At 46.3% G+C, this 142,930-nt stretch overlaps 1 protein-coding gene, 1 long non-coding RNA gene and 28 other non-coding genes across 30 annotated transcripts; 1 reads left to right on the forward strand and 29 right to left on the reverse strand.

Moving 5' to 3' along the window:
- Positions 1-9,502: 9,502 nt before the first annotated feature.
- On the reverse strand, positions 9,503-9,574 carry trnaq-cug (transfer RNA glutamine (anticodon CUG)). Its single transcript has one exon. It is a non-coding gene; the product is annotated as a tRNA-Gln (tRNA).
- Positions 9,575-9,629: 55 nt separating this feature from the next.
- trnaf-gaa (transfer RNA phenylalanine (anticodon GAA)) lies at positions 9,630-9,702 on the reverse strand. The gene has a single exon. It is a non-coding gene; the product is annotated as a tRNA-Phe (tRNA).
- Positions 9,703-12,413: 2,711 nt separating this feature from the next.
- trnaf-gaa (transfer RNA phenylalanine (anticodon GAA)) lies at positions 12,414-12,486 on the reverse strand. Its single transcript has one exon. It is a non-coding gene; the product is annotated as a tRNA-Phe (tRNA).
- Positions 12,487-16,462: 3,976 nt separating this feature from the next.
- Positions 16,463-16,534, reverse strand: trnaq-cug (transfer RNA glutamine (anticodon CUG)). Its single transcript has one exon. It is a non-coding gene; the product is annotated as a tRNA-Gln (tRNA).
- A 2,712-nt stretch (positions 16,535-19,246) lies between these two features.
- Positions 19,247-19,318, reverse strand: trnaq-cug (transfer RNA glutamine (anticodon CUG)). The gene has a single exon. It is a non-coding gene; the product is annotated as a tRNA-Gln (tRNA).
- A 1,320-nt stretch (positions 19,319-20,638) lies between these two features.
- trnaq-cug (transfer RNA glutamine (anticodon CUG)) lies at positions 20,639-20,710 on the reverse strand. Its single transcript has one exon. It is a non-coding gene; the product is annotated as a tRNA-Gln (tRNA).
- A 55-nt stretch (positions 20,711-20,765) lies between these two features.
- trnaf-gaa (transfer RNA phenylalanine (anticodon GAA)) lies at positions 20,766-20,838 on the reverse strand. The gene has a single exon. It is a non-coding gene; the product is annotated as a tRNA-Phe (tRNA).
- A 1,695-nt stretch (positions 20,839-22,533) lies between these two features.
- On the forward strand, positions 22,534-22,929 carry LOC125721217 (uncharacterized). Its single transcript, XR_007385731.1, has 3 exons — positions 22,534-22,613; positions 22,688-22,759; positions 22,874-22,929. It is a non-coding gene; the product is annotated as an uncharacterized LOC125721217 (long non-coding RNA).
- A 2,214-nt stretch (positions 22,930-25,143) lies between these two features.
- LOC125721095 (splicing factor U2AF 65 kDa subunit-like) lies at positions 25,144-70,064 on the reverse strand. The gene is made up of 8 exons (XM_048997028.1): positions 70,006-70,064; positions 69,866-69,919; positions 69,303-69,407; positions 30,873-30,910; positions 29,559-29,638; positions 26,487-26,609; positions 26,309-26,395; positions 25,144-26,122 (listed from the first exon to the last, which is right to left on the reverse strand). The coding sequence occupies exons 1-8, from the start codon at positions 70,062-70,064 to the stop codon at positions 25,745-25,747; spliced, it is 924 nt and encodes a 307-aa protein (XP_048852985.1). The 3' UTR covers positions 25,144-25,744.
- Positions 36,730-36,801, reverse strand: trnaq-cug (transfer RNA glutamine (anticodon CUG)). Its single transcript has one exon. It is a non-coding gene; the product is annotated as a tRNA-Gln (tRNA).
- trnaf-gaa (transfer RNA phenylalanine (anticodon GAA)) lies at positions 36,857-36,929 on the reverse strand. The gene has a single exon. It is a non-coding gene; the product is annotated as a tRNA-Phe (tRNA).
- trnaq-cug (transfer RNA glutamine (anticodon CUG)) lies at positions 38,122-38,193 on the reverse strand. Its single transcript has one exon. It is a non-coding gene; the product is annotated as a tRNA-Gln (tRNA).
- On the reverse strand, positions 38,249-38,321 carry trnaf-gaa (transfer RNA phenylalanine (anticodon GAA)). Its single transcript has one exon. It is a non-coding gene; the product is annotated as a tRNA-Phe (tRNA).
- Positions 39,641-39,713, reverse strand: trnaf-gaa (transfer RNA phenylalanine (anticodon GAA)). Its single transcript has one exon. It is a non-coding gene; the product is annotated as a tRNA-Phe (tRNA).
- Positions 41,033-41,105, reverse strand: trnaf-gaa (transfer RNA phenylalanine (anticodon GAA)). Its single transcript has one exon. It is a non-coding gene; the product is annotated as a tRNA-Phe (tRNA).
- trnaq-cug (transfer RNA glutamine (anticodon CUG)) lies at positions 42,298-42,369 on the reverse strand. Its single transcript has one exon. It is a non-coding gene; the product is annotated as a tRNA-Gln (tRNA).
- On the reverse strand, positions 42,425-42,497 carry trnaf-gaa (transfer RNA phenylalanine (anticodon GAA)). Its single transcript has one exon. It is a non-coding gene; the product is annotated as a tRNA-Phe (tRNA).
- Positions 44,919-44,991, reverse strand: trnaf-gaa (transfer RNA phenylalanine (anticodon GAA)). The gene has a single exon. It is a non-coding gene; the product is annotated as a tRNA-Phe (tRNA).
- trnaq-cug (transfer RNA glutamine (anticodon CUG)) lies at positions 46,183-46,254 on the reverse strand. Its single transcript has one exon. It is a non-coding gene; the product is annotated as a tRNA-Gln (tRNA).
- Positions 47,574-47,645, reverse strand: trnaq-cug (transfer RNA glutamine (anticodon CUG)). The gene has a single exon. It is a non-coding gene; the product is annotated as a tRNA-Gln (tRNA).
- Positions 48,966-49,037, reverse strand: trnaq-cug (transfer RNA glutamine (anticodon CUG)). The gene has a single exon. It is a non-coding gene; the product is annotated as a tRNA-Gln (tRNA).
- On the reverse strand, positions 49,093-49,165 carry trnaf-gaa (transfer RNA phenylalanine (anticodon GAA)). Its single transcript has one exon. It is a non-coding gene; the product is annotated as a tRNA-Phe (tRNA).
- Positions 51,877-51,949, reverse strand: trnaf-gaa (transfer RNA phenylalanine (anticodon GAA)). The gene has a single exon. It is a non-coding gene; the product is annotated as a tRNA-Phe (tRNA).
- On the reverse strand, positions 53,142-53,213 carry trnaq-cug (transfer RNA glutamine (anticodon CUG)). Its single transcript has one exon. It is a non-coding gene; the product is annotated as a tRNA-Gln (tRNA).
- On the reverse strand, positions 53,277-53,349 carry trnaf-gaa (transfer RNA phenylalanine (anticodon GAA)). Its single transcript has one exon. It is a non-coding gene; the product is annotated as a tRNA-Phe (tRNA).
- trnaq-cug (transfer RNA glutamine (anticodon CUG)) lies at positions 54,538-54,609 on the reverse strand. Its single transcript has one exon. It is a non-coding gene; the product is annotated as a tRNA-Gln (tRNA).
- Positions 54,673-54,745, reverse strand: trnaf-gaa (transfer RNA phenylalanine (anticodon GAA)). The gene has a single exon. It is a non-coding gene; the product is annotated as a tRNA-Phe (tRNA).
- Positions 55,938-56,009, reverse strand: trnaq-cug (transfer RNA glutamine (anticodon CUG)). The gene has a single exon. It is a non-coding gene; the product is annotated as a tRNA-Gln (tRNA).
- Positions 56,573-56,643, reverse strand: trnac-gca (transfer RNA cysteine (anticodon GCA)). The gene has a single exon. It is a non-coding gene; the product is annotated as a tRNA-Cys (tRNA).
- trnaf-gaa (transfer RNA phenylalanine (anticodon GAA)) lies at positions 57,465-57,537 on the reverse strand. Its single transcript has one exon. It is a non-coding gene; the product is annotated as a tRNA-Phe (tRNA).
- Positions 70,065-142,930: the final 72,866 nt, after the last annotated feature.

Below are 142,930 nucleotides of genomic sequence, written 5' to 3' on the forward strand. Positions count from 1 at the left end.
AACCGCGAGCTCCACTCTTGCCGTTTTCTGCCTCTTTCTTTGGAGCCCATCTCCCCACCTGAGCCACATGTAGTGAATGTCAACCTGGAGCAGCAGCAAGCTATGAGAAGTGTCCGATTTTAAGCCATAGTACGGTACACGAGTCAGGTGAGAGGCTCTTCTCAAGCTAACACGAGACTGTTGCTCAACAAAGACAATATGTCAGACAGTGGAATGTGTGAGAAAGTGCACAGATGCAAGGATGGGCAAGAAGGCGGTCAGAAGTGTGAAGCTGAGATGCCTCTGTGTAGTTTTTAGGTAGGGGAACTGTAATGAGCCAGCCTCAGGGCTCCGCTTGCCAGGGGTTGAGCGGAAATGTAGAGTACCTGTCTTGAGATAAGACTGAATTAGCTGGAGTTCAGTGCTGAGTGTACAGTTATTAAAAGAGCCGCTTTGCATTGGCCGGGAATCGAACCCTGGCCTCCCGCGTGGCAGGCGAGAATTCTACTACTGAACCACCCATGCAAACACACGAGACCGGCTTTCCGCCGAAAGACCGGAAAAATTGCTAAAGCAAAAACGGAGTGATGACAGCTCATTTCACACAACTGTTAAGATCAACGGAGTATTTATAAATTGAAGTGCTTGAAGCACAAGAACTCTGGGACCTTCTAGTGGAAGTGCTGCTTCGGGATGCTTGACAATTCCGTCGACTTTTCCAATAAATGCCTCCAAAAAAGCTCGTTCCATCAGAAACTTGTAAACAACACCAGAAGGCAGCATGGTTTTACAGTGCGGGTTGGATTTTTCTTCAAGAACTACTACGCTCTTTGAGCAAATTGTGTATGTAGACGTACACTTTGCCAGTCCACTTGCTGCAGAATTGTCAGCTAAGAGAAATGCGTGTATCCTCCATTTCTTTTTCTCACCACGACGCAGGTGAATCTGGCACGACTGTGTTCTTATCATCACGTCGGACACTTTCATTTTCCCTACCTCTGATCTCCAAGCACTCCAACCACCGGGAGAAAGAGAAAGCGTGGCCCGTATGGGGATCGAACCCATGACGCTCTAACCAGCTGAGCTAACCGGCCAAGCGGCAGAAAAGGTCGGCTACACCACATGCAAAAAGTGCAAAAGAAACGTTTTTGGGCAAGAGTGCGCCTTGGGGCGCAAAACTGAGCCCATGACAGGTCCCACTGAGATTTGAACTCGGATCGCTGGATTCAGAGCCCAGAGTGCTAACCATTACACCATGGAACCAGCAGGTACATCGCAGCCCAAGGCGGAGACGAGCTCCAAGACTCACGTCATGTGCTGCCAGAACCCGGGATTGAACCAGGGACCTTTACATCTTCAGTCTAACGCTCTCCCAACTGAGCTATTCCGGCACAACCGTGAGCTCCACTCTTGCCGTTTTCTGCCTCTTTCTTTGGAGCCCATCTCCCCACCTGAGCCACATGCAGTGAATGTCAACCTGGAGCAGCAGCAAGCTATGAGAAGTGTCCGATTTTAAGCCATAGTACGGTACACGAGTCAGGTGAGAGGCTCTTCTCAAGCTAACACGAGACTGTTGCTCAACAAAGACAATATGTCAGACAGTGGAATGTGTGAGAAAGTGCACAGATGCAAGGATGGGCAAGAAGGCGGTCAGAAGTGTGAAGCTGAGATGCCTCTGTGTAGTTTTTAGGTAGGGGAACTGTAATGAGCCAGCCTCAGGGCTCCGCTTGCCAGGGGTTGAGCGGAAATGTAGAGTACCTGTCTTGAGATAAGACTGAATTAGCTGGAGTTCAGTGCTGAGTGTACAGTTATTAAAAGAGCCGCTTTGCATTGGCCGGGAATCGAACCCTGGCCTCCCGCGTGGCAGGCGAGAATTCTACTACTGAACCACCCATGCAAACACACGAGACCGGCTTTCCGCCGAAAGACCGGAAAAATTGCTAAAGCAAAAACGGAGTGATGACAGCTCATTTCACACAACTGTTAAGATCAACGGAGTATTTATAAATTGAAGTGCTTGAAGCACAAGAACTCTGGGACCTTCTAGTGGAAGTGCTGCTTCGGGATGCTTGACAATTCCGTCGACTTTTCCAATAAATGCCTCCAAAAAAGCTCGTTCCATCAGAAACTTGTAAACAACACCAGAAGGCAGCATGGTTTTACAGTGCGGGTTGGATTTTTCTTCAAGAACTACTACGCTCTTTGAGCAAATTGTGTATGTAGACGTACACTTTGCCAGTCCACTTGCTGCAGAATTGTCAGCTAAGAGAAATGCGTGTATCCTCCATTTCTTTTTCTCACCACGACGCAGGTGAATCTGGCACGACTGTGTTCTTATCATCACGTCGGACACTTTCATTTTCCCTACCTCTGATCTCCAAGCACTCCAACCACCGGGAGAAAGAGAAAGCGTGGCCCGTATGGGGATCGAACCCATGACGCTCTAACCAGCTGAGCTAACCGGCCAAGCGGCAGAAAAGGTCGGCTACACCACATGCAAAAAGTGCAAAAGAAACGTTTTTGGGCAAGAGTGCGCCTTGGGGCGCAAAACTGAGCCCATGACAGGTCCCACCGAGATTTGAACTCGGATCGCTGGATTCAGAGCCCAGAGTGCTAACCATTACACCATGGAACCAGCAGGTACATCGCAGCCCAAGGCGGAGACGAGCTCCAAGACTCACATCACGTGCTGCCAGAACCCAGGATTGAACCAGGGACCTTTAGATCTTCAGTCTAACGCTCTCCCAACTGAGCTATTCCGGCACAACCGTGAGCTCCACTCTTGCCGTTTTCTGCCTCTTTCTTTGGAGCCCATCTCCCCACCTGAGCCACATGCAGTGAATGTCAACCTGGAGCAGCAGCAAGCTATGAGAAGTGTCCGATTTTAAGCCATAGTACGGTACACGAGTCAGGTGAGAGGCTCTTCTCAAGCTAACACGAGACTGTTGCTCAACAAAGACAATATGTCAGACAGTGGAATGTGTGAGAAAGTGCACAGATGCAAGGATGGGCAAGAAGGCGGTCAGAAGTGTGAAGCTGAGATGCCTCTGTGTAGTTTTTAGCTAGGGGAACTGTAATGAGCCAGCCTCAGGGCTCCGCTTGCCAGGGGTTGAGCGGAAATGTGGAGTACCTGTCTTGAGATAAGACTGAATTAGCTGGAGTTCAGCGCTGAGTGTACAGTTATTAAAAGAGCCGCTTTGCATTGGCCGGGAATCGAACCCGGGCCTCCCGCGTGGCAGGCGAGAATTCTACCACTGAACCACCCATGCAAACACACGAGACCGGCTTTCCGCCGAAAGACCGGAAAAATTGCTAAAGCAAAAACGGAGTGATGATAGCTCATTTCACACTACTGTTAAGATCAACGGAGTATTTATAAATTGAAGTGCTTGAAGCACAAGAACTCTGGGACCTTCTAGTGGAAGTGCTGCTTCGGGATGCTTGACAACTCCGTCGACTTTTCCAATAAATGCCTCCAAAAAAGCTCGTTCCATCAGAAACTTGTAAACAACACCAGAAGGCAGCATGGTTTTACAGTGCGGGTTGGATTTTTCTTCAAGAACTACTACGCTCTTTGAGCAAATTGTGTATGTAGACGTACACTTTGCCAGTCCACTTGCTGCAGAATTGTCAGCTAAGAGAAATGCGTGTATCCTCCATTTCTTTTTCTCACCACGACGCAGGTGAATCTGGCACGACTGTGTTCTTATAATCACGTCGGACACTTTCATTTTCCTTACCTCTTATCTCCAAGCACTCCGACCACCGGGAGAAAGAGAAAGCGTGGCCCGTATGGGGATCGAACCCATTACCTTGGCGTTATTAGCACCACGCTCTAACCAGCTGAGCTAACCGGCCAAGCGGCAGAAAAGGTCGGCTACACCACATGCAAAAAGTGCAAAAGAAACGTTTTTGGGCAAGAGTGCGCCTTGGGGCGCAAAACTGAGCCCATGACAGGTCCCACAGAGATTTGAACTCGGATCGCTGGATTCAGAGCCCAGAGTGCTAACCATTACACCATGGAACCAGCCGGTACATCGCAGCCCAAGGCGGAGATGAGCTCCAAGACTCACGTCACGTGCTGCCAGAACCCGGGATTGAACCAGGGACCTTTAGATCTTCAGTCTAACACTCTCCCAACTGAGCTATTCCGGCACAACCGTGAACTCCACTCTTGCCGTTTTCTGCCTCTTTCTTTGGAGCCCATCTCCCCACCTGAGCCACATGCAGTGAATGTCAACCTGGAGCAGCAGCAAGCTATGAGAAGTGTCCGATTTTAAGCCATAGTACGGTACACGAGTCAGGTGAGAGGCTCTTCTCAAGCTAACACGAGACTGTTGCTCAACAAAGACAATATGTCAGACAGTGGAATGTGTGAGAAAGTGCACAGATGCAAGGATGGGCAAGAAGGCGGTCAGAAGTGTGAAGCTGAGATGCCTCTGTGTAGTTTTTAGCTAGGGGAACTGTAATGAGCCAGCCTCAGGGCTCCGCTTGCCAGGGGTTGAGCGGAAATGTAGAGTACCTGTCTTGAGATAAGACTGAATTAGCTGGAGTTCAGCGCTGAGTGTACAGTTATTAAAAGAGCCGCTTTGCATTGGCCGGGAATCGAACCCGGGCCTCCCGCGTGGCAGGCGAGAATTCTACCACTGAACCACCCATGCAAACACACGAGACCAGCTTTCCGCCGAAAGACCGGAAAAATTGCTAAAGCAAAAACGGAGTGATGACAGCTCATTTCACACAACTGTTAAGATCAACGGAGTATTTATAAATTGAAGTGCTTGAAGCACAAGAACTCTGGGACCTTCTAGTGGAAGTGCTGCTTCGGGATGCTTGACAACTCTGTCGACTTTTCCAATAAATGCCTCCAAAAAAGCTCGTTCCATCAGAAAGTTGTAAACAACACCAGAAGGCAGCATGGTTTTACAGTGCGGGTTGGATTTTTCTTCAAGAACTACTACGCTCTTTGAGCAAATTGTGTATGTAGACGTACACTTTGCCAGTCCACTTGCTGCAGAATTGTCAGCTAAGAGAAATGCGTGTATCCTCCATTTCTTTTTCTCACCACGACACAGATGAATCTGGCACGACTGTGTTCTTATCATCACGTCGGACACTTTCATTTTCCCTACCTCTGATCTCCAAGCACTCCGACCACTGGGAGAAAGAGAAAGCGTGGCCCGTATGGGGATCGAACCCATGACCTTGGCGTTATTAGCACCACGCTCTAACCAGCTGAGCTAACCGACCAAGCGGCAGAAAAGGTCGGCTACACCACATGCAAAAAGTGCAAAAGAAACGTTTTTGGGCAAGAGTGCGCCTTGGGGCGCAAAACTGAGCCCATGACAGGTACCACCGAGATTTGAACTCGGATCGCTGGATTCAGAGCCCAGAGTGCTAACCATTACACCATGGAACCAGCGGGTACATCGCAGCCCAAGGCGGAGACGAGCTCCAAGACTCACGTCACGTGCTGCCAGAACCCGGGATTGAACCAGGGACCTTTATATCTTCAGTCGAACGCTCTCCCAACTGAGCTATTCCGGCACAACCGTGAGCTCCACTCTTGCCGTTTTCTGCCTCTTTCTTTGGAGCCCATCTCCCCACCTGAGCCACATGTAGTGAATGTCAACCTGGAGCAGCAGCAAGCTATGAGAAGTGTCCGATTTTAAGCCATAGTACGGTACACGAGTCAGGTGAGAGGCTCTTCTCAAGCTAACACGAGACTGTTGCTCAACAAAGACAATATGTCAGACAGTGGAATGTGTGAGAAAGTGCACAGATGCAAGGATGGGCAAGAAGGCGGTCAGAAGTGTGAAGCTGAGATGCCTCTGTGTAGTTTTTAGCTAGGGGAACTGTAATGAGCCAGCCTCAGGGCTCCGCTTGCCAGGGGTTGAGCGGAAATGTGGAGTACCTGTCTTGAGATAAGACTGAATTAGCTGGAGTTCAGCGCTGAGTGTACAGTTATTGAAAGAGCCGCTTTGCATTGGCCGGGAATCGAACCCGGGCCTCCCGCGTGGCAGGCGAGAATTCTACCACTGAACCACCCATGCAAACACACGAGACCGGCTTTCCGCCGAAAGACCGGAAAAATTGCTAAAGCAAAAACGGAGTGATGACAGCTCATTTCACACAACTGTTAAGATCAACGGAGTATTTATAAATTGAAGTGCTTGAAGCACAAGAACTCTGGGACCTTCTAGTGGAAGTGCTGCTTCGGGATGCTTGACAACTCCGTCGACTTTTCCAATAAATGCTTCCAAAAAAGCTTGTTCCATCAGAAACTTGTAAACAACACCAGAAGGCAGCATGGTTTTACAGTGCGGGTTGGATTTTTCTTCAAGAACTACTACGCTCTTTGAGCAAATTGTGTATGTAGACGTACACTTTGCCAGTCCACTTGCTGCAGAATTGTCAGCTAAGAGAAATGCGTGTATCCTCCATTTCTTTTTCTCACCACGACGCAGGTGAATCTGGCACGACTGTGTTCTTATAATCACGTCGGACACTTTCATTTTCCTTACCTCTGATCTCCAAGCACTCCGACCACCGGGAGAAAGAGAAAGCGTGGCCCGTATGGGGATCGAACCCATGACCTTGGCGTTATTAGCACCAAGCTCTAACCAGCTGAGCTAACCGACCAAGCGGCAGAAAAGGTCGGCTACACCACATGCAAAAAGTGCAAAAGAAACGTTTTTGGGCAAGAGTGCGCCTTGGGGCGCAAAACTGAGCCCATGACAGGTCCCACCGAGATTTGAACTCGGATCGCTGGATTCAGAGCCCAGAGTGCTAACCATTACACCATGGAACCAGCAGGTACATCGCAGCCCAAGGCGGAGACGAGCTCCAAGACTCACGTCACGTGCTGCCAGAACCCGGGATTGAACCAGGGACCTTTAGATCTTCAGTCTAACGCTCTCCCAACTGAGCTATTCCGGCACAACCGTGAGCTCCACTCTTGCCGTTTTCTGCCTCTTTCTTTGGAGCCCATCTCCCCACCTGAGCCACATGCAGTGAATGTCAACCTGGAGCAGCAGCAAGCTATGAGAAGTGTCCGATTTTAAGCCATAGTACGGTACACGAGTCAGGTGAGAGGCTCTTCTCAAACTAACACGAGACTGTTGCTCAAGAAAGACAATATGTCAGACAGTGGAATGTGTGAGAAAGTGCACAGATGCAAGGATGGGCAAGAAGGCGGTCAGAAGTGTGAAGCTGAGATGCCTCTGTGTAGTTTTTAGCTAGGGGAACTGTAATGAGCCAGCCTCAGGGCTCCGCTTGCCAGGGGTTGAGCGGAAATGTGGAGTACCTGTCTTGAGATAAGACTGAATTAGCTGGAGTTCAGCGCTGAGTGTACAGTTATTAAAAGAGCCACTTTGCATTGGCCGGGAATCGAACCCGGGCCTCCCGTGTGGCAGGCGAGAATTCTACCACTGAACCACCCGTGCAAACACACGATACCGGCTTTCCGCCGAAAGACCGGAAAAATTGCTAAAGCAAAAACGGAGTGATGACAGCTCATTTCACACAACTGTTAAGATCAACGGAGTATTTATAAATTGAAGTGCTTGAAGCACAAGAACTCTGGGACCTTCTAGTGGAAGTGCTGCTTCGGGATGCTTGACAACTCCGTCGACTTTTCCAATAAATGCCTCCAAAAAAGCTCGTTCCATCAGAAACTTGTAAACAACACCAGAAGGCAGCATGGTTTTACAGTGCGGGTTGGATTTTTCTTCAAGGACTACTACGCTCTTTGAGCAAATTGTGTATGTAGACGTACACTTTGCCAGTCCACTTGCTGCAGAATTGTCAGCTAAGAGAAATGCGTGTATCCTCCATTTCTTTTTCTCACCACGACGCAGGTGAATCTGGCACGACTGTGTTCTTACAATCACGTCGGACACTTTCATTTTCCTTACCTCTGATCTCCAAGCACTCCGACCACCGGGAGAAAGAGAAAGCGTGGCCCGTATGGGGATCGAACCCATGACCTTGGCGTTATTAGCACCAAGCTCTAACCAGCTGAGCTAACCGACCAAGCGGCAGAAAAGGTCGGCTACACCACATGCAAAAAGTGCAAAAGAAACGTTTTTGGGCAAGAGTGCGCCTTGGGGCGCAAAACTGAGCCCATGACAGGTCCCACCGAGATTTGAACTCGGATCGCTGGATTCAGAGCCCAGAGTGCTAACCATTACACCATGGAACCAGCAGGTACATCGCAGCCCAAGGCGGAGACGAGCTCCAAGACTCACGTCACGTGCTGCCAGAACCCGGGATTGAACCAGGGACCTTTAGATCTTCAGTCTAACGCTCTCCCAACTGAGCTATTCCGGCACAACCGTGAGCTCCACTCTTGCCGTTTTCTGCCTCTTTCTTTGGAGCCCATCTCCCCACCTGAGCCACATGCAGTGAATGTCAACCTGGAGCAGCAGCAAGCTATGAGAAGTGTCCGATTTTAAGCCATAGTACGGTACACGAGTCAGGTGAGAGGCTCTTCTCAAGCTAACACGAGACTGTTGCTCAACAAAGACAATATGTCAGACAGTGGAATGTGTGAGAAAGTGCACAGATGCAAGGATGGGCAAGAAGGCGGTCAGAAGTGTGAAGCTGAGATGCCTCTGTGTAGTTTTTAGCTAGGGGAACTGTAATGAGCCAGCCTCAGGGCTCCGCTTGCCAGGGGTTGAGCGGAAATGTGGAGTACCTGTCTTGAGATAAGACTGAATTAGCTGGAGTTCAGCGCTGAGTGTACAGTTATTAAAAGAGCCACTTTGCATTGGCCGGGAATCGAACCCGGGCCTCCCGTGTGGCAGGCGAGAATTCTACCACTGAACCACCCATGCAAACACACGATACCGGCTTTCCGCCGAAAGACCGGAAAAATTGCTAAAGCAAAAACGGAGTGATGACAGCTCATTTCACACAACTGTTAAGATCAACGGAGTATTTATAAATTGAAGTGCTTGAAGCACAAGAACTCTGGGACCTTCTAGTGGAAGTGCTGCTTCGGGATGCTTGACAACTCCGTCGACTTTTCCAATAAATGCCTCCAAAAAAGCTCGTTCCATCAGAAACTTGTAAACAACACCAGAAGGCAGCATGGTTTTACAGTGCGGGTTGGATTTTTCTTCAAGAACTACTACGCTCTTTGAGCAAATTGTGTATGTAGACGTACACTTTGCCAGTCCACTTGCTGCAGAATTGTCAGCTAAGAGAAATGCGTGTTTCCTCCATTTCTTTTTCTCACCACGACGCAGGTGAATCTGGCACGACTGTGTTCTTATAATCACGTCGGACACTTTCATTTTCCTTACCTCTGATCTCCAAGCACTCCGACCACCGGGAGAAAGAAAAAGCGTGGCCCGTATGGGGATCGAACCCATGACCTTGGCGTTATTAGCACCAAGCTCTAACCAGCTGAGCTAACCGACCAAGCGGCAGAAAAGGTCGGCTACACCACATGCAAAAAGTGCAAAAGAAACGTTTTTGGGCAAGAGTGCGCCTTGGGGCGCAAAACTGAGCCCATGACAGGTCCCACCGAGATTTGAACTCGGATCGCTGGATTCAGAGCCCAGAGTGCTAACCATTACACCATGGAACCAGCGGGTACATCGCAGCCCAAGGCGGAGACGAACTCCAAGACTCACGTCACGTGCTGCCAGAACCTGGGATTGAACCAGGGACCTTTAGATCTTCAGTCTAACGCTCTCCCAACTGAGCTATTCCGGCACAACCGTGAGCTCCACTCTTGCCGTTTTCTGCCTCTTTCTTTGGAGCCCATCTCCCCACCTGAGCCACATGCAGTGAATGTCAACCTGGAGCAGCAGCAAGCTATGAGAAGTGTCCGATTTTAAGCCATAGTACGGTACACGAGTCAGGTGAGAGGCTCTTCTCAAGCTAACACGAGACTGTTGCTCAACAAAGACAATATGTCAGACAGTGGAATGTGTGAGAAAGTGCACAGATGCAAGGATGGGCAAGAAGGCGGTCAGAAGTGTGAAGCTGAGATGCCTCTGTGTAGTTTTTAGCTAGGGGAACTGTAATGAGCCAGCCTCAGGGCTCCGCTTGCCAGGGGTTGAGCGGAAATGTGGAGTACCTGTCTTGAGATAAGACTGAATTAGCTGGAGTTCAGCGCTGAGTGTACAGTTATTAAAAGAGCCGCTTTGCGTTGTCCAGGAATCGAACCCGGGCCTCCCGCGTGGCAGGCGAGAATTCTACCACTGAACCACCCATGCAAACACACGAGACCGGCTTTCCGCCGAAAGACCGGAAAAATTGCTAAAGCAAAAACGGAGTGATGACAGCTCATTTCACACAACTGTTAAGATCAACGGAGTATTTATAAATTGAAGTGCTTGAAGCACAAGAACTCTGGGACCTTCTAGTGGAAGTGCTGCTTCGGGATGCTTGACAACTCCGTCGACTTTTCCAATAAATGCTTCCAAAAAAGCTCGTTCCATCAGAAACTTGTAAACAACACCAGAAGGCAGCATGGTTTTACAGTGCGGGTTGGATTTTTCTTCAAGAACTACTACGCTCTTTGAGCAAATTGTGTATGTAGACGTACACTTTGCCAGTCCACTTGCTGCAGAATTGTCAGCTAAGAGAAATGCGTGTATCCTCCATTTCTTTTTCTCACCACGACGCAGGTGAATCTGGCACGACTGTGTTCTTATAATCACGTCGGACACTTTCATTTTCCCTACCTCTGATCTCCAAGCACTCCGACCACCGGGAGAAAGAGAAAGCGTGGCCCGTATGGGGATCGAACCCATGACCTTGGCGTTATTAGCACCACGCTCTAACCAGCTGAGCTAACCGGCCAAGTGGCAGAAAAGGCCGGCTACACCACATGCAAAAAGTGCAAAAGAAACGTTTTTGGGCAAGAGTGCGCCTTGGGGCGCAAAACTGAGCCCATGACAGGTCCCACCGAGAGTTGAACTCGGATCGCTGGATTCAGAGCCCAGAGTGCTAACCATTACACCATGGAACCAGCTGGTACATCGCAGCCCAAGGAGGAGACGAGCTCCAAGACTCACGTCACGTGCTGCCAAAACCCGGGATTGAACCAGGGACCTTTAGATCTTCAGTCTAACGCTCTCCCAACTGAGCTATTCCGGCACAACCGTGAGCTCCACTCTTGCCGTTTTCTGCCTCTTTCTTTGGAGCCCATCTCCCCACCTGAGCCACATGCAGTGAATGTCAACCTGGAGCAGCAGCAAGCTATGAGAAGTGTCCGATTTTAAGCCATAGTACGGTACACGAGTCAGGTGAGAGGCTCTTCTCAAGCTAACACGAGACTGTTGCTCAACAAAGACAATATGTCAGACAGTGGAATGTGTGAGAAAGTGCACAGATGCAAGGATGGGCAAGAAGGCGGTCAGAAGTGTGAAGCTGAGATGCCTCTGTGTAGTTTTTAGCTAGGGGAACTGTAATGAGCCAGCCTCAGGGCTCCGCTTGCCAGGGGTTGAGCGGAAATGTAGAGTACCTGTCTTGAGATAAGACTGAATTAGCTGGAGTTCAGTGCTGAGTGTACAGTTATTAAAAGAGCCACTTTGCATTGGCCGGGAATCGAACCCTGGCCTCCCGCGTGGCAGGCGAGAATTCTACCACTGAACCACCCATGCAAACACACGAAACCGGCTTTCCGCCGAAAGACCGGAAAAATTGCTAAAGCAAAAACGGAGTGATGACAGCTCATTTCACACTACTGTTAAGATCAACGGAGTATTTATAAATTGAAGTGCTTGAAGCACAAGAACTCTGGGACCTTCTAGTGGAAGTGCTGCTTCGGGATGCTTGACAACTCCGTCGACTTTTCCAATAAATGCCTCCAAAAAAGCTCGTTCCATCAGAAAGTTGTAAACAACACCAGAAGGCAGCATGGTTTTACAGTGCGGGTTGGATTTTTCTTCAAGAACTACTACGCTCTTTGAGCAAATTGTGTATGTAGACGTACACTTTGCCAGTCCACTTGCTGCAGAATTGTCAGCTAAGAGAAATGCGTCTATCCTCCATTTCTTTTTCTCACCACGACGCAGGTGAATCTGGCACGACTGTGTTCTTATAATCACGTCGGACACTTTCATTTTCCTTACCTCTTATCTCCAAGCACTCCGACCACCGGGAGAAAGAGAAAGCGTGGCCCGTATGGGGATCGAACCCATTACCTTGGCGTTATTAGCACCACGCTCTAACCAGCTGAGCTAACCGGCCAAGTGGCAGAAAAGGTCGGCTACACCACATGCAAAAAGTGCAAAAGAAACGTTTTTGGGCAAGAGTGTGCCTTGGGGCGCAAAACTGAGCCCATGACAGGTCCCACAGAGATTTGAACTCGGATCGCTGGATTCAGAGCCCAGAGTGCTAACCATTACACCATGGAACCAGCGGGTACATTGCAGCCCAAGGCGGAGACGAGCTCCAAGACTCACGTCACGTGCTGCCAGAACCCGGGATTGAACCAGGGACCTTTAGATCTTCAGTCTAACGCTCTCCCAACTGAGCTATTCCGGCACAACCGTGAGCTCCACTCTTGCCGTTTTCTGCCTCTTTCTTTGGAGCCCATCTCCCCACCTGAGCCACATGCAGTGAATGTCAACCTGGAGCAGCAGCAAGCTATGAGAAGTGTCCGATTTTAAGCCATAGTATGGTACACGAGTCAGGTGAGAGGCTCTTCTCAAGCTAACACGAGACTGTTGCTCAACAAAGACAATATGTCAGACAGTGGAATGTGTGAGAAAGTGCACAGATGCAAGGATGGGCAAGAAGGCGGTCAGAAGTGTGAAGCTGAGATGCCTCTGTGTAGTTTTTAGCTAGGGGAACTGTAATGAGCCAGCCTCAGGGCTCCGCTTGCCAGGGGTTGAGCGGAAATGTGGAGTACCTGTCTTGAGATAAGACTGAATTAGCTGGAGTTCAGCGCTGAGTGTACAGTTATTAAAAGAGCCGCTTTGCATTGGCCGGGAATCGAACCCGGGCCTCCCGCGTGGCAGGCGAGAATTCTACCACTGAACCACCCATGCAAACACACGAAACCGGCTTTCCGCCGAAAGACCGGAAAAATTGGTAAAGCAAAAACGGAGTGATGACAGCTCATTTCACACTACTGTTAAGATCAACGGAGTATTTATAAATTGAAGTGCTTGAAGCACAAGAACTCTGGGACCTTCTAGTGGAAGTGCTGCTTCGGGATGCTTGACAACTCCGTCGACTTTTCCAATAAATGCCTCCAAAAAAGCTCGTTCCATCAGAAAGTTGTAAACAACACCAGAAGGCAGCATGGTTTTACAGTGCGGGTTGGATTTTTCTTCAAGAACTACTACGCTCTTTGAGCAAATTGTGTATGTAGACGTACACTTTGCCAGTCCACTTGCTGCAGAATTGTCAGCTAAGAGAAATGCGTCTATCCTCCATTTCTTTTTCTCACCACGACGCAGGTGAATCTGGCACGACTGTGTTCTTATAATCACGTCGGACACTTTCATTTTCCTTACCTCTTATCTCCAAGCACTCCGACCACCGGGAGAAAGAGAAAGCGTGGCCCGTATGGGGATCGAACCCATTACCTTGGCGTTATTAGCACCACGCTCTAACCAGCTGAGCTAACCGGCCAAGCGGCAGAAAAGGTCGGCTACACCACATGCAAAAAGTGCAAAAGAAACGTTTTTGGGCAAGAGTGTGCCTTGGGGCGCAAAACTGAGCCCATGACAGGTCCCACAGAGATTTGAACTCGGATCGCTGGATTCAGAGCCCAGAGTGCTAACCATTACACCATGGAACCAGCGGGTACATCGCAGCCCAAGGCGGAGACGAGCTCCAAGACTCACGTCACGTGCTGCCAGAACCCGGGATTGAACCAGGGACCTTTATATCTTCAGTCTAACGCTCTCCCAACTGAGCTATTCCGGCACAACCGTGAGCTCCACTCTTGCCGTTTTCTGCCTCTTTCTTTGGAGCCCATCTCCCCACCTGAGCCACATGTAGTGAATGTCAACCTGGAGCAGCAGCAAGCTATGAGAAGTGTCCGATTTTAAGCCATAGTACGGTACACGAGTCAGGTGAGAGGCTCTTCTCAAGCTAACACGAGACTGTTGCTCAACAAAGACAATATGTCAGACAGTGGAATGTGTGAGAAAGTGCACAGATGCAAGGATGGGCAAGAAGGCGGTCAGAAGTGTGAAGCTGAGATGCCTCTGTGTAGTTTTTAGCTAGGGGAACTGTAATGAGCCAGCCTCAGGGCTCCGCTTGCCAGGGGTTGAGCGGAAATGTGGAGTACCTGTCTTGAGATAAGACTGAATTAGCTGGAGTTCAGCGCTGAGTGTACAGTTATTAAAAGAGCCGCTTTGCATTGGCCGGGAATCGAACCCGGGCCTCCCGCGTGGCAGGCGAGAATTCTACCACTGAACCACCCATGCAAACACACAAGACCGGCTTTCCGCGGAAAGACCGGAAAAATTGCTAAAGCAAAAACGGAGTGATGACAGCTCATTTCACACAACTGTTAAGATCAACGGAGTATTTATAAATTGAAGTGCTTGAAGCACAAGAACTCTGGGACCTTCTAGTGGAAGTGCTGCTTCGGGATGCTTGACAACTCCGTCGACTTTTCCAATAAATGCCTCCAAAAAAGCTCGTTCCATCAGAAACTTGTAAACAACACCAGAAGGCAGCATGGTTTTACAGTGCGGGTTGGATTTTTCTTCAAGAACTACTACGCTCTTTGAGCAAATTGTGTATGTAGACGTACACTTTGCCAGTCCACTTGCTGCAGAATTGTCAGCTAAGAGAAATGCGTGTATCCTCCATTTCTTTTTCTCACCACGACGCAGATGAATCTGGCACGACTGTGTTCTTATCATCACGTCGGACACTTTCATTTTCCTTACCTCTGATCTCCAAGCACTCCGACCACTGGGAGAAAGAGAAAGCGTGGCCCGTATGGGGATCGAACCCATGACCTTGGTGTTATTAGCACCACGCTCTAACCAGCTGAGCTAACCGGCCAAGCGGCAGAAAAGGTTGGCTACACCACATGCAAAAAGTGCAAAAGAAACGTTTTTGGGCAAGAGTGCGCCTTGGGGCGCAAAACTGAGCCCATGACAGATCCCACCGAGATTTGAACTCAGATCGCTGGATTCAGAGCCCAGAGCGCTAACCATTACACCATGGAACCAGCGGGTACATCGCAGCCCAAGGCGGAGACGAGCTCCAAGACTTACGTCACGTGCTGCCAGAACCCAGGATTGAACCAGGGACCTTTAGATCTTCAGTCTAACGCTCTCCCAACTGAGCTATTCCGGCACAACCGTGAGCTCCACTCTTGCCGTTTTCTGCCTCTTTCTTTGGAGCCCATCTCCCCACCTGAGCCACATGCAGTGAATGTCAACCTGGAGCAGCAGCAAGCTATGAGAAGTGTCCGATTTTAAGCCATAGTACGGTACACGAGTCAGGTGAGAGGCTCTTCTCAAGCTAACACGTGACTGTTGCTCAACAAAGACAATATGTCAGACAGTGGAATGTGTGAGAAAGTGCACAGATGCAAGGATGGGCAAGAAGGCGGTCAGAAGTGTGAAGCTGAGATGCCTCTGTGTAGTTTTTAGCTAGGGGAACTGTAATGAGCCAGCCTCAGGGCTCCGCTTGCCAGGGGTTGAGCGGAAATGTGGAGTACCTGTCTTGAGATAAGACTGAATTAGCTGGAGTTCAGCGCTGAGTGTACAGTTATTAAAAGAGCCGCTTTGCATTGGCCGGGAATCGAACCCGGGCGTCCCGCGTGGCAGGCGAGAATTCTACCACTGAACCACCCATGCAAACACACGAGACCGGCTTTCCGCCGAAAGACCGGAAAAATTGCTAAAGCAAAAACGGAGTGATGACAGCTCATTTCACACAACTGTTAAGATCAACGGAGTATTTATAAATTGAAGTGCTTGAAGCACAAGAACTCTGGGACCTTCTAGTGGAAGTGCTGCTTCGGGATGCTTGACAACTCCGTCGACTTTTCCAATAAATGCCTCCAAAAAAGCTCGTTCCATCAGAAAGTTGTAAACAACACCAGAAGGCAGCATGGTTTTACAGTGCGGGTTGGATTTTTCTTCAAGAACTACTACGCTCTTTGAGCAAATTGTGTATGTAGACGTACACTTTGCCAGTCCACTTGCTGCAGAATTGTCAGCTAAGAGAAATGCGTGTATCCTCCATTTCTTTTTCTCACCACGACGCAGGTGAATCTGGCATGACTGTGTTCTTATAATCACGTCGGACACTTTCATTTTCCTTACCTCTGATCTCCAAGCACTCCGACCACCGGGAGAAAGAGAAAGCGTGGCCCGTATGGGGATCGAACCCATGACCTTGGCGTTATTAGCACCAAGCTCTAACCAGCTGAGCTAACCGACCAAGCGGTAGAAAAGGTCGGCTACACCACATGCAAAAAGTGCAAAAGAAACGTTTTTGGGCAAGAGTGCGCCTTGGGGCGCAAAACTGAGCCCATGACAGGTCCCACCGAGATTTGAACTCGGATCGCTGGATTCAGAGCCCAGAGTGCTAACCATTACACCATGGAACCAGCAGGTACATCGCAGCCCAAGGCGGAGACGAGCTCCAAGACTCACGTCACGTGCTGCCAGAACCCGGGATTGAACCAGGGACCTTTAGATCTTCAGTCTAACGCTCCCCCAACTGAGCTATTCCGGCACAACCGTGAGCTCCACTCTTGCCATTTTCTGCCTCTTTCTTTGGAGCCCATCTCCCCACCTGAGCCACATGCAGTGAATGTCAACCTGGAGCAGCAGCAAGCTATGAGAAGTGTCCGATTTTAAGCCATAGTACGGTACACGAGTCAGGTGAGAGGCTCTTCTCAAGCTAACACGTGACTGTTGCTCAACAAAGACAATATGTCAGACAGTGGAATGTGTGAGAAAGTGCACAGATGCAAGGATGGGCAAGAAGGCGGTCAGAAGTGTGAAGCTGAGATGCCTCTGTGTAGTTTTTAGCTAGGGGAACTGTAATGAGCCAGCCTCAGGGCTCCGCTTGCCAGGGGTTGAGCGGAAATGTGGAGTACCTGTCTTGAGATAAGACTGAATTAGCTGGAGTTCAGCGCTGAGTGTACAGTTATTAAAAGAGCCGCTTTGCATTGGCCGGGAATCGAACCCGGGCCTCCCGCGTGGCAGGCGAGAATTCTACCACTGAACCACCCATGCAAACACACAAGACCGGCTTTCCGCGGAAAGACCGGAAAAATTGCTAAAGCAAAAACGGAGTGATGACAGCTCATTTCACACAACTGTTAAGATCAACGGAGTATTTATAAATTGAAGTGCTTGAAGCACAAGAACTCTGGGACCTTCTAGTGGAAGTGCTGCTTCGGGATGCTTGACAACTCCGTCGACTTTTCCAATAAATGCCTCCAAAAAAGCTCGTTCCATCAGAAACTTGTAAACAACACCAGAAGGCAGCATGGTTTTACAGTGCGGGTTGGATTTTTCTTCAAGAACTACTACGCTCTTTGAGCAAATTGTGTATGTAGACGTACACTTTGCCAGTCCACTTGCTGCAGAATTGTCAGCTAAGAGAAATGCGTGTATCCTCCATTTCTTTTTCTCACCACGACGCAGATGAATCTGGCACGACTGTGTTCTTATCATCACGTCGGACACTTTCATTTTCCTTACCTCTGATCTCCAAGCACTCCGACCACTGGGAGAAAGAGAAAGCGTGGCCCGTATGGGGATCGAACCCATGACCTTGGCGTTATTAGCACCACGCTCTAACCAGCTGAGCTAACCGGCCAAGCGGCAGAAAAGGTTGGCTACACCACATGCAAAAAGTGCAAAAGAAACGTTTTTGGGCAAGAGTGCGCCTTGGGGCGCAAAACTGAGCCCATGACAGATCCCACCGAGATTTGAACTCAGATCGCTGGATTCAGAGCCCAGAGCGCTAACCATTACACCATGGAACCAGCGGGTACATCGCAGCCCAAGGCGGAGACGAGCTCCAAGACTTACGTCACGTGCTGCCAGAACCCAGGATTGAACCAGGGACCTTTAGATCTTCAGTCTAACGCTCTCCCAACTGAGCTATTCCGGCACAACCGTGAGCTCCACTCTTGCCGTTTTCTGCCTCTTTCTTTGGAGCCCATCTCCCCACCTGAGCCACATGCAGTGAATGTCAACCTGGAGCAGCAGCAAGCTATGAGAAGTGTCCGATTTTAAGCCATAGTACGGTACACGAGTCAGGTGAGAGGCTCTTCTCAAGCTAACACGTGACTGTTGCTCAACAAAGACAATATGTCAGACAGTGGAATGTGTGAGAAAGTGCACAGATGCAAGGATGGGCAAGAAGGCGGTCAGAAGTGTGAAGCTGAGATGCCTCTGTGTAGTTTTTAGCTAGGGGAACTGTAATGAGCCAGCCTCAGGGCTCCGCTTGCCAGGGGTTGAGCGGAAATGTGGAGTACCTGTCTTGAGATAAGACTGAATTAGCTGGAGTTCAGCGCTGAGTGTACAGTTATTAAAAGAGCCGCTTTGCATTGGCCGGGAATCGAACCCGGGCGTCCCGCGTGGCAGGCGAGAATTCTACCACTGAACCACCCATGCAAACACACGAGACCGGCTTTCCGCCGAAAGACCGGAAAAATTGCTAAAGCAAAAACGGAGTGATGACAGCTCATTTCACACAACTGTTAAGATCAACGGAGTATTTATAAATTGAAGTGCTTGAAGCACAAGAACTCTGGGACCTTCTAGTGGAAGTGCTGCTTCGGGATGCTTGACAACTCCGTCGACTTTTCCAATAAATGCCTCCAAAAAAGCTCGTTCCATCAGAAAGTTGTAAACAACACCAGAAGGCAGCATGGTTTTACAGTGCGGGTTGGATTTTTCTTCAAGAACTACTACGCTCTTTGAGCAAATTGTGTATGTAGACGTACACTTTGCCAGTCCACTTGCTGCAGAATTGTCAGCTAAGAGAAATGCGTGTATCCTCCATTTCTTTTTCTCACCACGACGCAGGTGAATCTGGCATGACTGTGTTCTTATAATCACGTCGGACACTTTCATTTTCCTTACCTCTGATCTCCAAGCACTCCGACCACCGGGAGAAAGAGAAAGCGTGGCCCGTATGGGGATCGAACCCATGACCTTGGCGTTATTAGCACCAAGCTCTAACCAGCTGAGCTAACCGACCAAGCGGTAGAAAAGGTCGGCTACACCACATGCAAAAAGTGCAAAAGAAACGTTTTTGGGCAAGAGTGCGCCTTGGGGCGCAAAACTGAGCCCATGACAGGTCCCACCGAGATTTGAACTCGGATCGCTGGATTCAGAGCCCAGAGTGCTAACCATTACACCATGGAACCAGCAGGTACATCGCAGCCCAAGGCGGAGACGAGCTCCAAGACTCACGTCACGTGCTGCCAGAACCCGGGATTGAACCAGGGACCTTTAGATCTTCAGTCTAACGCTCCCCCAACTGAGCTATTCCGGCACAACCGTGAGCTCCACTCTTGCCATTTTCTGCCTCTTTCTTTGGAGCCCATCTCCCCACCTGAGCCACATGCAGTGAATGTCAACCTGGAGCAGCAGCAAGCTATGAGAAGTGTCCGATTTTAAGCCATAGTACGGTACACGAGTCAGGTGAGAGGCTCTTCTCAAGCTAACACGAGACTGTTGCTCAACAAAGACAATATGTCAGACAGTGGAATGTGTGAGAAAGTGCACAGATGCAAGGATGGGCAAGAAGGCGGTCAGAAGTGTGAAGCTGAGATGCCTCTGTGTAGTTTTTAGCTAGGGGAACTGTAATGAGCCAGCCTCAGGGCTCCGCTTGCCAGGGGTTGAGCGGAAATGTGGAGTACCTGTCTTGAGATAAGACTGAATTAGCTGGAGTTCAGCGCTGAGTGTACAGTTATTAAAAGAGCCACTTTGCATTGGCCGGGAATCGAACCCGGGCTTCCCTTGTGGCAGGCGAGAATTCTACCACTGAACCACCCATGCAAACACATGATACCGACTTTCCGCCGAAAGACCAGAAAAATTGCTAAAGCAAAAACGGAGTGATGACAGCTCATTTCACACAACTGTTAAGATCAACGGAGTATTTATAAATTGAAGTGCTTGAAGCACAAGAACTCTGGGACCTTCTAGTGGAAGTGCTGCTTCGGGATGCTTGACAACTCCGTCGACTTTTCCAATAAATGCCTCCAAAAAAGCTCGTTCCATCAGAAACTTGTAAACAACACCAGAAGGCAGCATGGTTTTACAGTGCGGGTTGGATTTTTCTTCAAGAACTACTACGCTCTTTGAGCAAATTGTGTATGTAGACGTACACTTTGCCAGTCCACTTGCTGCAGAATTGTCAGCTAAGAGAAATGCGTGTATCCTCCATTTCTTTTTCTCACCACGACGCAGGTGAATCTGGCACGACTGTGTTCTTATCATCACGTTGGACACTTTCATTTTCCCTACCTCTGATCTCCAAGCACTCCGACCACCGGGAGAAAGAGAAAGCGTGGCCCGTATGGGGATCGAACCCATGACCTTGGCATTATTAGCACCACGCTCTAACCAGCTGAGCTAACCGGCCAAGCGGCAAAAAAGGTCGGCTACACCACATGAAAAAAGTGGAAAAGAAACGTTTTTGGGCAAGAGTGCGCCTTGGGGCGCAAAACTGAGCCCATGACAGGTCCCACCGAGATTTGAACTCGGATCGCTGGATTCAGAGCCCAGAGTGCTAACCATTACACCATGGAACCAGCTGGTACATCGCAGCCCAAGGCGGAGACGAGCTCCAAGACTCACGTCACGTGCTGCCAGAACCCGGGATTGAACCAGGGACCTTTAGATCTTCAGTCTAACGCTCTCCCAACTGAGCTATTCCGGCACAACCGTGAGCTCCACTCTTGCCGTTTTCTGCCTCTTTCTTTGGAGCCCATTTCCCCACCTGAGCCACATGCAGTGAATGTCAACCTGGAGCAGCAGCAAGCTATGAGAAGTGTCCGATTTTAAGCCATAGTACGGTACACGAGTCAGGTGAGAGGCTCTTCTCAAGCTAACACGAGACTGTTGCTCAACAAAGACAATATGTCAGACAGTGGAATGTGTGAGAAAGTGCACAGATGCAAGGATGGGCAAGAAGGCGGTCAGAAGTGTGAAGCTGAGATGCCTCTGTGTAGTTTTTAGCTAGGGGAACTGTAATGAGCCAGCCTCAGGGCTCCGCTTGCCAGGGGTTGAGCGGAAATGTGGAGTACCTGTCTTGAGATAAGACTGAATTAGCTGGAGTTCAGCGCTGAGTGTACAGTTATTAAAAGAGCCGCTTTGCGTTGTCCGGGAATCGAACCCGGGCCTCCCGCGCGGGCGGCGAGAATAGTTTAGCTTAACTTCCCTTAACTTTTCCCATTCATTTTCAATGGTAGTGCTTAACAGTACGGATGTAATATTCTTTCGGCCGCTGGTTGATGTTTTGTTGCTGTTTCGACGCCTCCAATGACGTTTTACCCTTATCACTACCGACAGTCGACACAATTGGATTTTGGAAAAGAGCAGCAGAGAGTGAGTAGTATTTCAGTAAATTTGGTGATTCACCTAAAAGAAAAACCGCCCGGTCGAACGGAAAGGACGACTTTCCAAGGTAAACTGAACAGCAATCTTATATTTTCTTAAATATTCCGATGTATTTCACATTCCAAAATCGAACTGGATGCTGTACGTTTTACGGAGCCCCTCGCGAAGCTCTCTGTGTAATGCTGAAGTAGTTATTCACTCGCTCCATAGGTAGCATTGCTTTTGAAATATTTAATAATTAGTATTCAATTTTTAATGCACAATTTAAATAAAAACATGTTTGACTTTGGAAATTAAGGCGGGTTCCGTTTATAAGAATTCCACTCATCGTGAGGAATCCAAAAGTATCTTTTATTAGTGGCCCGGTAAAGCAGTACATTTATTAAGCTAGACAGTGTCCATTTATGGAAAACGAGTAATTTGCAGTAAAACGAGCATACACTGGTCAAGTAGAATGAGTCTAGGCAGATGAGACAGAATAAACTGGATTACCGTTTATAAACTAACCTTATATATATAGTGTATTATACATATACTAATTCTGCACGTTCCTATATGCAAGGTACTGTGACGGTAACTTTCCTGTAAGTCATTGATATTTAACTACAACTTTTTTATGCATATTGTTTGCTGGCATTGCCGTTAACTTAGATATTAAAGAATTCCTCACATAATCGTTAAGTATTAAACCTACTAAAGTTGTTCAAACAAACCTTGTTTTAGGTTAAAGCAAGTCAGTTAGAAGCTATTACACTTACTTTGCTACCAAATGGCAAAGGTGTCAGATCACAGAATTCTTGTTTATAATTCCATGCCCTTCTGTGTTTCTTTACGCCTGTCAACTACCACCTGTCAAAAGTGAGGATGAGAATTTGGTTGGGTTTGGAGTCCGTGCTGGTAAGACCTGGAAGGATATTTGGGACAGTAGGGATGATGGGTATGAGGCTGTTATCCTCAAACAACAATGCGTACCAGGCAGCAAAATGTACCGACTACAGCAGTACCTGAGGCTGAAGCACAGCAATCTTCAGATGACACTGGAGGCTTCTGCTCCCTCAAGACCAGCACTTCCAGACACTTCTACTAATCCTCCAGGTTGGCTGACAGTTTCATATATGTGGTTCTGTGCATTGATTATGTCTTTTATTCATATCTATTTTGTTTTATAGAAATAGAGGAAGATGAGGAATTGGAGAGGATGATGCTTTGTTGGTCCCCTTCCAAAACCGAAGGCCCGATGAGTGAGAATCTCATATGCATGCACACACACAAACAGTCACTCTTCAGGATTCAGTATAAATTAAGGAATCAATATTATTTGTGGTTCATTTGTGGTTTTTTCACTTTGCTTTCAGGTTTGCAAGTTGTTGGAGTCCATGATGCTAAAGGTTCTTTCCCTTCAATTATGGAGGATAATTCTGGATGTCATGATCAGAATTTTTCATCCAAGTTCTTTATTATTCATCTTGTTTTGGCCACGTTCAGGCCCGTTTTGATGCCTGTGTTCTGTTTGTTCCATTGTTCAAGACTATGCAGCCAGAGATGACCTGGAGGGAGTTTCAAAAATCTCCTTTTTATGAGGCTGAAAAGCAGCGTTGGTCAGCGGAGAGAAAAAAGTAACACACTACCTGCTACTTCAAGAGCAGCGTTATTTGTAAAAATTGTAAATGTTTTCCATATACACTCTGTCCACTTTATTAAGAACAGCTATTTTGTGTCTGGGCTCATTTTTCACTGACAAATAATGCATGGCAACAGGTGGGTTACAATCAGATTGTAAAAATTGCCGCTGTTAGGTAGGTTTTCTTAAAGAAGTGGCAAGCATAGTTTTTTTTTAAAACAAAAAAAGTAAAGATTGTTTTATATTCTTTATAGTTCAGTATTGTTTGAATATACACTTGCAGCATTTTAACATATGGTTAATATGTTCCTTGTTTGTTCCTGATTCTCTAAGGTCATAAATTATCCCTGAGCATCTCTCAAAGTGTGGGGCAGTTACCCCAATGGCTAAATTCCCCATCGTGACCCTTTCAGATCTGTCCTATTAATCATTCCCTATCCACTGGCTAAATCTCTCTTGTCTCATCACCACCTCAACCAGTGTGGTGAGTCTAAGAAAGTGTTACGGCGTCAGTCAGGAGTTTTGGGCACACCTACCTATAGAATTGTTTCTTTGTACTATTCTTTACATTTTATAATATTTATAAAGACATCATAACTATAAAGTAATACACATGGAATTATGCACTACTCAGAAAAGTTATTTAAAAAAAATAATTTGTTGGGGGGGACAATTCTGTTGGAACTCAGAAGGTTGCCGGTTCAAATCCCAGGGCTGGCCGAGTGATCCCACCATTGGGCCCTTGAGCAAGGCCCTTAACCCCAGCTGCTCCAGGGACTGACTGATCCTGCTTTCTACTTTATACTAGTTTAATGAGGTGGCCTCCTGGAATGCTTTTCCAGCTCTCCTGAAGGAGCCGTCTCATATATGCTGAGCACTCAGCCGATTTTCTTTAACTCTCTGGTCAGACTCCTTGAAAAACATTTCTACTGGGTTTAGCTCAAGTATCCAGGTAATATGACCCAGTCCCTTTGTAGGCAGAGTGGTGTGTCCAAATTACTGACTGGTACTGTATGTCTAACTATCTGACAGTTGTTAAAATGCTGCAGCATCACTGTTAGTATTGTCATAACAATGCTATTTTTAATTATGCTTTTTGTTTTGATTCAGGATTCAATGAGTCATTTGTTAACATGCTACAAAATGCATGCATTAACACTGCTGTTTAAGAAAATTAATCATTTCATCTATTTAATATTTGACATACACTACCGTTCAATTATATACCCTGTGACAAGACTTGATTGGGGTCAGTTTTATCCTACAAAAGGATAATGACCCAAACCAAACCTCCAAAATGTGTTAGCAATATTTAAAGAATAAGCAGTCAGACATACCAGGAGATTGATGCAGAGGACTGCCAGTTGCTGATAATAGGCCTCTATATGTAGATGTGGATAAAATTTTGTGAATTGCATGAAAATGTGTTTTTCTTTGGAAAACAAAGAAATTTGCATGTGATCCCAAACTTTTGAGCGGTAATGTATATCTTGGGGGTGGCATGGTGGTGCAGTGGTTAGCACTGTTGCCTCACACCTCTGGGACCCAGGTTTGAGTCGCCGCCTGTGTCACATGTGTGTGGAGTTTGCATGTTCTCCCCATGTCGTCGTGGGGGGTACTCCGGTTTCCCCCCACAGTCCAAAAACATGCTGAGGCTAATTGGAGTTGCTAAATTGCCCATAGGTGTGCATGTGAGAGTGAATGGTGTGTGAGTGTGCCCTGCGATGGGCTGGCCCCCCATCCTGGGTTGTTCCCTGCCTCGTGCCCATTGCTTCCGGGATAGGCTCCGGACCCCCGTGACCCAGTAGAATAAGCGGTTTGGAAAATGGATGGATGGATGGATGTATATCTTATCATACCCCTGAGTATGAGAACCTGAGTACTTGTCTCTTTCTGTGTAAATAGACTCAATAAACAATACATTTTATTCATAACTGTCTATGTCTGTTTAATTACCACAGCGACATAAATAAATAAATAAATAAAATTGTAACCATAGTTTTAAGCTGTTTATTAAATACATCAATATCAAGAAAACGAAGAATAATGGATGAATGTGATTACAAGAAATGGAGAAATTTGTTCATGCTTTTTTGAAAACATGCCTCAAAATGATTAGCATTCTAACTTGAAATGTATCAGAAAAAAAATCATTAACGGAGATTTTGCAGCGCCGGGGAGGGTCTCTTCGCTTCGCAAAAAAAATCCTTCAATTTCATTGGCTGCCACTGTGTTATGGCTATACGCGACCGGCCCCCGCGTGACAGGCGGGGATACTCACCACTATACTAACGAGGAAATATACGCGCACTGCTTTTACATATTCAAGATAAACAGCGGATGACTATTAACATTTGCGAGTAATCAATGATTGTACAAAATTTTCTTTCTTACACAAAGAAAATGTTGAGGGCAGAATGAAAAATGATTGTCTGTCTATCTGAACCGATCAGATTGTCTGTCTATCTGAACCGATCAGATTGTCTGTCTATCTGAACCGATCAGATTGTCTGTCTATCTGAACCAATCAGATTGTCTGTCTATCTGAACCAATCAGATTGTCTGTCTATCTGAACCAATCAGATTGTCTGTCTATCTGAACCAATCAGATTGTTTTTCTTACACAAAAAATTATTCCGTTTTCAAAACACTTTTGTGCAAGAAATGCTCCCATGAGCCTGTGTTTAGTGCCTACAGAGGTCTTCTTTTTGCCACTGGTACAGGAGAGTACGGGTCCCACCTTGCCACAGCCAGGCACCTCCACGCCATCGACGGGCCGCGGAATCTCGATGGAGCGCACGTTGCCGTACTTGCAACACTCCTCCCGGATGTCCTCCAGGATCTCCTCGTAGTCCTCGTCGTCCACCAGCTCCTCGGGCATGACCATGTTGAGGAGGCACAGCACCTCCGTGGGCATGCCGGAGCTCTGCAGCCGCTGCAGCCCTGGAACCTGCAGCGTCACCGGCGTCTCAATGATGGCCGTCTGTCCCGGGGGGCGACAAGAGTGTCAGATACCCCCTGATCGTCCAATCGTCTCGAGTAACAGCGAGAAATTTACATGGACCCAAATAAACCCAAGAAATAGGGGCATTAAGCTTCCTGGGAGGCACCCAGGAACCAAGTTGGGTTTAGGACATCAGAAAGGCGGCAGCCGAGGGCAAATACTCACAGCGTTGGCATTCTTAGCCCCCACGCTTGCCCGCTGGACGATGAGCTTCTTGTCTCCGAGCTGCATGCCATTGAGTCCAGCCACGGCCTGCGGGATGCATCCCACACAAGCGTCAGCAATTCCATCCGGAAGCCCCGAGTCACCCCAGACCTTCCAGCTGCTGCCCCACCTCACGCACCTGGTCAGTGGCACTGATGTCCACGTATTCACAGAAAGCGTAACCCTTAGACAGTGACGTGGCACTGTCCTTCACAAGGTTGAAGGCCTTAAGAGGTCCGAACGACGTCAAGAGTTCCTTCACCTGGGCAAGAGGAGGAGACGCGGGGGGGCGATTAGCCCGACAGTCCAGGCACGGCGCCTCGCTAGAAATGCTAATCTTAACTGTGGGAGAAGCAGCATGTTAAACTTTGCAAAACGACATGAGGAAACAGTGAAGACATCAGGAAAATGGCTTTATGACAAGTGGCTCGACATTACGGTGCAACACTAGAGCTCAAAGCCCCCTGTGCCCTTTCTGCATGACTTACTTACTGGGAGCGTACAAAAGTAACTATTTTGATTCTTGTCAATGAATGATAACACAGATTCCCCCCCCCCCATCCTACAGCATATACAACACAACTGAATTCCTAATCAAGTTCTCTGATAATTCCAACTACGAATTTTGAAATATGGACCGAGTTGCATCTGATTTTAAGGGCCACAATAATTAAGCTAGATGGTATATAAAAAAAAAACTAAATAAAAACAGCTAATTATATGTTAAGTGTTCCATGTATACAATGTGGAGGGGGGGGGGCGACTCGGCAGAACACAAACCCAGCCGAATCACTGACTTCCTGTTCTTAAAACCAAGAACCACATTGGTGCAGTTAATTAGAGGGACAAAGCCTACAGGAGATAAACTCACAGGTAAAGCTAAGAGCCGCCACAGGGTCCTGCTAAAGGGGCCACGGCTTGAAGCCAAACAGGACGAAATAGCTCTGCTAACATCATTCCTCACTTATTCTACAGGAATCTACTGTAAAGCCGCATTAACCACTGACTTCAGAAAGGAGTCACCTGGGACACTGGCAGCCACAAGAGGGCGCTACCTCCTACCTTCTCTTAGGGGCAAAAAAAAAAAAAAAATCAAATTTATACCCTGTGATCAGCATAATAAGTCTCTCCCCAGCCTTCAACCCCCAAAAAAAGGACCCCATATGCTTAAGAGCACTCCAGGACAGAGCCCCCCCACAGGGGCAGGCCGTCGACAGGGAGGATATCCGTGCAAGGGACGGAATGTCTTACTTGCCTTGTGTTACATGTTGGCATGGCAGCAGTAGGTCAGTACTACTGAACAAATTATGAGCGAAGACTTAACGATCTTACAGGCCCCTAGCTGGGGACAAAGTGGGGAACAAAAATGAAAGAGCTGTAAGTATCAAAGCGGTAGCAGGGACTGCAAAAAAAATGTAAACACCAGGATACAAGCAGCGGTTTCCATTTCACCTGTCTATGGCACATTTACTGGCTTTGACATGAAATACATTAACAGTTCTGCTGGATTCAAACTCTCTCCCCCCAGTGCTGCTTTGGTACAGCCTTCCTCTTGACTTGGATTACATGTGACTCACACTGGATAAGAAAGATTACGATGACAATCCGAAAAGGAGGAAAAAAATCAAAGAAAAACAAACTGACTGCACTTCTCACTTACCTTTCACTGAAACCGCGATCACTATCTTGTGGGCTGAGTCTTGCCATTTTTAACAGTTTAGGCTAAAGTGAGTGGGACACCGGAGCTCAAAATGTTACAATGCAGGGGTGGACGCAAAACGTTTTGCGATTAACTTTTGCAAAATAAATAGGTAAACTATTAAATGCCTGTATGGATTATGTCTATAATGGGCCGATTTCAGTTGGGTGGCGATATAGGAAGAAAAAAAAAAAATCATAAAAGATGCTAATGAGAAGTAGAAAATGTCTAAAATGTGACCCTTTCAACACTTTCAGAGTAAGACGACCTCATCTGTGCATGTTGTTATGGTAATATTATCCATCACTGACGTCATAACAGAATAGGGCATGGGGCACGATGTGAAAACTCCAGTGAAGCTGATAATCGTTCACCGGGAAAAAGGTCCGAAGTATTTTCTGCCTTTCGAGCGACACAGCAATGTAGGGAACGATTCTTCCGCAGCTCCCCATCGCTGTTAACGGGATGTGAAGTCATCGTTCTCAGTGTGCGGACATGGACGTGAGACACGGCACGTCTGCGAATACTGAAGCGTTTGGGGACTTGGTCGATCTCCCCCACATTTCAAGCACAGTCTATGGTAGTGTTTCCCAGCCCAGTCCTCGGGGGTACCCCCCCGGTCAGTCCACGTTTTTGCTTCCTCTCAGCGCACCTGTACCAGGTATTCGGTGTTCCTGATTGGCTGGGAGCTAGGAGGGAGCGAAAATGTGGACAGTCGGCGGTTCCCCGAGGACTGGGATTGGGCAAACACAGGTGTACGGCAATGTGGAGGTATTCGTCAGTTAGGTGACGCGCAGATGACTCGATTTTAAATTTTCATGCAGCAAAACGACGCGGCTGATTCATCCGACTAACACTCAGCAATTAACCCGATATACAAATATTCCAGGGTACCCAGCAACAGGCAGCACAGGGACTGGCTACGTGACTGGTTTGGCAAGCCGCCAGCTGTAAGGCACGTTTCCCAAAGCCTTTGTTGCTAATAAGGTTATTTGCTAACAACATTAGCAACTTACAACTGAATGGTTCCAACTATGCAAGTCGATAACATGAGGTTTTGGGAAACGTACCTTTTACATTAGCGGGGTCTCAATATCTTCATAATTTACAGCTGGATAAACAATGAGCGTAATGTAACTGTCAACTCATTACCTACATGTCTAATAAATGTTTAATAAATCCCATGAATATCTTTAAAAAAAAAAAAAAAAAAAACTCAAATGTGCGGCTATTTTCAGCAGCTAGCTTTAAACATGATGCTGACATTTGACCCCCCAGTATCTTGTAATGAATTTTAAGCGGTGAGGTAACTTTGACAGGCTTTCTTTTCCTACTAATCAGTTACACAGAGACGAGTGTTTATTTTATGTATGTATGTATGTGCGTGCGCGTGCGTGCGTGCGTGCGTGCGTGTGTGTGCATGCCTGCTTGAGTTCCACGTGCAGCAGTGGGACAGAAACACAGGAGGGTTGTGGGTCGGCTCCCCGGCGACAGAGACTGAGGGCGGGGTACCTGATCGTCACTGAGATAGTTGGGCAGGCCTCCGACAAAGAGCTTGTGTGGCGAGTCTGGAACCACGGTGGAGACGACCCCTGCAGACAGAGCGGCACGGCGCCCAAAGCCGGCCGATCACAGCAAACCGTCAACATGCCGGATAATGACCACGAGCAAACGGCGCGAGTGAAATAAGCCAACTTCAAATCAGTATGACGTCGTTATCTTCTATATAATATCAGATAAATGTAACTCCAGCAAAAAAATACCTAAATACTGGGGCAGTTTGACGACTGTTTTTTGTCTCTCCCATCTTGCTCTCCATGGGAGATGCTGACACATGCAGCACCAGTCAAAAGTATGGACACACCTGCTCTTAATGCATTTGTCTCTATTTTAGCTGTTATTCACCTTATAGTAAAAGGCCTTTGGGCATGGAAGTTATGCATATGAAGTACTGCAAAGACAAAATTTTTGTCTCTTCAAAATAGGAGCCATTGGCTTCGATGACAGCATTGCGGACTCAACCAGCTAACATATGTACCCACCTGGACCGTTTCTCCAACAGTCCTCGAGTTTCCACAAGTTCTGCGCGCAAGCTGGCTACCTTACTCTTACTCTCATCCAACTGATCCCAAACCAGCTCTATAGAGTTTAGGTTGGGGGGCTGTGGGGACCATCTCTTTCCTAGTTCACAAGGTAATAAGCTACTTGCATAACCTTCAAGGTGGGCTTTGGGTCATTATCTTGCTGAAAAACAAGTCATTTTCAGTAGGTGTGTCCAGAATTTTTGACTAGAATAGGAGCCAGCAACCCTAGAACAATTTGGGGGTTAGGGTCCTTGCTCAAGGGCCCAGTGGTGAAATCACTCTGCCAACCCTGGTATTTGAACCAGCAACCTTCTTTTCATGGGCAAACATCACAGAGCCACACAGCCTATGTTAACAGTAAGAAGTGAGTGACTGAGCTGTGTGTGTGTGTGTGTGGCTCAGCTGGTTAGGATGCCAGCGTTATCATCAGAAGATCACTGGTTCACATCACTGGTGATCACACCACTGGGCCGGCGAGTTTGCTCTAGGGACAGGCTGACCCTGATTTCTCAAAAAAAAAAAAAAAAAAAAAAAAAAACATTCTTCACTTTGGATAAAACTGTCTGCTAAATATTTACAACATTAAGTAAATAAAAGTGAAAGTCTCCCTCTTTATATGACAAGACATCCGCAGCTTGCGAAGGACAGTCAGTCCGTAACGAGTACAAAAAACTGGCCTTGCCGATCGGCTCTTCAAAGGTAAATAAAGATTAAGGTTATGACGGCGACAAGCAAAGCGGACCTGGTACGTGGAAGGCGGGCTGCTCTGAGATGCCAGGCAGGGGGGCGATAGTCGTGGGGCCGCCTGATTTTTAACGACTGACCCTGGAAAATGATGCCGTCGAAGGCCATTGCCTGCGTGGTCTCATCCACGGACCGAAACTAGGGCAGAACGAAGAACGTCGTTAATCAGGGAAGGCTGCGGTCTCCGCCTGGACACAGCAGCCATTAGGCAGGAAAGACTCTTACTTCAAGGAAGGCAAAGTTCTTGTCCTGGTTTATCTGAACAGCGAGGACGGGATTGGTGGGACCTTGACATAAGCCAGCCAATCGCATCTGGGTATTGAAGAAATCCGCCATGGCCTCCTAAAAAGACAGGCAGACACACTGAATGAAGACAGGCAGACGTCTGAAGACATCAAAACAGGCAAACGAGAAAAAAAATGACTGACAAGTCTAGTACATTTATCTATTTATTTTGCGGACACTTTCATCCAAAGCAACATACATTTCATTGAAGAAGCAGGACCAGACAGTTCCTAGAGCAAATAGTGCTTAAGGGCTGCGCTCGGGGGCCCAATGGTGAAATCACTCTGCTGCCCAAGGGATTTGAACCAACAACCTTCTTGTGACCGGCTCAGTGTCCTAACTCACTGAGCTACACATGACACCAGGATGCATGACAGAAGGCAACGCGGGACTTTGCCTGGACTCACCTCCGTCAGGCCGAAGGGGATGTTGCCGACATAAAGCCGCCTGGCCTGCCGGGTCATCTGGCTGCCGACCATCGGCACCTGGGTGGGCGTCACTGCCACGCCGCTGGTGGTGGATGTTGCCAGTAAAGCTATCGTGGGGATCTGCCCTGCAGCTGTGGGGAGGAGAAAGGGCTTCAAGACCCCAACCAGGGACGGCCAGAACATCCGGATCGTCGCCTTCATTTGCTTCTAACCCCTAGGTTTAAGCTCTCTTCACACTGTCTGAAATCATCCCAAGTGTTATTCCCTCTTTGACCAGCAGGGGGGGAGGAGGGCACTCCAGAATAAATGCTTTCATTGCAACCAATATACCATAACCTTGCAATACTGAACTAGCACACATGGAAGCGTCGCATCCATACCTTGCATTGCCTTGTACTGCATGGGGGTGATGTGCTCGAATCCCGGAGGGGGAACATCCCAGTACTTGTATGTCCTTTTCTTACGGCTTCTCCGAGAAGAGTAGCTGCCCAAACACAAAACAGAAGGTTGTTTTCCCCAAACAATACAGTGTAAACACTCAGAATCTGGCAAAAACAAACAGATGGCAGAATGTTTACATTTAACTTTGGATCGCAGGCAGTTTAAGGTCATGAGGGTGTGACCATGCGCCACTTTTTAGGCTGGCTTTGAGGTCCCATCGCTATGGCGGGGGCTACTTATAAACGCCAGTTAAAATTTAATATGGGTACAGTCCCCCTTCCCACCACGAAGAAACCAATTGGTTGATTGTGAAAGAAACTTGTTAAGAGGCCTCAAACCAAGCTAGATATCAGCTTCAGTGCCTGTAACCGGGACCGTGAGGGGGGGTACCTGTGCTTCTTGTGCTCGCGTGAGCTGCTCCGTCGGTCACGACCCTTGCGGTCGCGGCTGCTGCTGCGCTTCTCGTGACTCCGCCCCCTGGAGTCCTTGCTCCAGTGGCGGTGCTTCTCGCCACGGCTCAGAGACCGGCTGCGGCTACGCTTCTTGTGTCGCTCCTTCTCCCGCTCTGGGGGACGACACCGTGGTACCAGTGAGACGGTGGGCGGAGCGACATGACTGCCCCCCTACCATCCATTTCGATAAATCCAAGATGTGTAACTCAGAGGGATTATGAATGTGTGTCCGGATGGTTGTGGGTTTGAAGCCCATGAGTCACAGAGTAATCATATTACCAACTTCCCTGGGGTGCTGGATGCTGACTGACCCAGCGCTATGCCTTAAAAGTCACTTACGGAGACCAAGATGTGGTACGGGGTCTAACTCCCCAGTTTCCTCACCAGAATGAAGCACCTCCATTCAATTCACATATTCAATCACACCCTCCTGAAACAAACACACCCATCTCTCAATGGCTAATAATTTCAAGGGCACAAGGACATCCCCTTGAATGTCAGTCTGTTGTGAAACAATAAAAACATAACCAGACTAATTAATGATATAGGAGCACAGTGGTGAGTACAGTTGCCTCACGCCTCCGAGTCTGGAGGCCTGAATTTTGCCTCTGCTCTCTGTATGGGGAATTTGCCTGGAATAGGCTCCAGGGGAGCCTGACTAAGATAACTGGTTGGACGATGGATGGGTAATTAATATCGTTTCAATCTGACAGACAGCACTTTATTAAACTAGCAATAAAATATCACCTTTCTATCCCAGCAGGTCCTTCATATAGAAGCTTAAATAAATCCCTGAAGGTGCAGTTTTCAGTGAAGCATTTAAACGCAGGTGCTGCTCGAGGAATCAGCTTCATGCATCAGTTATAACAGCGTTACGGTAATGCACCGCTGCAAAAGTACAGACACGGAGCGGCCAATGCATCTTACGTAAATCGGTAATAACCAATTACCGCAATCGCAGGCATAGTCAGAGCGCAGATATGAATGACTGGAACTGCTAGTTTATCAAACACGGCGGCACTTAGTGCTCGTCTAGCCGAATCAGGTCGTTTCGAATGACATTTTAGTGATTTAGTGATAAGGAGCTGATATGACAAGATTGCCATTTGATAGGTACATAAATCAATCCTACTTTCGACTCCGTTGTAATGCATGTTGCATATTTCAGTTGCGTTAGTATGGCTTAAGTTTATTCAGTTTACTGGATTCTCTGCACTTTAATGAAGTTATATGTGTATTGTTATATAACTGTACATCATTGTTAGTTACTGCTATCCGCTGTAAAGGTAGATACAGGTGCAAGACTTTGCAATAACGACCTAAAAGCAGTTGTTATGATTCCAGGGAACGCGGCTGATTTTTAGAGTCTATACATCATGAAGAAACGGCGTTCGTGTGAGAAAGACTTATTCTGTACGGATGACAGGGCCAGCATTTCGGACCCAAGGGAAAGGCTATTGTGCATCGGAAAGAGACAAAATCATATCATTATATAGAAAACTCGTCGTAGTATTTAAAAACCAAGTAACTAACACTGTTATTAAGTGCGGACTTTAAATCAAGTGGTCGCGGTCGTTTTTATTTGCATAAAACTTTAAACGTGATCTTGAAAATATAACGCTTGCAACAAACATCCATGCATAGTGTGTTACTGCGAATGAAAATACGCGGGTCGCAATTTATGATCCAAGTGTATAATGGTAAATAATTAAATAAATAAAACCGCAGGCTTTCACATCGAGTGCACCCCAATAACGTTTCATTGAAATGTCCATGTTATGTACGCCGGGCACTGATGGATGCAGGCCTAGCGATCTCTATAACAATGCCAAGCAAAGAATGTCACTGATTTACCAAAGCGGTCAGTTTTCGGGGATCCTGCGGCAGCTGGGAGAAGAAGAATCGGGCAGGTTTCAGAATCGGCGAGCACTCGGATAAAAGGCACCGATTTCCCAGCCGCGCTTTTCTTTTCGGAACCAGCAGAAGTGCCCTCCGCACCATCCTCGGCGCTAGGACACGCCGGCCACTTTATTACCCTAAAACAGGGAGCATACACCGATCTTCAAAGCCAAACTTACCTTGCCGATTTTCGCTTAACTGCTTCTCAAACTCATCGAAATCGGACATTTTTCAGTCCGTACTAAAGACGTATTGCAAAATAAGCAGAGGTCCAACAGTAGGCCTTTGAATGGGCTACAGGCTGCATTGGGTTCTGCTGCTTTTTCTTCCGAGTCGCCTGCCCCTCCTCCCCCGAAGTCATCGGCTCTTCCTCGGTTGTATCACACACAGGTTCGGAAACATTCGATGCGCATTACCGTCCCCTCCTGCACTGGAGGGTTAAGGACAACGTGATTATATCGAACCAAAATTGAAATGTGCAAGTTGACTTTCCTAGTTATACGTCTTCATTTTTATTCTGGGTTTAACAACCATGAGTTTATGACGTATTTTACATGATTAGTTGGCGACTGGACCTTATTGTTTATATCTCTTATTAAGGATCCATCCATCCATACATCAATTATCAAAACTACACACTTACAATCCGAGTCTAGTTTCATATGCTGCGCTGCTGAGCGACCCGCAGAATATTATGCATGAGTACAAGTCACAAGCCCCGTTTCCACTAACACGGGGCCGGTTCTAGCTTGGTGCCTTTTGAGACCGAGGCAAAAAGATGCAGAAATGTGTTTTTCTTTGGAAAACAAAGAAATTTGCATGTGATCCCAAACTTTTGAGCGGTAATGTATATCTTGGGGGTGGCATGGTGGTGCAGTGGTTAGCACTGTTGCCTCACACCTCTGGGACCCAGGTTTGAGTCGCCGCCTGTGTCACATGTGTGTGGAGTTTGCATGTTCTCCCCATGTCGTCGTGGGGGGTACTCCGGTTTCCCCCCACAGTCCAAAAACATGCTGAGGCTAATTGGAGTTGCTAAATTGCCCATAGGTGTGCATGTGAGAGTGAATGGTGTGTGAGTGTGCCCTGCGATGGGCTGGCCCCCCATCCTGGGTTGTTCCCTGCCTCGTGCCCATTGCTTCCGGGATAGGCTCCGGACCCCCGTGACCCAGTAGAATAAGCGGTTTGGAAAATGGATGGATGGATGGATGTATATCTTATCATACCCCTGAGTATGAGAACCTGAGTACTTGTCTCTTTCTGTGTAAATAGACTCAATAAACAATACATTTTATTCATAACTGTCTATGTCTGTTTAATTACCACAGCGACATAAATAAATAAATAAATAAAATTGTAACCATAGTTTTAAGCTGTTTATTAAATACATCAATATCAAGAAAACGAAGAATAATGGATGAATGTGATTACAAGAAATGGAGAAATTTGTTCATGCTTTTTTGAAAACATGCCTCAAAATGATTAGCATTTCAATCTAACTTGAAATGTATCAGAAAAAAAATCATTAACGGAGATTTTGCAGCGCCGGGGAGGGTCTCTTCGCTTCGCAAAAAAAATCCTTCAATTTCATTGGCTGCCACTGTGTTATGGCTATACGCGACCGGCCCCCGCGTGGCAGGCGAGAATTCTACCACTGAACCACCCATGCTAACACACGAGACCAGCTTTCCGCCGAAAGACCGGAAAAATTGCTAAAGCAAAAACGGAGTGATGACAGCTCATTTCACACAACTGTTAAGATCAACGGAGTATTTATAAATTGAAGTGCTTGAAGCACAAGAACTCTGGGACCTTCTAGTGGAAGTGCTGCTTCGGGATGCTTGACAACTCCGTCGACTTTTCCAATAAATGCCTCCAAAAAAGCTCGTTCCATCAGAAACTTGTAAACAACACCAGAAGGCAGCATGGTTTTACAGTGCGGGTTGGATTTTTCTTCAAGAACTACTACGCTCTTTGAGCAAATTGTGTTTGTAGACGTACACTTTGCCAGTCCACTTGCTGCAGAATTGTCAGCTAAGAGAAATGCGTGTATCCTCCATTTCTTTTTCTCACCACGACGCAGGTGAATATGGCACGACTGTTCTTATAATCACGTTGGACACTTTCATTTTCCTTACCTCTGATCTCCAAGCACTCCGACCACCGGGAGAAAGAGAAAGCGTGGCCCGTACGGGGATCGAACCCATGACCTTGGCGTTATTAGCAGCACGCTCTAACCAGCTGAGCTAACCGGCCAAGCGGCAGAAAAGGTCGGCTACACCACATGCAAAAAGTGCAAAAGAAACGTTTTTGGGCAAGAGTGCGCCTTGGGGCGCAAAACTGAGCCCATGACAGGTCCCACCGAGATTTGAACTCGGATCGCTGGATTCAGAGCCCAGAGTGCTAACCATTACACCATGGAACCAGCGGGTACATCGCAGCCCAAGGCGGAGACGAGCTCCAAGACTCACGTCACGTGCTGCCAGAACCCGGGATTGAACCAGGGACCTTTAGATCTTCAGTCTAACGCTCTCCCAACTGAGCTATTCCGGCACAACCGTGAGCTCCACTCTTGCCGTTTTCTGCCTCTTTCTTTGGAGCCCATCTCCCCACCTGAGCCACATGCAGTGAATGTCAACCTGGAGCACCAGCAAGCTATGAGAAGTGTCCAATTTTAAGCCATAGTACGGTACACGAGTCAGGTGAGAGGCTCTTCTCAAGCTAACACGAGACTGTTGCTCAACAAAGACAATATGTCAGACAGTGGAATGTGTGAGAAAGTGCACAGATGCAAGGATGGGCAAGAAGGCGGTCAGAAGTGTGAAGCTGAGATGCCTCTGTGTAGTTTTTAGCTAGGGGAACTGTAATGAGCCAGCCTCAGGGCTCCGCTTGCCAGGGGTTGAGCGGAAATGTGGAGTACCTGTCTTGAGATAAGACTGAATTAGCTGGAGTTCAGCGCTGAGTGTACAGTTATTAAAAGAGCCGCTTTGCATTGGCCGGGAATCTAACCCGGGCCTCCCGCGTGGCAGGCGAGAATTCTACCACTGAACCACCCATGCTAACACACGAGACCAGCTTTCCGCCGAAAGACCGGAAAAATTGCTAAAGCAAAAACGGAGTGATGACAGCTCATTTCACACAACTGTTAAGATCAACGGAGTATTTATAAATTGAAGTGCTTGAAGCACAAGAACTCTGGGACCTTCTAGTGGAAGTGCTGCTTCGGGATGCTTGACAACTCCGTCGACTTTTCCAATAAATGCCTCCAAAAAAGCTCGTTCCATCAGAAACTTGTAAACAACACCAGAAGGCAGCATGGTTTTACAGTGCGGGTTGGATTTTTCTTCAAGAACTACTACGCTCTTTGAGCAAATTGTGTATGTAGACGTACACTTTGCCAGTCCACTTGCTGCAGAATTGTCAGCTAAGAGAAATGCGTGTATCCTCCATTTCTTTTTCTCACCACGACGCAAGTGAATCTGGCACGACTGTGTTCTTATAATCACGTCGGACACTTTCATTTTCCTTACCTCTGATCTCCAAGCACTCCGACCACCGGGAGAAAGAGAAAGCGTGGCCCGTATGGGGATCGAACCCATGACCTTGGCGCTATTAGCACCACGCTCTAACCAGCTGAGCTAACCGGCCAAGCGGCAGAAAAGGTCGGCTACACCACATGCAAAAAGTGCAAAAGAAACGTTTTTGGGCAAGAGTGCGCCTTGGGGCGCAAAACTGAGCCCATGACAGGTCCCACCGAGATTTGAACTCGGATCGCTGGATTCAGAGCCCAGAGTGCTAACCATTACACCATGGAACCAGCGGGTACATCGCAGCCCAAGGCGGCGACGAGCTCCAAGACTCACGTCACGTGCTGCCAGAACCCGGGATTGAACCAGGGACCTTTAGATCTTCAGTCTAACGCTCTCCCAACTGAGCTATTCCGGCACAACCGTGAGCTCCACTCTTGCCGTTTTCTGCCTCTTTCTTTGGAGCCCATCTCCCCACCTGAGCCACATGCAGTGAATGTCAACCTGGAGCACCAGCAAGCTATGAGAAGTGTCCAATTTTAAGCCATAGTACGGTACACGAGTCAGGTGAGAGGCTCTTCTCAAGCTAACACGAGACTGTTGCTCAACAAAGACAATATGTCAGACAGTGGAATGTGTGAGAAAGTGCACAGATGCAAGGATGGGCAAGAAGGCGGTCAGAAGTGTGAAGCTGAGATGCCTCTGTGTAGTTTTTAGCTAGGGGAACTGTAATGAGCCAGCCTCAGGGCTCCGCTTGCCAGGGGTTGAGCGGAAATGTGGAGTACCTGTCTTGAGATAAGACTGAATTAGCTGGAGTTCAGCGCTGAGTGTACAGTTATTAAAAGAGCCGCTTTGCATTGGCCGGGAATCTAACCCGGGCCTCCCGCGTGGCAGGCGAGAATTCTACCACTGAACCACCCATGCTAACACACGAGACCAGCTTTCCGCCGAAAGACCGGAAAAATTGCTAAAGCAAAAACGGAGTGATGACAGCTCATTTCACACAACTGTTAAGATCAACGGAGTATTTATAAATTGAAGTGCTTGAAGCACAAGAACTCTGGGACCTTCTAGTGGAAGTGCTGCTTCGGGATGCTTGACAACTCCGTCGACTTTTCCAATAAATGCCTCCAAAAAAGCTCGTTCCATCAGAAACTTGTAAACAACACCAGAAGGCAGCATGGTTTTACAGTGCGGGTTGGATTTTTCTTCAAGAACTACTACGCTCTTTGAGCAAATTGTGTATGTAGACGTACACTTTGCCAGTCCACTTGCTGCAGAATTGTCAGCTAAGAGAAATGCGTGTATCCTCCATTTCTTTTTCTCACCACGACGCAAGTGAATCTGGCACGACTGTGTTCTTATAATCACGTCGGACACTTTCATTTTCCTTACCTCTGATCTCCAAGCACTCCGACCACCGGGAGAAAGAGAAAGCGTGGCCCGTATGGGGATCGAACCCATGACCTTGGCGCTATTAGCACCACGCTCTAACCAGCTGAGCTAACCGGCCAAGCGGCAGAAAAGGTCGGCTACACCACATGCAAAAAGTGCAAAAGAAACGTTTTTGGGCAAGAGTGCGCCTTGGGGCGCAAAACTGAGCCCATGACAGGTCCCACCGAGATTTGAACTCAGATCGCTGGATTCAGAGCCCAGAGTGCTAACCATTACACCATGGAACCAGCGGGTACATCGCAGCCCAAGGCAGAGACGAGCTCCAAGACTCACGTCACGTGCTGCCAGAACCCGGGATTGAACCAGGGACCTTTAGATCTTCAGTCTAACGCTCTCCCAACTGAGCTATTCCGGCACAACCGTGAGCTCCACTCTTGCCGTTTTCTGCCTCTTTCTTTGGAGCCCATCTCCCCACCTGAGCCACATGCAGTGAATGTCAACCTGGAGCAGCAGCAAGCTATGAGAAGTGTCCGATTTTAAGCCATAGTACGGTACACGAGTCAGGTGAGAGGCTCTTCTCAAGCTAACACGAGACTGTTGCTCAACAAAGACAATATGTCAGACAGTGGAATGTGTGAGAAAGTGCACAGATGCAAGGATGGGCAAGAAGGCGGTCAGAAGTGTGAAGCTGAGATGCCTCTGTGTAGTTTTTAGCTAGGGGAACTGTAATGAGCCAGCCTCAGGGCTCCGCTTGCCAGGGGTTGAGCGGAAATGTGGAGTACCTGTCTTGAGATAAGACTGAATTAGCTGGAGTTCAGCGCTGAGTGTACAGTTATTAAAAGAGCCGCTTTGCATTGGCCGGGAATGGAACCCGGGCCTCCCGCGTGGCAGGCGAGAATTCTACCACTGAACCACCCATGCAAACACACGAGACCAGCTTTCCGCCGAAAGACCGGAAAAATTGCTAAAGCAAAAACGGAGTGATGACAGCTCATTTCACACAACTGTTAAGATCAACGGAGTATTTATAAATTGAAGTGCTTGAAGCACAAGAACTCTGGGACCTTCTAGTGGAAGTGCTGCTTCGGGATGCTTGACAACTCCGTCGACTTTTCCAATAAATGCCTCCAAAAAAGCTCGTTCCATCAGAAAGTTGTAAACAACACCAGAAGGCAGCATGGTTTTACAGTGCGGGTTGGATTTTTCTTCAAGAACTACTACGCTCTTTGAGAAAATTGTGTATGTAGACGTACACTTTGCCAGTCCACTTGCTGCAGAATTGTCAGCTAAGAGAAATGCGTGTATCCTCCATTTCTTTTTCTCACCACGACGCAGGTGAATCTGGCACGACTGTGTTCTTATAATCACGTCGGACACTTTCATTTTCCTTACCTCTGATCTCCAAGCACTCCGACCACCGGGAGAAAGAGAAAGTGTGGCCCGTATGGGGATCGAACCCATGACCTTGGCGCTATTAGCACCACGCTCTAACCAGCTGAGCTAACCGGCCAAGCGGCAGAAAAGGTCGGCTACACCACATGCAAAAAGTGCAAAAGAAACGTTTTTGGGCAAGAGTGCGCCTTGGGGCGCAAAACTGAGCCCATGACAGGTCCCACCGAGATTTGAACTCAGATCGCTGGATTCAGAGCCCAGAGTGCTAACCATTACACCATGGAACCAGCGGGTACATCGCAGCCCAAGGCGGAGACGAGCTCCAAGACTCACGTCACGTGCTGCCAGAACCCGGGATTGAACCAGGGACCTTTAGATCTTCAGTCTAACGCTCTCCCAACTGAGCTATTCCGGCACAACCGTGAGCTCCACTCTTGCCGTTTTCTGCCTCTTTCTTTGGAGCCCATCTCCCCACCTGAGCCACATGCAGTGAATGTCAACCTGGAGCAGCAGCAAGCTATGAGAAGTGTCCGATTTTAAGCCATAGTACGGTATACGAGTCAGGTGAGAGGCTCTTCTCAAGCTAACACGAGACTGTTGCTCAACAAAGACAATATGTCAGACAGTGGAATGTGTGAGAAAGTGCACAGATGCAAGGATGGGCAAGAAGGCGGTCAGAAGTGTGAAGCTGAGATGCCTCTGTGTAGTTTTTAGCTAGGGGAACTGTAATGAGCTAGCCTCAGGGCTCCGCTTGCCAGGGGTTGAGCGGAAATGTGGAGTACCTGTCTTGAGATAAGACTGAATTAGCTGGAGTTCAGCGCTGAGTGTACAGTTATTAAAAGAGCCGCTTTGCATTGGCCGGGAATGGAACCCGGGCCTCCCGCGTGGCAGGCGAGAATTCTACCACTGAACCACCCATGCAAACACACGAGACCGGCTTTCCGCCGAAAGACCGGAAAAATTGCTAAAGCAAAAACGGAGTGATGACAGCTCATTTCATACAACTGTTAAGATCAACGGAGTATTTATAAATTGAAGTGCTTGAAGCACAAGAACTCTGGGACCTTCTAGTGGAAGTGCTGCTTCGGGATGCTTGACAACTCCGTCGACTTTTCCAATAAATGCCTCCAAAAAACCTCGTTCCATCAGAAAGTTGTAAACAACACCAGAAGGCAGCATGGTTTTACAGTGCGGGTTGGATTTTTCTTCAAGAACTACTACGCTCTTTGAGCAAATTGTGTATGTAGACGTACACTTTGCCAGTCCACTTGCTGCAGAATTGTCAGCTAAGAGAAATGCGTGTATCCTCCATTTCTTTTTCTCACCACGACGCAGGTGAATCTGGCACGACTGTGTTCTTATAATCACGTCGGACACTTTCATTTTCCTTACCTCTGATCTCCAAGCACTCCGACCACCGGGAGAAAGAGAAAGCGTGGCCCGTATGGGGATCGAACCCATGACCTTGGCGCTATTAGCACCACGCTCTAACCAGCTGAGCTAACCGGCCAAGCGGCAGAAAAGGTCGGCTACACCACATGCAAAAAGTGCAAAAGAAACGTTTTTGGGCAAGAGTGCGCCTTGGGGCGCAAAACTGAGCCCATGACAGGTCCCACCGAGATTTGAACTCGGATCGCTGGATTCAGAGCCCAGAGTGCTAACCATTACACCATGGAACCAGCGGGTACATCGCAGCCCAAGGCGGAGACGAGCTCCAAGACTCACGTCACGTGCTGCCAGAACCCGGGATTGAACCAGGGACCTTTAGATCTTCAGTCTAACGCTCTCCCAACTGAGCTATTCCGGCACAACCGTGAGCTCCACTCTTGCCGTTTTCTGCCTCTTTCTTTGGAGCCCATCTCCCCACCTGAGCCACATGCAGTGAATGTCAACCTGGAGCAGCAGCAAGCTATGAGAAGTGTCCGATTTTAAGCCATAGTACGGTACACGAGTCAGGTGAGAGGCTCTTCTCAAGCTAACACGAGACTGTTGCTCAACAAAGACAATATGTCAGACAGTGGAATGTGTGAGAAAGTGCACAGATGCAAGGATGGGCAAGAAGGCGGTCAGAAGTGTGAAGCTGAGATGCCTCTGTGTAGTTTTTAGCTAGGGGAACTGTAATGAGCCAGCCTCAGGGCTCCGCTTGCCAGGGGTTGAGCGGAAATGTGGAGTACCTGTCTTGAGATAAGACTGAATTAGCTGGAGTTCAGCGCTGAGTGTACAGTTATTAAAAGAGCCGCTTTGCATTGGCCGGGAATCGAACCCGGGCCTCCCGCGTGGCAGGCGAGAATTCTACCACTGAACCACCCATGCAAACACACTAGACCGGCTTTCCGCCGAAAGACCGGAAAAATTGCTAAAGCAAAAACGGAGTGATGACAGCTCATTTCACACAACTGTTAAGATCAACGGAGTATTTATAAATTGAAGTGCTTGAAGCACAAGAACTCTGGGACCTTCTAGTGGAAGTGCTGCTTCGGGATGCTTGACAACTCCGTCGACTTTTCCAATAAATGCCTCCAAAAAAGCTCGTTCCATCAGAAAGTTGTAAACAACACCAGAAGGCAGCATGGTTTTACAGTGCGGGTTGGATTTTTCTTCAAGAACTACTACGCTCTTTGAGCAAATTGTGTATGTAGACGTACACTTTGCCAGTCCACTTGCTGCAGAATTGTCAGCTAAGAGAAATGCGTGTATCCTCCATTTCTTTTTCTCACCACGACGCAGGTGAATCTGGCACGACTGTGTTCTTATAATCACGTCAGACACTTTCATTTTCCTTACCTCTGATTTCCAAGCACTCCGACCACCGGGAGAAAGAGAAAGCGTGGCCCATACGGGGATCGAACCCATGACCTTGGCGTTATTAGCACCACGCTCTCCCAACTGAGCTATTCCGGCACAACCGTGAGCTCCACTCTTGCCGTTTTCTGCCTCTTTCTTTGGAGCCCATCTCCCCACCTGAGCCACATGCAGTGAATGTCAACCTGGAGCAGCAGCAAGCTATGAGAAGTGTCCGATTTTAAGCCATAGTACGGTACACGAGTCAGGTGAGAGGCTCTTCTCAAGCTAACACGAGACTGTTGCTCAACAAAGACAATATGTCAGACAGTGGAATGTGTGAGAAAGTGCACAGATGCAAGGATGGGCAAGAAGGCGGTCAGAAGTGTGAAGCTGAGATGCCTCTGTGTAGTTTTTAGCTAGGGGAACTGTAATGAGCCAGCCTCAGGGCTCCGCTTGCCAGGGGTTGAGCGGAAATGTGGAGTACCTGTCTTGAGATAAGACTGAATTAGCTGGAGTTCAGCGCTGAGTGTACAGTTATTAAAAGAGCCGCTTTGCATTGGCCGGGAATCGAACCCGGGCCTCCCGCGTGGCAGGCGAGAATTCTACCACTGAACCACCCATGCAAACACACTAGACCGGCTTTCCGCCGAAAGACCGGAAAAATTGCTAAAGCAAAAACGGAGTGATGACAGCTCATTTCACACAACTGTTAAGATCAACGGAGTATTTATAAATTGAAGTGCTTGAAGCACAAGAACTCTGGGACCTTCTAGTGGAAGTGCTGCTTCGGGATGCTTGACAACTCCGTCGACTTTTCCAATAAATGCCTCCAAAAAAGCTCGTTCCATCAGAAAGTTGTAAACAACACCAGAAGGCAGCATGGTTTTACAGTGCGGGTTGGATTTTTCTTCAAGAACTACTACGCTCTTTGAGCAAATTGTGTATGTAGACGTACACTTTGCCAGTCCACTTGCTGCAGAATTGTCAGCTAAGAGAAATGCGTGTATCCTCCATTTCTTTTTCTCACCACGACGCAGGTGAATCTGGCACGACTGTGTTCTTATAATCACGTCAGACACTTTCATTTTCCTTACCTCTGATCTCCAAGCACTCCGACCACCGGGAGAAAGAGAAAGCGTGGCCCATACGGGGATCGAACCCATGACCTTGGCGTTATTAGCACCACGCTCTAACCAGCTGAGCTAACCGGCCAAGCAGCAGGAAAGGTCGGCTACACCACATGCAAAAAGTGCAAAAGAAACGTTTTTGGGCAAGAGTGCGCCTTGGGGCGCAAAACTGAGCCCATGACAGGTCCCACCGAGATTTGAACTCGGATTGCTGGATTCAGAGCCCAGAGTGCTAACCATTACACCATGGAACCATGGAACCAGCGGGTACATCGCAGCCCAAGGCAGAGACGAGCTCCAAGAATCACGTCACGTGCTGCCAGAACCCGGGATTGAACCAGGGACCTTTAGATCTTCAGTCTAACGCTCTCCCAACTGAGCTATTCCGGCACAACCGTGAGCTCCACTCTTGCCGTTTTCTGCCTCTTTCTTTGGAGCCCATCTCCCCACCTGAGCCACATGCAGTGAATGTCAACCTGGAGCAGCAGCAAGCTATGAGAAGTGTCCGATTTTAAGCCATAGTACGGTACACGAGTCAGGTGAGAGGCTCTTCTCAAGCTAACACGAGACTGTTGCTCAACAAAGACAATATGTCAGACAGTGGAATGTGTGAGAAAGTGCACAGATGCAAGGATGGGCAAGAAGGCGGTCAGAAGTGTGAAGCTGAGATGCCTCTGTGTAGTTTTTAGCTAGGGGAACTGTAATGAGCCAGCCTCAGGGCTCCGCTTGCCAGGGGTTGAGCGGAAATGTGGAGTACCTGTCTTGAGATAAGACTGAATTAGCTGGAGTTCAGCGCTGAGTGTACAGTTATTAAAAGAGCTACTTTGCATTGGCCGGGAATCGAACCCAGGCCTCCCGCGTGGCAGGTGAGAATTCTACCACTGAACCACCCATGCAAACACACGAGACCGGCTTTCCGCCGAAAGACCGGAAAAATTGCTAAAGCAAAAACGGAGTGATGACAGCTCATTTCACACAACTTTTAAGATCAACGGAGTATTTATAAATTGAAGTGCTTGAAGCACAAGAACTCTGGGACCTTCTAGTGGAAGTGCTGCTTCGGGATGCTTGACAACTCCGTCGACTTTTCCAATAAATGCCTCCAAAAAAGCTCGTTCCATCAGAAAGTTGTAAACAACACCAGAAGGCAGCATGGTTTTACAGTGCGGGTTGGATTTTTCTTCAAGAACTACTACGCTCTTTGAGCAAATTGTGTATGTAGACGTACACTTTGCCAGTCCACTTGCTGCAGAATTGTCAGCTAAGAGAAATGCGTGTATCCTCCATTTCTTTTTCTCACCACGACGCAGGTGAATCTGGCACGACTGTGTTCTTATAATCACGTCGGACACTTTCATTTTCCTTACCTCTGATCTCCAAGCACTCCGACCACCGGGAGAAAGAGAAAGTGTGGCCCGTACGGGGATCGAACCCATGACCTTGGCGTTATTAGCACCACGCTCTAACCAGCTGAGTTAACCGGCCAAGTGGCAGAAAAGGTCGGCTACACCACATGCAAAAAGTGCAAAAGAAACGTTTTTGGGCAAGAGTGCGCCTTGGGGCGCAAACTGAGCCCATGACAGGTCCCACCGAGATTTGAACTCGGATCGCTGGATTCAGAGCCCAGAGTGCTAACCATTACACCATGGAACCAGCGGGTACATCGCAGCCCAAGGCAGAGACGAGCTCCAAGACTCACGTCACGTGCTGCCCGAACCCGGGATTGAACCAGGGACCTTTAGATCTTCAGTCTAACGCTCTCCCAACTGAGCTATTCCGGCACAACCGTGAGCTCCACTCTTGCCGTTTTCTGCCTCTTTCTTTGGAGCCCATCTCCCCACCTGAGCCACATGCAGTGAATGTCAACCTGGAGCAGCAGCAAGCTATGAGAAGTGTCCGATTTTAAGCCATAGTACGGTACACGAGTCAGGTGAGAGGCTCTTCTCAAGCTAACACGAGACTGTTGCTCAACAAAGACAATATGTCAGACAGTGGAATGTGTGAGAAAGTGCACAGATGCAAGGATGGGCAAGAAGGCGGTCAGAAGTGTGAAGCTGAGATGCCTCTGTGTAGTTTTTAGCTAGGGGAACTGTAATGAGCCAGCCTCAGGGCTCCGCTTGCCAGGGGTTGAGCGGAAATGTGGAGTACCTGTCTTGAGATAAGACTGAATTAGCTGGAGTTCAGCGCTGAGTGTACAGTTATTAAAAGAGCTACTTTGCATTGGCCGGGAATCGAACCCAGGCCTCCCGCGTGGCAGGTGAGAATTCTACCACTGAACCACCCATGCAAACACACGAGACCGGCTTTCCGCCGAAAGACCGGAAAAATTGCTAAAGCAAAAACGGAGTGATGACAGCTCATTTCACACAACTTTTAAGATCAACGGAGTATTTATAAATTGAAGTGCTTGAAGCACAAGAACTCTGGGACCTTCTAGTGGAAGTGCTGCTTCGGGATGCTTGACAACTCCGTCGACTTTTCCAATAAATGCCTCCAAAAAAGCTCGTTCCATCAGAAAGTTGTAAACAACACCAGAAGGCAGCATGGTTTTACAGTGCGGGTTGGATTTTTCTTCAAGAACTACTACGCTCTTTGAGCAAATTGTGTATGTAGACGTACACTTTGCCAGTCCACTTGCTGCAGAATTGTCAGCTAAGAGAAATGCGTGTATCCTCCATTTCTTTTTCTCACCACGACGTAGGTGAATCTGGCACGACTGTGTTCTTATAATCACGTCGGACACTTTCATTTTCCTTACCTCTGATCTCCAAGCACTCCGACCACCGGGAGAAAGAGAAAGTGTGGCCCGTACGGGGATCGAACCCATGACCTTGGCGTTATTAGCACCACGCTCTAACCAGCTGAGCTAACCGGCCAAGTGGCAGAAAAGGTCGGCTACACCACATGCAAAAAGTGCAAAAGAAACGTTTTTGGGCAAGAGTGCGCCTTGGGGCGCAAACTGAGCCCATGACAGGTCCCACCGAGATTTGAACTCGGATCGCTGGATTCAGAGCCCAGAGTGCTAACCATTACACCATGGAACCAGCGGGTACATCGCAGCCCAAGGCAGAGACGAGCTCCAAGACTCACGTCACGTGCTGCCCGAACCCGGGATTGAACCAGGGACCTTTAGATCTTCAGTCTAACGCTCTCCCAACTGAGCTATTCCAGCACAACCGTGAGCTCCACTCTTGCCGTTTTCTGCCTCTTTCTTTGGAGCCCATCTCCCCACCTGAGCCACATGCAGTGAATGTCAACCTGGAGCAGCAGCAAGCTATGAGAAGTGTCCGATTTTAAGCCATAGTACGGTACACGAGTCAGGTGAGAGGCTCTTCTCAAGCTAACACGAGACTGTTGCTCAACAAAGACAATATGTCAGACAGTGGAATGTGTGAGAAAGTGCACAGATGCAAGGATGGGCAAGAAGGCGGTCAGAAGTGTGAAGCTGAGATGCCTCTGTGTAGTTTTTAGCTAGGGGAACTGTAATGAGCCAGCCTCAGGGCTCCGCTTGCCAGGGGTTGAGCGGAAATGTGGAGTACCTGTCTTGAGATAAGACTGAATTAGCTGGAGTTCAGCGCTGAGTGTACAGTTATTAAAAGAGCTACTTTGCATTGGCCGGGAATCGAACCCAGGCCTCCCGCGTGGCAGGTGAGAATTCTACCACTGAACCACCCATGCAAACACACGAGACCGGCTTTCCGCCGAAAGACCGGAAAAATTGCTAAAGCAAAAACGGAGTGACGACAGCTCATTTCACACAACTTTTAAGATCAACGGAGTATTTATAAATTGAAGTGCTTGAAGCACAAGAACTCTGGGACCTTCTAGTGGAAGTGCTGCTTCGGGATGCTTGACAACTCCGTCGACTTTTCCAATAAATGCCTCCAAAAAAGCTCGTTCCATCAGAAAGTTGTAAACAACACCAGAAGGCAGCATGGTTTTACAGTGCGGGTTGGATTTTTCTTCAAGAACTACTACGCTCTTTGAGCAAATTGTGTATGTAGACGTACACTTTGCCAGTCCACTTGCTGCAGAATTGTCAGCTAAGAGAAATGCGTGTATCCTCCATTTCTTTTTCTCACCACGACGCAGGTGAATCTGGCACGACTGTGTTCTTATAATCACGTCGGACACTTTCATTTTCCTTACCTCTGATCTCCAAGCACTCCGACCACCGGGAGAAAGAGAAAGCGTGGCCCGTACGGGGATCGAACCCATGACCTTGGCGTTATTAGCACCACGCTCTAACCAGCTGAGCTAACCGGCCAAGTGGCAGAAAAGGTCGGCTACACCACATGCAAAAAGTGCAAAAGAAACGTTTTTGGGCAAGAGTGCGCCTTGGGGCGCAAAACTGAGCCCATGACAGGTCCCACCGAGATTTGAACTCGGATCGCTGGATTCAGAGCCCAGAGTGCTAACCATTACACCATGGAACCAGCGGGTACATCGCAGCCCAAGGCAGAGACGAGCTCCAAGACTCACGTCACGTGCTGCCAGAACCCGGGATTGAACCAGGGACCTTTAGATCTTCAGTCTAACGCTCTCCCAACTGAGCTATTCCGGCACAACCGTGAGCTCCACTCTTGCCGTTTTCTGCCTCTTTCTTTGGAGCCCATCTCCCCACCTGAGCCACATGCAGTGAATGTCAACCTGGAGCAGCAGCAAGCTATGAGAAGTGTCCGATTTTAAGCCATAGTACGGTACACGAGTCAGGTGAGAGGCTCTTCTCAAGCTAACACGAGACTGTTGCTCAACAAAGACAATATGTCAGACAGTGGAATGTGTGAGAAAGTGCACAGATGCAAGGATGGGCAAGAAGGCGGTCAGAAGTGTGAAGCTGAGATGCCTCTGTGTAGTTTTTAGCTAGGGGAACTGTAATGAGCCAGCCTCAGGGCTCCGCTTGCCAGGGGTTGAGCGGAAATGTGGAGTACCTGTCTTGAGATAAGACTGAATTAGCTGGAGTTCAGCGCTGAGTGTACAGTTATTAAAAGAGCCGCTTTGCATTGGCCGGGAATCGAACCCGGGCCTCCCGCGTGGCAGGCGAGAATTCTACCACTGAACCACCCATGCAAACACACGAGACCGGCTTTCCGCCGAAAGACCGGAAAAATTGCTAAAGCAAAAACGGAGAGATGACAGCTCATTTCACACAACTGTTAAGATCAACGGAGTATTTATAAATTGAAGTGCTTGAAGCACAAGAACTCTGGGACCTTCTAGTGGAAGTGCTGCTTCGGGATGCTTGACAACTCCGTCGACTTTTCCAATAAATGCCTCCAAAAAAGCTCGTTCCATCAGAAAGTTGTAAACAACACCAGAAGGCAGCATGGTTTTACAGTGCGGGTTGGATTTTTCTTCAAGAACTACTACGCTCTTTGAGCAAATTGTGTATGTAGACGTACACTTTGCCAGTCCACTTGCTGCAGAATTGTCAGCTAAGAGAAATGCGTGTATCCTCCATTTCTTTTTCTCACCACGACGCAGGTGAATCTGGCACGACTGTGTTCTTATAATCACGTCGGACACTTTCATTTTCCTTACCTCTGATCTCCAAGCACTCCGACCACCGGGAGAAAGAGAAAGCGTGGCCCGTACGGGGATCGAACCCATGACCTTGGCGTTATTAGCACCACGCTCTAACCAGCTGAGCTAACCGGCCAAGCGGCAGAAAAGGTCGGCTACACCACATGCAAAAAGTGCAAAAGAAACGTTTTTGGGCAAGAGTGCGCCTTGGGGCGCAAAACTGAGCCCATGACAGGTCCCACAGAGATTTGAACTCGGATCGCTGGATTCAGAGCCCAGAGTGCTAACCATTACACCATGGAACCAGCGGGTACATCGCAGCCCAAGGCGGAGACGAGCTCCAAGACTCACGTCACGTGCTGCCAGAACCCAGGATTGAACCAGGGACCTTTAGATCTTCAGTCTAACGCTCTCCCAACTGAGCTATTCCGGCACAACCGTGAGCTCCACTCTTGCCGTTTTCTGCCTCTTTCTTTGGAGCCCATCTCCCCACCTGAGCCACATGCAGTGAATGTCAACCTGGAGCACCAGCAAGCTATGAGAAGTGTCCAATTTTAAGCCATAGTACGGTACACGAGTCAGGTGAGAGGCTCTTCTCAAGCTAACACGAGACTGTTGCTCAACAAAGACAATATGTCAGACAGTGGAATGTGTGAGAAAGTGCACAGATGCAAGGATGGGCAAGAAGGCGGTCAGAAGTGTGAAGCTGAGATGCCTCTGTGTAGTTTTTAGCTAGGGGAACTGTAATGAGCCAGCCTCAGGGCTCCGCTTGCCAGGGGTTGAGCGGAAATGTGGAGTACCTGTCTTGAGATAAGACTGAATTAGCTGGAGTTCAGCGCTGAGTGTACAGTTATTAAAAGAGCCGCTTTGCATTGGCCGGGAATGGAACCCGGGCCTCCCGCGTGGCAGGCGAGAATTCTACCACTGAACCACCCATGCTAACACACGAGACCAGCTTTCCGCCGAAAGACCGGAAAAATTGCTAAAGCAAAAACGGAGTGATGACAGCTCATTTCACACAACTGTTAAGATCAACGGAGTATTTATAAATTGAAGTGCTTGAAGCACAAGAACTCTGGGACCTTCTAGTGGAAGTGCTGCTTCGGGATGCTTGACAACTCCGTCGACTTTTCCAATAAATGCCTCCAAAAAAGCTCGTTCCATCAGAAAGTTGTAAACAACACCAGAAGGCAGCATGGTTTTACAGTGCGGGTTGGATTTTTCTTCAAGAACTACTACGCTCTTTGAGCAAATTGTGTATGTAGACGTACACTTTGCCAGTCCACTTGCTGCAGAATTGTCAGCTAAGAGAAATGCGTGTATCCTCCATTTCTTTTTCTCACCACGACGCAGGTGAATCTGGCACGACTGTGTTCTTATAATCACGTCGGACACTTTCATTTTCCTTACCTCTGATCTCCAAGCACTCCGACCACCGGGAGAAAGAGAAAGCGTGGCCCGTATGGGGATCGAACCCATGACCTTGGCGCTATTAGCACCACGCTCTAACCAGCTGAGCTAACCGGCCAAGCGGCAGAAAAGGTCGGCTACACCACATGCAAAAAGTGCAAAAGAAACGTTTTTGGGCAAGAGTGCGCCTTGGGGCGCAAAACTGAGCCCATGACAGGTCCCACCGAGATTTGAACTCAGATCGCTGGATTCAGAGCCCAGAGTGCTAACCATTACACCATGGAACCAGCGGGTACATCGCAGCCCAAGGCGGAGACGAGCTCCAAGACTCACGTCACGTGCTGCCAGAACCCGGGATTGAACCAGGGCCCTTTAGATCTTCAGTCTAACGCTCTCCCAACTGAGCTATTCCGGCACAACCGTGAGCTCCACTCTTGCCGTTTTCTGCCTCTTTCTTTGGAGCCCATCTCCCCACCTGAGCCATATGCAGTGAATGTCAACCTGGAGCAGCAGCAAGCTATGAGAAGTGTCCGATTTTAAGCCATAGTACGGTATACGAGTCAGGTGAGAGGCTCTTCTCAAGCTAACACGAGACTGTTGCTCAACAAAGACAATATGTCAGACAGTGGAATGTGTGAGAAAGTGCACAGATGCAAGGATGGGCAAGAAGGCGGTCAGAAGTGTGAAGCTGAGATGCCTCTGTGTAGTTTTTAGCTAGGGGAACTGTAATGAGCTAGCCTCAGGGCTCCGCTTGCCAGGGGTTGAGCGGAAATGTGGAGTACCTGTCTTGAGATAAGACTGAATTAGCTGGAGTTCAGCGCTGAGTGTACAGTTATTAAAAGAGCCGCTTTGCATTGGCCGGGAATGGAACCCGGGCCTCCCGCGTGGCAGGCGAGAATTCTACCACTGAACCACCCATGCAAACACACGAGACCGGCTTTCCGCTGAAAGACCGGAAAAATTGCTAAAGCAAAAACGGAGTGATGACAGCTCATTTCACACAACTGTTAAGATCAACGGAGTATTTATAAATTGAAGTGCTTGAAGCACAAGAACTCTGGGACCTTCTAGTGGAAGTGCTGCTTCGGGATGCTTGACAACTCCGTCGACTTTTCCAATAAATGCCTCCAAAAAACCTCGTTCCATCAGAAAGTTGTAAACAACACCAGAAGGCAGCATGGTTTTACAGTGCGGGTTGGATTTTTCTTCAAGAACTACTACGCTCTTTGAGCAAATTGTGTATGTAGACGTACACTTTGCCAGTCCACTTGCTGCAGAATTGTCAGCTAAGAGAAATGCGTGTATCCTCCATTTCTTTTTCTCACCACGACGCAGGTGAATCTGGCACGACTGTGTTCTTATAATCACGTCGGACACTTTCATTTTCCTTACCTCTGATCTCCAAGCACTCCGACCACCGGGAGAAAGAGAAAGCGTGGCCCGTATGGGGATCGAACCCATGACCTTGGCGCTATTAGCACCACGCTCTAACCAGCTGAGCTAACCGGCCAAGCGGCAGAAAAGGTCGGCTACACCACATGCAAAAAGTGCAAAAGAAACGTTTTTGGGCAAGAGTGCGCCTTGGGGCGCAAAACTGAACCCATGACAGGTCCCACCGAGATTTGAACTCGGATCGCTGGATTCAGAGCCCAGAGTGCTAACCATTACACCATGGAACCATGGAACCAGCGGGTACATCGCAGCCCAAGGCAGAGACGAGCTCCAAGACTCACGTCACGTGCTGCCAGAACCCGGGATTGAACCAGGGACCTTTAGATCTTCAGTCTAACGCTCTCCCAACTGAGCTATTCCGGCACAACCGTGAGCTCCACTCTTGCCGTTTTCTGCCTCTTTCTTTGGAGCCCATCTCCCCACCTGAGCCACATGCAGTGAATGTCAACCTGGAGCAGCAGCAAGCTATGAGAAGTGTCCGATTTTAAGCCATAGTACGGTACACGAGTCAGGTGAGAGGCTCTTCTCAAGCTAACACGAGACTGTTGCTCAACAAAGACAATAAGACAGTGGAATGTGTGAGAAAGTGCACAGATGCAAGGATGGGCAAGAAGGCGGTCAGAAGTGTGAAGCTGAGATGCCTCTGTGTAGTTTTTAGCTAGGGGAACTGTAATGAGCCAGCCTCAGGGCTCCGCTTGCCAGGGGTTGAGCGGAAATGTGGAGTACCTGTCTTGAGATAAGACTGAATTAGCTGGAGTTCAGCGCTGAGTGTACAGTTATTAAAAGAGCCGCTTTGCATTGGCCGGGAATCGAACCCGGGCCTCCCGCGTGGCAGGCGAAAACTCTACCACTGAACCACCCATGCAAACACACGAGACCGGCTTTCCGCCGAAAGACCGGAAAAATTGCTAAAGCAAAAACGGAGTGATGACAGCTCATTTCACACAACTGTTAAGATCAACGGAGTATTTATAAATTGAAGTGCTTGAAGCACAAGAACTCTGGGACCTTCTAGTGGAAGTGCTGCTTCGGGATGCTTGACAACTCCGTCGACTTTTCCAATAAATGCCTCCAAAAAAGCTCGTTCCATCAGAAACTTGTAAACAACACCAGAAGGCAGCATGGTTTTACAGTGCGGGTTGGATTTTTCTTCAAGAACTACTACGCTCTTTGAGCAAATTGTGTATGTAGACGTACACTTTGCCAGTCCACTTGCTGCAGAATTGTCAGCTAAGAGAAATGCATGTATCCTCCATTTCTTTTTCTCACCACGACGCAGGTGAATCTGGCACGACTGTGTTCTTATAATCACGTCGGACACTTTCATTTTCCTTACCTCTGATCTCCAAGCACTCCGACCACCGGGAGAAAGAGAAAGCGTGGCCTGTACGGGGATCGAACCCATGACCTTGGCGTTATTAGCACCACGCTCTAACCAGCTGAGCTAACCGGCCAAGTGGCAGAAAAGGTCGGCTACACCACATGCAAAAAGTGCAAAAGAAACGTTTTTGGGCAAGAGTGCGCCTTGGGGCGCAAAACTGAGCCCATGACAGGTCCCACCGAGATTTGAACTCGGATCGCTGGATTCAGAGCCCAGAGTGCTAACCATTACACCATGGAACCATGGAACCAGCGGGTACATCGCAGCCCAAGGCAGAGACGAGCTCCAAGACTCACGTCACGGGCTGCCAGAACCCGGGATTGAACCAGGGACCTTTAGATCTTCAGTCTAACGCTCTCCCAACTGAGCTATTCCGGCACAACCGTGAGCTCCACTCTTGCCGTTTTCTGCCTCTTTCTTTGGAGCCCATCTCCCCACCTGAGCCACATGCAGTGAATGTCAACCTGGAGCAGCAGCAAGCTATGAGAAGTGTCCGATTTTAAGCCATAGTACGGTACACGAGTCAGGTGAGAGGCTCTTCTCAAGCTAACACGAGACTGTTGCTCAACAAAGACAATATGTCAGACAGTGGAATGTGTGAGAAAGTGCACAGATGCAAGGATGGGCAAGAAGGCGGTCAGAAGTGTGAAGCTGAGATGCCTCTGTGTAGTTTTTAGCTAGGGGAACTGTAATGAGCCAGCCTCAGGGCTCCGCTTGCCAGGGGTTGAGCGGAAATGTGGAGTACCTGTCTTGAGATAAGACTGAATTAGCTGGAGTTCAGCGCTGAGTGTACAGTTATTAAAAAAGCTACTTTGCATTGGCCGGGAATCGAACCCAGGCCTCCCGCGTGGCAGGTGAGAATTCTACCACTGAACCACCCATGCAAACACACGAGACCGGCTTTCCGCCGAAAGACCGGAAAAATTGCTAAAGCAAAAACGGAGTGATGACAGCTCATTTCACACAACTGTTAAGATCAACGGAGTATTTATAAATTGAAGTGCTTGAAGCACAAGAACTCTGGGACCTTCTAGTGGAAGTGCTGCTTCGGGATGCTTGACAACTCCGTCGACTTTTCCAATAAATGCCTCCAAAAAAGCTCGTTCCATCAGAAACTTGTAAACAACACCAGAAGGCAGCATGGTTTTACAGTGCGGGTTGGATTTTTCTTCAAGAACTACTACGCTCTTTGAGCAAATTGTGTATGTAGACGTACACTTTGCCAGTCCACTTGCTGCAGAATTGTCAGCTAAGAGAAATGCGTGTATCCTCCATTTCTTTTTCTCACCACGACGCAGGTGAATCTGGCACGACTGTGTTCTTATAATCACGTCGGACACTTTCATTTTCCTTACCTCTGATCTCCAAGCACTCCGACCACCGGGAGAAAGAGAAAGCGTGGCCCGTACGGCGATCGAACCCATGACCTTGGCGTTATTAGCACCACGCTCTAACCAGCTGAGCTAACCGGCCAAGTGGCAGAAAAGGTCGGCTACACCACATGCAAAAAGTGCAAAAGAAATGTTTTTGGGCAAGAGTGCGCCTTGGGGCGCAAAACTGAGCCCATGACAGGTCCCACCGAGATTTGAACTCGGATCGCTGGATTCAGAGCCCAGAGTGCTAACCATTACACCATGGAACCAGCGGGTACATCGCAGCCCAAGGCAGAGACGAGCTCCAAGACTCACGTCACGTGCTGCCAGAACCCAGGATTGAACCAGGGACCTTTAGATCTTCAGTCTAACGCTCTCCCAACTGAGCTATTCCGGCACAACCGTGAGCTCCACTCTTGCCGTTTTCTGCCTCTTTCTTTGGAGCCCATCTCCCCACCTGAGCCACATGCAGTGAATGTCAACCTGGAGCAGCAGCAAGCTATGAGAAGTGTCCGATTTTAAGCCATAGTACGGTACACGAGTCAGGTGAGAGGCTCTTCTCAAGCTAACACGAGACTGTTGCTCAACAAAGACAATATGTCAGACAGTGGAATGTGTGAGAAAGTGCACAGATGCAAGGATTTGCAAGAAGGCGGTCAGAAGTGTGAAGCTGAGATGCCTCTGTGTAGTTTTTAGCTAGGGGAACTGTAATGAGCCAGCCTCAGGGCTCCGCTTGCCAGGGGTTGAGCGGAAATGTGGAGTACCTGTCTTGAGATAAGACTGAATTAGCTGGAGTTCAGCGCTGAGTGTACAGTTATTAAAAGAGCCGCTTTGCATTGGCCGGGAATCGAACCTGGGCCTCCCGCGTTGCAGGTGAGAATTCTACCACTGAACTACCCATGCAAACACACGAGACCGGCTTTCCGCCGAAAGACCGGAAAAATTGCTAAAGCAAAAACGGAGTGATGACAGCTCATTTCACACAACTGTTAAGATCAACGGAGTATTTATAAATTGAAGTGCTTGAAGCACAAGAACTCTGGGACCTTCTAGTGGAAGTGCTGCTTCGGGATGCTTGACAACTCCGTCGACTTTTCCAATAAATGCCTCCAAAAAAGCTCGTTCCATCAGAAACTTGTAAACAACACCAGAAGGCAGCATGGTTTTACAGTGCGGGTTGGATTTTTCTTCAAGAACTACTACGCTCTTTGAGCAAATTGTGTATGTAGACGTACACTTTGCCAGTCCACTTGCTGCAGAATTGTCAGCTAAGAGAAATGCATGTATCCTCCATTTCTTTTTCTCACCACGACGCAGGTGAATCTGGCACGACTGTGTTCTTATAATCACGTCGGACACTTTCATTTTCCTTACCTCTGATCTCCAAGCACTCCGACCACCGGGAGAAAGAGAAAGCGTGGCCCGTACGGGGATCGAACCCATGACCTTGGCGTTATTAGCACCACGCTCTAACCAGCTGAGCTAACCGGCCAAGTGGCAGAAAAGGTCGGCTACACCACATGCAAAAAGTGCAAAAGAAACGTTTTTGGGCAAGAGTGCGCCTTGGGGCGCAAAACTGAGCCCATGACAGGTCCCACCGAGATTTGAACTCGGATCGCTGGATTCAGAGCCCAGAGTGCTAACCATTACACCATGGAACCATGGAACCAGCAGGTACATCGCAGCCCAAGGCAGAGACGAGCTCCAAGACTCACGTCACGTGCTGCCAGAACCCGGGATTGAACCAGGGACCTTTAGATCTTCAGTCTAACGCTCTCCCAACTGAGCTATTCCGGCACAACCGTGAGCTCCACTCTTGCCGTTTTCTGCCTCTTTCTTTGGAGCCCATCTCCCCACCTGAGCCACATGCAGTGAATGTCAACCTGGAGCAGCAGCAAGCTATGAGAAGTGTCCGATTTTAAGCCATAGTACGGTACACGAGTCAGGTGAGAGGCTCTTCTCAAGCTAACACGAGACTGTTGCTCAACAAAGACAATATGTCAGACAGTGGAATGTGTGAGAAAGTGCACAGATGCAAGGATGGGCAAGAAGGCGGTCAGAAGTGTGAAGCTGAGATGCCTCTGTGTAGTTTTTAGCTAGGGGAACTGTAATGAGCCAGCCTCAGGGCTCCGCTTGCCAGGGGTTGAGCGGAAATGTGGAGTACCTGTCTTGAGATAAGACTGAATTAGCTGGAGTTCAGCGCTGAGTGTACAGTTATTAAAAGAGCCGCTTTGCATTGGCCGGGAATCGAACCCGGGCCTCCCGCGTGGCAGGCGAGAATTCTACCACTGAACCACCCATGCAAACACACGAGACCGGCTTTCCGCCGAAAGACCGGAAAAATTGCTAAAGCAAAAACGGAGTGATGACAGCTCATTTCACACAACTGTTAAGATCAACGGAGTATTTATAAATTGAAGTGCTTGAAGCACAAGAACTCTGGGACCTTCTAGTGGAAGTGCTGCTTCGGGATGCTTGACAACTCCGTCGACTTTTCCAATAAATGCCTCCAAAAAACCTCGTTCCATCAGAAAGTTGTAAACAACACCAGAAGGCAGCATGGTTTTACAGTGCGGGTTGGATTTTTCTTCAAGAACTACTACGCTCTTTGAGCAAATTGTGTATGTAGATGTACACTTTGCCAGTCCACTTGCTGCAGAATTGTCAGCTAAGAGAAATGCGTGTATCCTCCATTTCTTTTTCTCACCACGACGCAGGTGAATCTGGCACGACTGTGTTCTTATAATCACGTCGGACACTTTCATTTTCCTTGGCTGTTTTATTTCTATTTATTGTTCTTATTTCGGTAGGCGTGAGTGCTTGTCTGTCCTGTCTGTTGATTAACAACGCGATTGTTATGGACAGTGAGCAGCATTTTCTGTTCGCGTTTAACTCCGTTACAAACACCGGCGGGGTGATAACAGCTAATAATATCTAGCATCAGTAACGTTCCCCAGCGCCGGAAATGGACAGTTGCTCCTGAGCTTTGCCCGGTCGCCAGTCGGGGCCGGGAGGACATTTTCCACTTTTTTCCCCGCTCCTGCAGTAGCCTGCGTGAGGGGGTTTTTTTGGTTTTTCGACCTCCCAAGAGCAACTTCGATTTCGCTTTGTTTTTAGTTCATACTTGGTTCAGGCAGAAGTTCTTTTGGTAAGTAGTAGTAAATTTATCGGATTTAAAATTTTAAATAAATATGATAATTAAGTTCCATTTCAACATTTGTTATTTTAGTGTACTCAGCACTTTATTGCATTTAACTTTATGCTAATTAATCTTTAAAGTTAAATACACTATATAAATTTACTGGGTTGGGAGTACGGGGTCATAGTGAGTTAGTTTATTATGGGGCCGGGTCAGTGTTGCGTTTGCAACATGTTTGCCCTTCTGGACGTTAGTGTCCAGTCGGACTTCATCTGCAAGCGATGTGAGCTAGTGGACTCGCTCATGGTCAAGGTTCGCGGCTTTGAGGAGCAACTGGCTCTCATCCAATGCAACAGTGAGTTAGAGGAGCAAGTTAATACGCCTTTTAGGGAGAAGGTGTGTACGCCACTAGCGGGGAGGAGGGAGAATGAAGAGCAGAGAGGTCGAGAGAGCTGGGTGACCATAGGTCGTAGACGCAGGACAGGGCATACACACGTTATAGAGGCGGCATCACCTGAGGTGACTGTGTCAAACAGGTTTCAGGTTCTTCCAGCTTTAGAGCCAGAAGGGACTGGGGAGGCAAGTGGGCCCTTGGGCACTGAGGAGCCCCCTCCCCCCAGGAAGAGGGAGGTTGTGGTAGTGGGGGATTCCATTATTAGGGGAGTAGACAGTTTTGTGTGCACGCGTGATAGAGGGTCCCGTACGGTGTCTTGCCTGCCTGGTGCCCAGGTAGGAGACCTTCCAGATCGTGTGGACAAGCTTTTGGCCCCAGCTGGGGTGGATCCAGTTGTCGTGGTGCATGTTGGCACCAACGACATAGGCAAGGGTAGAAAGGCTGTTCTGCAGGATAAATTTATAGAAGTCGCCAATAAGCTTAGAAGCAAAACATCCACGGTGGTATTCTCTGAAATACTCCCCGTGCCACGTGCAAGTCAGGCTAAGTTAGCTGAGATAAGGAGATTAAATGCGTGGCTAAAAGGATGGTGTAGGAAAGAAGGGTTTAGGTTTATGGGGCATTGGAGGACCTTCTGGAACAGGTGGGACCTGTACAAGCCGGATGGGTTGCACCTGAACCGAGGGGAACCAGTGTATTGGGGAGGCGTATGTGTAGAGTAGTTGAGGAATGTTTAAACTAGGGACTGGGGGGCAGGGAGGTTAGTTAAGTATGTAAGTGGGGGGAAACGGAAAGCCCCAAATAATCATATTATAAGTGGGCACCGTAATAGGCCTACCCTTTGTTGTTTGTATTTAAACGCTAGGAGTATTAGGAATAAAATTCATGATTTAGAGGCTTTTATCTCATTGGACTCTTATGATATTATAAGAATAACTGAAACGTGGTTGAGAGAAAAGGATGGACAAGAATATAATATGGATGGTTACGCGTTGTTCCGTAAAGATCGTATAGGTAAAAAGGGAGGTGGTGTTGCAGTATATGTAAAGGAAAACTTGCAGGCAAGGGAACTTACTGATATAAATAAAACTACGGAAGCATTATGGGTAAAATTAGATGCTAAAAACTCAAATAGCCTAATTGTCGGTGTTTGTTACAGAACACCTAATGTAGCTGCTGAGGAAAGCAGATTATTATACAGTGATATTAGGATTATGAGCAATAAAAATGATGTGGTAGTTATGGGAGATTTTAATCTACCAGGAATGCAGTGGGACATTGTCACTGGCTCTTCTGAAAATGAACTGGAGATGGTGGAATTAGTACAGGATTGTTTTTTAACTCAGTTTGTTAACACCCCTACCAGGGGAGATGCCATTCTTGATCTTGTTCTCTCTAATAACCAGGACAGGATTGGTAAATTAGACGTTTTAGAACCACTTGACAGTAGCGATCATAACATGGTCAAATTTGAGGTTAAGTTTAGTGTTCGAAGAGCTAAGTCCAAATCAAAAATATATAATGTTAGGAAGGCTGACTTTAAGTGTATGAGACTAAAACTAGAAACTGTGAACTGGATGGAGTTAAATAACAAAACTGTTGAAGAGGCCTGGGAATTTTTTAAAAGCACATTTTTGCAAGTGCAAGAGGACTTCATACCTGTTTCCAACAAGAATAAATCTAGGAAATTGCAACCTAGGTGGTTTACAAGGGAAATAAAGTATAAAGTAAAGAGGAAAAGGGCTTTGTTCCAGCAATGGAAAATAACTGATAATGACAGAATAAAGCAGGAATATCTAAGTCTACAGGCTGAGTTAAAAATGATATTAGAAATATCTAAATAGCTAAAAGAAATGTCGAAAGGATGATTGCATTGGAAGCTAAGGATGACGTTAAAAGTTTCTTCCAGTATTTTAACTCTAAAAGAGCTGTAAAACCTGAAATTACTAATCTGCAGGATAGTAAGGGTCTTATAACAGAAAATGACATTGATATAGTAAATGAGTTCAATGATAGTTTTGCACGGGTATTCACTGTTGAGGACATTAGTAACTTACCAGTTCTTATTACTGATCCAGCATCGTCTATAACTAATATATATATAACTGAAGCTGATGTTTTGCAAAGCCTAGCTAAGCTCAAAATAAATAAATCACAGGGCCCTGATGGCATCTTACCTATAGCGTTAAAAGAGATGAGGGATATTATTTGCCGACCGTTAACTTTACTGTTTCAAAAATCCTTATCTGAAGGTGTGGTACCTTCTGATTGGAAGCATGGAAACATAACGCCCATTTTAAAAAAAGGGGATAGAAGTAATATGTCAAACTATAGGCCAATCAGTCTAACTTGTATAACTGGTAAAGTTATGGAGGCTATAATCAAAGAGAAAATGGTAGATTATCTGGACTCAAATAACATTTTGCGGGATAGCCAGCATGGATTTAGGAGAGGTAGATCCTGTTTAACGAATCTGTTGGAGTTTTTTGAGGAAGCTACTCAGGAAGTTGATGATAAGATGGCCTATGATGTCATCTACTTAGATTTCCAAAAAGGCTTTTGATGTTGTCCCCCACAAGAGGCTCCTACTTAAACTCAAAGCGACAGGTATTTTAGGTACCGTAGCGACCTGGATTGATAACTGGTTAACAGATAGGAAACAGCAAGTAGTTATAAGAGGCACAATGTCACAGTGGGCCTGCGTCCATAGTGGGGTACCGCAGGGTTCGATTTTAGGACCACTATTGTTTCTAATTTACATAAATGATATAGATACCAATATATACAGTAAACTGGTGAAATTTGCAGATGACACCAAGGTGGGTGGTGTAGCAGATACTGAATTAGCGGCTCAGCAGCTACAGCGGGATCTTGATTTAATTAGTGACTGGGCCGATACCTGGCAGATGAAATTTAACATAGACAAATGTAAGGTACTCCATGTAGGGAGATATAAAGTACAGGTATTTTATGGGTCCCACTGAAATAAAGGTAGCTGATCATGAAAAAGACCTTGGTGTGTATGTTGATGCTTCCATGTCCCATTCTCGCCAGTGTGGGGAAGCAATAAAAAAGGCCAATAGGATGTTGGGGTATATCTCCAGGTGTGTGGAGTATAAGTCAGGGAGGTAATGCTAAGATTATACAATTCCTTGGTGAGACCTCACCTAGAATATTGTCTGCAGGTTTGGTCACCATATCTTAAAAAGGACATTGTGGCCTTAGAAAAGGTGCAGCGTAGGGCCACAAAAATGATTCCTGGTCTTAGAAGAATGTCCGACGAGGAAAGGTTACTTGAGCTAAATCTGTTCAGTCTCAAGCACAGGAGACTGAGGGGGGACATGATCCAGGTATATAAGATTCTAACAGGTTTGGATGCTGTTCAACCAAATAGTTACTTCAGCATTAGTTTAAACAAACTCGTGGCCATAGGTGGAAATTAGCGGGAGAACATTTCAAGCTGGATTTAAGGAAGCACTTCTTTACACAGCGCGTAGTCAGAGTATGGAATAGCCTTCCTGATAATGTAGTGCAAGCTGAATCCTTGGGTTCCTTTAAATCAGAGCTAGATAAGATTTTAACGACTCTGAGCTATTAGTTTAGTTCTCCCCCAAGCGACCTTAATAGGCCGAATGGCCTCCTCTCGTTTGTATAGTTCTTATGTTCTTAATAATGCGCTGGGTGTATTTTATTGAAAATAAAACTAACAAAATACAACTAAATTATTTTATTAATTAAATCTCATTGGCTTAAAACTTTATACTAATTTGTCATACGACCGTTTAAGCTACGGCACTTTATCCCGCTGATTAAGCAATTGAAGTTAGATACTTCATCCAGCCCCACAGGCCCACAGCGGGGCGTCCGGGGCTATGCTAGAGTCCCAGAGCTGTGGTGTTAGACATCGACTTTTATTTCAATAAGAAATATATTATTTTATACTATTTACGAATAAAACAGATTAACAAATAGACATAATGTGCTTTCTGCCGGGGGTGTGAATGCTGTCTGTCTGCTTCTCACACTCAGGACCAGCGGTTAAACGAGATGTTACAGACACTCTGCAACAATTTGTCAACCGGCGGCCATTTTGTTTCATTGACGCTTCCTTCACATAGGCTTATCGCTCACGGCTCCAAAAGCTCTTGCGCCAACGCCCCGTTTCCCACTGCCGTAGACATTAGCTGACCGGCATGTCTAGACATGCAATACGCATAAATCCCCCCTAAAAACAGGATTGCCGTGTTTTTACCGTTATAAAATAGGACATTTTGTTAAAAATAAACCGTTAACAATACACAACTACTGCTTTTACCATTCAAAACTGCCCGACTCTCTTTTCTCTCTAGCTAGAAAAGCTCGACGCGTCCGGTGACCCCTTAAAACTATTATTCCTTAAAACGTATTTAGAATGTCGCATTAATAAATTCATATAATGTATTTTATTCTTTTAAAGACTACTGATTCCAATTTGGTGCCATATGCTTTTATCTTGTAGGCCGTAGGATAGCTCCATTTCTACCGGCTATAGGCCATGGTACGTCTGGGCTATTATGCTTAAATTCTTTATTAATTATCGTTGGCTATGTGCTTTTTAACACATTTTATACTTCTTTTACACACGGTTACTTATTGTATACACACTTTAAATTTCCGAAAACGACTTGCCTCAGCTGTTTTGAATAAAAGACAGTGGTGTGTGGGTATTGTGGCTGCACGCACAAGCGCAACATTGAGAGAGAGAGCGGGAGTTATTTTAACAAGGATCGCCAGCGTTATTCCTTGATTCTTGTTGTCGAAATGCTGATGTTTTATAGATGTTTTATTTTAAATAACACATTAGCCGAAAAAGAGTTTCATTGCTTAAAAACGATGTGGTTAAAGGGGCTTATTTGAAATAAAAGTGCAAAGGTAGATGCATGAATTCTTGGTCCGTGACAATTCTTCACCATTTGACAGTTGCTTGACGCAACGAGTTGGCTCACAAACACATGGCCGGCACTGTCTGTATGAGACCGGCAACAATTTGACAATTGCTCGCCATTTGACAGTTGCTTGACGCAACGAGCTGGCTCAATAAAGGAAATGCCGTGTGGATCTACGCGTATGCGCTAGATCAGAGGGGGCCAGAGAAAGTGCATGCGCTCGTTTAAACAAGAATTAACCGCGTTATTCTTTGATTATTGCTGTCAAAAATGCTCAGAGCGCTTTACTTTATTATTCACATTGGCAGAAAAGTGCTTCATTCCTTAAAAACATTACGGTTATATGGGTTTTATTTGCTAAAACAGGCGCTCCGCCGGCGTCGTCATTTTTAAAGGGGCGTCGGCATGGGTGCGCATGCGCAAGGCGCCGGACTAGCTATCATCCATTCCGCCCCGCGTTGTTTAAACAGACAACTCGCATGTGTCGGAGCTCCGGGATCGCTTCGTCCTATTTCTTCTAAAAGTTTGCCGCTTAAATGCTTTCTTCAACCTGATAAATATCACTAAAGTCTTTCGTGGTGGTTAAATGTAATGAGTGTTCTCTTCTTTTAAAACGACGGGCTGTATGTTTGTTGGTATCGCTTGCGCTTGTTTAAATTTGTTCTTCTGCTGCTTCTTTCGGGCATGTTTGTTTAAATTCACATTGCTTTTTCTTTTAAAATATCACTAAAGTTTTCCTTCTTTTGGCGCTTTCTTCTTTTAAAACATATGGGTGCTTTCTTTTAAAATACGCTGTGGCGCTTACTAACAACACGGGGCCGGACGGACGCCCCCCGCTGAACGTGTATGCGCTAGCTTGCCATCGTCCTGCTCTGTTTTATTATACCTTAAAAACTTAATTTAAAAAAGTACATTAATAAATACATCTAATGTATTTTTATTCTATTAAAGTTTAATCTCCCAAACCACCCTATCGGCAACACGTGGCATAAGCATGCATTGATACCATATATGGATATAACGGCAATCTCCCAAAACCCCCTATCGGCAACACGCGGTATAAGCATGTACCATATATGGACATAAGCCCTCGACCAATCAGAATGAAGGATACGCCACTTCCTCTTATGACGTCAGAAGCGGAGTATTAAGCTCCGCCCAATGTACCAGTCAATATTTTTTATGATTTTTAGTTTGATCTGAACTTTTGAAAGGCAATAGTTGGTGACGGACCTATGCAGCTACCACTGGGAAGCGTGTTGTTAAATCGCCATTTGTAGTACGAATTGTCTCTTGGTTTGTGACCCAAATGAAACAAGGAACACTTTTAAAATTTTCTAGTAGTTTTTAGAGCGGCCGTTATTGGTTTATCTCCCCGTAGAAAGAGTGGTAATAAACTGGCCAAACATTAATTTTACACAGCTGTGTTGAAGCGTTTTTGTGGCGGAAATGTTATGTTTGTTGTTCTTGCAAAGCATGTAAAATATACAAATGGTGCAAATGATACAATAGTACAAAAATCGTCAAAGTTAATTTTATTGAGATACAAGACATTGACGGAGAGAGGGACCTGTGAGCACGGCCTGCCAAGGCTAATGCTTTGAATTTTGCTGCTGTCTTTCTAAGAGGTAAGATCGTATTCACATTAGCACCCACACCCACCCTTTGTCTTATCTTTTTGCAGCGTCAGCGACCCTTTCCCTTGTTAGACCCAGTATGTCAAACATAAGCATAATGTCACCGTGACCCTGTTAATACACCTTCTGCTTTTTTGATTACACCATAGTCTAGGGCGATGCCCCCTCCCCTGCCTGTAAGTTGGTTCCCATTTTTAGTGTGACAAAGGTTAGCACAAAGCTTGACCCCCCTCAACGTGTAGTGCTCTAACAAGTCATTTTTTTTAGGTATTGAAGGTTTCGTATTTTCTTGTTTTAGGTGGTTTACTTCCTGGTAATTTTTTTATGACATTTGCAGTTCGGTGTTAGTTATAATGGCAATAGTGGCTGAGGTGCTTAATCGACTACCACTTTGCCATTTTGTAGTACAAATTTATTTGGTTTGTGACCGATACTAAACACATTAGTCACCTTTTAATTTCTAGTAGTTTTTAGAGGGGCTGTTTTTAGTTTATCTCGAACTGGAACAAGAGTGACTTTTCAGGCTTGTTGTTTGCCGAAATTGACCACAGCCAAGTGGAGCCATGCTCCAAGGCTAATCCTTTTTGAATTTTGGTTGGTATTAGTGTTTGGGTGTAAATATGTCCGGTACACTGTTTGGGGGGAGTAATGGTGGCCTACGTATGGTAGCGCATTAAATTGGCACAGACTACACTTCCCATCATCCCTTGCTCACAGAACAGTAAAGTTCCACACCTCAGTTTACTGCCCAGCTCATTCATTTATTTATGGCAACATCTTTGAACGGTGAGGTACCCACTGTTCCAGCTTCATCCACCTGCCATAGCAAATTTAGAACTATATGTAAACATCTCACCAGCTTCCACCCCGGTTGCTGCTTTCTCTGGTTCCTCGGCATACTGGTTCCCTGCGGAAGCGCGCACCGCACTGGGAAGGTTCCCTTATTGCCAATGGTGGAACGGGGGAAGGGGATGGTTTGGCACAGGAAGGGGGGGGGGGGGTGAGTGATGTTATGTATGTTATTGTTTTGTTGTGCAATGTTTGATGTACTGTTTGGAAGATCCGGGGAATGTAGTCGCTAATGGCCATCTATTCTGTTATGTTTGGTGTTAAAAGTATGTGTTGTAAGTTGTCAGCATATGACACTCAAATCTGTTTCCCCCCTGGAGTTAGGCTGTCCCAATGAACCTATTGGGAATCAGTATATAAGGAAAGGGGGGTTAGAGTAAGGGAGGTTCTTTTTCGTGATGTGGCCTGTAATGATTGTGGGAATGCCAATAGTGGGAGCAACAGCTTGATGTGAGGCTGGAAAGGTATTGAAAAATAAAGTTACCTCTTCTTTTTAGAAGACTACCACATCTGTGCCTTGTTTTTCCCCATCTGCACGCGTGTTTACATCCCCTTAACGAGGCGGGCCCTGCCCAGCCCTCGCCTTTTTCACATATACTCTGTGGTAAGCTGTTTTAGATATCTTTTTCAGTTCGCTGTTAGATTTGTAAAGGCAATAGTAGCTGAGGCGCGGACGTGTTGACATTAGTCGGCTTTTAAAATACCCGTATTTACTGATGTACATAAATATTTGCATATGGACATGAGTGGAAATAGACTGTTTTCAGAAATCGGCAGTTTCATCAACTTCTCATTCAGGATTCGAGACTAATAGTTTTGTCACCTTTGCTGCATCTGCAGTATGCCGACTTAGAGATCTGCGCAGTTTCTGAAATTAGCATGCAAGATGGCCGTATTATTTCTGAGACATGCTGGTTACTTGTTTTGTAAGTAAGGTGGGGCAGGACAGGGTACAACAGGCAGAGCATGGAATACAGACAGGATCGTTTGGGCTTATACAGGCTGGACAGGTAAAACAATACTGCCGGGTGCAGCAGCCAGGGTTGACGCCTTAACCCTCTGAGGTCTAAGGGTAGAGAACACGCTCACTGACTGGGGCATGGTCACACATTTCATTCAATACCATAAACTTCATTCTTGGCAAATAAATCATTTCTTATATATTTGATTTTGCATGAAACTCATCTTAATCTTAGTGTACTTTGTAAATAGATTTATGTGAAGTCTGTAATTTGACATCAAAGTATAGACATTAGGGGTGGCATGGTGGTGCCGCGGTTAGCACTGTTGCCTCACACCTCTGGGACCCCGGTTTGAGTCTCCGCCTGGGTCACGTGTGTGGAGTTTGCATGTTCTCCCCATGTCATCGTGGGGTTTCCTCCAGGTACTCCGGTTTCCCCCCACATTCCAAAAACATGCTGAGGCTAATTGGAGTTGCTAAATTGCCCATAGGTATGCATGTGAGTGTGCACTGTTGAAGTTAGACTCCACCGAGTCCGTTTGTTAGGTTGAAGAAACTGTTATTAATCATTTGTTATCATTTCTGTATAATCAGCAATGAGTGTAAATATGTATATACATTATTTTGTTTTTCTTTACCTTCATAATTTAGATTATATTAGTTTACACGTATCCTGAGCACGTGTTTAAATAGTTGTCCACCTGAGGAAAACCAGAACTTCTTCTTACTCTCACAGTCCTTTCTTTGTTCTCACTCCAAGACCCCTGCCCCCCATTGACTATAAATAAAGGTGCCAAGGGGAACCACCCTTTGTAACACATTCCTTTGTAGCCTAGCATGCAGAGAGTGTGGTTACCCTTGTGCAAGTAAAACTCTAAGTGTGTTGTCTCGTAATTAATGGTGTGTACAGAGTTGGAGTGGAAAGCCTGTCGCTTTCTCCAACATATACTGTATTGTAGTTTGGTCCTGTGTGCAGGGTTGGAGTGGAAAGCCTGACGCTTTCTCCAACACCGTTGATGAGGAAAAGATGCATTCGTGAGGCAAAGGATGGTTGTAAGTCCGCTCTCTTTATTTGTTGTACAGATCGCGATCCGGGAGCCACGCTCAGATGCACAAACAGTACATACCCAAGGAAGCTCAGCTCCCTGTTGTCTGTGTCTAGCTTTTATACCCCGTTTAGGGCGTCTACTGTTCTTGTTGGTATCTTTCCAGTTGGCATAACATACAACTATTGTTTTGAAATGGCTGGCGTTAGTCTCCATACCCGTTCTCTTTTACCTTATCTTGTTATGTTGCAATTTAGCAGCGACCCCCCCCCCCCCTTGTTAGGCCCCTCAGGTCAAGCATAAGCATTATGTCACCATGACCCTGCTAATGCACCTTCTGCTTTTCTAAGTTTACTTACACTATGAGAAGGGCCGAAGCCCCCCTCTTCTTCCTGTCTGTGTTCCAGTTTGTTCCCATTTCTTAGTGTGACAAAGTTTAGCACAAAGCCTGGCCCCCCTTCAATTTCCCCTTTTGATCTCTACTAAGAGATCACTTCGGATTACAATGATTCGTGTAAAATTACTCCTGGTTATATTGATTCGTGGAAAATTTGCGGTATCCCCCTTTTGATCTCCGCAAGGAGATGAATTGAGTTACATGAGAAAGATACGCGGCATCGCCGACGATGCCATCGGTTCTGGGAATCCAGGGAATAAGGTCCTCTATTGACCTGATCTCTAAGAGCCAGGCAGTCTCCTGGTAAGGAATGTGCTGCCTGCAGCAATGCGGCAGTCAGCCACGGGGATGCGGCGGTGGCAGTGATGTCGGATGGAGAAGGAGGCCGGATCGACAGCTCCGAAGGTCCGCAGGGCGGCGGGTCAGCCATCAGCACTGGAGCAATGGGGAGCGGTGCAACAGTTCGGGTGGAGGAGACTGTGCCCTCCATAACTGGAGTAGTCTCCTCAGGCCATCTGCCAACCTCTCCATGTCGCTTTGAGGAGAAGTCAGATTAGTGGCCAGATCCTCTATTACCCTCCAGGGACTTCACTGAAAAATTGTTCAGCGAGCATCTGGGCAGGTCTTGCTGGGGTTCGTGCGGGCTCTGCCTTTACTGGCTTGAACACCGCCGGGTCCAGGATAGAAAGGGGTTCCTGAGAATGTCCGGCGGGGGAAGAGAAAGAGAGAGAGAAACCACTCCCAGAAAGATAGACGGCACCTCTTTGGGTTTCTCACCTCCTCTCTTTTTCTTCTTTCTCCGGGTTTGGGCTTTTGGTGGAGGCTGGGAGTCTCCAGGGAGGGCCGTTGGCGAATCAGGAAACCACTCACTGCTGCACTCGACCTGCCGAGTCCTCCACGCGGTCAGTCTCTCTCACAGCTGCCAGAGATTGTGGCGCACATCCTCTGCACAATGCGCGTCATCGGTGAGGGACATCTCCTCTAGGATGTCCCGGCTTTGGCTGGCTAAGGGTTCTGTCGGACCTCCGGCGGGCCAAGACAGTAAAGGACCTCATCTACCAAGCCAATGTACACGTCTGTAGGATCACACATGCACATATCACAAAGCTTAAATTCCAGGTGGCCTGAGACAAGGCCTACCCTGGTACGAGAAGGCACACATCGACCTAGGCCCCAAAGGGGGGTTTGTGACCCCACACACATAGATAACCAGGGAGGCCAGCACTCCAACTTTTATTGCCCAAAGCTTTAACAACCTACAGATAGCAGAGTGGATCCCCAGGGACAGGGGCCCCTCGACTTGGCACACAACCCCATCCCCCGACGTCCTGCCTTACATACCACTCACCCAGCACCCCACAGAAAGTTTCTTTTAAGTTTGGCTTTTGTATATCTGTATATGTATTTACTCTTGACTACTAGTCTTAATATACAGATATGTACAGGTTATGTTCGAATGTGTCTTAACTTTTGGAGATTCTTTTTCTTTGTTTGACAAACCTTCTCCCCCCCCTTTTCTTTGCCACATTCCTCGGCAACCCTTATCTGATCTTTGTATTCTACCATGCCTATCTAAGGGTAAGATGTGCTTATGACATGAGAATATGTCATATAATGTCTGTATAAAGGGTAATATCTGTTGAGGTACAACCTAAACCACCTGTACCATATACTGGTGTTAGTAATAGAACATTACTTATATTATGCTATTATTTTATCATTAATTAATCATCACAGATGGTATTTGGTGTGAACCGCTAGGCTGGTACGGCATGTTTGGTATCAAACCGAAGGAAAATCACTCCAGTTTCCAAATCTGGTCAATGGTTATCACAAAAGTGGATATATCAAAAGTTACACCAGCCTAATGAAAATCACCATTACCAGAGAAGTCAGTCTGGTCATAAATCCCAAAAGGACTGATACCGACCCCCTTCCGAAAGCCCGCCAAATGGATGGTCAGCCATTGGTCCAGGACTCGAATTCCTGGTCACTCCTAATCACGAACCTTATGCTATAAAACCTGGCATCTCAGAACAAAGCAGCGGAGAAAGGTGGAGAAAGGCGGAGAAAAGGAGAAGAACACGGAGAAACAAGCAGCGTTCTTAAAGCCCGTCGGTGAAGACCCAAAGAACTGCAACTCAGCCCAAGCTTCACCAGAAGAAAGAACCGGAGGGACTCCACTCCAACAACCGCTGCAAACACCGCGCCTCCCTGAGAGCCATCACCCATCAGCTCATCAGCCACTGCAACCAACTGCAAAGACCTCCCTCTTTCCTGCATCCAAGTAAACCAACTTCCTTTCCTTTCTAACAACCTGAACTGTCCTATTCACCTGCTATATTCCTTTAGGTTTATAATCCTTACAAACTGCTTGCTTTGCAGAACAGTTTTTCCCTTTTCAGGTTAATCATTTTAAATCTGGTCATTGCATTTTCATGATTACATCGTTTGTGTCTATTCCGTTATTTCATGTTTATTGTTTGTTAGGTGTAATGTCTGTCTTATGTTAGTTGTAGGAATAAATGCATGTCTTTTTACACAACTTCAGCCTCCGTCATTGAGTGCTCACAATAGTCCCTGCCTCTGTGCGATCTGGCTACTACGCTCTGAAACCTCTAAACTCGCCTGAAATATCGCGAGACTCTCTCTCATCGGCCGTGAGGGAAGCTTCGCTACCGATCGTTTACATTACCTGGTGACGCAGCTCGCTGGACGAGCCCACTAACCCAGGTTATTAAGCGATACTGGTTATTAATGAATCCCATTTAAGTCTCACATTAACAGATATCGGGGATTCACAATTGAGTTTGGAGGAGCCGACCATTCGGCATAACAATTGGTTAATAATCAGCATTAAATGATAATTAATTAAAAGTTAATTAATTTCAAAACATATTGGTGGAGATATTAAAATGTACCTGAGCTAATAATTCCTACATAATTGGTGGAGAATGCGGGCACAAGGTTTAAACTTATTGTGAGCACACAATTTAAACTTTTTATGACTGAACGTACAGTTGAATAAGCGCTACAGTGAACTGGTTGGAAAAGTTGAGGATTAATCGCACTCAGGGCAATCTGAAGGCATATAAGCGGGAACATACGGGCTTAATATAGTTATTTTTATTTCTGTTATTAGTAGTTATATTATTTTGTTTTATTTTTGGTTATTTTATTTTAGTTTATTTCGTTAAAACTGCAGTAAACCTTAACCCTATGTCTGACGAGATTCTCAGATATAGCGCGTTGTTTCCAGGATCGATTCGGACGAGTTTCTCCGTTCCCATATATCCTGGCAGAGATCTCTCTATTAGCGAACAGGAATTCTTGTTACGAGGTTCTAACCTGAATTCTGTTGCGCTTGGACTCCCTGAGATAAGACCGATAGCTTAGCTACCTATCAGGATCTTACTCATATGTGTGTGCCTGCTTTAGACAAAGCAAGTTTAACACCACTTTGCGCTGCGAGCCAAGTGCGTGTGTAATTTGGAAATTGGGAGTCTCCAGTTCTTGAGACCCGCCGTGGTTTCAGCATCATTTGCGACGAGATATAGTGCACTCACTATTTAGATCCGTCGCCGTAACGCGAGCGCTGTCTCGCTCCAGTAATTGTTTTAAGGGGTTAAACTGCGCAAAGCGCAGAAGGCCGCAAGCGGCATGTGCATGCATTAAACGTGTGTGACACTCATTGATCGTCGGCAACCGCCTAGCTATCTCTTTGGTTACGAGTGCAGTCTGCGAACGCCACTCTAACCACTTAGAGATCAGAGCCCTGAAGGCCTGCCTGACGCCGTTTTTTTTTTGGTCACCAGTGACCCTACCCCTTAGGCTCACTTGCCTGGGACCCCCCACAAAGGGACCAACGCCCCATTGAGCCTCTAGTGGTCAGTCATAGAACTACCACTCCATTTCGAAATTGCGCCTCTAGTGGTCAGGCATAGAACTACCACTCAATTTCGAAATTGCGCTTCTAGTGGCAAGCCATAGCAGTGCCACTCCATTGAAATTGCACCTCTAGTGGTCAGCCATAGTAGGTTAACATCTGAGTTGGGCCTCGTGGTCATCTGCGGTAATACCAACACGCATAATTGGACACACAGGTTCTTGCCTGAAAGCCTTAATCAACTTTTTAATCAACTTGATTACAACACATTAACATCTAATTAGGTTATTGCTGCATAACTAATTGATGTTTTCAATTAAATAAGAAACACAACTCATTGGGTTAGATTTCTGTTTTACCTTTTTGTTTATTTTAGGTTTTATTTCACTTTATGCTTTTATTCACTCCCTCTCCCCCAACAAGGGTACTTGCATAGAAGTTCAACCATTATTAACAACGGTCAACATACACAATCACATCAGAGAGTCGTTTGATTCTGATCAGTTGAGCTCTTCCTGTGCTAGGTGCTTGCCATTCGCTCTCTGTTGGTTGAGCTTGTCTGTGGCTCTGCTGTCACTGCTTACGATCATACAGTTTGTCAGAACCGAAGGGGAGTTCTCAGCAATTAGACGCCCAAAAGCGTGCCAGCCCGGCTGCACCCACTGACTCATTAAGGGCAAGGCTGACAGGTACCTCAGGCGATCATTACAACTTTTGAGCAGGACCTCGTCTAGGGTGAGTTTGGAGAACGGCCCTAGCTTGGACTCTCACTAGGGTGGGTGATACCTGAAGGCTATTTTGCCAGCCCTGGTCGAGTCAGGTCTCAGGTAGTGCAGCCGATAAGCTGAGCCCCACCTGGGTTGTCTCAGTTGTGCATACAGAACACCCCCTTCCAAGTTGACATTGCTGGGGATCGGGGGAGTGGGAGCCGGACTCAGGCCTGCTTGGCTGGGATTGAGCTTGTGGGACGTGCCCTGTTCAGGAGGGACACCTGACAGCGTTCAAACCTCTCCACCTGCATCACTAGCTTAACACCGCAACAATTCGGATAGGGACAAGTAAAGCAGAACCTGCTAGTGGTCCCCCTTCTGGTCAAAGCGGAGTTGTTCAACAGAGCCCAACCCAGGGGTAATCTGATCTGCAACAGCAAGCTAAGTTTGAATGCAGTCCCATTGCTTTTGAAGCTCTTGCTTCCCACTTTCTATTCCCAACTTCTCCTGTCATCTTCTGACACTGTCAGTAGTCACAGACCGACAATTTCCTGGATAAGGTTTTACCTTTTACCCCTGACTAGGGCATCTCTCAAGCCCTAGAGTAACTCACACTGTTCTAACCTGCAACAACTTCTCCCAGGGAGCAATTTTTGTTTGTTTATTTTGTCGTGGGTAACTATTCCCGTGGTTCACTACACCCTTCCAGTTACCCAGTGACAGGCCCCAGTTCTACTTAATTTTATTTTGTTGGTTTTATTTGTTCACCCAGATTTAGGTGTCAGGTCACCCACCTAGACAACCCCCAGTCTGAGTGTAACAGATTTCTGCGGCCACCCTGCAGTTGACCGAGTCACAATGATCCACATGGAAAGCCCCCTCAACCAGTGGAAAGATTTGGGTACCTGGCCTGATGTTGTGACTTCCGACTTCCTACCCAGTCATGCCGATCTCATACGGTCCAAAGCAGCTAACCAAATTGAGGACGACATCGCTGAACTAATGGCCATGCCACCCACTCATAAATGCGGGAGTAAAAGGCTAACCGAAGCACTCGGCTCCCTCGCACACAAACTTCTAGCCAGGTTGAAGACAAATGAAGAGGAAACGTCCTGTCTCCAGCAAAGGGTGCAAGCACTCCAACAGCAGGAGAGAGACACCCAACAACTTCTGGCTGAGACACAGCGAGATGCGGCCCAAGCTCAACATCGCATTAAGAGCTTCGAGCAAGAACTCCAACAAAGAAGGTCTCCGTCCCATGAGGAAGAGGAGACAGAAGAAGGCAAGATTCCTCAAACAAGCAAAAAGCTTCAACAGGCTTTGGAAGGGCTCAGAGCTGAAGCTGACCAGCAAGAACAGCAAGCCAGAGCCACCAAAGAGAACCTCGAAGCCAGACTGGACCAGGCCGAAACACTGTTGGACAGAGCCCACACAGAGCTCAAGAACAAGGATGCTCGGATCCAGGCCCTGGAAAACCATCTGGCTGAGGCACAGAGATGCCTGCACAAGCTGAATCACCAGCTAATCAGCTCCCAAGAACAGCTCACCGATGCCAGAACGAAACATCGAGCTGACGTAGTAGAGATTGACCGAATGAGACAAGAACTAATACAGGCATATGAGGTGAAGTCAGAATTTGGAGCCTCCTACAATTCAGTGATGGCACCGACTTCCTCTCCGACAGTGCTGTTTCCCCCAAGGCACTCAGACCGCGTTCAAGGGACCTCTCATCGGGACAAGTTACCTCCTTGGCCATCACCGGACCTTGAGGAACCAAGCGCCTGGAAGGTCTCTCTCAAAGAAGGCACCCCAGATGAAACAGGTGTACTGAAGCGATACCAACACCGGGTTACCACAAAGGAGCTTGATAAAGTAGCTCGGAATATCGACATGTTTACGCCTAACCCCATGGGGGGCCACGACATTCATACCTACCTCCAAGACATTGACTTCCACCTCAAAAGACTGGACAATGTGACCAATGAAGACAGAGTCTACCTCATCAGGATCACATCCAGCCTGGAGGTCCGCAGCTTCCTGGATCGACAGCCCAGTCGAATCAAGGCCGACTCCAAGCTGCTACACGAAGCACTGATTCAAGAGTTTGCTGATCCTGAGTCGGAACAAGGTATCAGTGTCGCCTTGGATGTCAAACAGAGCAGACAAGAGACTCCCCAAGCCTACTACAATCGCCTTCGTCGGGCATATTTTGGGTCCAAAAATGAGGCAGACATGGAAGAAGATGCAACCTTCAAGGCTCTCTTCCTTCGGAATCTCCACCCAACCTTAAATCACTACCTTGGGCTCATGGCTTGTCCCCACACCATGACAAGTCAACAACTACGAGACCTTGCAATCAAGGCATACCACAAACAAAGAGCAGCAGCCGAGAAAGCAACTAAAGCGACGGCAGTGCTAAATCTTGGCATTACAGACTCCAAAATTGTCATTGGAAGGTGGCCACCCTCATCCGCAACCACCAATCCATGACCGAGGTTGGACAGCAGCAAGCCACAGTGAGCGTTACCCTGGTCCGCCTCCACAGCAGTTGAAGACCCGGCCAGACCGGTGGGAGGCACAGCGCTCTCTTAACCAAGGGAAACCAAGACCCACAGAGCCTTGGAATAAGCGGGGAGATCGGCTAGGAAGCCAGTTCTCTAATCCAAGCTCTCCACTAAGTTCCCGACGGAATCAACCACGGAACTGGAAAGACAGGAGGAAAAGTTATGAACCAGACTTGAAGCCTGGACAAACCACGGAGAAAGATGAGTGGGTTCTACTCCAGTTGCTGCGTGATTTCTTTGCTCAGCATCCCCTCAAGGGTCAAGAGGACTTTCGGAAGAAAGATCCAAAATGACTAGGACTGAAGCACAAAACACGCACGACCCCACAATCCTCACCAGAACCCAAACCAGACAATGCCCCCAGACTCCCTTGGATGTCAGCCCTAAGTAACACTCAACAGCCATCAGCTTTCCCTACCAGAGATATTGGAACAACTGAAGATGTCCCACCTCAACTAGAAAAAGCTGCCGACTCAAGCCTGGTAAGAGCACCTGATGTTGCCGTCACCAACACAGAGCTCGATCAAGAGGATGAGCCCCCACCAGCACCTGACAACGCTGTCCTAGTTGTGTGCCGTGACTCAGAAGAGCACCACCCCTACTGTGGTGAGGCCTCACCAATTCCTGGCCAGGCCCTTGTGCCACAGCTCCTGGGAGATCTGGTGGAAAGGGGGGTAGCCAAGAAATTCTACCTCTCCATCACCCTGGAAGATGTTCTCACCCTGGAGGCCCTCATCGACACTGCAGCAGACATCACCCTAATGTCAGCCAGTCTTTTCTGCCAAGTGCAGCACCTAGCCGCCCAGAAGAACAAAACCCTCCAGCCGAGGAAATGCTCTTTGGACGTGCAGGCGTATTCACCAGTGGGCACCAGGATGGATCACATGATACCCCTCAATTGGTCCATCGGTCCCATGAATGTAATGCACCCAGTATACATTTCCCAACTTGAGTCCATTCCTCTCCTCATTGGGAAAGATTTGCTGAACCGGTTCGAGCCGATGTTAGACTTCCAACGTCTGAAAATTTGGGCTCAAGTTATAGAACCACTGCCACTGTGGAAACCTGACGCAGCCACACAGGAATGTCAAACCCTGGCTGCATCCTCAGACCTCACTCCACACCATGGAGAGTACCCAGCTGGAGATCAGAATCGTGACACGAGAGACCCATGCCAGCACCATGACTCCTTCCTGTGTAGGCTGGACCCTACCTCAGGATTCTTCAGCCCCAAGATCAGGAAAGGCATATGGCTCCAAGGCATGGAAGTCACAGATGTGGTAATGACCATGGGGGTAGAAAAATATCCAGTGACAAAAGGGACTGTATGTCACATGGAGCTTGCTGGTGACCAACACCTGACAATCCATGCTATAACTGCCCAGCCTAACACAGTACAGTCACCCAGCTGCCACTACTATTCTCGGGAGGGACCAGCAGCACCCAGCATTTTGGACACGCCGACGCCAATGGAACCGTCGCAACACCACTACGTTGATGAGAATGTCTCTCAAGACATGATCACCATTTATGTAGATGGACGCGCATTCAAACAAAAGGGGACCCTGAAAGCTAGAGCAAGCATTCTGGGGCTCAACGACGACCTCGTCCCACCACAACAGCTCAAGCTCTGTCCTCACACATCGCAGTATGCGAAGCTGGCAACAATCTTAATTGCCCGGGAGGTGGCCTCCGAACATGGAGTAGAGAACCTGCTGATCTGCAAAGACTCCAGCTATACACGTCTCAGCTTCATGTGCTATCTCCCTCACTGGACACAGAATGGCTTCAAGACATCAGGGAACAAGCCAGTCAAACACCATGACCACACGGATGCACTTGCCAAAGCAGGAGCACTGCATGGTGATTCATGGGAGTTTTGTCCCCTCCCACCCACCCACGCTGTCCAGATCGTCACCCGCAGTCACAGCCGAGCATCTGCCCCACCGCCAACGATTTCACTGTTGGAACTTTCCCCTCAGGTTTCCAACTCTGACATCGTCTCCCTCCAGCCCACTGATTCTGTGCTCAGCACGGTCTGCGATCACCTCCGCGACCCTGCTGCGAACTCGATCTCCACAACTGACCAAGAATCCCTTCCTGACCTCCATCACCTGATGACAGCTTTATCCTCTTTTCATCTTGCCGAGGGCGTACCTCTTCATGTCCCTGATGCCCACACTTCACCACGGCTCGTGGTCCCTCAGGCACAAAGGGGGGTCATGCTACTGTACGCCCACGACGCACCCTGTGCAGGCCACCGCAATGCCAAAACAACCTATGAGGCACTTAGTCAAGTAGCCTACTGGCCTAACATGCGACAGGATGTGACGGAATATGTGAAAGGATGTCTGGTCTGCTGCCAATTCCAACCAAAAGAAGGACAACTTTTCCAGTTCAAATCTCCCCAAAACCCCCAAGAGAGAAGAACAAAGAGGAAGGGAAGGAGAGAAGGTCACAGATAGGGTAGACCAATGTGGTGGGCTTGACTACTGATATCTGGGTGATCTTGATGTTTTCGTTTATCTGTTTGTTTGTTTTGATAACTTCTCATTTTCTTTGGTTGTTGTTTTTGGTAAGGACCTGGGGTGGCTCACGCGTGCCCGGGAAATTACTGAAGAGGATCCGGTTTTGCATTTTCTTGTCACGTTTGTTTCTTTACAATTGTCCTCTGGCCGAGAATTGTTGCCACTATATCTTTTTCCTGTCCCCTTTGCACAAGGGTGCACCACACTCCGAATCGGTCTTGACTCACCCCCTCACTCCTAATCCGGTCCTTATTTTCTATCCCCTTACCACTAGGATGACGCTGCCCTGCTACTAGCGTTACTCAGCCAGGAGGGGTGAGGCCCCAGTCCAAGAGGGCATCCCCTGGGCCTCCGTCAGGCATTGTCTTCCGGGAACAGCCCGGTCTCTTGATTACTAACTGTTGTACCCACATACAGCGAGTATTCGTCTGACGATGTCGACCGAGCCCACTTCCTCCATGAGAGACGCCAAACGAGTGGGACAGGTGTCCGATGGACCCAGGATGCCATGCATCATGCTGCCGTGGACACTACCCACATGCTGGAGCAGTTACCCAACGACCGTGAACCAAGCTGAGTCCAATCGACTGCCTGAGAGGTTCCTGGACGCCTTGCTGGGAGCTGCGGCACCCTGTTCGACAGAGGGTTCACCACTCCTTGCTGTCCCAGAAGCCAGGGGCCAGCCCATGCGCCTCCTCCCTGTCCATCCAGTCACTGTACCACCCAGAGTGCCAAAAAACGGGACCTTTCATGTGCCTCGTTGCATGTGGATGATCCTGTTTCAACTTCCGTCGCCTGAATGATGGCAATGCCATCATCAGCCGAAAGGGGGGATATGTAGGATCACACATGCACATATCACAAAGCTTAAATTCCAGGTGGCCTGAGACAAGGCCTACCCTGGTACGAGAAGGCACACATCGACCTAGGCCCCAAAGGGGGGTTTGTGACCCCACACACATAGATAACCAGGGAGGCCAGCACTCCAACTTTTATTGCCCAACGCTTTAACAACCTACAGATAGCAGAGTGGATCCCCAGGGACAGGGGCCCCTCGACTTGGCACACAACCCCATCCCCCGACGTCCTGCCTTACATACCACTCACCCAGCACCCCACAGAAAGTTTCTTTTAAGTTTGGCTTTTGTATATCTGTATATTTACTCTTGACTACTAGTCTTAATATACAGATATGTACAGGTTATGTTCGAATGTGTCTTAACTTTTGGAGATTCTTTTTCTTTGTTTGACAAACCTTCTCCCCCCCCTTTTCTTTGCCACATTCCTCGGCAACCCTTATCTGATCTTTGTATTCTACCATGCCTATCTAAGGGTAAGATGTGCTTATGACATGAGAATATGTCATATAATGTCTGTATAAAGGGTAATATCTGTTGAGGTACAACCTAAACCACCTGTACCATATACTGGTGTTAGTAATAGAACATTACTTATATTATGCTATTATTTTATCATTAATTAATCATCACAGATGGTATTTGGTGTGAACCGCTAGGCTGGTACGGCATGTTTGGTATCAAACCGAAGGAAAATCACTCCAGTTTCCAAATCTGGTCAATGGTTATCACAAAAGTGGATATATCAAAAGTTACACCAGCCTAATGAAAATCACCATTACCAGAGAAGTCAGTCTGGTCATAAATCCCAAAAGGACTGATACCGACCCCCTTCCGAAAGCCCGCCAAATGGATGGTCAGCCATTGGTCCAGGACTCGAATTCCTGGTCACTCCTAATCACGAACCTTATGCTATAAAACCTGGCATCTCAGAACAAAGCAGCGGAGAAAGGTGGAGAAAGGCGGAGAAAAGGAGAAGAACACGGAGAAACAAGCAGCGTTCTTAAAGCCCGTCGGTGAAGACCCAAAGAACTGCAACTCAGCCCAAGCTTCACCAGAAGAAAGAACCGGAGGGACTCCACTCCAACAACCGCTGCAAACACCGCGCCTCCCTGAGAGCCATCACCCATCAGCTCATCAGCCACTGCAACCAACTGCAAAGACCTCCCTCTTTCCTGCATCCAAGTAAACCAACTTCCTTTCCTTTCTAACAACCTGAACTGTCCTATTCACCTGCTATATTCCTTTAGGTTTATAATCCTTACAAACTGCTTGCTTTGCAGAACAGTTTTTCCCTTTTCAGGTTAATCATTTTAAATCTGGTCATTGCATTTTCATGATTACATCGTTTGTGTCTATTCCGTTATTTCATGTTTATTGTTTGTTAGGTGTAATGTCTGTCTTATGTTAGTTGTAGGAATAAATGCATGTCTTTTTACACAACTTCAGCCTCCGTCATTGAGTGCTCACAATAGTCCCTGCCTCTGTGCGATCTGGCTACTACGCTCTGAAACCTCTAAACTCGCCTGAAATATCGCGAGACTCTCTCTCATCGGCCGTGAGGGAAGCTTCGCTACCGATCGTTTACATTACCTGGTGACGCAGCTCGCTGGACGAGCCCACTAACCCAGGTTATTAAGCGATACTGGTTATTAATGAATCCCATTTAAGTCTCACATTAACAGATATCGGGGATTCACAATTGAGTTTGGAGGAGCCGACCATTCGGCATAACAATTGGTTAATAATCAGCATTAAATGATAATTAATTAAAAGTTAATTAATTTCAAAACATATTGGTGGAGATATTAAAATGTACCTGAGCTAATAATTCCTACACGTCCTTGGTGAGGGGGGGTACCTTTTCTTGGAGATCTGTCATTCTGTCACGTTGAGTGCTGGCAAGCAGCTGAAGGAAGCTGTGGTATGTGGTGATCGACTCGCATTCCCGAAGGGAAGATGGTGCAAGCTAATCATCGGGCAGAAGCATACTGGCTTACCACTCTAGCTTAGACTTTTTGCTGAACCACATTGTTATCCTGGGCCCGTCTTTAGATGCAACAGGAAAGCAGTTTGAGATTGCAGCTGTAAGTGTGAGTGTATCCAGTGAAAGCATCCCGCAGCAGCATTCAGAAGGTAACTCCTCATCAGTCACCAGACTCAACCTGTTGATCAGCACACCAGAGACTGGATATGGTATGTTAAAGCTGAATGTGACAGATGAAGAAGCATGTGAGGATGACGTCTATGTTAGCAATGAAGGTGATTTTTATCAGTGAGCTACGCAGTGAGTGGTTTTACTTCAATCCTTTGACAACGCAGCAGCAAAGATGCCTTTCCTGTAAACTAGGTGTGGTGTACATCGAGCATGGTCAGTGTAGGCATGACTGCAGAGTTTCCAATGGTTTATCCTTGCAGAACGATGCCTATCACTGCTGATGGTAACTGCTTTTTCAGATCTGTGGCCTTTGCTATAACTGGAAGTGAGAAAAAACACAGGAAAATTAGGTGTGCTGTTGTTGCGCAGATACTAAGAAATGAATCCAGGTATGTCTTAGAGATGGTTACTCTTCTGTCACTCAGTATGTTGCTGCATCATGGATGAAATATGTGGGCACTTGGGAATCTGAGGTAGAGATTCTAGCTGCTGCTGATCTGCTTGGTGTGCATATTTTCACATACTCTGATAACAAATGGTTGAAGTACTCCACATGTCTTGGTTCTGATAGTGATCAGATGGATATATACCTGAAACATTGTAATGAGTCACATCATAAGGCTATAACTTGTGTGAAAAGCCGTGATGCTGATGGTTGTGCTACGACATGCTCTCATTGCTGCTTCTGATGTGCTTTCATTGGGTCGGAGACTGGAATGACTGAAAAGACGGTATGAAGTAAGTAAGGTGTACAGGGAGGAACAACTTGAGAGAAGCTTGAAGCGCTACTGTGAGGATGAAGTGTATAGAGAACATGTGAAGCAGTCAAGTATCTGTTAGTACGCCACAGACACAGAGCACCGTAAATGTGTGATGCGATCAAGTGTGGGTAAGTATGCCACAGATGCTGACCATAGGCAATATATGAGACAGTCAAGTGTGAATAAATATGCCACAGACATTGAACACAGCCAACATGTGAAAGAGTTTATGGCCAGAAAGCATGCCACAAATGAAAGTCACAGAGAAGCTGTGAAGAAACAGAAATTTGAAGCCTACCGTTCTACTGCAGTGTACCAAGCACCCCGGAAGCAAAGTAGCATTAATAGATATAAAACAGACACCCATTATGCCACCGCAGTAAAAAGCAGAAATATTGAAAAACGGTAGTAAGAGACACTCGAAAACATGCAAGCTGCCTCGTTTGCTGTAGGTGAAAATGCTGTAGGTGACGTCAGACGCCGGAGACTTGGTGGTAACTCTGAATGAACAGCGAAGAAAATTTGGAATCTCTTGAGGAGTATATCAACTGGTATTTCAGCAATACAGTCATGAAGAAGAGCGCAAACACATCCTCTCCAGCCCAAAGCGAAACGCCGTCCTCCAAGAGAAGTCGCCCGGCAGACTCCCCCGGAGCAACATCGCCGACTGGTAAAAACTTTGCCGACATCCTGGATTCAATCGACAAACGATTGTCCAGCTTCGACGTGAGGTTAGCGCTAGTCGAGCTTCTACATCAGGAATTCATATCCCTGAGGGAATCTTTGAAATTTAGTCAGCAGCAGGTGGAAACACTCGCTGCTGAAAACGCCTCACTACGGGACTCGGTTAAGTCTCTAACTGAGAATGTGACCCATCTGAATGAAGAAAATAAAAAAATAAAAGATACTGTCGTCGATCTACAGGCCCGTAGTATGAGGAATAACCTGGTGTTCTCAGGCATTCCGGAATCTGCCGAAGAGGACGAAGAAGTTACTGTGAAAGCCATTATTAAGAACCACCTGAAGCTTTCGGAGGACAATGTGAAAAACATCTGCTTTGAGAGAGTCCATCGGCTGGGAGCCAAGAGGCCTGGTGCATTAAGACCGCGTCCTATTGTGGCTAAATTTGGATATTTTAAGCAGAAGGAGCAGGTGAAGAGCCGCGGCAGGGAGCTGAAAGGAACGGACTTTGGCGTAAACGACCAGTTCCCCAAAGAGATCCTGGAGCGACGCAGAGTTCTGTTCCCAATCCGACGTGACTTCATTCAGAAGGGCTCCCGAGCTGTCATCGCCGTAGACCGGCTCTACGTGGATGGGCAGCTATACCGCGACCCCAGTTCCACTCCCTGGTTATATTAATGCCAGTCCAGATAAGACTATATATTTTTCTTATTTATTCTAATCCTTTTCCAATAACATCTCTCTAGCTCATACATGTCATTCTGTTAATGTAACGTGATGTCGTACTGAATACATTACCGTCAGTCTCCGCAGCGCTATAGTACTAGCGATGTTTCCGCTTTTCTCCTGTCCCCATGTATACCCTCACCAACTTGCCCCTTTGTATGTATCCCTCACTTTGCCCTTCTTTCACTACACCGAGCACCTGCTTTACAACTCTGTCACACACAATATCTTCAGTCGTTACACATCTGCACGGCACGACCACATACATATGCAGTCAGCGTCAATACAACCACTACGACCTCATAGCGCACACAGACACATAGGACACACACACACACAAGCGCGTACAAGCTCACTCAAACCTCATTCATTTGCATGTGCAATATTAGCTGCACACACCGGTCTATGGGCACATTAAGGTTTATCTCATGGAATGTGCATGTGTCACAAGAGATCGCGGGCAGAGCGGCGATCGTGCGGGGAATCAGGAAGCAGGAAGGCAGATTACGGGACAAACGGGGTTTTAATTCTCAGGAAATCAGGGGCAGGGTACACAGGACGGCAACAGACATCAATGACAGACAAGGCAAACAGGTAAGACCAGGACTTAAATAAGACAGGACCAAGCAAAGTAAATGGACAAAGCTGGAGACGATCAGGGAAGCACACGTGGGTAATCAGGGGGCGTGGCACACACGAGGAGCGGACGGAGCGGGCGTCACAGCATGGAGCTGGCTCCAGAGAAAAGAGGTTAAAGATTTTTGGCCAGCTTAAAAAACTACAGGCAGACGTTGTTTTATTACAAGAGACTCATAGACCTGCCAAAGCTACTGATGAACTTAAAACACCGGAATTTCCTAATGTGCTCTCAGCCTGCTATAACTCTAGACAAAGAGGGGTAGCAATTTTAATACATAAAAATGTCAATTTTAAAGTACTCAACACAATTATAGATCCAGAGGGTAGATTTATAATTATTAAATTATCTATACTTAACAAAAAGTTATGTATTGTTAGTATATATGGTCCAAATGTTGATAACCCCTCATTCTTCCACGTTTTATTTACCGCACTCTCTGAACACCTAGATTGCGCACTTGTTCTGGGGGGCGATCTCAACTTCGGACTAGATAAAGAAATGGACAGGCTCAGCACAGCTGCTCAGCGCAATTGGGAATCCATAAATATAGTTAAACAGTACATGAGCGACTACGGACTTTGCGATGCATGGCGTTCTCTTCACCCCACCCGTAGGGAATATACTTTCTTCTCACATGTCCATCACTCTTACTCTCGTCTGGATTATTTCCTAGTCAGTAGCTCACTGCTGAGTGACATTTCAGACACAGAGATACACCCTATAGCTGTCAGCGATCATGCTCCTGTTTCTTTAACCCTAATAAATAGGAAGGCCACTCCACCAAGTAGAAACTGGAGATTTAATGCATCGTTGCTTAAAGATGGAGACTTTATTAACTATTTTAAAAAAGAGTGGGCTTTATATTTAGACTATAATGACCTGCCTGGAACATCAGCATCTGTTCTCTGGGAAGCAGGCAAAGCTGTGATGAGAGGTAAAATAATCTCATTCTCATCATATAAAAAGAAAAAAGAAAACAAGTGTATTCAAGAATTAGAAGAAACCATCAAATCGTTAGAAGAAGCCTACGTTTCATCCCAGGAACAGGAAATGCTGAATAAAATACGTAAAGCAAAACTAGAATTAAATGAAATTATTAACAAAAAAACTCAATTCTTAGCACAAAGGCTTCGCTGGCAATATTATGAACATGGTAATAAATCAGGTCAATTTTTAGCTAATCAGTTAAAAATAAACAAGGAAAAAACATCTATATGTGCTGTTAAAGACTCAAATGGGGAAACAGTATATGATCCTGACAGAATAAATAATATTTTCAGGGACTTTTACAAATCTTTATATTCACCACAGATAAACCCATCTAAAGACGAAATTTATCAGTTTCTTGATAGTATAACCCTTCCGAAATTATCAGACAATCAAGCGATAGCACTGGACTCTCCGCTGACTCCAGGTGAACTCCTGGAAGCCCTGAACGGTATGCCCAATAAAAAGGCGCCAGGTCCAGATGGATTTCCAGCAGAATTCCATAAAGAATTCTGGACAATTCTGGCACCAACATTCCACAGAGTGTTGCAAGAAACCAGGGAAAATGGTAGGCTACCACCAAATATGAATTCTGCTAACATTAGTCTCTTGCTAAAACCAGGCAAAGACCCTACATTGCCTACCAGCTATCATCCAATATCCCTTATTAACGTTGAACTTAAAATAATCTGCAAAGCTCTCTCAAAAAGAATAGAGAAGATAACCCCTCTCATAATTCATCCTGACCAAACGGGTTTCATAAAAGGGAGGCACTCATCAACAAATACACGAAGATTACTTAACCTGATAGACTATTCATGCAATAAAAACCTTCAAATTACAATATTGTCTCTAGATGCAGAAAAAGCATTTGATAGAGTTAACTGGAATTTTTTATTTGCAGCTTTACGCAAATTTGGTTTCGGAAACTCTTTCATGAACTGGTTAAAAATATTATATAGTTCCCCAACAGCATATGTCAGGACGAATGACCAAACATCCTCCAGTTTCTGTCTCAAGAGGGGCACCAGGCAGGGATGCCCTCTCTCCCCCTCATTATTTGCAATTTTTATTGAACCACTAGCAGCAGCAATTAGACAGGCTATAGTGATCAAAGGCATTAAATGCAGGAATATAGAACATAAGGTAAGTCTTTATGCGGATGATGTGTTACTTTTTCTCCAGCATTCACAAACCACTCTTTCTGAGGTAATTGCATTAATAAACTCTTTCTCAAGAGTCTCAGATTATTCGATAAATTGGTTAAAATCTACAGTTCTCCCAATTAACTGCTCCTTCCAGAATAATTATCCCACTCCACTGCAGTCTGGAGATATTAAATATTTAGGTATTAACGTTTCACCCAGGCTGGCAGATTTAACTAAACTAAACCATACCCCACTTTTTAAAAAAGTAGAGGATGATCTGGTTAGGTGGAAATCCCTACCCATATCACTTATGGGAAGGGTCGCCTCAATAAAAATGATGGTTTTGCCAAGAATTAATTATTTATTTGCAATGATCCCGAGCAAACCACCACCTGACTGGTTTAGATCTCTGGACTCCGCCATCTCTAAATTCCTCTGGAAAGATAAACCCCCACGTATTACCTTAAAAACACTGCAAAGGACTAAGGACAAAGGAGGACTAGATCTGCCTAACTTTCACCACTATTTCTTAGCCAACAGGCTCCAAAACATCTCAGGGTGGTTAAAACATACCCTCTTAGATGAGCCTTGGCTAGACGTAGAACAAGCACTATGCAATAATATAAATATTTCGGATCTACCATTCATTAGCTCAAATATTAAACGACACGAATGCTTCAAAAGCATCAGTATCAGCTCTTCTCTGACAGCGTGGTGGGAGTTTCTGAAAGCGACTGAGTCTTCATTAATCCCATGCAAACGTACTCCCATCTGGAACAACCCTGATGTACTACTAAATAATAATATGATAAACTTCCCAGATTGGAGTTGTAAAGGTATTAAATACTTGGAACATATATTCGAAGGAATAGACTTTATTCCCTTTGACATATTAGTTAAACGATATGGGATTAACAAGAACAAATTTTTAGAATATCAACAAGTTAAATCTATAGTAAAAAAGAAATTAGGGATTAATCAAATCAAATTACAAATACCACCAAGTGTGGCAGAATTCCTTAATCTTAAAACCCCCAAATTACTGTCTAAAATATACAGGACACTTTCTAAAATGGATGAATCAATATCCCTTCCCATTGCAAAATGGGAGGCAGATCTATCAGTCAGCTGGGACCACAATTTCTGGTCTAACATATGTTTAAAAACCTTTCAACTGATTAGAAATCTCAGTTTACAGTTAATACAATACAAAATCCTGCATAGAGTGCACTATACAGGGCATCGGATGTTCAGGATGGGTTTTACGTCTTCTGACAACTGCTCACACTGTCAAGGCGACACACCTGACAGTTACATCCACGCTTTTTGGTTCTGTCCACCTACTCAGATGTTCTGGCTCAGGATCTGTGAAGACTTATCAAAGTGTCTGAAATGTACCATTCCAGCCTCTCCTTCAGTCTGCTTGTTGGGCGACCTAGATGGTGCCACTACATATTTTGACACAACCCACATGGCTTTCACCGCCTTATGCATTGCTAAGAAGACTGTCCTTATGAACTGGAAGAATAAAAATAACCTTAATATCAACCAATATAGAGACAGTTTGTTGAACCATATTAGTCTTGATACAGCTTCTGCTGCCACACTAGATCAATCTCTCTGGGCTCCTTTGATCAGCTCCATCACCTAGTGGGGGTGGGGGGTCAGGGTTTTGTCCTGCTTGGGTCGGTGTCGTTGGCATGGGGGGGGGCATATTGGCTTGGGGCGTCTGGGGGTTCCCTGGGGGTGGGTTGCTGGGGGGGTTCAGCGCTGGGATTGCGGTCCTGGCCTGGATGGGGCTTTGGTGGCTCTTGGGTGGGGTCCTTCTGGCGGCTGCAGGCGGCGCTGCTGGGGGAGCCTATGCTGGCGGACGTAGGTTCCCGGCCTGGTGGCCGTGCTGCTCCTGGGTAGATCCGGGGCGGGCTTGGGGTTCTGGGGGCGCTCTGCCTCTGGGCCGGGGTTCCGGCTGGGCTGGGGGGGCTTGGGTCCTGGTGGGTATGCCGCCGGGGTGTGGGTTGGTGCATGCACGGGGGCTCGGCCCCGGTGCGGGGGCCTTCGGCTGGCGGGGAGATTCTTACCATCTGTCCGCAGAGAATCCCTGCTTTTGGGGTATCCATTCTGCGGGGGTAGGGGGGGGAATCCAGTAGAGGAGGAGGAAGGACTCAACCTGGATGTCTTTTGTCTTATGCAGTATGGGAGTTGACTGAATGCTGGGGTGGGGGTAGTTTTTCCTCTGGGGTGGGGGCCAGTGAGGCGCCTTGGGCTCCTTGGGGCCGGGTGGTGCCGCTGCCTTGGGCCCCGGTCTGGATGGGCCTGGGCCCACTGCCCTGGGTGGATTTCGGGGAGCGGGGGGTGCCTATGGGGGTCAGCGGGGGAGCTGGCTCCAGAGGGGGGGGAACTTGCCCCGCCTCATTCCTGTCCTCCCCATCCCGAAGTGCCTCCCTCCTCCCGCTCCATCACACCACCACACACGTAGGGCTTTGAGGTGCAGGTGCGTTGCTGGGATACAGGGGAGGTATCCCTCCTCTGTCCCCTCGCGACCACCTGCATCTCAATCAGACATCTCAATCATACATCACAACTTAGACACTCATCACTGACTCTCTCATGACACATACATTTAGGGCCTTGGGCGTGGGCACACAGTATGGCATCCAGAGGGCAGTCTGTTCATTCGGACTTACCTCTGGGGCCAGGGCCCACATCTCAATTTTAATTGCACATAGACATTGAGGGTTCTGGTGAGGGGCCGAGCTGTTGGTCTGCAGGGGGTGGTTAGCGTCATGCCCTTCACCTGTTTTAAAAGCACTTTAGAACAACACGCACCAACACTACATCTGAGCGGGCGAAGGGGGGCATGGGGTCTTTTCACACCCCCGTTCTCCGTTCGCCATTTGGGGCTGGGGGCTGAGAGAGGAAGAGCTGGCCGTCTGGTCGGGGTCTGGACTGGTGGGCTTCTCGGCTGCTGCGGGGTCCGGGGTGGTCTTCTGGTCTCCTCGCCAGAGGAAAAAAAAAAAAAGGGGTATATATGGGGGGTGAGAGTATGTGTACAGCATTCATTTCTGTGTGTCTCCATGTTGGGTGAATGTGTAAATATTTGTTTATGTGTGCATGAGGGTGGGAACGTATGCTTGTATATGTGTATGCCTGTTTGTCTATACGCATGTGTCAGGTTGGGTCCTAGACTCCACCCGAAATAACATCTCGGGCTCTATTCCCCCCCGCCACACTCCCTGCCGGTGGATGGGGCCCCCGGCCGCTGGTGCGTTGGTGGTTCTCGTTGTCCGGGGTTGGGTGCTCGGGTGGGTGCTGGCTCACCCTTGGCGGTTGCCTGGCGATATCTGGCGCTCCTGGCTCTGTCGGGCCCTTGCTGGGGGGTGGGGGGTCCTTGGATCTCTGGGCCCAGGGCCTGGTCTGCCCTGGTGGGGCCGGCCGCCGGCGGAGCCTGCAGGCTCGCCGCCACGGCCCCCTGGGGCTCCTGCACTGTGGCTGCCGGATGGCCTCCCTCCGGAGCTCTCCTCTGCCCTTTTCTGGGTGAGGGGCTGCTATTCTCCCTGCGGCGGTCTTCCGGGGGCTCCCGTGCCCTGGGGGGCCTCTGGATGTCTGGGGTCCGGGCCTCCTCCGTGTCGGCTTCATGTCCTTGGGGATGGGGCTGTGGCTCCCCACACACACTACTAGACATTTACATGGAGTAACCTTTTGAACACCAGCGCGCTCACATACACAGGTGTGCACACAGGGGTACAGACAGGTACTCACAGACACATACAGGTGTACACACAGGTTCTCACAGACACATACAGGTGTACACACAGGTTCTCATAGACACATACAGGTGTACACACAGGTTCTCACAGACACACACTGTCTTGATCGGCTGTTGCTCCTTAACATTCTCATTGTGATTCGTACAGATGTTGGTTGTTGTTTTCAGCAGGTATTGTAGCAGATTATCTGTGGTTTTCTTTCTTCTTTTCCTTTTTTTTTCTTTTCCCTCCCTCCCTCTCTATTTCCCTTCTTCTCTGTTTTTGTCCTTCTGTCCCCCTCTCTCTCCCTCTCCCTCTCTTGAGGAAATAAATAAAAAAAAAAGAATAAATAAACAGAAATAAAGTAGTCCTCCGCAGAGGGGGGGTGGTGGAGGGAATATTTAAAAAAAAAAAGAAAACATGCAAGAAAAAAGGGAAAACTTGTACATTCAATTTCCCACGTCCACCAAGTAACAGGATCGTTATTGTATCGTCACTCAAACTTATAAATGCTGGGAGATGCACAGCGCCTAAAAAAAGAAGTAGCAGCGGCCTAGATTAACAAACATTAGCAAAGAACATTAGTATTGTTCTAAAGAGAAGACCATGTGAAGTCTGGGTGAACCAATATATCAGAGACCTTTTATGCTGTTGGAATGCAAACATGGACATTCAGTTTGTGGTTGATGCATATTCGTGTATTGTGTACATCATCTCCTACATTTCCAAAGCTGAGAGAGAGATGGGACTGCTACTGGCAAATGCTCAGAAAGAGGGCTCCCAGCAAGGCAACCATGACTCAAAAGAAGCTCTTCGACATCTTGGCAGTGTGTTTCTGCATAATCGTGTTTCCGCTCAGGAGAGTGTGTATCGTCTGACTAACATGAGATTGAAAGAGGGGTCACGCAAGGTGCAGTTCATCCCAACTGGAGATTATGCGGTGAGAATGAGTCTTACGTCATGCGGAAGAAAATTAAGTGCGAGAATGAGGATGAACAGGACATTTGGATGAACAGTATCACTGATAGATATAAAGGCAGGCCAAAAACAGAAGACTTTTCAGAAATATGCCTAGTAAGATTTGCTTCTGATTACAGAATTTTATCAAAATCTGAGAGCTCATCCCCTGGAAGCATAGAGTTGAACATGAAATTGGAATTCATGAATAAAAGGACACACACAGATGCAGCTGTTGCTTGGTATGCTCGGTTTTCACCCACAAAGAACCCAGAGAAATACCATCAAAGCATTTTGCAGCTATTCCTACCACATTATTTGGATGGCCAACTAAAACCTTTTCCTTTTGGCAGTTACCAGGACTTCTATGACACCAGCTTTGTGAAGTTTTTCAATGATGAATTACATTCAGTGAAATGGGTTTTTGACTGAAATGCGGAAAATTTTGAAAAGGAAGTGGATGTGATACAAAAACTGAAGAAGATCTACAGTTGCATGCTGTAATGGAAGATGCATGGGCACACATCTGTCCAGAGACTGAACGTGAACAGTTGGAGTGCCTCGCTAGCATAGTCCAATGTGATGAGATAACAGACTTGTTACCAAGACCAGCTCACCATTTGTTCTATGACAATCCTTCTGGTATGTCCAAGCGGGAAACACTGGCTTTACTTCGCTCACTGAACAAGAAGCAGTCTGAGATCTTTTACAAAATACGAAGCTGGTGTTTACAGAAGACACGTGGTGAAAATCCAGTACTGTTTCATGTCTTCATATCTGGACCTGGAGGTGTGGGCAAGTCGGTCTTGATCAGAGCATCATGAGGCATCTCATATCTTGTCAGTTGTCACATAATCCAGATGAGACACGTGTTACTGACTGCTCTAACTGGGGTTAGTGCCTATAACATCAATGCTGCGATGATACACACCTGTTTCCACATTACAACGGATGAGAAAATATTATGTGGTACAATGGGCGGAGCTTAATGCTCCCCCTTCTGACGTCATAAGCGGAAGGGGCATATCCTTTATTCTGATTGGTTGAGAGGTTATGTCCATATATGGTATCATACATGCTTATGCCACGGGTTGCCGATAGGGGGGCATACAGTTTGGGAGATTGCCGTTATGTCCATATATGGTATCATACATGCTTATGCCACGTGTGGCCGATAGGGGGCATATGGTTTGGGAGATAGCCGTTAAACTTTAATAGAATAAAAATACATTACATGTATTTTATAAATGTGTTTTTTTATTATGTTTTTAAGGAATAATAAAACATATAGCAGGATGGATGCGTCCAGCGTGGGTCCCGTCCGGCCCGTTAGCCGCGTGTTGTTAGTAAGCGCCACGGCATATTTTAAAAGAAGAAGAAAAACTTTAGCGTTATTTTAAAAGAAAAGCAGGGTGAATTTAAACAATCATGCCCCAAAGAAGCAGAAGAGCAAATTTAAACACGCACAAGCAAAACCAATAGACATACCGCACGTCGTTTTAAAAGAAGAGAGCACTCATTACATTTAACCACCACAAAAGACTTTAGGGATATTTACCAGGTCGGAGAAAGCATTTAAGCAGCAAACTTTTAGAAGAAATAGGACGAAACGACCCCGGAGCTCAGCCACATGCGACTTGTCTGTTTGAACAACGCAGGGTGGAATGGACGATTGCTAGTCCAGCGCTTGGTGCATGCGCACACACGCCGACGCCCATTTCAAAATGGCGACACCAGCGGAGCGCCTGTTATTTCAAATAAACCCCTATAACCGTAACGTTTTTTTAAGTAATGAAGCACTTTTCTATCAATGTGAATAATAAAGTAAAGCGCTCTGAGTATTTTCAACAGCAATAATGAGGGAATAACGTGGTTAATTCTTGTTTAAACGAGTGCATGCGCTCTCTCTCTGGCTCACTCTCATGTGGCGCATGCGCGTAGATCCACATAGCATTTCCTTTATTGAGAGATATCGCGGCAAGCAACTGTCAAATGGCGAACAATTGTGAAATTGTTGCCGGTCTCATACAGACAGTGCCAACCATGAGTTTGATGACAGCGGCGACGCACCATCACCGCGACTTAGTGCCGCTAAACCCAATATGGGCCCCCCGCAAGCCGCGGAGGCAACGCAAGCATGGAGCTCTGTGCAGCATATTCTCGCATAAAGAATGTATCTGTATAAAACTCGAGAAAAAGTTTGAACAAAGTGAGATCGACGGGGAATCATTAGACCAGCCCCCTTGTGGCAATAGCAGCCAATAAGATGAGAGAAGGCTGTACTTAACCATGGTGAAAAACCTATTAATACCCACCGCGCCTGTGAGCCAGCACTCAAAGACGACGAGACACACCTCCCCAGCGAGCAATAGCGTGCAAACACACAACTTCGACTATCCCGACGTCTCCTGAAGCGACCACGCAGCCGGATCCGTCCTGTCAGCTACAACTGATAGACGAGCATACTTTTGGAATGCTGCTGAACAATGCTGAAACCGACCCTCAGCGGTCACCAACCTGGTCTCCACTGATACAGCCATTGACTTTTCGGCTGCGATTTGACAACTCACCAGAGCCTTTTGGCCGGCGGATGGTCACCATACCTGAGCTTCAGCAGGCCGCGTCATGGGGTGCGTATGGCGACCCGTGCCTTTCATCGCCACCCCCTTCGAGCCCAACATGGGTGCAATGGCCGGCATCGATGGTTGAGGCTGCGGCGGTGACCCCGCATGTATTCTTGGGAGCACCAAGGCCCCCGTCACCGACGATCAACGAACTCTGCGAGAGTTTTGAAGCGATGTCATTGTCTGAAGATGTTGTGGATGGGAGCATCACTGACTCGGCTATGAAAATTATCAAAGGGGCTCTTGCCTGCATTCTGGATCATGGAATCGAGGAGGACTTGAAGGAGGCCTGTGTAGGTTGCTCTGTGATACATCCTAGCCAGCGTCCGCACACGTGCCTGTACGACCCCGAGCCATTTTACTTCTTTCACAATTTTGAAAAGTTGGTCAAAAAGCTGTATAGACCATGGTTTAAACACATCATCACGAAAGCGGTATCGGTGTTCAATCCCCACCCCTCGCCCGTGAAAGTACAGGGTGCTGTTGAGGCTGTCAAGTATGATCTTAAAGCTGAAATAAAAGTGCGGGAGAAATTGCGCGAGTTGAAACGTGAAGTTGAAGGGGCATATTACGAGGGGGCTATAGATGACAAATATAATGAATTCTGTATTTTGCACACATACAAACAACCCCAGGCTGCTGTGTAAACGCTGAACTATGTGATCAAAATGTTTCTGACAATTTTTGCATGCATTCTAAATAAAATGAGTTGACTCAAAAACCACTGTGCCATAATTGCTAGAGGTCCACGATGGATGACAAGCACTTGAAGCATGTCTATTATACACCATCAAACCCTGGGTCTTTTGGGGGTCCCGACAGATTATGCAGATCTCTGATAGATGAAGAAGGGGCGTGTAATATAAATAAGAAACAAGTTGCTACATGGCTATCTGGTGAAGATGCGTACACATTACATAAACCTATCAGGTTTAACTTTAAAAGGAACAGAGTCTTTGTGACTAATATCGATTCTCAATGGCAAGCTGACTTGGTGGACATGTCGGCTTACGCAGAACAGAATGACGATTTTAAATACATGTTAACGTGTATAGACATTCTATCAAAATACGCATGGGTACGATGTCTTAAAAGCAAGACGGGGGCAGATGTAAAGAAAGTGTTTGAAAACATTCTCTCTGAAGGCAGGACCCCTAAAGAGCTACAAACCGATCTCGGGACAGAGTTTTTTAACGCGTCGTTTTATAAGATTACCGAGAAACATGGAATAATACATTTCGCCACTGGTAACGATGTCAAAGCGTCTGTAGTGGAAAGGTTTAACCGCACATTAAAGACACAAATGTGGCCTTATTTTACAGCTTATAATACAAGAAGGTATGTGGAGCTTACAATAATACCCACCACAGTACCATTAAAATGAAGCCGGTCGAGGTAAATGCACAGAATGTGCCCCAAGTCTTCAACAACGTTTATGGTTTGATGCCGAGTACATCTAAAAAGCATTGTTATAAGTTTAAAAATGGTGATGTGGTCAGGATTCTCGTTTGGCTCTCAGCGGAGGCGGTCGCACTTCTCTCCCTCTCCATCCCCTTATCTTCCCTGCTTCGCTCCTCTCGTCTCGTCTAGTCTACTGTCTTATACTTGAGAGACTCTCTCAGCCCTGCTCTCCAAACTATGAAAAACGATGGATTTGATCAGCTGGTCTCTCAACGCAATTGACACCATCTTCTCGACGAGAAGCCTAGGTTCGGGGGAACCTAACTGTCCGGCGGGAACGTATGATGCTGGCTACACGATGGACGGATGGGAGCGGTGGAGGGTCGTGTGCCTGGCAGCTCTTTCCGTGGAGGACATTGAAGACATCTAGCTATTCGGAACCATGATTACAGGTATTATGCTGATTGGATTAGGAATTGCCCTGGTTTATCAAAGACTGAAGAAGACGGTGACAGCCGCTCAAAGCCCCACTATAGGCTGGCCGGAATGATTGATGGAGTGGGCAGAGCTGTTAGCACTCAGACTGTGAAACTGGATAACATCATGGAGAAGCTCACAGCTTTGCAAAACTTATTGGATGGCAGAGACCAGCGTGGACATTAGCGTGGACATTAGCGGAGCTGGAAATTACAGCTTCTCGTATGGAAACCCAAACAACCCTATTCTATCAGGTTTTTGCTCCCCCCAATCAGCACTAGCCTCGGCCAAGGCCGCTGCTGAACTAACAACTCCCCCTGAAGAACAAGGCAGTGAGACTCTCTTGCATTCCTCTCCCCCGATCCCAAGGACTTACCGCACCCTCCCCCCCATCCAACGCCTTCGCCGCTTCATACCCCCAGCGTGAACAGGCGGGTCTGTTGACCAGCACCTCCATGGCTGCAGGACCGGATGGCTGTCTGTCTCTGCTGGACTACCTCCACCACCCCTTTTCCCTCACCCGTTGCAAGTCGTGTCATTTTTATGTTGTAAGGTGTAGTGCCATAATGTGCTTATGTTGCTGAGGTGTTTTTTTCGGTTCCCACAATGTCCTCCCCACTGGAGTACAGCCTGGGGGCTGTTTTTTTTATTATTCTCCTCCTCTCTCCTCATGTTATTCTGTTTCTTTTCTTCTCTCTTCCCCTGTCTCCCGACTGGTCTACCCCCTACTGTGATGTTTGTGTATATGTATGGTCGGGTTGATGGGCAGTTTTTTCGCTGGTACTCGTGACTAGTGACATGGTATATTGCAACAGCAATAAAGGGTTTCATCAAATCAGGGTGTCTAAAGCACGTGGAAAATTCACCAAAGGATACGAGCAAACTTTTACGGACGAGTATTTTACAGTCGCCGAACGTCTACCTAGAGCACCGCCGGTGTATAGGTTAAAAGATTATGATGGCGAAATCATAGAGGGGACATTTTACGCCGAAGAGCTACAAAAGATCCGACTAGACAAAGACAAAAACTTCAAAGTTGAGAAAATCGTTGCGGAAAAAACGCAGCGTGGTAAAAAAATGTTTTTAGTGAAATGGCAGGGATGGCCAGACTAATTTAACAGCTGGGTTCCTTCTAAACAAGTAGTTGACATATAAGTGCGATGGCGTGTTTGTAGCGTTCAGTTCCATCAAAAACAGCCATGGAGGAAAGCGGCTTTTATGTCACGCTCCCAAGCAATGCGTCTCTGGATGTTTTCCCACACAATGCCATATCGAGCTACACGACAAAGCTAGCCAAGCCGATTGAACTGAATGGTAAATGGGAAGTAGGATTAGCCGAAATCCATTACCCGCGTACATGGGATACACTGGTAGAAGAAGAAGACACCTTATTTCACGTGACAGGATGGATGTCGATACCGCCAAGCCTACAGTACAAGCTAAAGGTGGGGTATTACAGAGAAACAAATTGAAAAACAAATTATTGAAAAACAAATCAGTGAGACGAATGAGGTTCTAGGAACGTCAAAACTAAAATTTGACTATAGCGTGAGAAAAAACAAAGTGTATATGGTCGGACCACTGCACGTTGCCTTTAAAGCGAAAGGTAACCTTGCACGGATGCTGGAGTTTGTGCCTGATGTATTTCAGAAGATTGGCGATAGACCATCAGCACCGTACCCCGCTGACATAAGCGCCGGTTTTTACACGATTTACGTGTATTCAGACATTGTTGAGCATCAAAGAGTGGGTGACAGCTACGTGCCTCTTTTACGGAGCGTACATATAGTAGGGGAACACAACTCGATGGTCACGATATCTTACGACAGGATTCATTACATGTCGCTCTGCAAGAATCACATTTATAACATAGTCATCGAGTTAAAGTCTGACCAGAATAAGGCGATACCCTTCCGATATGGGAAAACTGCATTTCAGGCCAGTTAAGCAGTACTACCCCCAATAATGTACAGCGCCGACGGCTTTTAAGATCCACATAGCTATGTGGAATACTACAGCAGCCAGGCGGGAAACGGGCTATCCATATACAATGGCGCCCCCGTTATGTACGGCGGTGGTCTGGGAGGGCTTTTTCGAGGCCTCCTCAGAATGGCTGTGCCATTTTTGAAAAGGAATTTCAATATGGCGAAACCGCATTTAAAATTGGCATCACTAAATATCGTTAAAGACGTAGTAACTGGAGCCATGACGGGTCAATTGACAGCACAGCCGCAAGAGGGCTCGGGGCTCATGGTGCTTGCTCGCGGCAAGCGTCATAGACCCCCTGGGGATCGAATTACCGCCGCTAAAAAACGCAAAGCAATACCCAAGAGAGGCACAGTAGTCAAAAAGAAGCGCGAGAAGAAGGTGGTCAAAAAAGCACAGAGAAGAAGATACATTTTCTAAAACTATGGCCCTCATTCACAACATGTCGGATTAGTGTATGAAATCAGAATTGGATATTTTTGCATTACCTTACACACAAGCAAGCATTGATAAGAATATATACCTGGAAGTGCCACCACTCTCAGCCTTAACTGATAATGGCCCCCTGGAGTTTTTTATCGCTAGTAATGGGGAAGATCTCCTAGATCTCAACAACACGCTACTGCATCTCGGGTGTCGGATCACAAGAGCTAACGGTGCAAACATTGACGCAGGTGCAAAAGTAGGGGTCATAAATTACCCGATCGCTTCGATTTTCTCACAAGTGGACGTATCCCTGGGTGACCGGCTAATGAGCTAATCTAGCAATACTTACCCTTACAGAGCGATGATAGAGTGCCTGCTTAATTATAGCGTCGGTACACTCTCCAGACAGTTTACCTGCGGGTTGTTTTTCAAAGATAGCAGTACAGGAGTGAATGAGACAGACCCGCAAGGCATTAACGCGGGGCTAGAGAAAAGAGCCGCATTTTCGGCAAGAAGCAGCATTTTCGATTTGATGGGTCCAATACACTCTGACATATTTTTTCAGGAGCGACTAATGCTAAATGGGGTCGACGGCAAAATTAAAATGGTCCGAAACAAAGATGAGTTTTGCCTCATGAGCAGAGATGCTGCTGAGCAGTACTCGCTCAAAATAGTATCGGCATCCCTCTTTGTTAAAAAAGTTTTTGTATCGACGGCTGTCAAACTGGGACACGCGAGCGCTTTGCTGACAGCCAATGCGAAATACCCGATCGAGAGAGTCTGTATTAAAACATTTACCCATTGAATTGCATTGCATTTAGCGTTGCCACGGGAAGCCGTGTTTGTGCGCAAGAAAATTTGTTTCTAGGACAGCTGCCTAAAACCGTAGTCATCGGACTTAGATAATATGGGTTTTATGGGCGTGTACGATCAAAACCCCTTCAATTTTCAACATTACGACGCTGAATTTGTAGCGCTTTACGTAGATGGCCAGCAGTATCCCGCTAAACCTTTTCAACCAGATTTTATCCGAGGAAACATGGCCCGTGAATATTAGTTTGATTTTGGCTACGGGGAGACATTTGAAAAACGAGCCTTTCACTGTTGACAGAAACGAGTACATAAACGGCTACACTTTGTACGCCTTTAACTTGTCGCCCAACGAAGGATGTAATCAGGATCTCTCCATGGTTAAAAGCGGAAATATGTGCCTGGAGATGAGGTTCCGCCAGTCGCTGGCCAGGACAGCGACATTGATAGTTTACGCATCATTCGACAATATAATCGAGATTAACCAAAGGAGAAATGTATTGTACGATTACTACTAGTCATGAACACCCTGGAGCTATCCAACATCCTTAGCAGAAACCGCTAGACTGCAAGACATTTTTATGGGGTGTTGGCTTGTGACGAGCTGGAGGATGTAAAACTTGAAAAATTACCCGCAATCTTCATCGTCAACACACATGCGAGTTGGGCCCACGGAGAGCACTGGCTGGCCCTTTTCATCGGTACTGACAGCACCGCAGAGTTTTTCGACTCGTACGGATATCCTCCGGATCACCCCAGCTTTCCGAGGGCCATAAACGCTTTTATGACAAGGCACTGTGCCCGTCTCGTTTGCAACGCAAACCAGATTCAAAGCAATCTCAGTGTGACGTGCGGACAACATTGCATTTTTTATTTAATTAACTGCTATAGAGGCTTTTCTTTTTGTAAAATTCTATCGTTTTATAGCAATGATTTAAAAAAGAACGATGATATGGTTTCTCACTTTGTTTCTAAATTTAAATATATCAATCATGTGAAAAATGTATTTACCAAAATGCAAACGGTGAGATGTTGTGAGGCTTTGAAAAAGACTGTGTATGCCAAATAAAAACCACAAAGACAAAATATCACGTTTGAGTGTTTTAATTAAGTAAGTACAAAAGCATTTTAAAACACAAGCCAGTCGGGTCTTAAGAATTTCCGTGGGGTTCGCGGTGACCGACTATCTCGGGGTGTCCCGTCAGGCTGCTCCTCGGTGTGGGGCTTGTTTTTGATCGCTTCTATGAGACGCCCAACATCTTGGTTAGGTATGAGGGTGCAAGGCATGTTAAGTCTAGCCAGTCCTTGTAGAAATTCGCCCCATCCCACAGGTCTTCTCCCCTCGTTCACGTTATGCGGGTTGGTAATGTTTTTAAGCAAATCGAGCATGTGGGATCCAGCGATAGTTGTACCATTAAAAACAAACTCCCCGCGCGGATTCCACGCAGTTACGGCAGAGTTTTCAAGCATTTTACCCATCATATATTCAACCTTTTTCTTGTTACGCGATGCAACATTTTTAATGACTTCTTCCATAATGGAATCCCCAGCAACGGTGGCACATGCCGCCACAGCATTATCTATTACGAGGTCTTCAGGAGGAAGTGTTAAAGATATGGGCTCATTATCACCTTGTCTGGACAAAGTCAAATATCTCTGTAGCACCTCTGTGTAGAAGCGGACATTTTCGTGGTCAGCAACATCCGTTCTTGATAAAATGTTGCGTATTGTCCAATTCGCTTTCGACAGTCTGTCTTATTGTATCTTTAGGAGATGTGGCATTATGCAGTTTTTCAAGCTGTGCCTTAGGAACCATATACATTTTCCTAGCGTGTTCCATTTACTTAGCTCCATTGAAAACGTTATTTCTCTGTCTAGCGTTACTGTCAAATAAAACTTTCAGGGCACTCCAATTTCTTTTTATACGCACAGACATAATTTTTTTCTTGCGCACGTAAGCAGCCGGCCACTCGGGTGGAAGCATTCCTGTTCTGAGCCTACAGTCCTCGGGTGTCACGGCTTTTAAATCCACCAGCAGATATCCGTAAGATATAAAAGCTTTTTCCACCTCGCCGTTATCGCTGGCTTTTTCCATAAGGTCGTTAATGATGATCAAATTAATTTTATTTATCGGCAAAAGTTCGTCGTCACACAGAGACTATGCCTCTCTTAGTCACAATGTGAAGTTCCAAGTGTCTTGCACACAGATGTTTATTTACAGCACACTTAGCACTGACGTAAACACCGTAGAACTAAAGATACAGGACAAATACAAAGAAAATACATATTACATATTCGCTAACAATAACATACACTCAAATAGGTTAAATAAAATAAACTCAAAGTACAACATACCACTTTTGCCTGCTTGTGAGCTAAGAGGGAATGATGTTTGAAAATCCTTGCTTATGGATGTTTCTCTTAATTTCTTGTGCAGTCCAAAACTCCAGCGCCGCTCGCAACAACTTATTACTCTCCCGCCATGCATACAGGAAATGACGTATAACATATACGTATGAAAGTTAAAATATAAGCAAAATATTTAAAGGAAACAACCCTTAATCAAATAAAATCCCCTTGCATTCTGCAATGTAAATAATATTCAATATAAATATAATATATATGAAATTAATCAAAAGCAGATGAATCTATTGAAATTGAAGCAGTAATGCCAGCTAATGGTAATAACAAATTAAACCAAATTACAATTTTAAAACAAAGTTTACTACTGTCAGCACAGAGACTCTGGAATTCCTTCCACAAATTTAATGTTTTTTATTTTGCACAACAAATCATCATACAATGGTTGCCAGCAAGAATAGCACGTTTTCAGGCACTCTGGACAATGTACAATCCACATTTTCCAACAGTCTTTTAATGAAATGCGACTTGCCACAGTTGCTCGGTCCCGATATAATGCACGAGAATGGGTGCTGAAGTCTATTGTTGAACCCGTCACTAGAATCCATAAGGCAGTGTGGAATAGTCAGGCAGTAGCTGCCGCTTAGTGTACACAACCTTGAAACATTTGTTGACTGTCTTATTTTTCAAAAGGAACCCCCTTTTATCCCTTAAGATTTGCTGCGTCGACATCCTGATCTCTCGAGGGGGGTCACGTGGGTTACTCACAAAATCGTGAACTAACTCTGTGAGGGATGCGATGTTGACAACTTTTGAATTGGTGTTGTGCAGTGTTATGCCCTTAACTTTCAAGTTCGTTTTACTTTTTGCAGTTCTGTACCCATAAGTTTTGGGGCCCCCCTGAAACAAATTCCACAATGTGGTCATCTGGGTCCAATTCGCTTGTCAGCTCACCAAGAAAGTCACCCAAAGGAGGCATCCAATCCCCCGGCTTGCTGACAAAAATGACAGAGTCTGTATCATGGTACAGCGTACGCTGCCATGTCCATGAGGTTGTACAGCTCGAGCCTAGCATACGTGGTAGTAAATGCCGCAATAAACGTGTTGACATGCCGCGGCGTGTTAGGGAACCCTTTTATGTTCCACCATTGGACCATTGCCACATTATCATTCAAAAAGGAAAAGTGAGACACATCAACCAGCTTTGAAAAAATGAACATGAGACACTCATCAGGATCTTTGATGAGCATCGTGCTAGCCTGATTTATTCTCTGACCAAATTTTCCCTGTCTAAAAACAATTAGGAAATTTGGCGTTTTACTTTGTTCACCCCGATGTTTTCAGGGTTCAAACGGATGCCCTCCTTCTCAAAGTAGTTCTGAATGTATCTCTCTTTATCCTCAGCACTCTTTACCCAAGCGGGATAGCCCGAAGCCTCCTGTTTTCCCTTTAAATGTGTGTTAATATAGTCAGCAAATAGTGTGTCTGTCCTGTCAGGGAAATGCCAGACCTCGTAAATCTTGGCAATTTTGTAGCCCTTTTCAACAGCCTTGTTGATTTCGATACTGCACCACGTACCGATCAGAGCTCTCTGCTCATCTGAATGATTACAGACCCCCTGTGTCTCAGTTTCACAGCATGTTTTGCAAAGTGTGAACATGAGTTTACCACCGGCCCTGTAAGGCAGAACCGGCAGGTAAAGACCTCTCGGTTGGTAAACCTTGGCTTTGATCAATCCAAAATAGTTTTCCACATTGTCAAAATCACGGTAAATGGCTACATGGTGGCTTACCAGGTACTCCTTAAACTTGTTGACCGATGGATAAAGGCTCGTGAAGTCGTAGTAATCTATACGCTCATCGCCCTCTGCTTTGTAGTGCAATTGCAAGGCGTTAGTTCTGCCGCCAAACAGAGCGTACCGAGGGTCGATGCGCTCTGGAAAGTCAAATTCCCTCAAGAACGCCTGTACATTTGCATTTTCAGCCTTCAGTTTATTCCATTTGTGTTCCCAAATAACATGTACATTGAGATTGTACGTGTGTTTAAGGGCAAATATCTTATCCTGAAACTGCTGATGCATGTCCCCAAAACGCAGTTTTGTTAAAGGATTCAGTGTGTTTGAATCAAAGCATTCAGGGCACCCATGAAAAAAACACCCAGCAAATTCGTATGCCATACGAACCCCGTCAATTTCGGCATAGCCGCCGAGGTAGTAGGGACCCATTTTCAACTCCCCTCTACAGAGCGCGTGCTGAATCTCTAGTTTTTCGCTATGGAAGATGTATTCCAGCCACTGAGTAGATGGCGTGGAGTATGCCTTTTGTCGCTTGATGTAATTATCTGGAGTGGTTAGCGCGACTGTATTTTCAGGCAAAAAACTCATGCAAAACTGTTTCATGCAGACTGAGGCTATGGTGACACATTGAAAAGGGTCTAGACTACAGCTGTTGATAATCTCACCCCTGAACCTGAGACAGCCCTCTCTCAAGATGACAACATCATTTTTACAGTAATCTCTCCCATTTCTTTTCTAAAGTCAAACACCTCGACCGCAACAGTGCCATACTACTCCATAAACTCTCTCTTGTCCTTCTCCATCATGGTTTGCACACCGTATGCCTCTGGTGGTGGATAGAGACCGACGTAATTTTGATTTTCTACATTGTTCCAAAAATGTGGGAAATAGCCTTTGCTTTCTGCCCGCTTTAGGTTTTGAGAGCGAAAAGAGAGTGAATCAATATATCTTTGGCTAAAGTCCTCGTCTGTCACACAGAGCAGTTTGCTGCCCTGCGTGATAATGTGGGGGTTGACGCCATTCTCAACTAAATATTTCATAAGCAGGTAACTGTTATATCCTTTAGAGTTGTGCGCTATGAATGTGTACCCCTTCTATTTACGGTTGCGGTACTTTTTGAAAAATTCAGCCACACAACTATCCCCCTTAGCGAACCAAAAATTGCCCTCAAAATCAATGCAGCAGATGTAATTAGCAATGTGCGTTCCCTCATCTTGTCTACATTCAAAGCCAGAAAATACATAGCGGTCTGTCAAGTCCTCAGTCGATACTGGCTCGATAAAACACTGATGCTCACAGTCAGGTGTCAAACCCTCTTTACAAAAAGCGCATCTCGTATTAGGTTTATATTTATGAGCCTTTCGATTATTTTTAGTGACGGTGTACCGATTGTTACACTTGTCACAATACTTGACTATATCGCACAAGCTGCATACACCACCGCCGCCTGGTTGCTGTTTTGAGATTTTGTGTTGCTCGAAGCAATACCGCGATCGACAGAAAGACCCACAGTCCTCACAATGTATGTACGCTGTGCTGTGCTTATGGCACTCGGGACTGAGACACACATTGCAGTAATACTCACATTTGTGCCCTGTTTTAATACTGAATGAGGCATAACAATAATCACAGACGTATGATTCCCCAATAAATGACGTCAAGCTTTTTATGCCGAAATAATGCTGATCTTGAAGGTACAGAAAGAATGTTTTATCACGACGTTCGGGGTTTGTCTGAAATTTCTTAAAAATGTCAGACTTGTCACAGCGGTACCACACAACGATTTTGACCCCAAGCATTCGCTCAAATGTTGCTATGTTTGACAATGACACCATGTCGGCCACAGTTAGACCGACTGATTCCTGCAAACATTTAGCTTCTATCTACGCAATCTCATGGGCCATGTCAGGGTTTAAGAGGCGGACTAGACAGTAAGCAAAGCACAGATTATTTTCAGAAAAAATAAGACACCTGAGCTTCTTTTGCAAAATGTCAGACTTTAAAAGTTTTGTTAATTTCTGTCGTTTGGCTGCACCACTATTTCGATCATGAATAATCTGCACGACCAGCTCCAGCGTTTCATCACTGAAAACCTCGGTATTACTCTGAGAAAGGTTGTCGACCATCGATAGCAGATCATTTAGATCGATCTCGCCTTGAACATGTATAGCTGTGTTATTAGTTACTTAATCCCCCTGCAGTTCCACCAGTATGATATCCCCCGGACCCTCTAAAGCGTTCACTCTGTCCACCAAATTTTGGAATGTCTGTATAACATCTACTATGTCATCATTCTCAATACCCTCAAAATGAAAGCGCTGCCTTATTTCAGTGTTGTTAAACTGTGGCCTGCGTATTACATTAACATCACCATCAGCGGCTCCCCCACCATGTTGTTGTACCACATTATCAACGTCCATAATTTCTGGATCCACCTCTGCCGCTCTATCATTGTCATGCCCGGCTCGTCCGCTCCTTGTGTGTGCCACGCCCCCTGATTACCCACGTGTGCTTCCCTGATCGTCTCCTGCTGTGTACGCTTCCTTTGATTAGTCTTTGTGTATTTAAGTCCTGGTCTGACATTGTCCATCATTGTAGTTAGTTGTGGTTTCGGTGTGGTTCATGTTTCCTAGTCTTGACTCCCAGAATAAAACCCATAGTTTGCCCCGATCTAGCCTGTCTCGCTTGCTCTGTGCACGCCTGCCCGCACGATCACCGATCTCCCCGCGACTGATCGTGACAATCATCATCATTTAAATCATTTAAGAAGTTTTGTAAAATGGAATTAAATTCACCCGGATGCTCACGATTCAGTTCTGCAATCATCTGATGCAGATCAGAGTGCATGGCTGATCCATCATCTGCGTCAAGCATTTGCACATCGGTGTCCAGTCCACTGTCAGCCACATGGTCGGCAGCCATTTCCACATTCATAGACACATGAGCATTCGGTAACCACCCGTCTACATTACCTATAGCATCACCCATATTAACATAGTCCGTAGCATCAACCGCTTCATCAGCACCATTCTCATTTAAATCATTTCTTAAGGCAAGCATGTAGGGGTTAATTTCAGCCGGTGGTTCATCATTCAGTTCATCAATCAGCCGAAGCAGATCGGGATTCAGCGGCGTTTCACCATCATCGTCATCATTTATATGCATCCTTCTAGCCCCGTCAGAACTCCACTGCCTCCACTTTTCTGACATGTCCGTGCTTATTCTTTAGATCTGGTCAGGCAAATCCACCAAAAAATCACACATTTGATCCTGAAAAAGGAAAAAAGCTACCTTGAGACCCTTCAGCCGCTCGTCCCGGGATACAGCGCCGTCCAGGGAACTCGCAACCGGCCACTGCCAAGGTGTTAGTTGGTCAATATCCCAATCTTGTGTCCTCTGCAGGGGTCCTAATAAGGCCCGGGTTGTGGTCGCTGGATCGCCGCTTACAGAGCACCCTTGGACCGGTGTCACAATCCCTGTAGTAGGAGTCCCCGGCTGCGTAGATGCCAGCTGGCCTTCAGGCTCGCTCTGTACGCCGTCGGTTGAGGTTGCTGCCGTTGCTAGATCCGCTTAAATTTTTTCAGCCGCAACGATCAACAATTCATCATCGGCAGTGTCTTGGGACGAAAAGGAAAAATCAGTCTTTAAGCATTTCATACAGAAAAACCACGATGCAGGTATGCAATATTGTTCCACGTACCATTAAAACTATTCATTCTTTTCCGCTTATGGCTAACTTGTTGGTGGACAGTCCCTTCACGATTATCTCTGAAAACAACCGTCAGCGTGCTTAACAGGTCGGCCTCATTATCTGCAACAGTGAGCATAAAACTTTCAGTCTTTCCACAATTTTTTAAAACAGTAAATCCATTGATATGTTCGAAAACTTACCGCTATTCCAATCCTCTGCTTCACGGGGCTTACTCGGGCTTGACACCATGGAAAATTCTATTCAAAAGTAATCGCAAATGTTTTCACAATAGCTACAATTCAACCAATTTTAAAGTATGGCGAAAGAAATTTAACATACCTCCAGTTTGGCATTTCCATCTTTGGCGTTGTGAGCTGATCTTCGATATCGTTTCAAGTTTTTCAGTGTTTTTGGTCGACAGCGTCGCCCTTAATATAGGGGAAAGTTTGGGGGGCTGGCCCGCCCCGCCCCCTCCCCGCTGTGGGGGACATGACTCGTCTTTACCATCGGTCGAGTTATGGCCAGTTTTTAAAATGCGCTTTTGCGCCCTTATTTCTTATATATTACGTGTATTAAATAATCGTGTACATCTACTTTAGCCACAGTGAAATAATTTTATTTCAATTTCATTCATTAATCCTTGTTTACGGGGATAGTGTCACAGTTTGTCAACTGCTTTAGTACTCAACTTATTTATTTTTATACCTAATTATTATAATTTGTGTTAATGATCGGTTTTTATTCCTTACATTAGTGGAATGTAAGGAATACATTAGTGGGGCAGTTATTTGTTGTGTGCTTTGTTCCTTAAACTTTTATATATTTTATACGTAATCATTATTCAAGCAGGGGTAATTAATGGCTTTTATTCTTTGTTTAGCACATTAGTGCTGTTCTGATAAGATAACCCCTGCCTAACGGCATTGCCAAGTATTGCATGTCGAACCGAAAAAAAGCTAGTTGCAGCCTAAAATCTTGGGCTGCGAGAATTGTTCGCCATTTGACAGTTGCTTGCTGCGATATGTCTCAATAAAGGAAATGCTGTGTGGATCTACGCGCACGCACCACATGAGAGTGAGCCAGAGAGTGAGCATGCGCTCGTTTAAACAAGAAACCGCGTTATTCCCTGATTATTGCTGTCGAAAATGCTTTACTTTATTATTCACATTGGTAGAAAAGTGCTTCATTACTTAAAAACGTTACGGTTATAGGGGTTTATTTGAAATAACAGGCGCTCCGCTGGTGTCGCCATTTTGAAATGGGCATCGGCGTGTGTGCGTATGCGCCAAGCGCTGGACTAGCAATTGTCCATTCCGCCCCGCGTTGTTCAAACAGACAAGTTGCATGTGGCTGAGCTCCGGGGTCGATTCGTCCTATTTCTTCTAAAGGTTTGCTGCTTAAATGCTTTCTCCAACCTGGTAAACATCCCTAAAGTCTTTCGTGGTGGTTAAATGTAATGAGTGCTCTCTTCTTTTAAAACGACGTGCAGTATGTCTATTGGTTTCGCTTGTACGTGTTTAAATTTGCTCTTCTGCTTCTTTCAGGCATGTTTGTTTAAATTCACCCTGCTTTTCTTTTAAAATAACGCTAACGTTTTTCTTCTTCTTTAAAACATTTTGGTGCTTTCTTCTTTTAAAATACGCCGTGGCGCTTACTAACAACATGCAGCTAACCGGCCGGACGGGACCCCCGCTGGACGCATTCATCCTGCTATGTTTTATTATTCCTTAAAAACATAATAAAAAAAACACATTAATAAAATACATGTAATGTATTTTTATTCTATTAAAGTTTAACAGCTATCTCCCAAACCATATGCCCCCTATCGGCCACACGTGGCATAAGCATGTATGATACCATATATGAACATAACCCCTCGACCAATCAGAATAAAGGACACGCCCCTTCCTGCTTATGACATCAGAAGTGGAACAAAGTTAAGCTCCGCCCATGGTACCACATAATATCTCTCAGATGTAAAGCTGCCATATGAACCACTTGGAGATGAAAAAATAAATTAATTGAGAGCTGAACTGGGAAACCTGCAGATATTGGTTATCGATGAAATATCAATGGTCGATCACAAACTGCTTTCATATATTCATGGCAGATTAAGACAAATCAAACAAACTGGAGATTATTCTGCTTTTTGAAATGTTTCAGTTATTGCTGTTGGAGATTTCTACCAGCTTTGTCCTGTGAAAGGAAAACCTTTGTATAATGAGACAAGGTGTCAATCTATGGCAGAATCATTTTGCTTCAGTGGAGCTGACGGACATCATGAGTCAGAAAGATATGGATTTTGCACAATTGCTGAATCGGCTAAGGAAACGCAAAAGGGGTGATGTAATGCTGGAGGAAAACATTACTATGCTGAAACGATGTTTGACAGGCAAAGGAGAAGACAGTGCCGCTCTTCATATGTATGCAAGCAATGATGAAGCTGATCAGCATAACTACCATATGCTGGAGAAGAAATGCTTAGAACTTTGAAAGGGTCGCTGCAACTGGCCGACTGCAAAGGAAAGCTGGACATAACGCAGAAGCTTACAAGACATGTCTGCCAGAAACGCTTCACATAGATGTTAATGCACGGGTAATGCTGCTGAAAAACATCGACGTTTCAGATAGCGTGGTAAATGGTGCATTTCGTATGGTAAGTGAGGTATGATTTGATATCGAGAATTTTTTCCCATCCAAAATATATGTCACGCTTGACAATTAAGCAGCTGGTAAGTCACTCAGAGCAAAGAATTTATTTAGCAAGAATAAATCTAGGAAATTGCAACCTAGGTGGTTTACTAGGGAAATAAAGCATAAAGTAAGGAGGAAAAGGGCTTTGTTCCAGCAATGGAAAATAACTGACGATGACAGAATTAAGCAGGAATATCTAAGTCTACAGACTGAGTTAAAAAATGATATTAGACGAGCTAAAAGAAATGTCGAAAGGATGGTTGCATTGGAAGCTAAGGATGACGTTAAAAGTTTCTTCCAGTATTTTAACTCTAAAAGAGCTCTAAAACCTGAAATTACTAATCTGCAGGATAGTAAGGGTCTTATAATAGTAAACGACATTGATATAGTAAATGAGTTCAATGATAGTTTTGCACGGGTATTCACTGTTGAGGACCTTAGTAATTTACCAGTTATTACCTATCCAGCATTGTCTATAGCTAATATATATATATAACTGAAGCAGATGTTTTGCAAAGCCTAGCTAAGCTCAAAATAAATAAATCACAGGGTCCTGATGGCATCTTACCTATAGTGTTAAAAGAGATGAGGGATATTATTTGCCGACCCTTAACTTTACTGTTTCAAAAATCCTTATCTGAAGGTGTGGTACCTTCTGATTGGAAGCACGCCTTCATAACGCCTATTTTTAAAAAAGGGGATAGAAGTAATTTGTCTAACTATAGGCCAATCAGTCTAACTTGTATAACTGGTAAAGTTATGGAGGCTATAATCAAAGAGAAAATGGTAGATTACCTGGACTCTAATAACATTTTGCGGGATAGCCAGCATGGATTTAGGAGAGGTAGATCCTGTTTAACAAATCTGTTGGAGTTTTTTGAGGAAGCTACTCAGGAAGTTGATGATAAGAAGGCCTATGATGTCATCTACTTAGATTTCCAAAAGGCTTTTGATGTTGTCCCCCACAAGAGGCTCCTACTTAAACTCAAAGCGACAGGTATTTTAGGTACCGTAGCGACCTGGATTGATAACTGGTTAACAGATAGGAAACAGCGAGTAGTTATAAGAGGCACAATGTCAAAGTGGGCTTGCGTTCATAGTGGGGTACCGCAGGGTTGGATTTTAGGACCACTATTGTTCCCAATTTATTTAAATGATATGGATACCAATATATACAGTAAACTGGTGAAATTTGCAGATGACACCAAGGTGGGTGGTGTAGCAGATACTGAATTAGTGGCTCAGCAGCTACAGCAGGATCTTGATTTAATTAGTGACTGGGCCGATACCTGGCAGATGAAATTTAACATCGATAAATGTAAGGTACTCCATCTAGGGAGCAGAAATATAAAGTACAGGTATTTCATGGGTGTCACTGAAATAAAGGTAGCTGATCATGAGAAAGACCTTGGTGTGTATGTTGATGCTTCCATGTCCCATTCTCGCCAGTGTGGGGAAGCAATAAAAAAGGCCAATAGGATGTTGGGGTATATCTCCAGGTGTGTGGAGTTTAAGTCAAGGGAGGTAATGCTAAGATTATACAATTCCTTGGTGAGACCTCACCTAGAATATTGTGTGCAGGTTTGGTCACCATATCTTAAAAAGGACATTGTGGCCTTAGAAAAGGTGCAGCGTAGGGCCACAAAAATGATTCCTGGTCTTAGAGGAATGTCATACGAGGAACGGTAAAAAAGGTTAGGTGGTACATTGGGCGGAGCTTAATTCTCCGCTTCTGACGTCATAAGAGGAAGTGGCGGATCCTTGATTCTGATTGGTCGAGGGTTTATGCCCATATATGGTGTCAATACATGCTTATGCCACGTGCTGCCGATAGGGGGCGATATGGTTTTGGGTGATTGTCGTTATGCCCATATATGGTATCAATACATGCTTATGCCACGTGTTGCCGATAGGGGGGTTTGGGGGATTAAACTTTAATAGAATAAAAATACATTACATGTATTTTATTAATGTGCTTTTTTAATTACGTTTTTATGGTATAATAAAACATAGAGCAGGATGAAGGCAAGCTAGCCCATACACGTTCAACGGGGTCGTCCGTCCGGCCGCGTGTTGTTAGTAAGCGCCGAGGCGTATTTTAAAAGAAAGCACCCAAATGTTTTAAAGAAGAAAGCACCAAAAGAAGAAAACCATTAGTGTTATTTTAAAATAAAAGCAGGGTGAATTTAAACAAACATGCCCGAAAGAAGCAGCAGAAGAGCAAATTTAAACAAGCGAAACCAACAAACATACACCCCGTCGTTTTAAAAGAAGCGAGCACTCATTACATTTAACCAACACGAAAGACTTTAGTTATATTTACCAGGTTGGAGAAAGCATGCAAGCGGCAAACTTTTAGAAGAAATAGGACGAAACGATCCCGGAGCTCCGACACATGCAACTACTCTGTTTGAACAACGCGGGGCGGAATGGCCGATCGCTAGTCCGGCGCTTGGCGCATGCGCACCCACGCCGCATCCCCTTTCAAAATGGCGACGCCGGCGGAGCGCCTGTTTTAGCAAATAAAACCCCTATAGCCGTAATGTTTTTAAGGAATGAAGCACTTTTCTGCCAATGTGAATAATAAAGTAAAGCGCTCTGTGCATTTTCGACAGCAATAATCAAAGAATAACGCTGTTAATTCTTGTTTAAGCGAGCGCATGCGCGTAGATCCACACAGTATTTCCTTTATTGAGCCAGCTCGTTGCGTCAAGCAACTGTCAAATGGCGATCAATTGTCAAATTGTCTCATACAGAAAATGCCAGCCATATGTTTGGGAGCCAACTCGTTGCGTCAAGCAACTGTCAAATGGCGAACAATTGTCGCTGGACCAAGAATTCATGCATCTACCTTTGCAATGCAACTACCTTTTTCTCGGGTCGACAGCACAACACCCCCGGATTGCTTAGCTACATTTAGCTAAATTTATCTACGTACGGTTAATCAAAAGGTGTAACCAGAACTTGAAAAGATGTATGACAACACATGCTGAGCTTTTATTTCAAATAAGCCCCTTTAACCTCATCGTTTTAAGCAATGAAACTCCATCCATCCATCCATCATCTCCCGCTTGATCCGGGGTCGGGTCGCGGGGGCAGCAGCCTCAGCAGGGAGACCCAGACTTCCCTCTCCCACTTCGTCTAGCTCCTCTGGGGGGACCCCGAGGCGTTCCCAGGCCAGCCGAGAGACAGTCTCTCCAGCGTGTCCTGGGTCTTCCCCGGGGCCTCCTCCCAGTGGGACATGCCCGGAATACCTCCCCAGGGAGGCGTCCCGGAGGCATCCTGATCAGATGCCCGAGCCACCTCATCTGGCTCCTCTCGATGCGGAGGAGCAGCGGCTCTACTCTGAGTCCCTCCCGAATGACTGAGCTCCTCACCCTATCTCTAAGGGAGAGCCCAGCCACCCTGCGGAGGAAACTCATTTCGGCCGCTTGTACCCGCGATCTCGTTCTTTCGGTCACTACCCAAAGCTCATGACCATAGGTGAGGGTAGGAACGTAGATCGACTGGTAAATCGAGAGCTTCGCCTTTTGGCTCAGCTCTCTCTTCACCATGACAGACCGATGCAGCGCCCGCATGACTGCCGACGCCGCACCGATCCGCCTGTCGATCTCCCGCTCCATCGTTCCCCCACTCGTGAACAAGATCCCGAGATACTTAAACTCCTCCACTTGGGGGAGGACCCCATCCCCAACCCGGAGAGAGCACTCTACCCTTTTCCGGCTGAGAACCATGGTCTCGGATTTGGAGGTGCTGATTCTCATCCCAGCCGCTTCGCACTCGGCTGCAAACTGCTCCAGCGAGAGCTGAAGGTCATGGCTCGATGAGGCCAACAGAACCACATCATCTGCAAAAAGCAGAGACCTAATCCTGAGGTCACCGAACCGGACGCCCTCAACGCCCTGGCTGCGCCTAGAAATTCTGTCCATAAAAACTATGAACAGAATCGGTGACAAAGGGCAGCCCTGACGGAGTCCAACCCTCACCGGGAACGAGTCCGACTTATTGCCGCCCATGCGGACCAAACTCTGGCACCGGTCATACAGGGACCGAACCGCCCTTAAAAGGGAGCCCGGTACCCCATACTCCCGGAGCACTCCCCACAGGACCCCACGAGGGACACGGTCGAATGCCTTTTCCAAGTCCACAAAACACATGTAGACTGGTCGGGCAAACTCCCATGAACCCTCCAGAACCCTGCTGAGAGTATAGAGCTGGTCCACTGTTCCACGGCCAGGGCGAAAACCACACTGCTCCTCCTGAATCCGAGGTTCGACAATCCGGCGGACCCTCCTTTCCAGGACCCCCGAATAGACCTTACCAGGGAGGCTGAGGAGTGTGATCCCCCTGTAGTTGGAGCACACCCTCCGGTCCCCCTTCTTAAAGAGGGGGACCACCACCCCGGTCTGCCAGTCCAGAGGTACTGCCCCCGATGTCCACGCGATGCTGCAGATGCGTGTCAACCAGGACAGCCCCGCAGCATCCAGAGCCTTGGCGAACTCTGGGCGAATCTCGTCCACCCCCGGAGCCCGGCCACCGAGGAGCTTTTTGACCACCTCAACGACCTCCACCCCCGAGATAGGCGAGTCCACCCCCAAGTCCCCACACTCTGCTTCCATATTGGAAGGCGTGTCGGTGGGATTGAGGAGGTCTTCGAAGTACTCCCTCCACCGACCCAAAACGTCCCGAGCTGAGGTCAGCAGCGCACCATCCCCACCATAAATAGTGTTGATGCTGCACCGCTTTCCCGCCCGGAGCCGCCGGATGGTGGACCAGAATCTCCTCGAAGCCGTCCGGAAGTCGTTCTCCATGGCCTCACCAAACTCCTCCCACACCCGAGTTTTTGCCTCAGCGACCGCCAAAGCCGCATTCCGCTTGGCCTGCCGGTAGCCGCCAGCTGCGTCTGGAGTCCCACAGGCCAGAAAGGCCCGATAAGACTCCTTCTTCAGCTTGACGGCATCCCTTACCACCGGTGTCCACCAGCGGGTTCGGGGATTACCGCCGCGACAGGCACCGACCACCTTGCGGCCGCAGCTCCGGTCAGCCGCCTCCACAATGGAGGCACGGAACATGGCCCATTCGGACTCAATGTCCCCCGCCTCCCCCGGGATATGGGAGAAGTTCTGCTGGAGGTAGGAGTTGAAACTCTCCCTGACAGGGGATTCCGCCAGACGTTCCCAGCAGACCCTCACTATACACTTGGGCCTGCCAGGCCTGGCCGGCTTCCTCCCCCACCAGCGGAGCCAACCCACCACCAGGTAGTGATCGGTTGACAGCTCCGCCCCTCTCTTCACCCGAGTGTCCAAAACATGCGGCCGCAAGTCCGACGACACGACTACAAAGTCGATCATCGAACTGCGGCCTAGGGTGTCCTGGTGCCAAGTGCACATATGGACACCCTTATGCTTGAACATGGTGTTCATTATGGACAGTCCGTGACGAGCACAGAAGTCCAATAACAAAACACCGCTCGGGTTCAGATCGGGGGGGCCGTTCCTCCCAATCACGCCCCTCCAGGCCTCACTGTCGCTGCCCACGTGAGCATTGAAGTCCCCCAGCAGAACAAGGGAGTCCCCAGGAGGAGCGCTCTCAAACACCCCTTCCAAGGACTCCAAAAAGGGTGGGTATTCCGAACTGCTGTTTGGCGCATAAGCGCAAACAACAGTCAGGACCCGTCCCCCCACCCGAAGGCGGAGGGAGGCTACCCTCTCGTCCACTGCGGTAAACCCCAATGTACAGGCGCCCAGCCTGGGGGCAATAAGTATGCCCACGCCCGCTCGGCGCCTCTCCCCGCGGGCAACTCCAGAGTGGAAAAGGGTCCAACCCCCCTCAAGGAGACTGGTTCCAGAGCCCAAGCCGTGCGTCGAGGTGAGTCCGACTATATCTAGCCGGAACTTCACAACCTCGCGCACCAGCTCAGGCTCTTTCCCCATCAGAGAGGTGACATTCCATGTCCCTAGAGCTAGCTTCTGCAGCCGAGGATCGGACCGCCAAGGTCCCCGCCTTTGGCTGCCGCCCAGATCACTTCGCACCCGACCCCTTTGGCCCCTCCCATGGGTGGTGAGCCCATTGGAGGGGGGACCCACGTGCCTTGTTCGGGCTGCGCCCGACCAGGCCCCATGGGTGTAGGCCTGGCCGCCAGGCGCTCGCCATCGAGCCCCACCCCCAGGGCAATGAAACTCTTTTCGGCTAATGTGTTATTTAAAGTAAAACATCTTAAGCATTTCGACAACAAGAATCAAGGAATAACGCTGGCGATCCTTGTTAAAATAACTCTCTCCATGTCGTGCTTGTGCGTACAGCCACGATACCCACACACCACTGTCTTTTATTGAAAACAGCTGAGGCAAGTCGTTTTCGGAACTTTAAAGTGTGTATACAATAAGTAAACGTGTGTAAAAGAAGTATAAAATGTGTTATAAAGCGCATAGCCAACGATAATTACTAAAGAATTTAAGCATAATAGCCCAGACTTACCATGGCCTATAGCCGGTAGAAATGGAGCTATCCTACGGCCTACAAGATAAAAGCATATGGCACCAAATTGGAATCGGTAGTCTTTAAAGTAATAAAATACATTATATGAATTTATTAATGCGATATTCTAAATACGTTTTAAGGGGTCATCGGACGCGTCGAGCTTTTCTAGCTAGAGAGGAAAGAGAGTCGGGGCAGATTTGAATGGTAAAAGCAGTAGGTGTGTATTATTAACGGTTTATTTTTTAACAAAATGTCCTATTTTATAACGGTAAAAACACAGCAATACTGTTTTTAGGGGGGATTTATGCGTATTGCATGTCTAGACATGTCGATCAGCTAATGTCCGCGGCAGTGGGAAACGGGTCGTAGGCGCGAGAGCTTTTGGAGCCGTGAGCGATAAGCCTATGAGAAGGAAGCGTCAATTGACAAATTGTTGCAGAGTGCGTGTAACATCTCGTTTAACCGCTGGTCCTGAGTGTGACAAGCAGACAGACAGCATTCACGCCCCGGCAGAAAGCACATTACGTCTATTTGGTAATCTGTTTTATTCGTAAATAGTATAAAATAATATATGTCTAATTGAAATAAAAGTCGATGTCTAACACCACAGCTCTGGGACTCTAGCATAGCCCCGGGCGCCCCGCTGCGGGCCTGTGGGGCTGGATGAAGTATCTAACTTCAATGGCTTAATCAGCAGGGTAAAGTGCCGTAACTTAAACGGGGGTATGACAAATTATTATAAAGTTTAAGCCAATAAGATTTAATTAATAAAATAATTTAGTTGTATTTTGTTCGTTTTATTTTCAATAAAGCACACCCAGCACATTATTAATGTAATAGATGCAGGAACTAGTGAGCGGTATTTAGCTACGAACTTAAAAAACATTTTTAAAACTTTGTTAGACTAATACCTTAGTTATTTCAATAATTTAAGGGATAAAAACATTTGTCGTGTTTGTCAATGTGTTATTTTAAGTAAATGCGTTATTTTCCAACGCCAAAAGCCCTGTCATGTTTTAAGTGAGAAATGATATGGACTAGCAACTCTCTCTGGGGGGAGCAACCATGGTTAGGTACTATTAAGCAGCATTTAGTGACATGCATCAAAACACATTTTTAAAAACTTTGAAAGAATAAAGTCTTAGTTATTTTAATAAATAGTTTTTCAGTAAATGTTTATTCACGCGCATGCACACAAACACACACACACACACCGGAGGTCGGGGGGCTTTAGAGTTTAACTTTAGGTTGCTGATCGCAATGTGTGACCAAACCCCAAAGCACCCTAACTTAGTCGTTTACTAACTTATCGCGAAAAACAGACAGAAATAGACTTGTAAATTTTAAAGAAAAGACATTAACTGTTTTTTGTTAATGTTTAAAGGTATACAAACTACAGTTGTATCGGACACGCGCACAAAAAACACTAAAAGAGTTTTGCTCAGTCAAAAAACACCAAACATATATTGTTCACGCTTTTTATTAAAATGTATAAGGGTTTGTTTTGTTATAGGGAAATTTTAAATTAATATGAGTGGGATATAAGTCATTTAGGCAACAAGATTTGAGGAAGAACCTAAATAGTGGCTGGAAATGACCGACCAGGCAGGCAGAAGTGTGCTTTCCTTATCTCACAAGTCATGGAAGGGTAGGGTGGGGTGGGGGGACACATAAGTGGGGGGTAGGAACTGTGGAATCAGGCAGGGGGGGTAAGAATTTAGGATATAGTCTTGTTATTTTAAAGAAGGGGTACATGATTATTTTAATTGCATTTAATAGGAACCAGTAAGATGCATTTAGCACCATGCTGCAAATACACATTAAAACCTTTAAAGAATAAGGTCATAGTTATTTTAATAAAGACATCCTACAAGGTGCCCACGGCCCTAACTTATATAATCTACAAGCTTGATCCGAGATGCTTGCTGGAGTACAATGCTAAGTTGACATCGGTAACGGAGCTGCAGCCTGTTTGATAGTTAATGAAACATAGTTAAAATTCAACAGTGTCAGCAGTCATCCACGATGCAGGGAGAATACAGATTGACTGTAACAACCCCGTTTATCAGCTGGCATTATTTACATTTTTTTTTGTTGACAGAATAAAGCCTTAGTTATTTTAATAAATATGTTTTTCAGTAAATGTATACTCATGCTTATGTGCACAAACACACACACACACATACACACACACACCGGTGGTCAGGGGCTTTAGAGTTTAACTTTAGGTCTGTGAAAGTATAGGACCGCAATGTGTATACAGACCCCAAAGCACCCTAACTTAGTCGTTTACTAACTTATCGCGAAAAAACAGACAGAAATAGACTTGTAAATTTTAAAGAAAAGACATTAACTGTTTTTGTTAATGTTTAAAGGTATACAAACTACAGTTGTATCGGACACGCACACAAAAACACTAAAAGAGTTTGCTCAGTCAAAAAACACCAAACATATATTGTTCAGGTTTTTTTATTAAAATGTATTAGGATTGTTTTGTTATAGCGAAATTTAAAATTAATATGAGTGTGATATAAGTCATTTAGGCAACAAGATTTGAGGAAGAACCTAAATAGCGGCTAGAAATGACCGACCAGGCAGGCAGAAGTGTGCTTTCCTTATCTCACAAGTCATGGAAGGGTGGGGTGGGGGGACACATAAATGGGGGGTAGGAACTGTGGAATCAGGCAAGAGTGTAAGAATTTAGGATATAGTCTTGTTATTTTAAAGAAGGGGTACATGATTATTTTAATTGCATTTAATAGGAACCAGTAAGATGCATTTAGCACCATGCTGCAAATACACATTAAAACCTTTAAAGAATAAGGTCTTAGTTTTTTAAATAAAGACATCCTACAAGGTGCCACGGTCCCAGCTTATATAATCTACAAGCTTGATCTGAGATGCTTGCTGGAGTACAATGCTAAGTTGACAACGATAACGGAGCTGCAGACTGTTTGATAGTTAATGAAACATAATTCAAATTCAACAGTGTCAGTAGTCATCCACTATGCAGGGAGACTACAGATTAACTATAACGACCCATTTAACTGCTGTCATTATTAAAAAAAATTTTGACAGAATAAAGCCTTAGTTATTTTAATAAATATGTTTTTCAGTAAATGTGTATTCATGCTCATGTGCACAAACACACACACACACCGGTGGTCAGGAGCTTTAGAGTTTAACTTTAGGTCAGTGAAAGTATAGGACCGCGATGTGTATACAGGCCCCAAAACATATTAACTTAGTCGTTCATGAGTCTTATTGTGAAAAACCACGCAAAATAGACTTGTAAATTTTAAAGAAAAGACATTAACGGCTTTTGTTAATGTTTAATTGTATAAAAACTTTAGATGTATTTGTTAAACAGTCAAACAAAAATGCGCTATTTTAAAGTAGTATAAAATATAACCTTAACTTTGGACGCAAGATGAACAACCTACACACACACAGACAGACAGACACACACACACACACACACACACACAGCAAAGCCCCAAGCATGCGCACAAGCACACAACCAAAGGTGGGCTTTTAGAGTTTGCTCAATCAAAAAAACATCAGACACATATAGTTTACGTTTTTTATTAAAATGTGTAAGGATCGCTCTGTTAGAGCGCAATTTTAAATTAGTATGATTGTGATATAAGTCATTTAGGCAACAAGATTTGAGGAAGAACCTAAGTAGCGGCTAGAAATGATCGACCAGGCAGACAGAAGTCTGCTTTTCTTATCTCGCAAGTCATGGAAGTGTAGGGGGGGGTAGGAACTGTGGAATCAGGCATAGTTATTTTAATAAAGACATCCTACAAGGTACACCACTGCCCAAGCTTATAGCATCTACAAGCATGATTTGAGAGGCTAGATGGAGTACCATGTTAAGTTGACAATGGTAACTGAGATGCAGCATGCTTGACAGTTAATGAAACATAGTCCAGATTCAACAGTGACAGCGGTCATCCAATATGCAGGGAGACTAGAGAGTGACTATAGTGACCCATTTAACCGTAGGTCCTTATTTTTTAAGAATTTTGACAGAATAAAGCCTTAGTTATTTTAATAAATACGTTTTTTCCAGTACATGGTTGTTCATGATCATGTGCACAAACACACACACACACGCACACACATCGGTGGTCAGGGGCTTTAGAGTTTAACTTTAGGTCAGTGAAAGTATAGGATCGTTATGTGTATTCAGACCCCAAAACATATTAACTTAGGCGTTCATGAGTCTTATTGTGAAAACCGACAAAATAGACTTGTAAATTTTAAAGAAAAGATATTAACAGCTTTTGTTAATGCTTAAATGTATAAAAAACTTTAGCTGCTTTTCTTAAATGGTCAGAAGAATTGGCTCAACACTATTAGTTTATATGAGGATGGGGTGTTTGCAACAGTCACAATCCTAGCAGGCAAGCATAACATGCCAAAGAAACATCTCTTTCATTTATTTCAAAGCAGACACTTTGTGCAAAAGTTGTTTCCTCATTTCCCAAATGGCCACCAGAATTGGATGGTCCTTAAAGACCTTTCATAAGACTTGGAGGCCCTGTCCTGAGGTTTATCAAAGACCAGGTTCTTACACTATAGGAGACTGATGCTGTTTAAGTACTCGATGGGATGACCCCTGCAATGAAATTTGTAACATTTCAAGGTGTATATTTTAAAAGAATGAAGAGCCTGGCCAGTAAGAGAGGTATGGTATCGGATGGTGGAATGTCGAACAGGTTTGTTAGAGGGTTAGAGGAGGCAGAAATATGTTGATGTCCTGCTTAATGGCTTTGAATATGTCTGTCCAGAACTCAGATAATCGAGAGAGCAGAGCCAAAACATAGTTCTATCTCCTCTAACCCTCTAACAAACCTGTTCGACATTCCACCATCCGATACCATACCTCTCTTACTGGCCAGGCTCTTCATTCTTTTAAAATATACACCTTGAAATGTTACAAATTTCATTGCAGGGGTCATCCCATCGAGTACTTAAACAGCATCAGTCTCCTATAGTGTAAGAACCTGGTCTTTGATAAACCTCAGGACAGGGCCTCCAAGTCTTATGAAAGGTCTTTAAGGACCATCCAATTCTGGTGGCCATTTGGGAAATGAGGAAACAACTTTTGCACAAAGTGTCTGCTTTGAAATAAATGAAAGAGATGTTTCTTTGGCATGTTATGCTTGCCTGCTAGGATTGTGACTGTTGCAAACACCCCATCCTCATATAAACTAATAGTGTTGAGCCAATTCTTCTGACCATTTAAGAAAAGCAGCTAAAGTTTTTTATACATTTAAGCATTAACAAAAGCTGTTAATATCTTTTCTTTAAAATTTACAAGTCTATTTTGTCGGTTTTCACAATAAGACTCATGAACGCCTAAGTTAATATGTTTTGGGGTCTGAATACACATAACGATCCTATACTTTCACTGACCTAAAGTTAAACTCTAAAGCCCCTGACCACCGATGTGTGTGCGTGTGTGTGTGTGTTTGTGCACATGATCATGAACAACCATGTACTGGAAAAAACGTATTTATTAAAATAACTAAGGCTTTATTCTGTCAAAATTCTTAAAAAATAAGGACCTACGGTTAAATGGGTCACTATAGTCACTCTCTAGTCTCCCTGCATATTGGATGACCGCTGTCACTGTTGAATCTGGACTATGTTTCATTAACTGTCAAGCATGCTGCATCTCAGTTACCATTGTCAACTTAACATGGTACTCCATCTAGCCTCTCAAATCATGCTTGTAGATGCTATAAGCTTGGGCAGTGGTGTACCTTGTAGGATGTCTTTATTAAAATAACTATGCCTGATTCCACAGTTCCTACCCCCCCCCTACACTTCCATGACTTGCGAGATAAGAAAAGCAGACTTCTGTCTGCCTGGTAGATCATTTCTAGCCGCTACTTAGGTTCTTCCTCAAATCTTGTTGCCTAAATGACTTATATCACAATCATACTAATTTAAAATTGCGCTCTAACAGAGCGATCCTTACACATTTTAATAAAAAACGTAAACTATATGTGTCTGATGTTTTTTTGATTGAGCAAACTCTAAAAGCCCACCTTTGGTTGTGTGCTTGTGCGCATGCTTGGGGCTTTGCTGTGTGTGTGTGTGTGTGTGTGTCTGTCTGTCTGTCTGTGTGTGTGTAGGTTGTTCATCTTGCGTCCAAAGTTAAGGTTATATTTTATACTACTTTAAAATAGCGCATTTTTGTTTGACTGTTTAACAAATACATCTAAAGTTTTTATACAATTAAACATTAACAAAAGCCGTTAATGTCTTTTCTTTAAAATTTACAAGTCTATTTTGCGTGGTTTTTCACAATAAGACTCATGAACGACTAAGTTAATATGTTTTGGGGCCTGTATACACATCGCGGTCCTATACTTTCACTGACCTAAAGTTAAACTCTAAAGCTCCTGACCACCGGTGTGTGTGTGTGTTTGTGCACATGAGCATGAATACACATTTACTGAAAAACATATTTATTAAAATAACTAAGGCTTTATTCTGTCAAATTTTTTTTTAATAATGACAGCAGTTAAATGGGTCGTTATAGTTAATCTGTAGTCTCCCTGCATAGTGGATGACTACTGACACTGTTGAATTTGAATTATGTTTCATTAACTATCAAACAGTCTGCAGCTCCGTTATCGTTGTCAACTTAGCATTGTACTCCAGCAAGCATCTCAGATCAAGCTTGTAGATTATATAAGCTGGGACCGTGGCACCTTGTAGGATGTCTTTATTTAAAAAACTAAGACCTTATTCTTTAAAGTTTTTAATGTGTATTTGCAGCATGTTGCTAAATGCATCTTACTGGTTCCTATTAAATGCAATTAAAATAATCATGTACCCCTTCTTTAAAATAACAAGACTATATCCTAAATTCTTACACTCTTGCCTGATTCCACAGTTCCTACCCCCCATTTATGTGTCCCCCCACCCCACCCTTCCATGACTTGTGAGATAAGGAAAGCACACTTCTGCCTGCCTGGTCGGTCATTTCTAGCCGCTATTTAGGTTCTTCCTCAAATCTTGTTGCCTAAATGACTTATATCACACTCATATTAATTTTAAATTTCGCTATAACAAAACAATCCTAATACATTTTAATAAAAAAACCTGAACAATATATGTTTGGTGTTTTTTGACTGAGCAAACTCTTTTAGTGTTTTTGTGTGCGTGTCCGATACAACTGTAGTTTGTATACCTTTAAACATTAACAAAAACAGTTAATGTCTTTTCTTTAAAATTTACAAGTCTATTTCTGTCTGTTTTTTCGCGATAAGTTAGTAAACGACTAAGTTAGGGTGCTTTGGGGTCTGTATACACATTGCGGTCGTATACTTTCACAGACCTAAAGTTAAACTCTAAAGCCCCTGACCACCGGTGTGTGTGTGTATGTGTGTGTGTGTGTGTTTGTGCACATAAGCATGAGTATACATTTACTGAAAAACATATTTATTAAAATAACTAAGGCTTTATTCTGTCAACAAAAAAAAAATGTAAATAATGCCAGCTGATAAACGGGGTTGTTACAGTCAATCTGTATTCTCCCTGCATTGTGGATGACTGCTGACACTGTTGAATTTTAACTATGTTTCATTAACTATCAAACAGGCTGCAGCTCCGTTACCGATGTCAACTTAGCATTGTACTCCAGCAAGCATCTCGGATCAAGCTTGTAGATTATATAAGTTAGGGCCGTGGGCACCTTGTAGGATGTCTTTATTAAAATAACTATGACCTTATTCTTTAAAGGTTTTAATGTGTATTTGCAGCATGGTGCTAAATGCATCTTACTGGTTCCTATTAAATGCAATTAAAATAATCATGTGCCCCTTCTTTAAAATAACAAGACTATATCCTAAATTCTTACCCCCCCTGCCTGATTCCACAGTTCCTACCCCCCACTTATGTGTCCCCCCACCCCACCCTACCCTTCCATGACTTGTGAGATAAGGAAAGCACACTTCTGCCTGCCTGGTCGGTCATTTCCAGCCACTATTTAGGTTCTTCCTCAAATCTTGTTGCCTAAATGACTTATATCCCACTCATATTAATTTAAAATTTCCCTATAACAAAACAAACCCTTATACATTTTAATAAAAAGCGGTGAACAATATATGTTTGGTGTTTTTTGACTGAGCAAAACTCTTTTAGTGTTTTTGTGTGCGTGTCCGATACAACTGTAGTTTGTATACCTTTAAACATTAACAAAAACAGTTAATGTCTTTTCTTTAAAATTTACAAGTCTATTTCTGTCTGTTTTTTCGCGATAAGTTAGTAAACGACTAAGTTAGGGTGCTTTGGGGTCTGTATACACATTGCGGTCGTATACTTTCACAGACCTAAAGTTAAACTCTAAAGCCCCTGACCACCGGTGTGTGTGTGTATGTGTGTGTGTGTGTTTGTGCACATAAGCATGAGTATACATTTACTGAAAAACATATTTATTAAAATAACTAAGGCTTTATTCTGTCAACAAAAAAAAATGTAAATAATGCCAGCTGATAAACGGGGTTGTTACAGTCAATCTGTATTCTCCCTGCATCGTGGATGACTGCTGACACTGTTGAATTTTAACTATGTTTCATTAACTATCAAACAGGCTGCAGCTCCGTTACCGATGTCAACTTAGCATTGTACTCCAGCAAGCATCTCGGATCAAGCTTGTAGATTATATAAGTTAGGGCCGTGGGCACCTTGTAGGATGTCTTTATTAAAATAACTATGACCTTATTCTTTAAAGGTTTTAATGTGTATTTGCAGCATGGTGCTAAATGCATCTTACTGGTTCCTATTAAATGCAATTAAAATAATCATGTACCCCTTCTTTAAAATAACAAGACTATATCCTAAATTCTTACCCCCCCTGCCTGATTCCACAGTTCCTACCCCCCACTTATGTGTCCCCCCACCCCACCCTACCCTTCCATGACTTGTGAGATAAGGAAAGCACACTTCTGCCTGCCTGGTCGGTCATTTCCAGCCACTATTTAGGTTCTTCCTCAAATCTTGTTGCCTAAATGACTTATATCCCACTCATATTAATTTAAAATTTCCCTATAACAAAACAAACCCTTATACATTTTAATAAAAAGCGTGAACAATATATGTTTGGTGTTTTTTGACTGAGCAAAACTCTTTTAGTGTTTTTTGTGCGCGTGTCCGATACAACTGTAGTTTGTATACCTTTAAACATTAACAAAAAACAGTTAATGTCTTTTCTTTAAAATTTACAAGTCTATTTCTGTCTGTTTTTCGCGATAAGTTAGTAAACGACTAAGTTAGGGTGCTTTGGGGTTTGGTCACACATTGCGATCAGCAACCTAAAGTTAAACTCTAAAGCCCCCCGACCTCCGGTGTGTGTGTGTGTGTTTGTGTGCATGCGCGTGAATAAACATTTACTGAAAAACTATTTATTAAAATAACTAAGACTTTATTCTTTCAAAGTTTTTAAAAATGTGTTTTGATGCATGTCACTAAATGCTGCTTAATAGTACCTAACCGTGGTTGCTCCCCCCAGAGAGAGTTGCTAGTCCATATCATTTCTCACTTAAAACATGACAGGGCTTTTGGCGTTGGAAAATAACGCATTTACTTAAAATAACACATTGACAAACACGACAAATGTTTTTATCCCTTAAATTATTGAAATAACTAAGGTATTAGTCTAACAAAGTTTTAAAAATGTTTTTTTAAGTTCGTAGCTAAATACCGCTCACTAGTTCCTGCATCTATTACATTAATAATGTGCTGGGTGTGCTTTATTGAAAATAAAACGAACAAAATACAACTAAATTATTTTATTAATTAAATCTTATTGGCTTAAACTTTATAATAATTTGTCATACCCCCGTTTAAGTTACGGCACTTTACCCTGCTGATTAAGCCATTGAAGTTAGATACTTCATCCAGCCCCACAGGCCCGCAGCGGGGCGCCCGGGGCTATGCTAGAGTCCCAGAGCTGTGGTGTTAGACATCGACTTTTATTTCAATTAGACATATATTATTTTATACTATTTACGAATAAAACAGATTACCAAATAGACGTAATGTGCTTTCTGCCGGGGCGTGAATGCTGTCTGTCTGCTTGTCACACTCAGGACCAGCGGTTAAACGAGATGTTACACGCACTCTGCAACAATTTGTCAATTGACGCTTCCTTCTCATAGGCTTATCGCTCACGGCTCCAAAAGCTCTCGCGCCTACGACCCGTTTCCCACTGCCGCGGACATTAGCTGATCGACATGTCTAGACATGCAATACGCATAAATCCCCCCTAAAAACAGTATTGCTGTGTTTTTACCGTTATAAAATAGGACATTTTGTTAAAAAATAAACCGTTAATAATACACACCTACTGCTTTTACCATTCAAATCTGCCCCGACTCTCTTTCCTCTCTAGCTAGAAAAGCTCGACGCGTCCGATGACCCCTTAAAACGTATTTAGAATATCGCATTAATAAATTCATATAATGTATTTTATTACTTTAAAGACTACCGATTCCAATTTGGTGCCATATGCTTTTATCTTGTAGGCCGTAGGATAGCTCCATTTCTACCGGCTATAGGCCATGGTAAGTCTGGGCTATTATGCTTAAATTCTTTAGTAATTATCGTTGGCTATGCGCTTTATAACACATTTTATACTTCTTTTACACACGTTTACTTATTGTATACACACTTTAAAGTTCCGAAAACGACTTGCCTCAGCTGTTTTCAATAAAAGACAGTGGTGTGTGGGTATCGTGGCTGTACGCACAAGCACGACATGGAGAGAGTTATTTTAACAAGGATCGCCAGCGTTATTCCTTGATTCTTGTTGTCGAAATGCTTAAGATGTTTTACTTTAAATAACACATTAGCCGAAAAGAGTTTCATTGCTTAAAACGATGAGGTTAAAGGGGCTTATTTGAAATAAAAGCTCAGCATGTGTTGTCATACATCTTTTCAAGTTCTGGTTACACCTTTTGATTAACCGTACGTAGATAAATTTAGCTAAATGTAGCTAAGCAATCTGGGGGTGTTGTGCTGTCGACCCGAGAAAAAGGTAGTTGCATTGCAAAGGTAGATGCATGAATTCTTGGTCCAGCGACAATTGTTCGCCATTTGACAGTTGCTTGACGCAACGAGTTGGCTCCCAAACATATGGCTGGCATTTTCTGTATGAGACAATTTGACAATTGATCGCCATTTGACAGCTGCTTGACGCAACGAGCTGGCTCAATAAAGGAAATACTGTGTGGATCTACGCGCATGCGCTCGCTTAAACAAGAATTAACAGCGTTATTCTTTGATTATTGCTGTCGAAAATGCACAGAGCGCTTTACTTTATTATTCACATTGGCAGAAAAGTGCTTCATTCCTTAAAAACATTACGGCTATAGGGGTTTTATTTGCTAAAACAGGCGCTCCGCCGGCGTCGCCATTTTGAAAGGGGATGCGGCGTGGGTGCGCATGCGCCAAGCGCCGGACTAGCGATCGGCCATTCCGCCCCGCGTTGTTCAAACAGAGTAGTTGCATGTGTCGGAGCTCCGGGATCGTTTCGTCCTATTTCTTCTAAAAGTTTGCCGCTTGCATGCTTTCTCCAACCTGGTAAATATAACTAAAGTCTTTCGTGTTGGTTAAATGTAATGAGTGCTCGCTTCTTTTAAAACGACGGGGTGTATGTTTGTTGGTTTCGCTTGTTTAAATTTGCTCTTCTGCTGCTTCTTTCGGGCATGTTTGTTTAAATTCACCCTGCTTTTATTTTAAAATAACACTAATGGTTTTCTTCTTTTGGTGCTTTCTTCTTTAAAACATTTGGGTGCTTTCTTTTAAAATACGCCTCGGCGCTTACTAACAACACGCGGCCGGACGGACGACCCCGTTGAACGTGTATGGGCTAGCTTGCCTTCATCCTGCTCTATGTTTTATTATACCATAAAAACGTAATTAAAAAAGCACATTAATAAAATACATGTAATGTATTTTTATTCTATTAAAGTTTAATCCCCCAAACCCCCCTATCGGCAACACGTGGCATAAGCATGTATTGATACCATATATGGGCATAACGACAATCACCCAAAACCATATCGCCCCCTATCGGCAGCACATGGCATGAGCATGTATTGACACCATATATGGGCATAAACCCTCGACCAATCAGAATCAAGGATCCGCCACTTCCTCTTATGACGTCAGAAGCGGAGAATTAAGCTCCGCCCAATGTACCACCTAACCTTTTTTAACGGTTACTTGAGCTAAATCTGTTCAGTCTCAAGCAAAGGAGACTGAGGGGGGACATGATCCAGGTATATAAGATTCTAACAGGTTTGGATGCTGTTCAACCAAATAGTTACTTCAGCATTAGTTTAAATACACGAACTCGTGGCCATAGGTGGAAATTAGCGGGAGAACACTTCAAGCTGGATTTAAGGAAGCACTTCTTTACACAGCGTGTAGTCAGAGTATGGAATACCCTTCCTGATAATGTAGTGCAAGCTGAATCCTTGGGTTCCTTTAAATCAGAGCTAGATAAGATTTTAACGACTCTGAGCTATTAGTTTAGTTCTCCCCAAGCGAGCTTGATGGGCCGAATGGCCTCCTCTCGTTTGTATAGTTCTTATGTTCTTATGTTCTTAAGAATTCATGCTTAATCGAAGCATTGGACAGAGCAACACAAATCAAACCAGAGGAGAGAGTGGCAAACAGCAGTGCACCACGACGTCAGTTTCCATTGAAATTAGCTTGGGCTTGTGCAGTACAATGTCTGATAGTGGATAAGGCTGTTGTATCGCTGAAGAAGATATTTGCAGCTGGACGAGCATATGTAGCATTAACCCTCTGGGGTCTGAGGCCTCTCAGCCACTGTCGAGGTAGTCTGACATGCCTTGACATTTTTAAATATTTCACCTATCTAAAAACATGTATTTAAAGTGTTACATGTGCTTTTATTCAGCACAAACTCAGCACCAATAATCTGAGACCACTAAGAATGTTATTATTCTATTTTTTTGTTAAAATCAACTTTAAATATATACTTTTCAAAAACATATTTTCAGAAATGCTGAGTAATTGTAGAAAATCACATTATAAACATTTATAGCCAAGACGTTTGAGCCCTGAAGCTTATAGACACAGGGGTTGGCTACACATAGGTGAATGAGACATTCTGAAATTTTATGCCGTTTGATCACTCAAGTGTTAGAACTTGGGCGTGACTAGGTATGAATGGCTCACACATACACATAAGAGCTCCTAAATACTCAATGGAAGGAGACCAGAAATAGTGACATGAGTTAGCTTTTTTTTTATTTATTTATCCAATTGAATGTTGCAACTACACCATCTCATCATCTTCATGTAGCCAAGACTTTGGTGATCAGATATCTGGGATCAAAACAAACTGCTACCATTGCTTACTATGTACTTTTATAATGTTTCTGCAAGTGTTCCAAACTGCATTTTGCAATGTCTGCACTTTAATGTCAAATTACAAACTTAACAAAAATCTGACATATTTACAATATACATTAAAATAAAGATGAGTGTAATTGCAAAACAAAAATCCATCCATCCATCCATCATCTTCCACTGGATCCAAGGTCGGGTCACAGGGGCAGCAGTCTCAGCAGGGAAACCCAGACTTCCCTCTCCCCGGCCACTTCATCCAGCTCCTCCGGGGGAATCCCAAAACATTCCCAGGCCAGCTGAGAGAAATAGTCCCCCCAGCATGTCCTGGGTCTTCCCCGGGCCTTCTCCCATTGGGACATGCCTGGAACACCTCACCAGGGAGGTGCCCAGGAGGCATCCTAAGCAGATGCCCGAGCCACCTCATCTGCATCTTCTCAATGCAGAGAAGCACCCTCCCGGATGACTGAGCTCCTCATCCTATCTCTAAGAGATCTATCACCTCAGCCACCCTGAAGAGAAAACTCATTTAGGCCGCTTGTACTCGCGATCTCGTTCTTTCGGTCACTACCCATAGCTCATGACCATAGATGAGGGTTAGGAATGTAGATTGACTGGTAAATTGGGAGCTTTACCTTTTGGCTCAGCTCCTTCTTCACCATGACAGACTAATGAAGTGTCTTCTCTGCTAATGAAGCGGCATCACTGCTGATGCTGCACCAATCCGCCTGTCAAATCTCCCACTCCATCCTTCCCTCACTCGTGAACAAGACCCCGAGATACTCTTCCACTTGGGGAAGGACCCCCTCCCCAACCTGGAGAGAGCACTACACCCTTTTCCGGCTGAGGACCATGGTCTCAGATTTGGAGGTGCTGATTTTCGTCCCAGCTGCTTCACACTCGGCTGCGAACTGCTCCAGTGAGAGCCGAAGGTCACAGTCCTATGAGGCCAACGGAACCACATCGTCTGCAAAAATCACCAAACTGGACACCATAAACGCCCTAGCTGCGCCTAGAAATTCTGTCCATAAAGGATATAAACAGAATCGGTGACAAAGGGCAACCTTGGCGGAGTTTAACCCTCACCGGGAACGAGTCCGACTTTTGTGCCGACAATGTGGACCAAGCTCTGGCAACGGTTGTACAAGGACCGAACAGCCCTTATAAGGCAGCCCGGCACCCCATACTCCCGGAGCACTCCCCACAGGACTCCCCGAGGTCAATGCCTCTCCAAGTCCACAAAACACATGTGGACTGGTTGGGCAAACTCCCACGCACCCTCCAGGACCCTGCCGAGAGTATAGAGCTGGTCCACTGTTCCACAGCCAGGGCAAAAACCACACTGCTCCTCCTGAATTCGAGGTTTGAATATCCGACGGACCCTCCTCTCCAGCACCCCCGAATAGACCTTACAAGGGAGGCTGAGTAGTTTGATCCCCCTATAGTTGGAACACACCCTCCAGTCCCCCTTCTTGAATATGGGGACCACCACCCCGGTCTGTCAATCCAGAGGTACTGCCCCTGATGTCCACGCAATGCTGCAGATGCGTGTCAAACAAGACAGCCCCGCAACATCCAGAGCCTTGAAGAACTCTGGGCGGATCTCATCCACCCCCAGGGCCCGGTCAGAGAGGAGATTTTTAACCACCTCAGTGACCTCTGCCCCAGAGATAGGTGAGTCCACCCCCATGTCCTCAGACTCTGCACGGAAGGCATGTCGGTGGGATTGAGAAGGTCTTCGAAGTATTCCTTCCACCGACCCACAACGTCCCGAGCTGAGGTCAGCAGCACACCATCCCCACTATATACAGTGTTGATGCTGTACCGCTTTTCCACCCCGAGACGCTAGATGGTGGACCAGAATCTCCTCGAAGCCATCCGGAAGTCGTTCTTCATGGCCTAGCCAAACTCTTCCCATACCTGAGTTTTTACCTCAGCAACCGCCAAAGCCGCGTTCCACTTGGCCCGCCGGTACTCATCAGCTGCCTCCAGAGTCCCACAGGCTAAAAAGGCCTGATGGAGCTCCTTCTTCAGCTTGACAGCATCCATCACCGCTGGTGTCCACCAGCAGGTTCGGGGATTGCCACCGCGACAGCTCCGGTCAGCCGCCTCCACAACGGAAGCATGGAACATGGTCCATTCGGACTCCATAACATTTCAGCTCGAGGAGGGGGCAAAACAAATATATAAGAAATAATTTATTTGCCATGAATTAAATTTAGTGCCCATTGCTTCCGGGATAGGCTCCGGATCCCCCGCGACCCAGTAGGATAAGCGGTTTGGAAAATGGATGGAAGTTCTAACAGTTGCAGTGTTGTATACTAACAAAGTAATAATACTTCAATACTGTACTCAAGTATGTTTTGGGAGTATCTATACTTTACTTCAGTTTTTTTTATTTTGCCCACTTTACTTCACTACATTTCCTAATTTAACTGTATACTTTTACTGTCACGATCGGCGGGGAAGCGGGTGAACGTGCTGGCAGGCGAGCAGGAAGGAAGCAGGCGAGCAGGCGTAAGCAGGGTGAACGGAGATTTATTATAATTACGTGGACTGGGGAACATGGCACGCCAACAGACATCAATGACGGACGAAGGACTAAGGTAAGACATGGACTGAAATACACTGGACTGATTGAAAAGAAGCAGACACAGCTGGGTACAATCGGGAAAGAACACGTGGGTAATCCGGGGGCGTGGCACACAGGAGGAGCGGACGAGCCGGGCATGACAGAACCCCCCCCCAAAGGCGCGCTTCTCCGGGCGTGCCAAGGAAGGGGGCGACGGACGGGACGAGGCAAAACAGGACCTGAAAAACAAGAACAGAATCACAGGACGGGGAACAGGACCGAAGTACAAAACATGGCAAGAGACAGAACGTAAGACATGAGCTGACACAGGACTGGGAAAGCGGAGAGACAGATCAGAAAGGGAGAAACAGGAGGGACAAGCGGGACACTAGGAGCGGGAGTGCAAGGAGGGAACAGGAAACCAGGAACACGAAAGGTCAGAACAGACGGGCGAGGAACAAAAGCAGGCGGGACAGAGACAGGAGGGACAAAGGCAGGGGCACAGGGCGAGAAGGAGGGGGAACCAAGGGGAGCCCGAGGGAGACCCAGCGGGCGACGGGCGGCAGCCGGAGGGGCCGCAGGCGGCCGGGAGGCCGGAGCCGGAGGGGACCTCGGAGGGGCAGAGGAGACAGGGCGAGGGACCCACGGAGGGGCCAGGGAGGGAGCAGGAGGGAGCACCAGGGAAGGGGACGAGGGAGCTGGAAGGGGCCAGGGCAAAGGCAAGGCGAGGGGGGGAGCCGCTGCAGGCGGCGACGTCCTCCGACGAGCCGAAGGTGGGGGCCCCGCAGGCGACCGAGGAGCCGCCGTCGGGGAGCCCCCAGGCGACAGACCAGGCACCGGAGGGGGGAGCGAGGCAGGGCGACGAGGCTCCGGAGAGGGACCCGTAGGCGACAGCCGACCCGGAGGGCCAGGACCCGCGGGCGCCAACCGAGCCAGAGCGCAGGCGAGGGAGGGCGAGCCAGGGGGCAGGGCGGGCGGGACCCCAGCCCTGCGTCTGTGCCCTCTCCTCTTGCGGGACACAGACATATAGGCCTTAGTCCGGGGTCTCTCGCGCCAGGGCAAGGGCAAAGGAGTCACAAGTGTGATCCCCGAGGGGTCCCATTCCAGCTCCTCCACCTCCGAAGAGGGAGGAGCCACGATGGAGTCCTCCGGGACCACCTCGGGGACTAGGGAGACAGGAACTGGGGCACGGTCAGGACTTGGAGCGCGGTCAGGACTTGGAGCGCGGTCAGGACTTGGATGTGGCTGCAGTGGGGGCGCCGGCCCGGGAGCTGCAGCAGGCGAAGGCGGCTGCGCAGGCAGCGAAGGTGGCAGCGCAGGCAGCGAAGGCGGCAGCGCGGTCCGCCGGCAGCGGCGGCCGCACGGGAGCGGGGTCCGCCGGCAGTGGCGGCCGCACGGGAGCGGGGTCCGCTGGCAGTAACGGAGGGAGGTCCTCCGTACTGGCGATCGCTGGTCTCCTCCTTCTCCCTCGCTGGCGCCTGGCGGTGGCGGGAGGCGGCGCGATGTCTGTGAAAACGGACGGCGGAAGAAAGGCTTCCGGCTCCGGGTACGGGTAGAGGAAGGGCTCCTCGTCCTCGTCCTCACTCGAGAGCCAGTACTTCCACACGGGATCGGGGTCGCGTGTGGTCAGCCCCCGGGCTGGAGGTAGGGCGGGTACCTCCCTCTCGTCCTCCGTCGGGAGCCAAAGCCTGGAGAGCGAGCAGGCGCCGAGACGGATCGTCTCCTGCGGGACTCTCCTCCGTCTCCGCGTCTTCTTTGGGTCCGTCATTCTATCACGATCGGCGGGGAAGCGGGTGAACGCGCTGGCAGGCGAGCAGGAAGGAAGCAGGCGAGCAGGCGTAAGCAGGGTGAACGGAGATTTATTATAGTTACGTGGACTGGGGAACATGGCACGCCAACAGACATCAATGACGGACGAAGGACTAAGGTAAGACACGGACTGAAATACACTGGACTGATTGAAAAGAAGCAGACACAGCTGGGTACAATCGGGAAAGAACACGTGGGTAATCCGGGGGCGTGGCACACAGGAGGAGCGGACGAGCCAGGCATGACATTTACTAGACATGATACATTTCCAGTGCGGAGTGTCATTACTCCTTACAAAAATCAAATTAGATTTGGTGTTTTCTCTGCCGCTCTAAGTTTAGGTGACCGCAAGAAAAGCTTGAGGAAGCTAAGTTGTCACTGTTCTATGAATCACGTAAGGCAACGTGCACACGCATCACTCCATACTCAACCTGTCGGCTATCTGATGATGTGAGCGCTGAGCAGCCATCCCACAAGCAGTTATGGAGGAAGAAATAGCGGGAGTAGCGTCGGCTACAAACGACGGAGAAGAAGATGAGTAGCACCCTTGGGCATACACAAACACAATGTTTTCTTATGTGGGTGGGAAAGATTCGTCCTATAAGGTGAAATGCCTCTTGTGCCTGCCTAAATACATTGAAATTTTGGCTTTTAAAAGCTCTCCGTCCAATCTAAAGAAGCACATCGAGAAAAGCTAAATTAATGGTAAACACCAGTGAATTAACTTCAGTTATCACGATTAGCCTGGATAAAAGCTTGGGGTGAGCTTTGTGTTGTTATGTGAATGTTTTATTCTCTTGGTGATAGCCTGGTTAGGGCATTTGAATCACAAATATTAACTTGGACTTTTGAACAATGAACAATGAAATAGTTAAGCTGTAAAACAGGGTTTTGTGACTGAGATAATGAACCCCATGCTGGTAATAGGAAAAACAGTTACTTGTGCTTTCAGAAATTGCTTTAAAATACGTTAACATCAACCTGTACTTCTTTTTTAACAATAGCCTACTGCTGTTTAGGTTTTTAAAGGCCTGTTTTTGAAGTGTGTGATGTAGGCAAAATTTTTCTTTTCCATGCTTTAAAGTGCTGAGTAAACATTTTAATACAAATAGTTCAGACAGCGTTCTGTTGTTGTTAACATTTACTTGCACTTGTACTTTCATTACTCAAGTACAGTTAGTTACAGATTACTTGTAATACATAAGTACAGTGAATACTAGATACTTTAAGACTTTTACTTGAGTGGAATTCTAGTTGGTGACTTGAACTTTTATCAAAGTAAATGTATCTAGTATCTAATGTGTCTGTACTTATACTTAAGTGTGCCTTTTGGGTACTTTATACAAGACTCAACAGTTGTAGGATCACACATGCACATACGACAGCTTAGATTCCAGGTGGCCTGAGACAAGGCCTACCCTGGTATGAGAGGTACTCACTGGCCTAGGCACAAAAGGGGGGTTAGTTACCCCAGAAACACACTTAAACAGACACGTATGCACGCACACACACATACAGGTTTTGTATGTGAGAGATGCTGTAAACATCAAAAAAATTATTTTACTTTACACAACACAGATATCATTTCAGATTAATTCTAAAGTAAATTAAGCTCTTTACATTACTACCTGACACTATGGTAGCATATGGGAATCTCCCGAGAAACTCCCACCTACATCAAGAACATTGTTTGTGTCATGACCTGCTCGTCGGCTCCTCATGTGTGCCACGCCCCCTGCTTACCCACGTGTTCTTTCCCGATCGTACCCAGCTGTGTCTGATTATTTTCAATCAGTCCTGTGTATTTCAGTCTGTGTCTTACCTGAGTCCTTCGTCTGTCATTGTTGTTAGCTGTAGTATTGGTGATGGTTTCCTGTCTGTCCCTAGTCGCTAGTCCTAGTTTCCCCAATAAACCCCCGTTTTGCCCCAATACCTGCCTGTTTGCCTGCTTCGTACCAGCTAACCCACACGATCGCCGTTCCGTCCGGTAGTGATCGTGACAGTTTGTGAGGTCATACATGATTTTCCAGGACATCAAATTAACACACACACAAACATGTCCATTCACTGTGCTAGAAGGTCAGTGATGTTTTATTGGACCTTGAATATGCACACAGACAAAAATTACTTTTTTCCTGATTAATGAAATGCAGATTACTTATGCACAAGTATTAATATGAAATTAAACTATTAGTGAGGGTTATGAGGGTTAATAGAAACAACTGCTTTTTTATTATAATTGTAACAAAAGACTTACTTCAACTTAACAGTGCATGACACATGAGGGCAAATTCTTAACTCCCCAAAATTTAGAAAAAAGCTATATTTTTCTCCTTGGCATTTTTGCCTCTATAGAAAATAATATATATTCAATTAGACATGGTTTTCCTTTCAATATAAGAGATTTCTAACAAAAACTCTTATATTTTGTACAGTGCGCCCTGCCAGAACAGGGTCCTCAGCTGACTTGCACTGCTGACACTCTGCCATTGTTGCCAGTTTTCCTTTGGTTATATGATCTTTAAAATGTTTCAATACAGCTGCCACCTCCGTTTTTGACCACTGTGTTCGCGTCTTCTTTGAGGTTTTAATTCCTGCTGTAAAAACCTGGCCCAATTTCACAAATTGCTCATGAAAAAGGATATACAGCAAGTAGATATTGTTTTAAAGCGTACCTTCAATTTCAATTTCATCAAGTGATTTGCCTTGCAGGTTAGGGAGACACCCTTTTTCCATGGCAAGCAGAAGTTTGGATAATTTTGCCAGCCGAGTTGTCGCATCTGGGAGCCTGTAATACTCACGGTGTACACAAATATCGTGCCCCAAGAAGTCAGCAACTAGATCTAATTCATTGTTTTTCAAATTAAGAATTTGTGATAGAGTGGCCACATGTTTGCGCAAGTGTGTTGATCTGAGATGTTGTGGATTTTGAGCACCACACTGAGTTGCAAAGAGCCTCAAGCAATCTTGACCTCTGTAGATAGATAGATAGATAGAAAACTTTATTAATCCCTCGGGTAGATTCCTCTGGGAAATTCGGATTCCAAGAGCACAGCACCGACAGAAGTTACAAAAAATAAAAATAACAACGTGAGCAAATGTTATATATATACATATATATACATATATAGATACAAGAAAAATAAAATACAAAGGGATAAATAGAATAAATAGGAATAAGAGAATACAAGGGAATTGCACATTCCCAGTATTGAACCAAAAAACCAAAAGTATTGCACATTTCCAGTATTGAACTAAAAACCAAAAGTATTGCACAAGAGTATTGCACAGTGAAGTGAAGAGGCACTACAGCTTAGTTGTCCCCCCCTCCTTTGTCCACCTGTTTCCCCTCCCTCTCCCCTCCAGAGAGGAGTTAAACAGCTTGATGGCGTATGGGACAAAGGAGTTTTTAAGTCTGTTGGTTCTTGTCTTTGGGAGAAGCAACCTGTCACTGAACAGACTCCTCTGGTTGTTTATGGCAGTGTGCAGAGGATGCCCAGCATTGTCCATAATGTCCAGCAATTTTTTTAGTGTCCTTTTCTCTGCCACTATCGCCATAGTGTCCAGCTTCATGCCGACCACAGAGCTAGCCTTCCTGATCAGTTTTTCCAGCCTGGATGAGTCCTTCTTTGCTGTGCTGCTCCCCCAACACACCACAGCATAGAAAAGTACTCCAGCAACCACTGACTGGTAAAACATCCTCAGGAGCTTCCTGCAGATGTTAAAAGACCTCAGTCTCCTGAGGAAGTACAGTCGGCTTTGGGCTTTTTTATACAGGTGCTCTGTGTTGCATGACCAGTCCAGTTTGTTGTCCACCCACAGCCCGAGATACTTGTATTTGTTGACCACCTCCACCTCCTCCCCCTCTATCTGAACCGGCAGTGGACCTTCTCTGGACCTCCCGAAGTCCACAACCAGTTCCTTGGTCTTTGAGGTGTTGAGTTGCAGGTGGTTTGTGTGACTCCATGTAACGAAATTCCTCACCAGACTTCTGTACTCCTCTTCCTGATCCTCCCAGATACACCCCATGATGGCTGTGTCGTCTGCAAACTTCTGAATGTGGCATAATTCAGAATTATAGTAGAAGTCAGAGGTGTACAGGGTGAAAAGAAGAGGGGACAGCACAGTTCCCTGTGGTGCTCCTGTGCTGCTGACCACAGTGTCAGACATGATGTCCTTCAGCCTGACGTACTGTGGTCTGTCAGTGAGATAGTTGGAGATCCAAGCTATCAAGCAGGGGTCCACCTGCATCCTGTTCAGTTTTTCCTGGAGCATACAGGGCCGGATGGTATTAAAGGCACTAGAGAAGTCAAGAAACAGGATCCTGACCGTGCCTTTCCCCCCGTCCAGGTGTGAGTGGGCTCTATGTAGGAGGTACAGGATGGCATCCTCCACGCCGACATCCGCCTTGTATGCGAACTGTAGTGGGTCCTGGGCATGTTGTACCTGTGGTCGTAGGAGGTTAAGGAAGAGCCGCTCTAGAGTCTTCATAAGATGTGACGTCAGTGCCACCGGTCGGAAGTCATTCAACTCATTGGGCCGGTTCCTTTTGGGGACTGGTACAATGCAGGATGTCTTCCATAGGGCGGGCACTCTCCCCAGTTGCAAACTGAGATTGAATACTCGTTGTAGCGGCTCCCCAAGTTCAGCAGCACACGCCTTTAGCATCCTAGGACACACCTTGTCTGGGCCTGCTGCCTTTCTGGGGCAAAGCTTCCTCAGTTGTTTCCTGACCTGATCCACTGTAATACTGGGAGATGATTGGAAGGGGGGGGGGGGAAGATGTCCTGCTGTTGAGAGAGGGGTTGTAGGAGGAGGGTGTCATAGTGTCCAGAAGGGGGGGAAGTGAGGGAGGTAGGAAAGTGGTGAGAGGGCTCTGTAGTAAAGATGAGGGTGGGGGGGTTGTGGGCTGGTCAAACCTATTGAAGAAGTTGTTAAATTCGTTTGCCTTCTCCACCGTCCCCCCCACTAAGCTGTTCTTGATGTTATAGCCTGTGATGGTTTTCACACCATTCCAGACCTCCCTCATATTGTTCCTCTCCAACTTCTGCTCCACCTTCCTCCTGTAGGTGTCCTTTGCTTCCCTCAGGCAGCGTTTCACCTCCCGCTGTGCTGCTTTCATCTCCTCCTTCACTTTGCTCCTGAAAGCCTTCTTCTTCATGTTGAGGACAGCTTTGACTTCCTGTGTTACCCACGGTTTATTATTAGGATAACACCGTACCGTCTTAGCAGGGGCAACCGTGTCCACACAAAAGTTGAGGTAGTCTGTCAGACAGTGTGTCGCCCCCTCTATGTCCTCACCATGTGGGCTCAGAAGCACATCCCAGTCTGTGGTGTCGTAGCAGTCTCTCAGAGCGTCCTCCTTTTCTGGAGTCCATCTCCTGATGGAGCGTGTTGTGACAGGCTGCCTTTGGACGAGGGGTGTGTATTGTGGCTGTAGGTAAACCAGGTTGTGGTCTGACTTCCCTAACGGGGGGAGGGGGGTGGCTCTGTATGCGTCTCTCACATTTGCATACAGTAAGTCAATTGTCCTGTTGCTCCTTGTGGGGCAATCCACAAACTGGTGAAAAGCAGCCAGAGTAGAGTCCAGTGTGGCATGATTAAAGTCTCCAGATATAATAATGAAAGCCTCTGGGTTTTGTGTCTGCAGTCTTGCTGTAACTGTGTGTATTTTCTCGCAGGCAGCTGCTGCGTCGGCCCTCGGAGGGATGTAAACACACACACAGATCACATGACTAAACTCCCGAGGTAAATAATATGGCCGCAAGCTAACGGCTAGCAGCTCCAGGTCCGGACGGCATACCGAAACTTTAACGGAGACATGTCCAGGGTTGCAGTATCTGTTGTTAATGTAGACAATGAGTCCCCCACCTCTGCTTTTTCCGCTGGCCTGCGTGTCCCTATCGGATCTCACGAATGTGAAACCGCATAGGTCTACGTTAGCCTGTGGCGTTAGCTCGGTTAGCCACGTCTCCGTGAAGATAAACAAACTGCACTCACGATATAGTCGGTGGTTGTTCAAAGCACACAGTTCATCCATTTTGTTATGTAGCGAGTTCACGTTGCCCATTATCACTGTCGGGATTGATGGTTTGAATCGCCTCCGGTGATCCGCTTTCCTCGCTCCAGCCTTGCAGCCTCTGTAGCTCCTCTTTATCTCAGCTGGAATGTTGTGTCGCATGCCGGTCTGTTCCTGTGTTCTTAGCGCCAGCAGCTCCGCTCTCAAATAGATGCAGGAGCTGGTTCCAGAAGTTTTAAAAAGTGCATTATCCATCTTGTATCGCTATATCCAAGAGATAAAAGTAAAGTAACTAGAGAAAGTGAAATAAAGTTTAAAAGCCTAGTCTAAAAAAAGTTAAAGGTTAAGAAAAGGTGCGGTGTTGCAGAGCTACTTGGAAAGGCTGCCGTCACTCCAGCGCCATCTTGAAAGATGTAGTGACTCTTATTTCCCTTATTCCGAATTTTTTCTAGTAGTCTTTTGTGTTCTTTTGAGCATTTTGGAAATGAGAGTGCTTGTGCAACTTCAACTTCGGTCAAATGGGTTTTTAAATGACGAGATATTATTGACTGTGGTTTCCCACAAGTGTAACAGTAATTCTTATTTTCAGAACAAGCAATGTCTGATGACTGAAGACATTTCTCAGCTCCAGCCATGTTATCCTTTGCTCTTGCCACTGATACATCCTTAAAATCTCCAGGCAAATCACCTGCACCAGTACCACCTATTATTTCCAATTGCTGTTCACTTGTAGGTGTTTTAGGGTCTTTTCTGGGCAAAGAAACACAATCTGATCTATTGATTAAAGCGTCAACTTTCAATGATCTTTTGATCTCCGAAAGGCGTTTAACTTAACTGGTGCTTGAAAGGAAATCCGTCCCTTCTCCAGAACTATCTGACTCATTGTCTGATTCTCCATCTACCAACTCCTCCAGACAACAGAAAAAAATCATCCTCATTTAAACAAGATACTTCCCTGGCCTTCAAATACTGTGAACCTTTGCTGACACCTTCCTGGTACAACTTTGTTTTTTGAGATTTGGTGCACTTTGAGGTGGCAACTTTCATGTTCTGTTCATTTGAGGACCAATTGTCTTGAACATTGTTTACATATCCTGCTGCTAACACCATTTAACTGCCCGAACACTGTCCGAGTCTAGGACATATTCCTCATCTGAGAGTGACACGTCCTCATCAACTTGAAAATCTTATACCCTAGTATCAGAAAATAGAAGATCACTATATAGTATTTGTGAAGAGAGATGGTTCATAAGTAAAACTATAAATTTGCTCACCCATGAGAGTGGTTCTTCATCTTTCTTTTCAAATTTTTCAAAGCAGGACTTGTGCCAAAATTTAGAGCACACTATAAGAGAGAAATAAATTGTACTCATATTTCAAATGCATTTAAAATAGAGACACAAATTGTGGCTAATTCCTTTAATCCACAACCAACCATGATTAGGCCACGATTAGGTAAACCCTTAACTGATAAGTATAACAATAAAGGACACACACACAGAATACCAAAGGGTCTTTGAGTTTATGTAAAAGTGCTATATAAATAAAAATGCAAAAACAAAGAATTCCCTGTCTAAAAAAGTACCAGTTTAACATTGGGTCTATGGATGATAGTTACATATGTAACAATATAAAACAGTTTAGTCATATTACCTCTCAATATATTGTCTCAATATTACCTGAGGAAAAATCTACATTCCTACAGTACCCTCACCTTTGGTCACGAGCTGTGTGTAGTGACCGAAAGAACGAGATCACGAGTGCAAGCGGTCAAAATGAGTTTCCTCCGCAGGGTGGCTGGGCTCTCCCTTAGACATAGAGTGAGGAGCTCAGTCATTTGGGAGGGACTCAGAGTAGAAATGCTGCTCCTCCGCATAGGGAGGAGCCAAATGAGGTGGCTCGGGCATCTGATTAGGATGCCTCCTGGACGCCTCCTTAGTGTGGTGTTCCAGGCATGTCCCACTGGGGGGAGGCCCCAGGGAAGACTCAGGACACGCTGGAGGGACTATGTCTCTCGGCTGGCCTGAGAATGAATCCAGAAGAAAATCTCCCCTCTCAAAATAGAAACTGCTGAATACCCCACGGCCTACAAGAGAAAGCAAACACTACATTAAGATCAACCTCAAATGCTCCTGCATGATGTTCCCTGTTAACAACAACAACAACAAATTTATTTTTATATAGCGCATTATCACAACATTATATTGTCTCAAAGTGCTTTACAGCATCCTCACCCAAAGCCCCCAGTGAGTAAGCCATAGGCGACAGTGGCAAGGAAAAACTCCCTAGAAGGAAGAAACCTTGGGAGGGACCAGACTCAAAGGGGGAGCCCATCCTCCAGGGGCCGGCAGGGATAGTCAAATAGAGAGATGGTTAAGTGCCAGAGATGGGCCAAGTCACATTGTCCCAATCATAAGATTTGGGAAATAACTGGAGAGCAAGGAAGATGACAAGCCAATGCCGAAGCCGAGTCTTCTTCCAATCGCCAGGCAACCAGAGGTAAGGCAGCGGGTCATACATGGAAGATCAGAACGGCGAGCTGGATGCAGGGACGTCACTGGTGGTGGCGACGTCACATGTGGCCGGGTGTGCTGGATATCTTGATAGATTGAGGTCTCCAGGCATCACCCCCCAGGAGGAGTAGGGGAAATAAAATGTACAATTAGGCAAAGTAGAGGAGGCTATTGGCAGTGCTAAAAGCTAGGTGAGTGGAGTATGAAGTGCAATGTGCAAGCTCCGGCAGATAAGGCTATGGCAGCATCAGTAGGAGGGAGAGGCAAGTGGGAATGCAGGCATGGGGAGTCCCTGAAATGTCAGCACTCCAGTTCCACAAGAGATTGCGAAGCTTATTAACAATAAGCAGCATAACATTAATACACTAAAAAACCCTGGATAAAATCAATTATTCGTACATCTCCTCCTGTGAAAAATCATTGATGTT

The sequence above is a fragment of the Brienomyrus brachyistius genome, unplaced genomic scaffold (genome assembly GCF_023856365.1).
Source record: "Brienomyrus brachyistius isolate T26 unplaced genomic scaffold, BBRACH_0.4 scaffold32, whole genome shotgun sequence".
NCBI classification, from domain to species: domain Eukaryota; kingdom Metazoa; phylum Chordata; class Actinopteri; order Osteoglossiformes; family Mormyridae; genus Brienomyrus; species Brienomyrus brachyistius.

Excerpts from the sequence above, each read along its gene's own strand:
- LOC125721095 (XM_048997028.1), bottom strand. The coding sequence starts at position 70,064 with ATGTCCCTCACCGATGACGCGCATTGTGCAGAGGATGTGCGCCACAAT. Across the intron at positions 29,639-30,872 it reads GCCCGCCTTCCACGTACCAG|GGGTCGTCTCCACCGTGGTT; the intron begins GTCCGCTTTGCT and ends CTCTGTCTGCAG. Across the intron at positions 26,396-26,486 it reads ACATCAGTGCCACTGACCAG|GCCGTGGCTGGACTCAATGG; the intron begins GTGCGTGAGGTG and ends TGCATCCCGCAG.